This window comes from Pogona vitticeps, chromosome 2, assembly GCF_051106095.1.
Source record: "Pogona vitticeps strain Pit_001003342236 chromosome 2, PviZW2.1, whole genome shotgun sequence".
Taxonomy (NCBI): domain Eukaryota; kingdom Metazoa; phylum Chordata; class Lepidosauria; order Squamata; family Agamidae; genus Pogona; species Pogona vitticeps.
In genome coordinates this window covers 113,109,823-113,254,001 of record NC_135784.1, presented here as the reverse complement: position 1 = coordinate 113,254,001, position 144,179 = coordinate 113,109,823, and the positions used below count along the sequence as shown (strand labels likewise).

The following is a 144,179-nucleotide window of genomic DNA, read 5'->3' as shown; positions in this document are numbered from 1 at the left end:
AATGACTGTTTTTGCTAAGTGCAACATCTTCCCCACCATTTTATTTCAAAAGAGACATCTTTTGGAAAACACGCACACAAAATGTTTGTAGAACTTTGGGTCCTATATTTTCTTCCTTAGGTTGCCTACCCCATGGAAAGGGCTTAGCAATTGGAACATAGTTTACAGGATACCCTCTTATGCTCACTACATTCACACTTGTTGAAAAACAGCCCTGATAATTGCTTTGTGTTTGAGTGAGAAGTGGTTAACTAATTTTAAAAAAAGTCAAATTCTGGGATTTGCACTTGCTTGGTGTCACTCTATGAATGGTAGTGAGCACAAGAGGGTATCCTGTAGACCAGTGGTCCCTGACCTTTGGTCATCAGATATTGTTCGACTGAAACTCTTAGAAGTCCTTGCCAGCACAGCTAGTGGTGAAAGCTTTTGGGAGATGCAGTCCAAGAACATCTCAAGATCCAAGGTTGGGAACCACTCTGTAGACTTGACTGCTGCCCTTGGTGATATCAACATTCAGGCTGCCCTTTGCTATGTAAAATTCGGCATCCTTTTTCCTGCTGGCAACAAGGGCACAATACTGTGCAGCAATATCGGTCCATTTCCTGGCACTTTGAATCACGGATACAGAAGCACAATAGCCCATAATGGTAAATCAGAGTTTATTTGGCAGGTTTTTTTTTAAAGAATTGAGTATAATCTGGGTAGTGATCCCATTGCCTGCAGCTTTTAGAGCTCTGTGCTGTTTCATTTGGCTCCTCATGTTTTATATTCAGCATTCTAGGGATATGATCACTGCCTGAGTGACCAATGCATTGTTTCTGATTTCCACTTCTGTTTTTGTGTGATGTTACCACACTGGCCCAGTGGATGAAAATTCTCATTTCATTGCCTCTGTTCTCTTTTCTGAACCTTTCTCTCCTCTTCAATCATTCTTAAAGTTGGTTTTTGGCTTGAAGTTTGGAGGGCTTTTTGCTATTTTTAGGATCTGGAATTAAAAGGGACTAAAGCTCTCACGTTGTCAATCTCTTGGGAGGTTAGGCAGACTTGTTTACTACAGGATATTATTCTAGGGCTTTGTCCAGTTCACTTTTAGATGACACAGTTGATGAAGCTTCTATCCCTTCCCTTGGGAGGGCTAAGAAGTCCCTCTAGGCATTTTCAAGAGGAACTTCCCTTATATCATCCTTGAAGAACAAGCTTTGAGAAGGTTTTGTTAAAGGCAGTAAGCATTATTGCCTCTTCTTGTGTTATAAAGCAATCTGGGAGGCCATTCTTCGGCACAAGCTGTTCAAAGGAGATGCTTCTGGGACAAAGCAAGAGAGACCTTCAACCTCTTTTCCGCATGCTTCAATTTTGTTTCTATTTTAGAACTTGCTTTTTGCTACAGTAATCCGTTCAACCAGGCAATGCTACCAACCCCTCCCAAGTTATTACATCATCTCCGCTTGCCTGGTACAATAAGCATGGCCTTCTGCGTTTTGTGATTCCAGGAGTGCTTGGAATATTGGGCACTTGTTGCTGTTCTCAAAGAACGTGTGTATATAACGTTCTTGGGAGGATCCCCTGCTTCCAAGTTCAAACATTTCCTTTTACAAACTGCTAGCTGGTAAGATGAGGCAGGCAGTATAAATCCAAATCTATCTTGTTTCAGAAAAGTAAGCAGATTGTCTACCTTGAACATTTAAACAATATAAAACACATATAAACATGAAGCAAATGCCATAAAGCATAAAAATCAGGCCCAGCCCATCTCTCGTCATCAAAGTACCACAATGGTGCCCTCTGTCCTCTGCCAGTCGCCTGGAAATAAGAGAAGATTTATGGGAAAGTTACTGTTTTCTGCTGCAACTCCCAGAATTCCACAGCCAACATGGCTACTGGGAGTTCTGAGAATTGTAACCACCAAAAGGGAACTTTCTCCGCTCATGTTAGGGTCCCTTCCAGCTCTGCAGTTCGACGGTGATTATTGATGATGATGATGATACCCCAATCCCACCTTACCTCCAAGAAACACATGGTAACAAGAGGAAGACTGGACTGTCGCCATCCTTCAGGCACAGGATGAAGGGCACAACAACATCAAGAAATTTGTTCTCCCTCCCTCCCTATATATATAAAAAAAGGGAAGAGTCCAATCTGCCTGCCCATTGCTCTGGGCCTACAGCAAGACCAGCTCATTGGCCAGGGGCCCAAAGGCTGCATGGGTTTATCTATATGTGCATGCGCATTTCCTGGCACAACCAATGCAAAGTTATCTTACATATCATTTGACCAAAAGTAGAGAAAATGCATATAAATAAGTAATATATTAGTCAGAATACAGTGGGGTCTTGACTTAAGAACGGCTCGAGTTAAGAACATTTTGACTTAAGAACCACTCTCATAGGAAAATATTGACTTGACTTACATACTTAGATTTGAGTTAAGAACTGAAAAAAAAACCACGTGGGAGGCAGGGAAAGTGCAAAATTTGAACTTTCAGTTAACTGTTGGCCAGTGAAAAGGGTGCCTGTCTGCTTCCTCACTCCTCCCAGCGTTTAGAGAGTGGATTGGGAGACAGTCTTCGGACTGCCTGGTACTGCCTGGACTGTATTTTCCCTGCCTTCCCTGAACCTTTCTTGACCTAAGAAAAAACGAAACAAAATATCCCCCTCTAGTGGTCGAAGGCAGAATAGCAGCTTCCCATTAGTTTCTATGGACGGAAAAGAGCAGATACGGATCAAATGGTTTTCAATGCATTCCTATGGGAAATGCAGATTTGACCTGAGAACTTTTTGACTTGACCGCCTTCCAATATGGATTAAGTTCTCAAGTCAAGACCCCACTGTAAGTCAATTCTGCATTCTCAGGTGGCAGACCCTGGAAGGGTGGCCACACCTACAACCTGACATTCTTCCTGTTTCCCCATAGGCTCTGGGTTCCTGGTTATGGCCATCCTCAAGAGCGGTTGTCCCAGGTGCAGGAATGAGCACTCATGACTGCCTCTGTACTGGTTTGCTGTCTCACATTGTCATTGCCTCCAACTTATCATCATTGCTGTTGGGAAACGCTTGTGACCAAGCAAAGCAAGCAGAGGGAACCAGCCTTGGCCATAAATGGCAGCAGCTGTGGCACATCTTACAAGGTTCCCAAGATAAATGTTGGTCCAGAAAGTGGGCAGGGTGTTGGAGGACATTGTGCCCAGATGTGTTACATGTGGCGATTTATGTAAACATGGTAAGTGACTTGCTAAGATTATATAAGGATACTAACAGTTTTCAGAGTTGTAGCCATGTTAGTCTGTAAAAGCATTTCAATAAGAAACACAAAACAGAGGGGGGGCATTGTGGTACTTTAAAGACTGCTATATCTTAATGTAAGCTTTCATGAAACATCACCCACTTCTTCAGATATATGAGCTAGTATGGATAGTAAGTATGTAAGGGGAGAGTGTGAATGTGTAGCATGGATACCCTCTCTGCCTGCTTTGCTTGGCTGCAGGCCTTTCCCAACAGCAGTGATGATAAGCTGGAGGTGGTGACTATCCTATGAGCCTGAAAATTTTATGACATTGGTGAGAATGGTTTGAGTTGGGTGTGTATGAAGGGATTGCGGGGGAATAGGAAGGAGAGGGAAAAGAGGGGACGAACCTAGAGAAGGGTTGAGCTGAAAAGAGTAGTAAAATGGTTAGGAATTAGATTAGGCTTATGTTTAGATCTACATTTTACCGAAACTATTTCTGCAATAAAAGTTACTTCACTTAGTTCAAGTCAAAGGGTATAGCATGTTGATTACCTGAGGACTGACTATGTGGTGGGACTGGGAAATTCCAGAATTAGACTGGCAATACAAGTTGGAGGCAGTGACTGGTAAAGACTGCAAAAGAAAAGAAAGTTTAAAAAAAATCACACATGATGATTCCTGGGAGTTGTGGGCCAACTCTGGCCTAATAGTTCAAGTAATAAATTAAAGAGAGAGCTGAGATATATAATGGGTTTAGGGTATAACAGAGAGCAACGTGGCCTGCCCTGTGCCCCCAAGCTTGCTTGATGCCCTCACAGGCAAGGAAGGAAATACTGATACAAAGTTAGTACTGTATCAGCAGTAGTAAAGTAAAATTCTATTGCCAGCCCAAGGCAGCTTCCTCTTGTGGAATGGGCCAAGTGAATGTCTTGTCTTTCATATCAAGTGGAAAAAAGCAGTCCTGAGTATTCTGAAGAAGAAGAAAAAGCACACCCAATTTAATTTTCCAAAAGCAGCCAAGAAGAAAGACTCTAAAGTCCACCTAGCTGGCTCTGCTGGGCCACCATCACACTCTTACAACCCAGAAAGAACATTCCAAACAACTGTCTTTAGGTAGGATAATCTGCAGGCAGCAACTTGTTTTTTACTGAAATTGCTTGACCCTGCGTGTAAAATTCGTCTGGTGACTTCAATAGGTGGGAGGCCCTCTGTGGGATTGCATCAGGTCTAGACTGGGGAAAACTTTATTAGATAAGCACTAGCACGCTGAATCGTACACAAAAGCAAAATAGTAACCAGCCCCAAAGGATGAGAAGAGGCGCTGCACACCCCTTCTGCCTGGCACCACACTGATGATGTGCCACAACAATCTGTGCCAGCTGAGTATGTCAGACCTCCTCTCTGATCCAAACTAGTCTGGCTCAGTACTCATCCACTTTTGTGTTGTTCAAACTCTGAAAATGAACTGCCTCTGTGTTGTTCATCCTGTTTTCCTGCTACCATTTTGCCAGTCTGTCCTGAGGGCTAAGAAACTCTGCCACATCCCTAAGGAAGCAGAAATCGGGCCTGTGAGTACAATGGCAATGGATTGGGGATGAAACAGTAGTTTCTCCTCTTCGTGGAAGGTTCTGTAGGTAAGGCTTGTGACACTCTCTAGATCCAAACAGAACTGTGCCTTGCAGCTTTCCAGAGGCTTCATAGTTAACCCTGATTTGGTATTTCAAAATCTGCAGCCTAAAAATGAGTGTTGAGGGACGTGGTTATTCTTTTTCCTTTATGGAGCACAAATTGCAGGGACTGTCTATACAGTAGGTATACTTCAGAGACACAGAAGTAACTGTTGGCAGGGAGAGTTAAGAGAGCCCTTGGCATGCAGGTGCCTCCCAGAGAGGTTGGACTGCAGCTGTCTTCTTTTCTCTGCCAGTATGGCTGGGGATGGTGGACCTGCAACTTGCACCTATGGAGGGTGCTGAGGTAGTGCTCATTAGGATTAAGCTCCAGCAGTTGGGTTTGTGAGTTCTGAGCACTCCCAGACACATATTGCTGGCCTTTGCACAGTACAGATGTGCCACTCAAGGGCCCTTGCACAAAATCCAGTGAAAATATCTATCTTGTGGCTTGGGTGTTTGCTGTCGGTGGGTGGATACCTGGATGGTTTATGTGTTTCTTTGTTGTTAGTTGCCCAGAGTAGTGGCTTGCCACAAGATGGGCTGGAGATGGATGGATGGATGGATGGATGGATGGATGGATGGATGGATGGATGGATGGATGGATGGATGGATGGATGGATGGATGGATGGATGGATGGATGGATGGATGGATGGATGGATGGATGGATGGATGGATGGATGGATAACCTATAGGAGCAGCATTGGTCAGCCAGGCCTGATATAATAGGAGATATGGGATGTTATGACTCCTGCTATAGAAGGAGGGAGGGTTTCCTGAAACACTATGCACTTTAGCTTCAATAACGCAAATCAATACAGATAACATACTCATCCGTAAAGACAAAATGCCAGCTTTGCTTGCATGGTGTGTATGCATGTGCTGTCACCAACTGCATGAACTACTGAAAGCAAGTACAGTCAGACCCTGCTACCCTCTCCCGACCCCCACATGCAGGAGTGTAGACTGGCAAGGTTTGAGATGTTGGCCAGGTAGCACTAGCAGGGACGTCCTGAAATGAAAATTTCCCTTGCTGATGGCATTAATTGGTTCTCCCTTGGAGAATCCTCATTGCCTTTGCTGGGCAAAACACTACAGCAGAAATCAGCAGGTGCCGGATGTTGCAGCACATGCTCAGAATGCGTCCCGGGTTCATTTGTGGATGGACACATCCAAATTATCAAGGGCTAGATGCATTTAAATGCTGAACCCAGTTAAAAGCAGATTAAGCCCTCCACATGGACTCAGCTTCAGGCAGCTTATGACAAGAAGCAGGAAAAACTTGGGAAGTCTGATCTGTCTTCCAGTAACTAGACTTTGATCCCTCCCCTCCCCCGACTTCCCCGGATATTGAATTATTTCTAAATTAAATTGCAAGGTAAAGCAAATGCATCCATCTATATTTAGCTAGCTTGTAAATCTATAATCTGGCCCAATAGTGACTTCTGTTTGTTCACTTGTACTTCTTTAATGATCAATTTATGTCAGGTTTTTAAAAGATTTTCCTGATTTTTTTAAGAACAGCAAACAGCATTGGCTTAGATTCAAAGATCCAGCATGTGTGTTAGACTGAGACTGAGACCGGGGGGGGGGGGGGAGAGAGAGACAGAGAGAGAGAGAGAGGAATCCCCTCTACCCATTTTGGAGGATTATTGAATTTCCAAAACAATTCCCCCAGTCTGGGATGCTTCAGCTATGCTGGACTACAACTTCAATCGGCCAGGGACATAGGGATTGTACTTAAAACATCTGGAGAATGGCTGGAGAATGGGGATGATGGGCTTTGTGCTCTAACATGCCTCAGCAATGCAAGAGCCAGTATGGTGTAGGGGTTAAGACTCCTTGACTGAGATGGGGACAATTCAGCTTTAAGTCCTCAGTGAACCATTCAGTTCACTTGGTGACTTTGGGCCAGTCTCTCACCTACCTTGCAGGACTATTGTGTGGATAAAGTATGCAGGAGGAGAGCTGTGAATGCTTCCTTCAGCTCCTTAGATGAAAAGTAGGCAGGAAGCATAACAAAAAAAAAATCTGAAGGATGCAGCTTGCAGAAGTGTGCTCTGAAGGCAGTTTGTAGGTGGAAATCTCAGTGGGACTGGAGATGGGTAAAAAGCAGAAAGCAGACAACCCCTTTGGTATGGGTAGAAGGGTTTTCCCCTTGCATAAGAGGATTTTGGGTCTCTGTCAGTATTTTAATGATGCTCAAACAAAAGCAAAGGACACAATAGAAGCATCTTTTGAGGGAATAAAACATTCTCATGCAGCAGGAACCCAAATATAACAGCACTAGATTGGTGTCACATCACTGATATATGAAGACTGGATGGAGTTAGAAAAAGAGAAAAAGAATGAAAGTGACTCATCCATTTTCCTCTTCAGCAATTAAATCCCCTGAAACCCTAGAAAAGCTCAGAACTATCAAGACTTTAAACATGGGCATTCTGGGCTATTACATGCATCTTACATGGGATATTCTCTCAGTAAAGGCTGATCCTTGCTTGGCAACCATGGCCTCTGCATGGACTGAACCCCCCCCCCCCCACTTCTGAGCTCACCTCCTTCAGTTAGCTGTTGTGAGAATTAAATGGGATCTGCCCATCTATGATGTTCGGTGGTCCTTGGAGGCAGAATATGATGCAAGCGAATACGAATAGGAAAACAAAGGAATATTTACCATTTTGTGACAAATGGCATGTTTTAGCTTCTGTATGTTATGTTCTGTGCTGTCAAGTCAGATCTGACTTAAAGTGGCCCTGTCTGGACTGTCAAGGAAGTGAGATATTTAAGGAGTGGTTTTACCAGTTTCACTCCTCCAATGACTTTCCATGGCCAAGTGAGGATTTGAACTCTGTTCTCTAGAGCCCTAGTCCACACTCTATCCACTACACCAGGGGTCCCCATCCCCTGGTCTGCAGCCCAGTGCCAGCCCATGGCCACGGCAGGACCAGGCCGCAGAGACAGATCTCCTGCTCCCCCATGGACTCCCCCCACGCACCCCACCTGCATGCACGGCCGACCACCTGCATGCACAGGTGCCCCTCCTCTCCGTGAGTCTGCCCCATCCCTCCGTGCATGCATGCCCTCCATGAGCACACCCCGCCAACCCGAGAGAGCACCCCACTCACCCGTGAGTGTGGGGGGCTGCCCCCACCTCCCGGACCCCACCCCCCAATCGGTCCACAATTCAGAAAAGGTTGGGGGCCACTGTACCACACCACAGTGGTAAGCTGTTATACACATCCTTCTAGGAGAACCATTTTTTGTTGAAGCTTTCCAGGGTTTCTACTTATGGAGAAAGACCAAATGGGAAATTGTCTAGTGCACTGGTTCTCAAACTTTTTGGGCTCGCTCTCTTGATTGAGTAGCCACTGGTCCTGGCTCCCCTTGCTCAGAGGGGCCATCAGAGGTTTCTCTGCCACCAGGAGCAGGATCTTGACACACCCACACACACAGCCATCCCATCTCCTCCCCCTCCCAAATATCCCCAAGGTCCCACCTCCTTCCAGGTCCTGACAAGAGAAACTCATGAGACCCCCCCCTGCAAGCACCTCCGCCAGGGACCATAGAGATGGAGAAAGGAAAGGCAGGGACATGGTTTACACTTCTGGTTCCTATTTGACATAGAACTATGAACAGCTTGTTTAAAAGCTTTTATAGCTCTATGATCTCTCCCTTTTCCCATGGTGCCCCTGACTGGGCTCGGTAGCTCCCCATGATGCCACAGTGCTCAGTTTGGGAACCCCTGGTCTAATGTGTATCTGTAGTACTGTACATTTTATCTTTCTAGTAACTGCAGACTGACAAGTCTCATGGCACAGAAGTTAAATTACAGTACTGCAGCCAAGACTCCGCTCACAACCTGAGTTTGATCCTGATAGATGTTGACTTGGCCTTCCATCCTTCCCAGCTCAGTAAATGTAACTTGCAGGCACGAGCACATCATGCTTAAAGTGTATTTGGTAACTGCTGGGGAGATGCATTCTTTTATACCCCAAAGTGCCAAACTTCATTTTGTTTCTGGCAATAGTAAAGTCATTTTATGTGCAGCTGTTAACATTTTTTAAATTCATGCATTTCTTGTCATTCGTAGTCTGAATAAATCCATATCAAATGAGCAATAAATAAATTATGAAACTGAATTAGTTTCTCAAAGATCCTTAGTGTAAATAAAGTAAGATTATTTAATCAAACAATGATCTAAGATGTTAATACTCTAGCTTTCCAGCAGCAGATGTACCCCTCTGCAAGAAATAAAAAAAAGAGCCCTAGCCCAAACATCAGTTTATCAGGGAATCCAGCTATTCAAAGAACTGTGGTGAAAAAAAATAATTGTACATTTGTAAAATTCAGCAGCTTAGTATACAAAAAATGAAAACATCACTAATGACTCTTGGGGTGATTTTGCATGAATTTGGGGTGATTTTGCATTATATATATGGTCAAGCAGATAAGAACCCAGATTGCCTGAATCTTAGTCAGACACTCCATCTGCTTCACTACATTGGCCGTCAAGCAATAAATATATTCAGGCAATCTGGGTTCTTATCCTTGTTTGGCCATGGAAACCTATTGGAGGTGGCAATGGTAAAACCACACCTTAAATGGACCTTGGAAACCATATTAGAGTTGCCAGAAGTCAGAATAGACTTGATAATATGTGACAATATATTGTGTATATGTTTGTATTGACTGGCATAGCACATAACTGGAGTTGACTGACCATTGTACGGATGTGTGTGTGTTTTATGGCACATGTGGTAGTTAAGACAGCTGAGAAGCATGAAAGAACATTTATGAATGGAAATGTGAGGTTTTGTTTCATATAAAGGGTATGTCCTACAAGATTTATTAAAGGACCCCTACACTTCTACGTGGTTTCACTTCATAGAAGCCAAACTATTGTCATTATCTCTCTCTGTCGAAACTCTAGCCGACATGAACCTCAACTCAGCATATCAAATCATTAGATCCAGTCTCTATGACCTTGAATATGCAACCCTATTCTCCCAATTGAACCCCACCTGCTCCCCTCTTGCTTTTGGCCTATCCCCCTCCCTTGGCAGCCCCTCCAATTATTTTAACCAATTGTCCAACCCTCAAAAAAGACGAGCTTTTATGCTCGCTAGGCTGAATATCTTTCCATCAGCAGCCCACTTTGGGAGATTCACTCGAACCCCCCGCCCCAACAGATTGTGTCATTCTTGTGCATCCGAACGCGACTCCCTGGACCACATCTTACTCCGGTGCCCATCCCACAACATCCCCCGTAAGCGGCTACTAGGCCCACTCCTCTCTTCCCTCTCCCCTTTCTTCCTCGACCTTACCCCCATACTCCTGAGCGATTTCTCGCCTTTTATCACCAGTCAAGTTGCTGACTTTCTCCTAACTGTTATGAAGACCTCCCCTCCCCCCCTCCCCCTCCCCTAAACCCTCTATAAATCTCTTTGAACCTAGCCTACTACAATCCCAACCTCACCCTTCCCCCCATCCGGTATTGGAATGTAACTATCCTGTGTACTCCCTGTACCCTGTAATGCCAATAAAGGTTTCTGTATGTACAAATTTTTTACTTCTATGTAAAGGGTATGTTGGGAGAGAGTATCTCAGAAAGTGTGCAGGATAGAGTTAGAGCTAGTTAAGAACTGAGGATTAGTTAGTATTGTCAGAATGACTGTGGTCTGTTTTGGGAAGAGTTTGTGAATAAAAGTGTGGTATTGTTAGTACTTGTATCAAAGCAAGTATTCTATCTCTAAGAAGCAGTACATGTTTAATATTATAAGGGAGGAAGGCTTATGATTATAGAGGAAACTGACAGAATGAAACACTGGCTAAAAATCCAGTAGCAAGTTGCAACTAGAACAGGCCTATTGAACCAGTGGAACTTACATAGGTAACAAGTTACCAAATCCCCACTGATTTAATGGACCTCCTCTTGATTTATTATTTATTTTATTTTATTTTATTTGCTTTATTTATAGGCTGCCTTTCTCCCAATAAGGGGAACCAAGGCAGCTCACAGTATTAAAAAGAATAGAATTAAAAATATAAGTTAAACATTAAAAACCATTAAACTATATGCTAATTAAAATAAAATTGAATAATTAAAAGCAAATAAACATTAAAAACTACAAGTTGCAATTTACTACTGGATTTCAGCCATTGTTACATTTTGCTTGTCCACCCATCTCGTCCTCTGTCATCCCCTTCTCCTCTTGCCTTCACACTTTCCCAACATCAGGGTCTTTTCCAGGGAGTCTTCTCTTCTCATGAAATGGCCAAAGTATTGGAGCCTCAGCTTCAGGATCTGCCCTTCCAGTGAGCACTCAGGGTTGATTTCCTGCAAAATGGATAGGTTTTTTTCTCCTTGCAGTCCAGGGGATTCTCAAGAGTCTCCTCCAGAATCACAATTCAAAAGCATCAATTCTTCGACTGCCAGCCTTCTTTATGGTCCAGCTCTCACTTCCATACATCGTTACTGGAAAATCCATAGCTTTGATTATGTGGACCTTTGTCGGCAAGGTGATGTCTCTGCTTTTTAAGATGCTGTCTAGGTTTGACATCACTTCTTCCCAAGATGAAGGCATCTTTTAATTTTGTGGTTGCTGTCACCATCTGCAGTGATCACGAAGCCCAAGAAAGTAAAATCTATCACTGACTCTATATCTTCCCCTTCTATTTGCCAGGAGGTGATGGGACCAGTGGCCATGATCTTAGTTTTTTTGATGCTGAGCTTCAGACCATTTTTTGTGCTCTCCTCTTTCACCCTCATTAAGAGGTTCTTTAATTCCTCCTCACTTTCTGCCATCAGAGTGTTATCTCCATATATGAGGTTGTTGATATTTCTTCCAGCAATCTTAATTCCAGTTTGGGATTATTCCAGTCCAGGCTTTCACATGATGTATTCTGCATATAAGTGAAATAAGCAGGGAGACAATATACAGCCTTGTTGTACTCTTTGCATTTTTACTGAACCCTTTTTGTTCCTTTTTTTAAAAACCTCTTCTAGGCTTATAAATCCTCCTTTTTTATATAGATAGCAGTCGTAACACATTAGACCTCGGGATAGTGCTGGTCAGTGTTATGACACATGGTTTATGTAATGTCATCAAAGTAAATAAGGCTGTGTTTCACCACAAGACATTATTACTTTTAAAAGGGCAATATGAAGCCACCCCTTAGCTATGGTAGAGTTAAAACAGCCATGCAAAAGGGAGCAGTGGTCGTTTGCCTGAGATGATGATAGGGATGATCCAATGGAAGGAGATGCTGTAGTGTACACAAGTTTAAATGGCATCCCCAGACTTGGGGCAAGGGGGCTGCTTGTCATTTCATCATGGCACAAAAATATAGAAGATTGTACTGAGCAGCCACCTCAACAATCACACAGCAAAACTTGGTAAAAGGCAGCTCTTAAAGCCCATTATATTGAATTATTGAATCAACATCTAAGCGAAGAAAATATTTTATTGTTCTCTGTGTTACCTGTGAATGTTATTAATATGATATACAGAGTAGAAAAGCTCTCATATTAAATATCGAGATGGTCATGCATGAATGCCCAGCTTCCAGCATGGGTCTCTCTGATACAGCCCCTGCTTTTTTTTTGCTTTCTTGGTACAGCCACCAAGAGAAAAATGAGATGTTCCGTTTCCTGAGGCAAAAGTTCAGCAGGACTCTTCCTGCTGTTCAGCATTTTACTTAAGTGTAGAGGTGACCAGTCAGGCTAAGTTCCCAGTTTTTATTTCCCCTCCCTCCTTCTAGCATGTCAGTTGGTACAGAATGAGTCAAAATAATCTAAGCAACCTGAAAAAGCAATGGTTGTTATGGGTTTTTCAGGCTCTTTGGCCATGTTCTGAAGGTTGTTCTTCCTAACATTTCACCAGTCTCTGTGGCCGGCATCTTCAGAGGACAGCACTCTGTGCTTTGGTTAGTTGGCTTGGGAGTGCAATATTTATGGCTCTGAGATAGGCTTTTGCCTTTTTCTGTAGATGGGTGATTAATGTGTATTGTTGTGGGTGTATTGTTGTGCTAAGGAGAAGAGATTATCTGTCACTGTGGTTGATGGGTGTCATTAGCTGGTCTTTTGTGTGTAGTGATCCCATGTCCTTGTGGGTGGATAGAGTTCGTTGACCTTTTGCACTCTATTTTTGAGAGCTGGGAGCCAAGTTTTGTTGAGCTTCACACTTTCCTCATTTTTGTTGAAGTTCTGCTGGTGCTTGTGGATTTCAATGGCTTCCCTGTGCAGCCCGAAAAACCCACAACAACCATTAGATCCCGGCCGTGAAAGCCGTCACGAATACATTGAACAAGCAATCTTTATTTACATATTTAGGGCTTGACCACACCTGCCGAAAGAACCCTAGTTATACCAATATGGCCATTATTTAGATCCATTTCATAATTTTCCACTACCAACATTGATTTATTTGCCACAACAGTTTATTTCCTCTCACTGGGAGGGTTGCTTTAAGTTGTACAAATTATGTATCACTCCATTCCTTATCATTTCAGCATGAGTGATTGTTACTGTCAAGTTCTTTCCTTTGTGAAGGGCTCAGGTTTCTGGGTGCTGTGCCCACTTCATGACCACTGCACTTGTGCCCTTTTTTAAAAAAAATGTTTTTAAAGGATATCGATACATTGGTAGTAGCCACCACAGTCACCACCAAAAACAACATGAATACATTGCTCAGAAGGAGACAGCTCTCCTCCCCTTGCAGGTGAAAGAGGCCTTGAGATTTCCTGTTTTGAATGGTAAAGAAAGGAGTGTTGCATTTTTTAAAAAATGCTCTTCATAATATTTTGCAAGTCTTTTAAAACCCACTTCCTCTTCCTGATGCTGCTCAAAAGGAAGAAGAAAAATGAAAGCCAAGAACTGAGAGGGAGATATATACGGGAAATAAGGAAAAGGGGACAAGTGAGTAAAGGAGGGAGGAGGAAAGGGGAGGAGGAAAGAAAACTCATACTGCTTCATCCATATTTGGTTAAAAAAAAAAAGAACAAGGGGGCCTGATTGCCCCAAGAAATAGTAGAGAAAATGAATTGATACAAAATTGAAGGTCAGTCTAACCTGCTCTAGTGGTTGAAATAGAAAGAAACGGATCAATACCGTTAAAAACAATATGAACACTCCTGCCAATATATATATATGTCACATGATCACTGGAAAAAATGTATCGGTACAACAGAGGTATGAAAAGAATCAGTATAACTGACGTTCTTTTCTCACGTGTGATTGAGCCTTTTGTCAGTTGGCTATCAGTTCATTTCTATCCTGTCTTTCCTCCATTGAGTTCAAGATGGGAGACACATTTGCTTTCTCTTTACTTTTTCCTCACAAAAATGAAGAGATGAATCAGACTAAGAATCAGCCAAAGGTGAGTTTTGTGGATGAGGGTCAAACTCCTCATGTTCTTATGTATCATCAAATTGCTTCTTTATGGTCACCTTATAATTAGTTACCTCCAAAAAGTCCTGTCATAGGCAGCCCTACTCAGGTCTTGCAAAATCAGGACCTAGCTTCTTTTGTTGAGTTCATCTATCTCATGTCATGCCTTTCTCTTTTCTTGCTGCCTTCAATTGTTTCCCAGCATTGTTGTCTTTTCCAGTGAGCCTTGTCTTCTCATGATGCACTCAAATGATTATTGATCATTTTTGTTCCTACATAGAGTTCAGGCTTGATTTGATCTAGAATCCACTTATTTGTCTTTTTGGCAGTACGTGGTATCTGTAAAATTCTCCTCCAACATACTATTCTTTTCCATTAGATTTCTTCACTATCTAGCTTTTACAACCAGTCAAACTAGATGATACAATTACCACATTTTTAGAAGAGGTGCTCCCTCCAGTGGTAGGAAGACACCTGTTTGCAATAGCCCATGATTTTCCTCACCTATGCATATTGCATTTAGTATGATTTGTTTTCTTGATTAGCCATTGGAAACAAAACACTGGATTAATTTGCAAGTCTCACTGCCCAGACTCTTATCTCTTAGGAAATTCTTTTTTGAATTCCTTTTAAAATTTAGTTTGATCTGCTTCTGAACCTCCTATGTACTACTCAAGTACTTTAACCACTGCACAATTTTGCTCTCTAAGCAGGAAAGCAGAGCCAGATAAGTGGTTCAGTTATACAGGTTATCAAAGGAAGGGAAACAGATTCCATTAAGGAAAAGAAATTTGTGCAAACACACAAACGAAAGAGAAACAAAAATCTTCAGTAAGCAATTCTGCTCTATCTAGCTTTTAGATTGAGAAGCTATGAGAGCAACTTATTCATTGGTGTATGGACCTGCTCCATCTAGATAGGAATCTGGAAATGTAACATTTCTGGACTGCAAATTGCAGAATTCCCTGGGGAATTCTGAGAGTTGTAGTAAAATAAAATAAAAAAAAAATCCAGGCTTTGGTCAAGATGGGATGGTCAAGAACAAGGGACGGGATCCTCTGCCCAGTTGTGCTTTTTTCCTCCCGGAGGTCATTCTGTTTTTTTGGGAGGTCATTTTGACAGATGACTGTTAGTTCTTCAGTCAATGGATAGAGAATGACATAGGCCAGAGATACTAAAGGAGGAGAACAATTAGTGCCAACATCCAACACTGGTAACTGTGAGAACTTACAGGAGAGAGTCTAGCAGTGCTTCTTTCTTGGGTGCTGTCAGGGACTGTGGGAAGCATGTGACAGGGTAGCTTGCTCTAAATGGAGATTGCCATTCCATCCACTTTAGAGGAGTGAAACTGATAGCCTGGCAACATTCTGGGTCTTTGCAACATTAGGGTATTCTTTCTTGAAGAAACTTAGACCCTCTTTGCAGAAAAAAATGCTGTGCATATCCTGAATGGGTGAACTTTGCAAAGACTATGCATGGGTGCAACCTCTTCAGATGTATTGTTCAACCTTTGTGCTTGTCCTACAATTTTAAGCCATTTCAGATACTAAAAGTAGCATGGGAGATAAAGGCTACCGGGGTAAGTGTGACTGTGATTAGGAAGACAGCTGTTAAGCTCACCATGTGCACAACTTGGTTTGCTCTCCCTGTGACTGTGGTACATGAAAATGTGGTTTCATGCCCTGACCCTACTTAATGGAAGATGCAATGGTATACTAATGGCCACTCCTTTGTCAGTAAGATTTATAAAAACCTTTGCTTCTTTTTTTTTATCATTTTATTCCATTTTAAAAATTATTTACATCAGTGGTTCCCCAACTTTTTTCGAATCATGACCCCCTTGTATAATAGCCAAGCCACCTGCAGCTCCCCACACTGGCTACATTTCTATAAAAATACATTTTCAATGTGGTAAAATTATCCTTTCTCAGAAAGTAGAGGCTTCTTTCTCCCCCAAAGCACCTGTTTCTCATACATACAAGATAATTTAATATCCCACTCCAAAGATCATGAAAGAAATTATTTAACAAGGGCTACAACACTTATAAGGTAACCCATGACCACCACCATTCCAGAAAACGCTTTATGGCCCCTTCTGAGGTCCCAGCCTCCCACCCGCCCACCCCAAGCTGGGAAACACTGATTTGGATGTGTTAGATGGCTTATGATCACCTGCTATGCATTCATCCTCCCGGCTTACCTGAATGGCCATCCTCTCTTTTTTTCTTGCCTCATCTCCAACCTGACAGCAAGGTGTTTTTAATGATATGGTAAAGTATCATGAGAAATTATAGGAAGGGCCACCCACCTTCTATAAGCAGTATGTGTGTTTTTGTTTCTAAGATAGCAAGTATTGCTAGTGGTGCTAGATTTATCTTTTGCTTGTCCAACTGAAAATAAAGTTTTTATCTTCTAAAGAAGTGGCTCCTGTCCACTGTCGTGTTTGTAACCGTTGGGGAACTGAAGAACCACCTCTGCTGCAACCAATTAAAAGAAGCTGTCAGATAGCGGACAGCTTGCCATGCGATACCGGTTTTCCTCCTCTTTTTCTTCTTAAATAAAGTTCTTTAAGAAGCCCCTACAAGAATGTTTTAACAGACCTTTGGTTCTAAACACAGAAAAGCCACAAATATTTTAAAGGCTTGATTTGAACATGCTAGGGGCAGTCTGTGCAGCATGCCGCTATCTCAGCATAGTTCCTCATGGGACAAAAGCCACCTTAGAAAATCTAGGCCTCCAGAGGCCCATTTTTAAGTCTTTAAAGCCATTTAAAAGTCTTTGAAGTTTTCAGACAAGTACATCTCACACACTGAGTTTCAAATAGGTTCACTCATGGTTTGGAAATAACAGATTAAGATGATTGCATTAACATTGTCTATGTTACTTTCCCCATAAAACGAGAAAAAGAACAGTAACTTATCTAGCATTCTTTAAGTAATATTTTAATTTTTTCTAGGCTATAGCACTCATCTGAAATATACCTGAAAACTACTGGCTTCCACAATATTTTGACCAAATAAATGTTCTGAAAGTCTGCATTTGGAGCAAAACCAGTAAGCAAAGGAGTGATTAAGCTGGGATGATTTGTATGGCTTTTCCCCTAAAGAGGTGTGATTGGATTCGTTAAAAATCTGGAGCAGTTTCTCTTTTTTGGTGGGAAATGATGACTGAATCTCTTTTTGAACATCAACTGATTTATTCAATTTAACAATTTAAATGGTTATAGATCCGGGTGGATCTATAACAATTTCTACAGGTTTAAAACAACCGATATCAGATAATAGTCCATATTGAGAGGACAACAACGCTATCCCAGCATTAACAGGATTCATTGAGGGGCTGGCCTGAAACATTCTCAATCAGTCGGTTTCCGCATCGGCATACTCCGTACTGCGCAAATCATGGCACAGCAGGGATGTCTGGCCCAATCTCCCTCCAGTGGTGGCTGGCTTAAAGAAGAGTCCGGCTGGATCACCTTCTTCCAATGACCCTGTCCCCGTGTCGATTCCAAAGAACCTATTGATGTCCCCTTTCCCATAGACGCCTCTGGATCTGGCAATAAACCCCCTACCTTTAGGTTAGGGAAGTCTTCTAGTAACTCTATTTTTCTATCATACTCTTTCTTTCTTTCCTTCTCCTTCCCTTTCCTTCCTCCTCCTTTCTCCTGTCACTGGCACACTGAACTCTCTCATCTCGCTCCGTTCTCTTATATCCTCCTCCCATACAGGCAGAATTAGCTCCTCCTCTGCTTTTCTCTCTGCCTCCTCTACCAGACATAGCTTGATTTGTTCTCTTTTCTCCTTTGATTCTGCTTCCTTCTCTTTTCCTACATTCAGTTCTTCATTCTCTAATATTCCCTTTCCCCTCATATCTTTCTTCTGCTCGGGTGTCTCTAACTGAGGGGATGGCTCACTCTGTTTTTCCTCCTCTTTTACAGTTTCTTCACAAGGGGTCTGTATACACTGAGGTAGCTTTTCTAGCTAGGGGCTGTTGTAGGGAGAAGAGAGGGTAGAGATAATAGAGAAGCTATGCCCTTAAGAAGATGGTGACTGAAAGAAATCATATGTCCTCCTGAGGCCATAGCTTCTGCACAACCATCATCCTAGAACAGCTCTTAGCTAGTACTGCAGCCTTAACAAGGAAACAGAAGATAATGAACTCGCATCACTAAAGACCTGTTTCTGTCATCTGAGTTGCCACAAAATTTATTAACAAATTGTTGGAGTCTGGGAAATAATTTCCCATGAAAAAGCCAAACATAGGTTGCAAGAGCTCCTAAATTCAAATGATGTCTGTGGAATATACAGTAACTAAACTAATTTCTGACTGGTTATTTGGAAACACACACCCGTACAACTGCTTCATAGATTTTGTAGGCCAGCCATGGAAGCCATAGGTCAAGGTCAAAGATGCAACATCCAGTCCTGCATAATGGATGTGAAGTAAACTTGATCCAGAGGAGATGCTCATGCTCTGTCCCTGTCCTCCTGCTCTGGTGTGTGTCTGTGTCACATACACACTTTTCAAAATGCTATGTACATATTTATTTCACTTTCTAAAGAACGGATGTGGCAGAATTTATCAGGCCCTTCAAAAGCTCAGATGAAGCCTAGGCCATTTTAAATAGTGAGGCTCCCTCATTGTTTGGGAAGAGGGATAAAAGGTATTTTGATGTAAGAATGGCTGTTGTTGTTTTTATTTGTACAACACATGACAGTATCATTTTATTATCTGTTGGTCTGAGGTGAGGCCTCACTGTGAACTGAGGCCTGGGCCAAGTGGACCTGCTGGCTTCCCCTCTCTGGAATTCATCTTGCAAAATGAGCAGGGATGGCCCAAGAAATTTTACTGTCTGAAGCAAGAAACAAAAATCCCTTCCTGAGTCAATGTTCAAAAGCAAAAGTGGAACTTAATTTTGACACTACTTGCCTCTAGAAGATATGAGTGCACACAGAGGTGAACATATAGCGCTTTTGTCCTTATCTCTTCTCCTCCCCGCAAAACACATTAGCTTCTACTGATGAGACCTCATTCTGCCTCGTGGTAGAGCTGGCTCTGGAATTGGGAACAACATATGAGCTAAAGTCTACTAATCTCAAGGTAGAGTCACATCTCAGGTTGTAAGTTTCCACTTGCAAGCTTCTGTATCATTATACATGAATAGAGATGGGTATGAGCCAGAAAGCTGGTGGTTTGTGACGGTTTGTGGCTGCACATAAGCCATGAACCATCATGAACCCCCTGAAGAACAAACTGGTTCGCAGTTCATTTTTAGGTGTTTGCCAGGGGGAGCCTCCTGCCTTCCCACTTCCCCTATCACCACTCCATTTGGTCCTGCCACCATTGCCATTGTTAGAGATAGCAAGGCAACTTCCCTTCCAAGAGCCAGGCCCACTGCCTCTGCGCATGCAGCCGTCACCCTGCTGATAGGCAGGCACATGTGCAGAAGCCAGAGGCCTGGCTTCTGAAAGGAAAGCCAGCTCATAGGCTCTGATGGCAGCAGCAGGACCAGGTAGGGGAGTGACATGGGCAGTGGGAAGGGGGCAGGCGGGCATCATTTTGCCAAAGCAGAACGAGGCACCAAGGGGGGGGGGAAATCAGTGCTTCATTTTGCTTTGGCAAAACAGCATCCCTGAATTGGGTTGTGAACTGAACCACAAACCGGCCCAATTTGTTAGTTTTTCTGGTTTGTGGTTCAGTTGATGCCTATCTCTATGCATGAATAAAAACAACATATAGAACAAAAAGTAGAGAACTAAACCTGACAGTGAACCTGTTTATGCTGTATTGTGACATTGGTCATCTAGTTGCAGTTGCTGTGTAAGTCTTGTTGTTCAGGCAGGCATGAGGATCAGGGCCTGGGGTTTGGGTTGATGCGTTTGCTGCCATGATCATTACTGTCCCCATAACTGTTCCCTCAAGCATAATCCAAACATGTAGGCAGTCCTTTAAAAAAAAATCCAACAGGCAGTCCTATTGATTCATATCAACAAACCACTTCAGACACTTTTTGTCTCCATGCAAGAAGTGTTTTATAAATCTGATAGCTCTTCATTGCCCTTTCAAAAGCAAGCCATCACAAGAAAATCTGCATTGCAACAGAAGTAGCTCACAATAATACATTGTTGTGAGGAAAAATCCATCTAGTCCCCTTTCAGGGACTGTGAAGATTGCAGCTAATCCAAGAGACACCTGAAAGCCTGTGCAGGAGGAGTCAGATGATGTTGTCATCCCACTAAGGGAGCAAACTGCATTGACAAATAATACAGGAAATGTTCTAGGATTGGGACATTCAGATTCATATTTTTATCTGTTGACTACACAGTGTACAAGGGGAAAAGCCCAGAGCTTTGCCCTCCTCATCTGTCCTTTTTTTTCCCCTCCACCACCAGGGCTTTTCCCCCAGATGAATCCATTTCCATTGGTGTGGCTGATGCAGTCGCTTCAGCCAATATATCTCTGAAGATTCTCAGTCATCCAGGTGAAGTTATCTGGAAGTTGAGTCATGGCAACTGGACTTCTTATTAGGCTGAAACATTTCTCTACTGATCTGCTACTCATCCTCATTGGAGCCAATGCAACTTCATGGCTCTAAGTGTTAAAAAATAAATAAATAAAAGAGCTTGGATACAAAGGGTGCTTGGTTCAAGGGAACTGACACTCCCACTAGCGTCCTTTTGCATCCTCTCTTCCCACCTTGAACTAGGAAGCTACAAGAACCAGCCTCTGGCCACCCACTCAGTCATGACAATTTGGAATCTCCCTGGAAAAAAAGGGGGAAGACACCAGAATCTCATGCCACCAATGAGCATCTGTTGTGTGAATACATTATAACAAGCCTCAGCCCCTAAGCTTCCTGCTGTTTGGTAAACTACTGTCGCATAGAGAATACACCAAGTGCTGGTTCCCATGAACTGACCAGAGAGATCTGTGTTATTGTGGCAAGTGAGTGCCTTTAATCCTGCCACACAAATTGCCTCTCTCTCTCTTTTCTCTCAAGATATCTGGCCTGTCTCTGTCACAAGTTGCTCTGGAGCCCCAGCCCACACTCAGTGTTAGCTCTGGGGTGCCACCAGAGCTTCTCCCTTAGGAAGCCACTTTTTAGGACTAGTCAGAGCATGAGGGGCCTCCCACTCTTTCTGCCACTGCAACCGACCTGGCATTAAATAGTGGCAGAGAGGTGCAAGCCAGTCGCTGCAGGCTGTGCTATTACTTCTCCGAGAAACCAGTGCAGAAGGAGCGCTCAAGACCAGACCCGGAGTGTTATGATGCTCACTCAAATTGCCAACCAGCAAACTGGGAATCCCAGGGGGTGGGGCAGGGAGGGAGCTACCGCAGATTCAGTCCTTCAGCCCCTTCTCTCTGCCTGATGGAAACAGATAAGCAAGAAAAGAGAACACTCGGGTAGTTATCTGTCTGTGCTTTTCCATAAAGACTTTGCAAAAGGCAAAGATCCTTCCAAGCAGGCAGGCTAAAGCATGCAAGAGAGACAGCCGTTGCAGCAGGAGTCAGGGTGGACAGCATTTTCCAAGTGGAAAGAGACAGCTGCTGTGAAGAGCTGATGGGTGAAGACACCCTCTGAAATCTTATTACAGTGGCGACTGAGATTGAAAATGAGCTGGCTGGCCTCAATTTAATTTCCATTTGTTACCATGTTGGTGTTTATTGAAAAAGAAAAGAACAGATGAAACCACTGCACAGGTTGTCGCCATTCAATCACAGGAGGCCAGGACTGGGAAAACAGAGTGATTAGGGTGTTTGGATGAAGAAGGGCAAGGAATACTGTCAGAGGAAGGGACTCACAAACCTGGGGAATCACGTCAGGTCGTTTGGGAGAAATGGGGCAGGTGGAAGAAGGCTGCAGATCTTCAGTGCTGGAGGGACCGATTTTCTTAGTTGGTGAGGAAAGAAAGCAGCCATTTTGTTTTTCTTAAGACACTTTAGTGGGTTGTTCCTCCCCCCCCCCGCCACCCTTTATTTTTAAAGGAATGGTATATACCTTGGTTTCAAGCAGCCTTCTGGGTATTACAGGATGAAAGGTGCAGTGTTAACTACTGTACTTACATGAATACTCTTTATTACGAACAAATTAGATGTAAGAGCAGAAAAGAGTGTGGAGGGGATTGTGCCTAAAGAGTGCCTGAAGTTCTTGGGGTGCACACCTATTACTGATCCCCTTTGGCCATCAACGTTCTGGATCTCTTCCGAAGGATTTCAGCCAATGCATTCCACGCAGGGGCAGGGATTTTCTGCAGATTATATGTTGCTCCATCGCTGCTACCGGGATCTGGTCCTTGCCATCGCCATGTTACATTGATGTGCCTCCAGCTTACCTCAAGCTCTTTAACTACTTTTTTCAACCCACTTGTCATTCTGATAAGTGTCTATGCTTGCCTATAAGTGCTTGTGCAACTATAAACTGATTATAGTCCTTTTCAGGCACCACATCGCTAGATGTATCAGCTCCTGACCCTTATAGTGGTGGTTCACTCCACTTTTCAATGCCATGACTCCCACCAAAAGCATCTTGGGGGGATTGTACTTTGAATGCTGTGGACAATTCTCCCTTAGGGATCCCTGCCACATATGTGTGCATGCAGCTGCTTAGATTCTGTAGAGCAGATGTGCCGTTTTCCCTCTTCTCTGCATTCTCTATTATAATGAAGCAATAAGTGTACTCAGCTGAAAAACCGTACTTCCGGGTTAAAAAATTTAAAGGCTGATTTCAGGTCACCCCTCCCCCTTCCCCCGAATCGTGCACATGCCCACCATCAGCAATAATATTAGCTGTGGGTCCGATGGCAATCTTTATATATATTTTAATTGCATTTTCATTGTTCTGAATTTTTATTGTATTTTAAATGTTGTAAGCCACCCAGCGACCTTTGGGTAGTGTGGGTGGCATATAAATTAAATTAAATTAAATTAAATTAAATTAAATTAAATTAAATTAAATTAAATTAAATAAATAAATAAATAAATAAATAAATAAATAAATAAATAAATAAATAAATAAATAAATAAATAAATAAATAAGTATTCCAGCAATGTTCCCATGATACTTTTTCCCCTATTAGGGCAATAATTGAAACCAATGTTGCCCCTAAATTATTCTTTTAAAAGGTTCAGTAATTTTGTGAATGTTACAGCTTCCAGTGGCTGGTGATACCATTGACAGGAACAATAAAGCATCCTATTTCACAACACATCTCAGTTGCTACACTATCTTTATCCAATCCACACACAAATGCCCTTCTCTGACTTGTAACATCCCGTGCAGCAGAAAGATTCTAATCACAGATCTCACAATTTAATACATATCATATTTTGGACTTCCTTACATCTTCCCCTCCCTATCTCCCTGACATTTCACCAGGTAGTTTGATGAAGAGTTTGGAAAACTCAAAAGTTTCACTTCGGCACTGTTAGGACATTACAGTTGATCCTGACAAAGGGATTGCTACCTGTGGATTTGGAAATTCATTCTTATGGACCGACATGGCCACCATAATTTCTGGGACCACTCTTGTTATGATCTACCAAAATGTAGATGATAATAGAAGACCTGCTATGGGTGTGTGCCCACGCACACAGTCTGCGTATACAGGTTGTACCATCGCAGCTGGTTCATGCTGCCCTCGTCTCCAGTCTGTGATGTACCCACCTTGGCCCATGATTAGCTCATGCTAGTGCTGTCAAGTTCTGCACTCTTTATGAAGCAAGAGTGTGGGACATTTGCATGACCATGCAGTCCTGGAAGCTAGCTTGAAGTTGGAATCCTAAGATGCAAGTACAACTGCTCCGTGTGCTGAGCCACTGAATTGCATGTGGCAGTCGCTTCCCAGGTAGCTTAAAACACGTCTACACTGGCCCTTTTGGAGCACGCTAGAGAGGTCTAAATAGGGTTGCTTGGGGTCAGCTGGAGGTGTGATGTGCCATTTGGTGTGATTCTTACATCCAAATGACAAATGGCCCTCAAGTGAACATACTTAGTTTCGATCTTTTGTTGTCAATTTCGAGTATCATGAAGGGGCTTAATAAGTGAGCTATTTCAGAAGACTGGCAAATTGAACATTTCTGCTCCTCTGTGGAGAAGGAGAAGTGAAATTATTACTTCTTTTTTTTGGGGGGGGAGGGCTTTGGTAGACCATCACTATTGTGCTGCATCACTTAGATTAAATGTTAAAATATACTTTCTTTGCCTTGTGTGAAGTACCAATCAAAACCCAGTTTCTCAATTGACGGTACACACAAGGCAAAGACAACTCGTGGCTCTTCAAATGTGATTGAACAGCAACTCTCATCAGTTACACAGCCAGCAGAATCAGTGGCAAGGACTGATGGGTAGAGATGGACACAAACCATGGTTCAGCAGTTCGGCCACGCAGCTGTTCTGTGGCCTTCCCTTGTCCCGCTTCCTCCTATGGCGCCCACTAGGAGGCAGTGTGGTTTCCCAGCCCCACTTCTTTTGGCAGGTGCCCACTCAGAGGGGGGACCTGCCAAGAGAGCAAAGAGAGTATATCTGGTAGCTGCCTAGAAGCTCCACGCCCCTTCCCCCACTGCACTAACCTGAAGGCAAATACAACCTCTTTGCTCCTTCACACAGCACTGACATCTACAAGCACTGTGGCAAGATACTTGGCGCTATTCCCAAGACAGCCCTTTTTATGAGATGGTTCTTCAAAATCTTCTGAGAAATGCTGCAATAAATGCCTGAAGCGCTACAGTAAACACTTCAAGAATGGGCAAAAGACATTTACTTCCGTCTTTTTTGTGGTTGTTATATAAGGGCGGTGAGGGGGGGAAAAAACCAAGCCTTGTTTTGCAGATTTTCTTGTGAAAGTTCTCACTGTACTCCTGTCTAGGCATATTCCTTTCCTTCCTTGTGATGGATTTATGGATGCTCTTGTGCTCTTCTGCACCCTCTCACCTCACCTTCACTTGCCTTTTCTTTCCAGGCCTGAGTGCTGCAGGTTAATTTCTCTGGATCCTCCAAACAGATTAGAGCACGGTTACCTTAGTGAAATACTTTGAAATATCTGGTGGTGTTATTGAAATCATTTTAAAGTCACATGGTAGTCACATGACATTTGAAACACTTTATGCATATAATGCATTTAAACACTGGGGCAACATTTTATACAGTGGTTTTTAAAGTGCCGTACTGATATCTGAGACTACACTCAGAATTCAAATCATGTTTATTTAAATTGCATTTCAAAGACACCTGTGGATTGCAATCTTTAGGTAACATGAAGCTCTGCGACATTTTGAACTGTTAATTTTTTGTTATTACCATCTCTTAGGTGTTCTTTCTCTCTCTTTTTTCAGTTTAATATTTCGAAGTGACATAGCGCTAAAACAACGCAGATAGCAGGCAGGCAAGCTCATCAGACAGCTAATCAGTGCACCATTGCTAGCTGGGAGCAGGCAGGTGAGCTCAGCCATGCACTGAGCAGCTGGTTGGTGCACAGCTGAGGGAAGGAGTCAGTGGCACCCATTGCAGTGAACAGGCAAGTAGGCAGGCAAGCCCACTGAACAGCTGATTGGTGCACTGCCAAGGGAAGGAGGAGTCAGCACTAGCTGCTGCATAGAGCAGGTAAGCCTGCCAAAGAGCTGACCAGCATGCCCTACAAGTGGTGGATCAGCTCCTGCTCAGCAGCATGCAGTGCCCTGGCATGGCAGCCTGCTATGGAGACCCAGATCCCAGGGCTGAGAAGCTGCAATACTGATGGAGAGTAGGGCAAGGTTTTGTTTTAATGTTTTAATTTTATGTCCTTTGCTATACCAGATAGCCCAGATTATTAAAAATAACACCACAGCAGCAGGGACAAGAGGCTGTGAGAGGCAGCCATAGCAAGAGCTCATTAAAAATTAACACCCACAGAGGCATTCATATATGGTGAATCAATTTAAAACAAATCAATTTGACACCTGAGTTCAAATAAATGGCCTTCTGGCAAAAAAGTAAAATACCTCGCTTCTAATTTAAAAAAAAAATCCCTGGCAAAACAACCCGCATTTCCACAAGCATTGTGTAGTCACCTTTTGAAAACTTGATTTAAAATATGTTAAACCCAATTGAGATATTGTTTGTTCCCCATAGTGTAACCATGCTCTCAGATTTTTCTATGTGAGGTCTGAAGTTTTCACTTTGGGGAAAGTGGTTGGATGAGTTCTTTGAGCCTGGCTGATTTTTTTTTAAAAGATAGAAAATTTTTCAAATTATTTTTGCATTAAAAATATTTATAATGCCATTCCATACCCATGCGTTTCTCACAAGCATCTTTGTTTTCTGAAGCAAATCTTTCTGCTAGTCAGACAGAAGAAAAGGGGATGTTAATTTCGCAGCCCATTAACTACCAATTGTATTAGGAAGAGAAGATCCACCATCTTCACCACAACCTCAGATATGACAGAATTTCTCCCCCTCATTCTATTTCTTTACTGGAGCCTGATCTAATGGTAAGATCCAGAGTAATGGTGATCAGTTAAACAGGTAGTGATTCATCTGTGGAAATAATAGAACAGCGAGTTAAACAATCATGAAGGTATTCAGTCTATGATTGTTATATACTGTAGTACCCTCTCAAGAACAAACAGCCACTGTCAGAGGGCTTTTTTTTTAATCTCAGAGGTATTCTAACAAGCAAACAAAAGCAGAAATTAGCTTTGAATTTTGTATTGAAGATTTATTTTCTGCAGAAGGATTCCATATTTTCGTTCTGCAACAAAAACCTTCCTAAGGGAGGGCCTTGGCAGGCTTACAAAAGGCGAGATCGGCTTCTGTCTTGAGCCAAAGAATGCTCAAAGAGACATGAGTTCTTGCTGGTTTTCAAGAGTAGTAAGTTATTAATAGAGGGCTTCCTGAATTCTGCATTACCCTATTTATCCACCAGATTTAGAACATCCTGTGGTCAGTGTTGACTCAGAGGCACAGAGTCACTTGCAGCTGCAGCATCGCAAGGCATTGCATGAAAGAGATTATGTTGCACAAACACCAGAAAGTTGTGAAGTATCATTCTTGGAAGTCCTCTGACTGAAAGCCAAGCTGTATGGCACAGATAGCCTGTCCTTATTGAGAGAAAGGTGCTGAGAGTCTCTGATGGTCACAGCAAGAGCCGGTCAGACTTCCTGCAGCTTGTGCATTAGCCTGCTTTATTTTGTGACGGGTCCTTGCAAGGTTAACGTGAACTTTGTTTGCAAGTATGATTGTTCAGCCACAACAGGGTTTGCCTGGATTGTATCTCTTGGACACTGACCAATTTCTAGCTTCTATAGATAGGCCGTCTGTGAGATATAATGTGGTCCTGAATATTGGCTCCATGACAAAACCTTTTTGACTAAAAGTGAAAGTGCTAAGGCCAGCAACATTCACCAAAGCATTTTTTAACTGTCAGTAGATATTCTGGAGACACTCAAAAATGCAACTGCAAAAATGAACTTTAGTGGCCTCATTAGTCGGCTTCTGCTTACAGTTTTAGATAGAAAAACAGACAAAGTTGGACATGTGAGCTGAAATGTGACTCGCATCACAACCAGCATGAACAGTGAACCATCACAGCCCCTGTGTAATCCATTTGTGTTTGCAATTTCAGGTGTAATACAGGCTGTGAATCAAACTGCAGCAAAGGTGAATTGTTCCAATTCAACGGTCCAATGTAGCCGCACCCTGAGTTTAATGTCGTAAGACACAGCTAGAGTGGGCCTGTTTGACTCAATGGGACTTGCAGAGTCCACCTTACTACACTGAGTGACAGGATTTCAGCCAGTCTTTCATAGCTCCCAAGTTCTGTGAGAGAAGCCTTTGACATTTTCGGACCCAAGCCCATCTTCACCTACGACCTGGAACGGTTTACATTTTTGAAAATACAATGCTTCTTGCCTTTACTTCTGAAAGGTGAAATGAAAGGGAGGAGAACAGAAGACCTAGTGTATCTTTGATAATTGCATAGATAGTGCAAGTTCATTTGTTTGCACCACAGTCTAGTTTCCTGGCATGATCGTGGAGTGGGATTGGATCTGTGCCCCAGTGAAAGGGTTGGGAGGCTGCTCTTTGGAGCTGCCTTCAGCCTAACAGGACAGCAAGTTCAGGCTGGAGAAAAGGTGTGGCTTATTCTGCCTCTTCCCAATTACTATGAGTGCCTTTTCTCCGTGAATGCTGCTTGCATATTTGTCTACATAACTCTACAGTACTTCTACCCCCCACACCTCTTTTGCTCTTGGTTCCAGGCTTTATCTATGAGCTTTAGTGCTTGCACAGATTGTGGACATCTATACCTTTGCAGCATTTTAACAACAACAACAACCATAAGTCTTGATTCTGACTCATAGTGATCCTTCTCATGGTTTTCTAGATACAGACTACTCAGAAGGGGTTTACTATTCCCTTCTTGTGGGGGCATCCTGGGAAGGTGCAGCCTGCCCAAGGTCACACGGGCTGTCCTTTTTCCTAGTAGGCACAATGGGGAATCAGACTCCTAGCCAGGTGCTCCAGCTCAGTGAGCTATCCAGCCAGCACTATGTGACACTTCCCTGATGTCTAAATGCCTGCTAACAAGTACCAAAGTGGCAAAAAATCAGCTATTTAATGAATCACATCCGCTGTAGATAATTTCCCCGGAGATGCTGTAGTATAATTTACCTCAAGAACCCATCTGAAAAATCCACTGTATCTTAGATATAGTGGCATGTTTTGTCCAGCAAAACAAGGCGAAGTGTCGTCAGCAAGATGATTAGTCAGCCAAAGGCCATCTGTGAATGGCACTCAGTAGGTCATTGACTGCTTGGTTGTTTGTCTGCTAAACTCCAGAAAAACTGGTAACAAAGCAATTTGCAGTGAGAAGAGCCAGTATGTCAGTCACTAATAATAAATATGAAATGACCAGATATTCATGTGCCTTATGTTGTTTAGTCGTTTAGTCGAGTCTGACTCTTCATGACCCCATGGACCACAGCACACCAGGCCCTCCTATTCTCCACTGCCTCTTGGAGTTGGGTCAAATTCATGTTGGTCGCTTCGATGACCACTGTCCAACCATCTCATCCTCGGTTGTCCCCTTCTCCTCTTGCCTTCACTCTTTCACAACATCAGAGTCTTTTCCAGGGAGTCTTATCTTCTCATGAGATGGCCACAGTATTGGAGCCTCAGCTTCAGGATCTGTCCTTCCAGTGAGCACTCAGGGTTGATTTCCTTTAGAATGGATAGGTTTGTTCTCCTTGCAGTCCAGGGGACTCTCAAGAGCCTCCTCCACCACAATTCAAAAGCATCAACTCTTCAACGGTCTGCTTTCTTTATGGTCCAGCTCTCACTTCCATACATCGCTACAGGAAAAACCATAGCTTTGACTATTTGGACTTTTGTTGGCAAGGTGATGCTTTTTAAGATGCTGTCAAGGTTTGTCATCGCTTTCCTCCCAAGAAGCAGGCGTCTTTTAATTTCGAGGCTGCTGTCACCATCTGCAGTGATCATAGAGCCCAAGAAAGTAAAATCTGTCACTGCCTCTATATCTTCCCCTTCTATTTGCCAGGAGGTGACAGGACCAGTGGCCATGATCTTAGTTTTTTTGATGTTGAGCTTCAGACATTTTCTGCACTCTCTTCTTTCACCCTCATTAAGAGGTTATTTAATTCCTCCTCACTTTCTGCCATCAGAGTGATATCATCTGCATATATGAGGTTGTTGAAATTCCTTCTGGCAATCTTAATTCTGGTTTGGGATTCATATAGTCCTGCCTTTCGCATGATGTATTCTGTATATAAGTTGAATAAGCAGGGAGACAATATACAGCCTTGTCGTACTCCTTTCCTAATTTTGAACCAATCAGTTGTTCCATATCCAGTTCTAACTCTTGCTTCCTGTCCCACGTATAGATTTCTCAGGAGATAGATAAGGTGTTCAGGCACTCTCATTTATTTAAGAAATTGCAATAGTTTGTTGTAGTCCACACAGTCAAAGGCTTTGGCATAGTCAATGAAGCAGAAGTAGATGATTTTCTGGAATTCTCTGTCTTTCTCCATAATCCAGTGCATGTTAGCAATTTGGTCTCTGGTTCCTCTGTCCCTTCAAAATCCAGCTTGTACTTCTGGGAGTTCTCAGTCCACATGCTGCTGAAGCCTACCTTGTAGGATTTTGAGCATAACCTTACTAGCGTGTGAAATGAGTGCAATTTTATGATAGTTGGAGCATTCTCTGGCACTGCCCTTCTTTGAGACTGGTATGTAGACTGATCTTTTCCAATCCTCTGGCCACTGCTGGCTTTTCCAAACTTGCTGGCATATTGAGTGTAGCACTTTAACAGCATCATCTTTTAAGATTTTAAATAGTTCAACTGGAATGCCATCACCTCCACTGGCCTTGTTGTTAGCCATGCGTTCTAAGGCCCACTTGACTTCACTCTCCAGGATGACTGGCTCAAGGTGAGCAACCACACTATCTGGGTTGTCCAGGACATCCAGATCTTTCTGATATAATTCCTCTGTGTATTTTTGCCACCTCTTCTTGATGTCTTCTTCCTCTGTGAGTTCCCTACCCTTTTTGTCCTTTATAATGTCCATCTTTGCACAAAAGGTTTCTTTAATATCTCCATTTTTCTTGAACAGATCTCTGGTTTTTCCTTTTCTATTATTTTCCTCTATATATTTGCACTGTTCATTTAAGAAGGCCCTCTTGTCTCTCCTTGCTATTGTTTGGAAGTCTGCATTCAGTTTTCTGTAACTTTCCCTATCTCCCTTGCACTTTGTTTTCCTTCTCTTCTCTGCTATTTGTAAGGCCTCGTTGGACAGCCATTTTGCTTTCTTCCATTTCCTTTTCTTTGGGATGGTTCTCATTGCTGCCTCCTGTACAATGTTATGAGCCTCCATCCACAGTTCTTCAGGCACTCTGTCCACCAAATCTACTTCCTTAAATCTGTTCTTCACTTCAACTGTGTACTCATAGGGGATTTGGTTTAGATTATATCTGACAAGTCCAGTGTTTTTTCCTACTTTCTTCAGTTTAAGCTTGAGTTTTGCTATAAGAAGCTGATCATCAGAGCCACAATCAGCTCCAGGTCTTGTTTCTGCTGACTGTATAGAGCTTCTCCATCTTTGGCTGCAGAGAACATAATCAATCAAATTTCGGTATTGCCCTTCTGGTGATGTCCATGTGTAGAGTTGTCTCTTGTGTTGTTGGAAAAGAGTGTTTTTGATGACCAGCTTGTTCTCATTTGCCTTATAGGCCAGATAAAAGTGATACAGAAAGTGGAAACCACATAATTCCAGATTTTGAAACGCTGCTTTGCTGAAACCATGAGATAAAAAAAGCAAATACACTGATAAGAGGAAATGAGGCATAGACTCCATCTACATTGTTAAAATTAAATCTCAAGAACATTGTTACAATGTGGTCTCTCCTTTTACACAATTCAAGTGAGAGCTTGATGTGCTTACAATGTAAACAGTTCAAAGAATCCTGATCTTTAAAAAGGCCACATGATCCTTGCTCACAAAGTTGGCTTTACAAGCTAGCTGGCAAATGGAATAGAAACAAAACTCTTACAGAGAATCTGAGATGAATATCACTTCCATGGCAGAATGTCTTTTCTCTGATGAAATCCTTTAGCCATGGGACTTTCCAAACAACTATTTATTTAAGTGTCTATCATGGTAGGAAGATTGAGTAGTGATCATTAAAATACTGCTAACCAGGATCCATTGCCTTCAGGATCATATCCATTCTGAACTCTGTGAGCGTTCAGCTACGAGTTAGGAGATATGGCTTCGAATCCACAAATTTCAAGGATGGTGTGAATCCATTCCAAAACTGGGCTTGCACTTTACAGGAGCTATCCAAGCTACTGTACCTTATCCTCAAATTAAATTTAGGCACAGACTAAAATCTGGAATATTTCACAGCACATCCAAATTGGAGTTACCAGCTGCCATAGGATTGAGCTCACTAGGTGATTTTTTTTTTTAATTCCTCAGAAAGCTCCGCCTTATCTAGCTTACAGGCTGTTGTGGCAATAAGATGCAGGTAGTTCTGAAGACAATTACAGGTGGAAGAGAAATTTGGTAAATTAATGTTTCAGCACAAATATATCACCTTTGTACTTCTGAACCAAAAAACAAACCTGAATGCATTTACTTTCCAAAATCCATGCATATATAAAGACTTGCAATGTAGATGGGATGGAGGGGGAGGCAAAAACAACCCCTTCACACACACACACAAAATATGTATATCAGAAACAGTGTGTACAAACTGCAAAGTTTCTGAGGGAGTGCATCAAATGGCTGTATCAATGGAAAGATCGCTTGCGGAAATACATGCACTGAACCATGAACAAAGAATGCAAATTGCTTGCAAAGTGTGCTAGAAAACATAAATGCGTTTCCTTACACTCTTTTCTTTTTTAAAAAAAGAAAAATCAAAATCCCAGTCTAATGTGAGAGAGAAACAACATGATTTTAGTATTTGAAAAGAACAACAACGAAGGATCTGAGTCACATCTATTTGTTAGATTTGCCCCCATCCCTAGGGAGAACCATGTATTCGACCATGAGCTCCTTGGAAGAAAGCCATGAGACTGACATGATATATACAAAGGAAGAAGACTGGAAAATGGGATAGCCCTGCTTATCAGACTTTCTGTGGAGAGGGCTGGGTCAATAGACTCTGTAGTCTTATTCAAAGCACTGTGCTGATGTGCACCTTGTGCTGGAGGAAGGAAGGGCAATCCTCAGAGGAGGCTTGGATTGGGGAATTGCTCTCCTTCACACTTTTGTGAGGTCAGGGTAGGGATGGCAGAGGGATGTGTCTTCTGTTCATTACCACTGCTACTTCTGTCTTTTGTCCCTCCCATCCCTTCCCTGCACTTGACATTAGAAAAAAAATGTCAGGAGAGAGAAGACAGAAAACTTGCGCAGCTGTCCTTTGATTGGTAGGATTCCCTGGAAAAGACAATAATGCTGGAAAGATGGAAGGCAGCAGGAAAAGAACAAGATAATATACGAGACAGGCTGGTTTCCTAAAGGAAGCTGCATGCTTGGGTTTACAAGAGTTGAGCAGGGCTGTGGAAGATAGGAGATTTTGGAGATCACTCATTCACAGGGGTGCTATAAGACAAAGGTGGCTTGACAGCTCATGACCACAACAACAGCAACAAGACTGTTTATAGACATCCACAGCTTCTAAAGATATTTTAAAAGAGATGCTGGATTAATTGGGAAGGTGTTGCTATAGGAAAGAGCCATTTTTGGGGACACAATCCATTTTTGGCAAACATTGGTTTTGCTAAATCCAGTTTCCCTCTTCCTCTCCCTCCCCCACCCAATTGCTAACTTCCCAAGTATTCATTGACATCTGGATACCCTCCCCCCCTCTCTTGCTAACTGCTTAAAATATTCATGGATGGATGGAAGGGATGAGTTGCAGGAACCGGTGCCCTGCCTTCAACTTGGAAAGGCAAGGACATTTCCACATACTGACACAGTCTTCCTCATTTTGAGACACCTTGGAAGTCCCACAGCTTATTCACAGCTTTTCAAGTTCCTGATTTTCAATGATGCCTTTTGAAATTACTCATTTTGTGCGCACACCCGAGCACCAGTTCGAAGGGCTATAGTGAAGCTGTTTGCCATCAAATACCAAAATACTCACTGCCTGAAGTCTGATACTGTTTTCTCTGTACATCTGGCTCTTCGCTAAAAAGTGAGTCGTGAGTAATGGGTCTGCCAGGAAAATATACTCTCTCTCTCTCTCTCTCTCTCTCTCTCTCTCACACACACACACACACACACACACACACACACACACACACACACACACAGAGAGAGAGAGAGAGAGAGAGAGAGAGAGAACAGTGAGAAGTATGCAGATGTTTCATGGCCTAAAGGTGCAAAAAGCAATTTAGTTAGCAGCAGTAGCAATCAGAACAGGTTCTGCAGCTCCAGATGTAAAGAATGCAAATCAGGAAAAGATAAGAAAGAATCCAGGAGTATTGTGGCAATCTGGAATATGGCAAAGGAAAGTTACAGGCAGACTATTGCTCTTTTAAGTAGGTAGCATTACAAGTCTGGGTTTTTCTTGGTTGATACATAAGCAGTAGTGTTGGTCTAAGGTGGGGCTGCATTGCAGCCTGGAAAAAAGTGAGAATTTTTGGACTACTGTGCATGCTTCACCATGGGCCCTGAGTGGGGAGACATGAATGTATTGCATACATTGGAGGAAAAAAATGGAGAGGTTTATTAGGGAGAGCTACCAAAATACAGGTCTCAAAGGGGAACTTAACCACACGTGCCCTTCCATGAATCTTTTCTAGAGATGGGCATGAATCACCAGTTCAGCAGTTCTTGCCAGTTCAGATCATGACCAGGGTAATTCTGTAGTTTGGCACCTACCCCATCCAGTGGGCACCCACTCAGATGCAGCACCCGGAGGAGGCACAGCTTCCAAGTGAGTGTCTGTCAGAGTGGATGGGGTGCCAAATCATGGAACATCTATTAGGTCAACCCAGCGCAAACTGCCGAATTAGTGGTTCAGGCCCACCTCACTTGCATCACTGTTCAGGGATGTGTCATTGCACCATCCTCAGGGAATGTCCCTATCTCAGTCTCCTATGTCATGCATCTCCAGTGCCCCAAGGAGGTTCCGTTCCCCCCACACCGCATCTCCGGCTTTCCCTTTTTTCTACCCCACCAGCTTGAGGCAGAGTATCAGTGCCGGCTTGATGGTGTGTACCACAAACCTGATAGAGGATCAACTGCATTCTTTTTTTTTTTTTAATATATTTTTTATTTATTTATAACTATAACAAAAAAATCATATACATAAAACATATACACTTACAACACAATAACAGTGTTCCCCACCACCATATACGGGACCTCTTGCCATATTCTTCTTTTTCTTCTTCTTCTCATTCTTCTTCTTCTATTGTCCTCCTCTCCAGAACTGCATAGATTCTTGATTTGGAGCTCTCCCTTTTCCCCTTATTAACACATATTCCAAAAATTTGCCCCATATTACATAAAAATTATTCTTTTTCAACTCTCCTTTCTTCATCTTTAAATTACAAGTTAATTTATCATTTAATGCTATATTCCATATTTCTTTATACCATTCTTCAATTTGTAATTCAGTCTTTAATTTCCACTGTCTAGCAATAATCAATCTAGCTGCTGTTATTAAATTAGTTATCAATTCTTTAATCATTTTGTCATATTCCACATTCTCATATATTGATAACAAAGCAATCTCAGCCTTACATTCTATATCTTTTCCACAGATACAACTTAATTCTTTAAAAATTTGTCTCCAGAAACTTTGTACCTTTTCACATTCCCACCACATATGAAAGTATGTACCAACTTCTTTCTCACATTTCCAGCAGACATTCGGATGACTGGTGTTGATTTTGTTTAATTTTACTGGTGTTAAATACCATCTTAAACTAAGTTTAAAAAAATTTTCCTTTATTCTTACTGACATCAATCTTAAAATCCTCATTTTCCATATCCTCCTCCATTCTTCTTCATTTATTCTTTTCCCAATATCTTGTTCCCACACCAATTTCAATCCTTCTTTCTCACTTTCTTCTTCCTCTAAATTAAGAAGTGAATAAATTTTACTCACTGTACCTTTTACTGAGTCAGTCATCTGAATGTCCTCATATGAGAATAAAAATTGCTCAAATTTTGTGTGTTCTCTACCTTTATTATATTTATTTGCCCATTCCTTAGTCCATCTTTCCAGTTGTACATAGTTCAACCATGAAATAGTCTTGTTTTGAAATACTTGTTTCATTTGATCTATCGATCTCATTTTATACAGCCAATCTTTCAGTCTAATCACTTTTTCTTCTTTAAATAAATCCATATACACCTTCATATTGGTAGGAAAATCTTCTATTTCTGTCACTAATCTAAATGGAGAGTATGATGAACATAAATTCTTTTTATACTTATACCATATATTTAACAGTGTCTTTAAAAAGGGATTATTAACTTGACTTATTTTGTCTTTCTTACCTTTAGCAAATAAATATTTTTCTATATTTCCTTGTAATTCTGATGATTCCATTTCCCACCAAATTAACCTTTCCGGATTATATATAATTTCACCAATAAACCTCAGTTGGTTAGCTAAATAATAGTTTCTTATATTTGGTAAACCTATACCACCTTTTTTTGTTGTTTTATACCAATACTTTTTATTTATTCTAGATTTCTTCCCTCCATTACAATATTTGTTAACTATTCCTTGCCAATATTTCAACTCATCCTCTGTTAACTGCATTGGTAACATTCTGAATAGAAAATTAATTTTTGGTAAAATTTTCATTTTTACCAATGCAATCTTTCCAAACCAAGATAATTTAAACTTATCATATTCTTGTAGTTTCTTATTAATTACTTCCTTTAGTTTGTTATAATTATAATCCTTTATCTTTTGAATATTTTTCGCTAAATCTATTCCTAAGTATTTAATTGTTTTACATATTTTAAAATCATGTTTTTCAGTAAACTTTTCTTGTTCTATTCTACTATAATTAAACAACATTAAGTCAGATTTTTGCCAGTTTATGTTTAATCCGGTTATTTTTCCAAATTTTTCTAAGTGTGTTTTAATTTTATCTATACATTCTAACGGGTTTTTCACTGTCAATAAGGAATCATCCGCAAATAAATTAATCTTTATCTTCTTTTCTCCTATACCTTCAATTAAATCATCGTTCCTAATTACATTTGCCAACATTTCAATAACCAGGCAAAACAGAACTGGAGAGAGAGGACAACCTTGCCTAGTACCTCGGCCAAGAGCTATTTGGTCTGTCATCCCATCATTAACTATTGCTACAGAGGTATTCTCTAAATATAATTGATCTATTATCCCCCTAAACTTTTTTCCAAAACCCCAACCCTTTAACAAAGTCTTTAACGTTGGCCATTCCACACAATCAAATGCTTTAAATATATCTAATGATAAAATGCCAGCCTTCAGTTTATTTTTTTCTATATTATGTATAGTATTCAAGACTCTCCTTGTTAAGTTTTCCATTTGCCTACCTTTCAAGAAACCATTCTGATCCTCTTTGATATATTTTATAATAAATTTATTAATTCTATTTGCAAGTATTGCTGTAAATATCTTTGCATCCTGATTTAGTAAAGAAATAGGCCTATATGAACTTGGGTCTGTTAGATCTTTATTAGGTTTTGGGATAAGAGTTATCAATGAATGTTTCCATGAATCTGGTATCCTCTCTCCTTCCAAGATTTCATTATAAAGCATTTTTAATTTAGGGATCAATATTGATTTAAAGGTTTTATAATATTCCGAACCTAATCCATCAAAACCTGGGGTTTTACCATATTTTAGTTTATTAATTATCTCTATAATCTCTTCCTCTTTTATTTCTTTATCTAAGTCTTTTTTATCGTTCTCTGATATTTCACTCTTAACATTTTCTTTAATATAAGTTTCTATATCTTCTTTTGATGCACTATTACTTTTATATAAATTTTGATAAAAATCTTGTATAATCGTCACTTCCGCCAGGATGGCGAAGCAAGGCTGAATATCTGTCTCTTCACCCGATATCTAAAAAATGAAGATAAATGCCTTTCTCCCTGCGGGTCCTGTGAGTAAATAACTCTTAAACTCCTTATGAAAACTTCTGGCAAATATAGAAGGACTTTTGAAGCGTAGCTGCATTGTCTTTAATCTAAAAGAAAACACTTTCACTTTTGACCGGAGAAGCCGGAGGCTGAAAAGAGAAACAATGTGGGCTGTTTGTTGAACACGGCTTGGCTTCCTAAGTGATAAATCTCTGCCTTGTTTATACATGAGGAGAGGTAGAGATAGGACGAAGAGTAAAAGCTGGGTGCGTGTGCCATCAGAAAAACCTTCAGATCGCAGCCTCGATAGAGTTGCCCGGTTACAAAGAACGGAGGAGGGGGAGGAGTCGAGCTTTGCAACCACTATGGAGAAAACAGTTTCAGATTTGGTCTCCTCCATGAAAGGAATGCAAAGCCAGTTTGCACAGCTTCTCTCTAAAATGGATTTGATGTTAGAAGGGCATCAACAGATGAGTAAAGATTTAAAAAAATTTCAGGGAGAAATGACAGATATTAAGACAAGTTTAAATAAAACAGAGGGCAGGTTACAACAACTGGAAGATTTTCAGGGCAGCCTTGGCCAAGGTTTTCAGAGCAAAGTTGAAAAACAAGAGGAATCTATTAAGGATCTAAAGAGAAAGCTCATCTATTTTGAAGACAATGTGACACGTAACAACATTAAAATAATGAACTTTAGTCACAAGAAAGAAGTGAGTTTAAAACAAGAGGTAATAGACTGGATTAACACAGTGATGAACTCTCAACATGTGGCTGAGGAAGATATTGAGAGGGTTCATTTTGTTGGAAAACCTCAAAGAGACAGAAGACCTATAATAGTGAAATTTTTCAATTATAACAAGAAAAATCAGTTCCTCAAGGTCATTAAAGAAAAACCTGAAGTGTTAGTTTACAGATCAGACCCAGTTCAGATCTATCAGGATTTAAGCTCTGAAACTATTCAATGGAGGAAAACAATGAAACCTATTACTTCAATCCTAACTAAGAATGGCAAGAGATACAACTGGGGTTATCCTGTTTTTTTGAAAATATGGAAGGATGGAACCCTATACAAAATACACTCTTCTGACGAAGGAAAACATTTGTTATTGGCTTGGGGAATTTGGGACCAGAGTGTGCAAGAGACAAGCAAGCAAGTAGCTCTGTAAGGACAGCTGATTTGGAAGATACCCTCAGAAGATTTTTTTTTATTTTTTTTTTGAAAAAAATTTGATTGGAAGAGACTAAGGGAACCATTGGATGCTGATATAATCTGGCTTTTTTCCCCCCTCCTATTTTCTTTCTTTTTTCCCCTGCCTATTGTCCCCTTTTCCCTTTTTTTTTAAGACAGTTAATTTGAAAAAGAAGATACCATTAGATTTTTTTTTATTTTTGAATTTTTTTTTTTGATTGGAAGAGACTAAGAGACATTATAGGATGCTGAAATAATCTGTTTTTTTCTCTCCCTAATCTCCCTACTTTTTCCCTCCTCCCCATTGCCCCTTTTTTCCTTTCCCCCCCCAATTCCCCTCCTTTTTTCTTCTTTTTTCTCTTCTCCTCTCTCTTTTCTTCTTTTTTTTTCTTTTTTTCTTTTTTCTTTTTTCTTTTTGGTAAGGGGGGGAATTTTGGGGAAAACTCTGGTTTTTTTTGTTTGTTTGTTTGCTTGTTTGTTTAACCTTTCTTCCTTTTTTATTTTCTTTTTTTTTTAATAAACAAAGAACTTGTGTGTTGGTTTTGGGGTTTTTTTCCCTTTTTCTAATTATAAGCATGTGTTTTACAAGTATGTGCACACATATATGGGTCTAAAAAAAGAAGGAAGAAAAAAAAAAGAAAGGGGGGGAAGTTTTGGTTATTGTTATTGGTTTGTTTTGTTTTGTTATTGCTCTGGATTGTCCGATTAAGATGGGATTGAACAAATAAAAAAGAGAAGGCATTTGGATATATATATGTGAATAAATATATGATGTGGGGTGAAAAGGAGGTGGAGGTTCGGCTGGGGTCCAGACTGGTGGGAGTGGCGTCTCCCCCCCTCCCAGATCGCGTGTTTAACATTAGTGAGATGCGGGGAAGCTGGAGGGAGGAAAAATGTTTATATGTAGGGAGGAAGGGTAGGGATAGAGAATTAGAAAGAGGTGAATTTAATTTTTTTAGTTGTTTTTGTTTATGTTTTGGGAATTGCACAAAGGGACCAACTAAGAAGCAAAAGATTGAACAGATATGGGGAAAAACATAAGAGTAGCCACTTTAAATGTGAAAGGCCTAGGAGCTGTATTAAAGAGAAGGAAAATAGAATTATTATTAAAAAAAAGTAGAGTTGACATTATCTATCTACAAGAGACACATCAATTAAAGGATGGAGTCAATGAACTGAAATTGCAAAATATACATATATATGAAAAAACATTTGGGACATCCAAATCTAGAGGGGTAGCAATATTAATATCTAAACATTGTGAATTTGTAGTAAAAGAAATAATAAAAGATAGTAATGGCAGATATTTGATAATCCAAGGACAAATGGGGGAAGAAGAATACACATTAGTAAATGTGTATGCACCGAATATGAACCAAGGAGAATTTTACAAACATGTCATTAAAGAAATGGAAAAAGTTAGGAAAGGATATGTGATTATGGCAGGAGATTTCAACATGGTCTTAGATAAGTTGAAAGATAAATCTACACATAAAAAAGATGAATTGCATAAAAGGGATACCCCCCTGAGTAAGATAATAAATACTACCGATCTGAAAGATATATGGAGAGAATTGAAGGGAGATGAAAGGAGGTTTACATATTATTCTGCGGTACATAAAAGTTACTCTAGAATAGATTTTATGTTTATATCACAAAATTTAATTTCAAAAGTAGTAGACACAAATATTAATGTGATAAAGATAACAGACCATGCATTGATGGTGATGGAAACAAAAGTGAAGAAAGATTATAGAGAAGCTAGGAGATGGAGGATAGACTCCAATATTCTTCAACATACAGAGGTGATAGACAAAGTCAAGAAAGAATGGTTGGAAATATGGTCATTTAATGAAGCGGGTGGGAATAAAATAGGCGTGTTATGGGACACCATGAAAGCTGTTATGAGAGGAATTGCTATAAGAGAATCTTGTAGATTAAAAAGATTGAGAGAAGGAAATGTAAAAAGGATTGAAGAATCATTAAAGGATTTAGAAACTAAGTATTTTATAGATAGAGACAATAAAAAATTATTAGAGATACAAGCTAAAAGAAAGGAATTGGAAAGCTTAGAATTAGAAAAAGTACAGAGGGACCTGATATACACTAAAAGGAATTTTTTTGAACATAGTAATAAAAATTCAAAACTTTTAGCTAGAATGGTTCATACCAAAAGAACAAAAAACAACATTGGTGTGATTAAAGATAAAACAGGAAAAAACTGCAGTTTAATGAAAGAAAAATTAAAGAGGATCAACTGCATTCTAAGGCAGTGGTCCCCAACCTTGGGCCTCCAGATGTTCTTGGACTACAACTCCCAGAAACCTTCATCACCACCTCTGCTGGCCAGGATTTCTGGGAGTTGAAGTCCAAGAACATCTGGAGGCTCAAGGTTGGGGACCACTGTTCTAAGGGACTGCTCTAACTTCTAGAGCCACTGAAATTGTTGTCTCCATTACCAGCAGTGGTGCTGGATGCAGGTGGGTAGTCTGGGACTGGTCCAGCCAGGGGCTCTTCTGATATACCAGTATCACCCCTTGACCGTAGATGTCCCCAGTCCTCTGGGGTTCCAGTTCAGGATGTCTGCATTTGATAGGTTGTGTTCCCCAAGTACCACAGGTTCAGGATTCACTTAGGAGACTCACTCCACTTTTCCTCACCAACAGGCCAGGTTCTTCCCTTATATTCTTTCCTCTCTGGCTTCCAGAACCTTCTCCCAGATTCTCTCCCTTTGATGCCACCTCCTCCGGTTCCCCTCCTCTGGAGTCCTGTGACCTCCCCCTCTGGTTCCCTGACTACCTTCTAGTTGTGGTGAGAGCCCCAACAGGTTTTTGCTCCAGGACCCTGACCTTCCAGGAGTAAGGCCCTGAGGGATCAGGCTGTGTTTCCCTAACTGGCATCTTATTCAGATGGCAGCTTCTCTCACGAGGGTTGGTCTTGGAGGACAAGAAAAGCGTGGAGATCTGCACACCCAGTTTTCCCATGCACACTCAACCAGCATGACCAGTGAACTTTGTAGTTCAAAGAAGTAACATTTCCAAGATCCTTGTGTTGCTGATCAGGTCTCTAGCCAGGCAGCCATGCCCTCTGCCAACATATTTTACCATCACACCAGTATTCTAAGAAGAAATGTTCAGACTTTTCCATTCCACATCGTCATGCTGACTGGTGTGTTCAGAGAGCTGTAATTTCCACCCCCAAAAAAAGACCCCTTCCAACCTGTTTTTATTTCACTTTTCAAGAGTCGGATCTAATGCTGAAATTAGAGGATAGGGCCTAAATTAGTCAAATTTATGTGACTATGTGACTATCAACAGTTCCTGATCATAACAGGAAAAAAGTGCCTCTATGTTCAAAGGTAGTATGTCTCTGAATGCCAGTTCCCAGATGGTTGAGGAAGACTGAAATTGAGAGAGAAAGAGAAGAGAGAGAAGAAAAGAGAAAAGAAGAAAAGAAGAGGGGAAAAGAAAGAGCTGTTGGATCTGTGGCGTGTGGATTTCCTAGATGCAGAAATGATGCCTTATTACAGGAATGCTTGTCCTGTCTTTTAGCAAAGAAGAAAGTTGAAATTCACTTAAAACCTCAACTGAGTAGACCTGAGGTAAGCAAAAAGCAAAGATAGAGTTTGTTTGATTGAAATGGTTTGCAAGCCCATTATGTCTCATCATGAAGCACAATACAAGAACAAAACTTGCTGTTTTGTTAGGAAATAGAACAGAGATGCTCTGGTGTTATTGTGGGATCTATTAGTAAGAGCGACCACACTGCTATCGATTCTCTCAAAGCACTAAATGGTTTTGAATAAAATGCAGGGCTTTTTTTTAAAAAAAGCACACTTAAAGAAGGGAGCTAAGGGAACCTGTTCAGCAATACACACATCCCGCAACCATCAGAAAAAGAGTCATGATACAATGGAATCACAACAGCGATATAAGATTGAACCTGATTATCATTGTCTCAGGCAGCACTGTTCTCAGATGACTAAAAGCTGGTACATTTCCGCTATAATTCCACCCTTTGCATTAAAGTGACTCTCAGGGTCAAGCTAGATGTTAAGAGGAAATTCATGTACTCTGGTGCTGATATTTGGTGCAACAGGATTTTCTCAAAGAAGGTACTTGAGCAATCAGACTTTAAAATTAAGGCATGTTCTCCTTCTAAGACCAGTCATAAAAAAAGAGCACCCTAAATACAAGATACATACAGTAAATGAGGAAATTCAAATGCTTTGATAACCGTTTGCCACTTGGGAGAGCACCTCTGAAAAATACATTATAAATGTACAGTATTTTCTAGACGTGGTGGTGCTGTGGGCTAAACCACAGAAGCCTGTGCTGCAGGGTCAGAAGACCAAGCAGTCATAAGATCGAATCCACGCGATGGAGTGAGCTCCCGTCGCTTGTCCCAGCTCCCGCTAACCTTGCGGTTTGAAAGCAGGCAAATGCAAGTAGATAAATAGGGGCCACTTCGGTGGGAAGGTAACAGCGTTCCATGTCTAAGTCGGACAAACGCCGGCTCTATGGCTTGGAAACAGGGATGAGCACCGCCCCCTAGAGTTGAACACGACTGGACAAAAATTGTCAAGGGGACCCTTTACCTTTACCTTTTATTTTCTAGTCAGATCCTCAAGGACAAAAACCCTTCAAAAGCACACCAAAGGCCTAAGGAAATGAGCTCTGTACTGAATACTGGGTAGCTGACACATACACTTAAAATAACACCTAGATACAAAAGGAGCCATTTCAGGTTATACTGTTTTACCCTCCTAGCTTATTGAATCTTGAGTACAGAAGTACAATATCCTGCATTCATAAACAGGAGGTGTTTTGATTTCACCTTGTTCTTAACTTGCTGTCATTTTACTCTGCATATGAATTATCCAACCTTATAGTTTGCCAATAACTAACTGGAATCAAAGTAGCCCAAGCTTCTCTGTACAAGTTTAATTTTGAGGAGAAAAATGTTGCCAAATTTAAATGGAGCCCAAGCTGCTTTGGTATTCACCTTTGAGTACAGAAGGGCCCCAGCTTGTGTACCTTGGTGACATTGTTGAGTAGCACAGATCACTAGAGGAAAAAAAAGCAGTTCACACAGCACCAAAGCCAACTGTTGGTTCTAACTAGAGTAGACCTAGCAAATGAATGGGACTTGTTCACTTAACACTTTATATAAGCCCCCTTTATTCAGTGGCCTACTAGAGGACTCAGAACTCACCTAGTCTCTATTTTAATCTTTCCATAACATTCTCTCATGGTGCACTTAGTATTTCCACACAGTAATATTTGCAGTTCATACCATCATGGCATTTCCTGGGCCTCAATCCTATGCATGGTTGTTTGTATGCCCTTACAGAACCCAGTGGAAATTATTTCTGAGCAGAAGTTGGAGGTAACTAGCCACATATATCTACTTGCAACAAGTTGTATTTTAAATATGACTATAACTCAGTTACATTTGGAAAGCAATTTAAAGAGTAAGTATAATGTTACGGTTTTGGTGCAACAAGCAACATTTGCTAGATACTTAAGAGCATTACTGTAAAAAGACATTTCAAGATACTTTTAGAGACATTTTGAAAGGAATTTTTAGAATCTCTGCCACTCTCTTATCAGTTGCTAGATGGAAAAGGAAGGGTTGATTTCTTTAATTTTTTGCCTTTGTGTTCACTGTTCTCATCTGCTGGTATGAGAAGCATAAGATCTGCAAGGTGCAATATCAGGATTGACCACTAGGGGGAACACGTGACTATTCTTTGTATTTTGGACACTGTATAACACAACCTGCTAACAATGTATAATGGAATAGACTAGTTCTTGCAGCTGAAGCAATGATAATGACAAGCTGAACTTGTCTGTCTGCCTTAAAATAGTAAATTTTAAGTTCCTTTAAAATAGACATTCCAGGCTCTGCTTCTGAGTAACTTTGCTAGAAAATCTAGAGGGGCATAATAGCTGTTACTCAAAAATATCAACATAAAACTACCATCCCATGCTTTTCCGTCTTGTTCTGTTTCTGCAGTATTATACGTAATCCTTATGTACACAGTTGTGTAGTACAAAAATCCAACACACATAAATACAAAATATTAACACTTATGAATTAGATCTAGACTTAGCCATGTATGAGTCAACCCACTGAAATCGGTGAACATAAAGTTAGTCAGGGTGACAAACTCATCCCATTGATTACAACAAATGTACTCGAAGCATGGCTAAGTTTAGATCCAAACCCACAGCACTGAAAGCCAGGCTTTCTGCATTTTCTAAACTGAGCTATCATAGCCACAGAAGCCTTGCGTACTTTTGGATTGAAAGATGAGCTGGAACGGAAAACACAGAGCCCCTAACTGCTCATAATTAATGAAGATTCTGTACAGAGTTACATACAGTACATGGAGAGTTCTAAAGATATCTGCTGGGAATCTAAAACTTGAAAAAGATACTTGGCCACAGCTCCCAGAAGCTCTTAGCCAAACTGGGCCCATGGAATATGCCGACTGGGGAATTCTGAGAGTTGTGGTCACAAAGAATAACTTTTTACAGTCTATGAGGGAGTCCTATTGATTTGTGACCTGGGGATTTGCCTATTCTGGCAGCATTCCCAAGGCAGTATTTTGAGATCCTCATAAATTTATCAGGACTGTGTATATTTCTGTTTCGACCCATATCCTTCCACCTCCAGTTTGAAAACCAGTGCATGATTTTATGTATGTGGCTGCCCAGTGGAGAGGGTATACACAAGGAGGACATCTTGGCATGCAGGAATTTACACCTTGAAAAATATTCACAGCACATCTCCTCTCAGTAGGAAAAACTGCCTAGAAGAAAGGTGAGCAATGTGAGCCCAGCAAGTGCAGGGACATCAGGTCAGGTTACATGATCTGTCAGACCGGTTGGGTGTCCTGGGATGAGGTTTCACTGGAGTGCCGACTGGAGGCCTTTTGGAGACACAGCGAGCGTTTCGTAGTCCATATTTGTAAAAAGCATATACGTAGAACAACTTTCCTCTTGTACTGTTTCTAGCTGTAGGTACGGGCACTTCATGGTTCACTGTTTGCCTGAGTCCAGCTCCTGTCAGGAGGCACAGTGGGGAATTGAACTCCCAGCATCTGACTCTGCAGCCAGAGACCTAAACTACTGAGCTATCTATCAAGTATAACATAATGTAAGGTAAGGTAAGGTATGGTAACGTAACATAATATAATGTAACGAGACCTGACCTGACATGACATAGTAATATCTGTGTGATGATTTACCTTTTCCCTGGCCACCATATCCACACTGCGAATCACACAACTTTTTTCACCTGCCATCTATTTTGCACAGATGAGTGGCTGGCAGGTGAGAAAAGGATTAAGCTCCCCCCTCCTCCTGTAAGGGTTCAAAAGCCCATCCACTCCCTTCACCTGCTTTGCTTTTTCCTCCTTCTCTCTTTTCACAATGGCTCATGATTTTGTAGATCAATTAGTACCTGCACTGTATTCTTTAAGACGGTGGTGTCAAGTGGCCAGAATTCCCCACAGGCATTCATCCTGGGATAAAACACCCTAGATTCATACTGTGCTCCACAGGGGTGGCTTGCAGAGTGAGCAGCAGAGAAGCGCCACACCCCTCTTCCAGTTGTGAGCTGTCTATGATGCTCCATACCTGGGATGGATTTTACATTCCCCTGTTGTGGGTCAAATCACATTTCTTTAGCTTTTCTTCTTCTCAACAATCCTAAGAGCAGTTGGCAATAAAATCTAAATTCCGCACATCAATTTTCAGAGCATCCTTTGGTTCCTGCAGAACTCTCCTCCTGTATTGCAATCTTGAGGAACCTGGAATGTCATCATCCCAGCAAACCCAACGTCTTGCCTGATGAACAGAGCCAGACAACTTCCCAGCTCACACATATTTGTTACCTTCTGGTTAGCCTAATAAAGATACCTTGGTAAGCTCATAGGTATCGGGGGATTTTTTTGGGATGGCCCCAGCCTTTCTTGCTTCCCATGTCCTGCGTGTCTTCTTCCTCTAATTCTGTTCTCATCAATGTGCCTGAACCTGGGAGATGCCAAGACATTTTGGCACTGTCCCCGAGGGTCTACTGCTTGGACCATCTGATCAGATGCAAATGGAGGCAGTTTCCCGTCTTTTGTGTCTTCCTGGAGACAGCTTGATCGGGAGGTAGAACTAGCCAGCAGCCTCTGCCTACGCAAATGTGTTCAATTATGCAGCACTAACAGCTTTGTCATTCTAGCCCCTCTGAAAACCTCTTTGACTCTCAGTCTCTTCCACTGCTCTTCTTTCCCTTCCACTTCTGTTTCTTGACTGCTAATTGTTTATTGGTGCACATTAAATAAATCTCTGTAGCATCTGATGCAAGTGGAGGGGGGGGAAAGGGCAAGCTCCTCCCCAAGAAACAAAGCAGAACTTTATGATGGAGTTCTGATCTTTAACCAGACCTGATGCTGAACATTATAAAAAGTTCAAAAAAACATAAAACCACTCCCTGGAAGGGAAGGAGTATGATCATTTATTGCAATAAGAGTCTAAATTCTCCTATTAGCAGATCCTATTTGCCCAAAGCAGCACTATCTGTGCACAGGAGAGCTGTGGAAGTCCCAAGATTCACAAATAATAATAATAATAATAATAATAATAATAATAATAATAATAATAATAATAATAATAATAATAATAATAATAATAATAATAATAATAATAATAATAATAATAATAATAATAATAATAATAATAATAATATGTGTGTGTGTATAAGGTGGAATCATAAGGAGGCAAAATCAAACCTTGAAAATGTTACCTTTCTAATCCACAAAAATGTTAAAGTTTCCAGGCCCTGTTGAAGAACAAGAAAGCCAAAAAGAAGTGTTAAGTTAACTAAAGTCTGATGCTTGGATCATACTTGAAAGCCAAAATGTACTTCCTCCTCTTACAACATTATCCCTCTATGCACATGAATCTTTCAAAGCTTGAGATGCTAAAAAGCTAAATGAAGCCATGCTTATCTCCCACTGACTAACTGCAAAATGTTTACCAAATGCAGATTGAGGCAAGCTCATATTAGAACAAATTCACAATGTTTTCATCTCAAGGAGCTCTATGTCTAGTAACATGTTAAGTGTATTATCTACGCGTAGTTTGGACCTCATTGTGCTCACTGGCCACAGAACACTGACTAAGGTGTGTATGTCTGTTTAAAAATTTTAATACTCTAAATTAAAAGCATTACCTACTCTGACATTTTTTGCAGGACTCACTTCTACATGCAAATTAGTATCTACTAAATTGGTATCTGCTAAATCAGGAAGATGGGGAAGATCCACATTGATGTCATTTAGGACCCACATGTTCATTTTGCTGATAGTCCAAGGTACCCAGAAAGCTCTCCTCTGAGCACCATATTTCAAATGTATATATTTATTTATTTAAAATATTTTTACCCTGCTTTTATCCTTAGAAGGACTCCTAGGTGGCTTACATCATTAAAATGACAATATTTAAAAGCTAAAAACAGTAAGTATACACATATTTAAAAAGAATTAAAAGAATTAAAAGAATTAAAAAGAATTACAATTAAAAATTGTAAATAAAGTAAATACTAAAATGTTAAAAGCAACAGAGCACAGCAATCCATTTTTCAAAAACCCTCTCAGACTGCCAGTTACTAAGGAAAAGCCTGTCTGAAGAGAAAGGTCCTCGCCTGCTTGCAGAATGACAACAAAGATGGTGTCAACTTGACTTCCAGTAGGAGGGAATTCCAGAGTCTGGGAGTAGGGACAGAGAAGGCCCTCTCTCATGTGTCCCCACCAAGCACATCTATGAGGGTGGCGGGACTGAGAGAAAAGTCTCCCCTGATTATCTTAATGCCCAGGTAGGTTAATAAACAGAGATGCAGTCTTTTGGATAGCTTGGAACCAAGCAGTTTAGGGCTTTATGGCTTAAAATTAGCACTTTGAATTGTGCTCAGAAATGGATCAGCAGCCAGTGAAGCTGTTGTAACAGGGGGTTATATGTTCCCTGTAACTAGCCCCACTTAACAATCTGGCTGGAGCATTTTGAACCAGCTGAACTTTCCAAAAGGTCCTCAAAGGCAGCCCTATGCAGCATGTGCTACAGTAATCCAGCCAAGATGTAACTAGGGCATGTGTCATCATGGCCAATTTTTTTTTTCCTGTCAGTTTTATTCACTGTCCAGCTTTCATAGCCATACATGGTATTTGGGAATACAACAGTGTGGAAGATTGTGGCCTTGGGTGTCAGTGTTGCCTCCTTGCACTCGATGTTCCTTCATTGCTGCCCCTCCTTAGTCGATTTCCTGGCTCCATTTGGACTAATGACTAGCCCAAGGTATACAAAATCTGCAACAATTTCAATTTCTTCATTCCCAGTTATTAAAAACATTGAAAATATCACACATATTTCATCAGCAACTAAGCATTAGGGGATGCATTTCAATACAGCCTTTGAGAATGGGAAGGAACAATTTCAAAAGGTGAGGCAAACCACCAATGATATTATGAAAAGTAGGAGGTGGCCATCTTGGCAAACATAGGAAGCTGGTTAAGGATCCAGGAGGGCCAGATTTCCTCCCAGGGCCTGAAGATCCTTACCCTCAACCCTCAGCCCTGTCTTTGATGTTTCGTGTCTAGTTTTGGCTCATCTCTCGCTGTAGCAAGTGAGCAGAACACTAGCAGCAATCTGTTGCTGATGTCGTCCTTGGATGATCTCCATGACTGATCCTTGCCCTGGACTGGGTAACAAGGGCAGTAGGGGAAAAGTAGCCGGTTTCATCAAGATGAACACATGCCCTTCATGCACTGAGTGTGCTGGTTCCCCCGGGGGCACTGTGCTTTGGCTTCAGAGAAACACCACTGGAATTTGGTCTCTTACATGCTACTGTTTCCAAACATCACATCTCAAAACAACCCAAAGGAACTTGGAAGCACGTTGCCTTCCAATCCAAAGTCCAGGTTCACAGCTGGAAATGAATTAAAAGTACACTGCAAACATGGGATTCCATGACATGGATTCTAGTGGCCATTTATGCCACTCTCCCTCTGAATTTATAACCTGAGGATCTGATTGTGTAAAAATTGCCCTCTTAAATTGTTCAGCCAGTCCTGGGAATAAAGTGGGAGGAAGCCAAGTTAAAAGGCTCTTCCTGCTGCTTCCTGCTCTGTCACTGTCTCTGTGTGTGAGATTTGCAGTGAATCATCATGTCTCCTTGTGTCTCTCCTCCCTGTCAGTACTTAAGGATAACTTCTAGACTGAGGACTTTTGTGGGAGTCTTCTTCAATTTAGGAACCCTGACAAAAACTGTGTGGGGTTATGATGCTTCTCATATGGTGGTTCTCCAGAAGCCAGGTACTCAAAGGAACAATTGTTCTCACATTAACCAGTCTCTCCTTCATTTGAGGTGGGTAAAGATCAGCAAGGAGTCCTTCTCAGTTGTAGCATCCCATTTATAGCATCCCCCCAAAAAACATTATCCTAACACCAACATAGTGTGTATTATCTGCCATAAAGTTGGACCTGACTTAGAGCAACCCTAATAGGGTTTTTAAGGTAAGTAACATATTTAAAAAGTGGTATACCAGTTCTGCCACACCCACATTGAATTTCCATGGTGTCAAGATTGTGGCTGGGTCAGGGAGGCCCACACTAACCACTCAGCTACACTGCCTATACTTTCCTGGTGTGGGTAAATTCTAGGAGGGACAGATGTGCTAATGTCTGGGGAAAATCTTCCTGTCCCTGAGTCACTCTGACTACTTAATGGTTTAAGGAGTTAGCAAAAATTCACAGGATTGAGCATTTTACACTGCATGCCAACCCTACCAGGTAAGAATATTGAAATACCCACAAAAAGTAAAGTATCCAATAGTCGGTTGAGGCAAGGCCTTTCTTTACTACCAACAATCCTCTTTCCCCATAAGAACCAAACTGCTGTAAAAATATTATTTTCTTGAATAATGCAAAAAGAATTTAAAAGGAATAGAGTTACAAACCATTTTTAAAAAATGGTTTTAAAAGTCCCAAAAGCAGTTTAAAAACATTTTCAAGCAAATAAGTATTCAAAAGATATTGAGGCAAGGATGATTCCAGAACAGTTCCCACAAGAAAATAAGAAAGATAACTATCCTCACATTAAGGCACAATTTTAGGATGGTTCCAGAGCATATACAGAGTCGAGATAGCAAGATAGCAGATGAGCATAGCATTCTCCTTAAAGAGACTAGGCTAAACTAAACAAACTGTGTTTCAATTTTTATACACATAATTCCATTTTCTAGACCTTTCAAGGGAATGCACCAATCAGGGATCAAGTCATCCTGAACCTTCTCAAAGAAGAAAGCAGCTTCTCCAAAGTAACTTCACTCTCTCCCTCTCCCTTCTCTTCAGTTGAATCCATGTTCATTAATTAACTCATACCAGGAGTGAATTATGGCCTTGGAAATTCCTTCTTATGGAGATAAAACACAGATGGCAAAGCCTCCCAATTAATGGGCAATTTCTCCTCCCTGGCCTGGCCTGCATATCCCAGGTGCAGACTAAGAGACCTGTATTTCGTACAGCAACCGAAACCACCATTCTTGACAATATGATGATTTGAACCAAGTTCTCCTGAGTTCTAGCCCACTACTTTCTCTATTACCTCACACTACATTGCTATCTTTTAAATGTGGTGAAGACTTTTTAAAATTTGCAGACTTTTTACTGTATCTGTTTTATAACATAGCTCTTTTAATATCTTGTGACTGTTATGTCTGTCATTGGCTGTAATGACTGACCCCAGTGGTTATTGTGACAACCCCAGACCTACTGGGATATGCCACAGTTTCACTAAGCTGCCACCAACCATTCCCTGTAAGGAGTCACACAGACCAGGAATGGATTTTTAACAAATAAAGGAATAAGGTTTATTTAAATAACACACAGAGAAAATAAAATGATCAAGTGAATAAGATACAGTAACGTGGCTTAGTCTCAATCATACATACACCAGTTTGGTTCACACAGAACACCTTTAAATAAAGCACAGACCCTGAACCTATCAGTTCTGGCTACCCATAAAGACACCTGAACCTATCAGGTTGGTACTGACTGACACACAGTAGTACCCTGTCTGACACACAGACTCCCACTCAAGCTTCTTCTCTCAGCTCTTCTCCAGCTTCTTCTCACACGCTCCACATATATATACAGTACAGCCCCTCCTCCTGATGTCCCGCCTTCCACTCCCCATAGGATGGAACTTTCCCTCCAAACCCATGACAGACAGGTAACATCAGTGCTGTATGTAACACCTCCCCTCTTTATAAGTTGTTTTGTAGGGGGAAAGCTAAAGTGCTTTTCTCCAAAAAAAACAACCTGGATCTAAAACATACAAAAACAGTTATACATTAACATACAACACCATACTTACTCTAGGATAAACATATCAATTAGGCATTTAAACATTTACCATTTACAATACATCAAGTTACCTTTATTCATACAAACCAAACATGTTTAATAAACAAGTACATTTAACCTTTGGTCACCAAAATATATACATAGTCCATGTTTCTTCGCCGTCTTCATTCTTCGGGTCTTCTTGACAAGGCGTCAGCAACACAGTTCACTGACCCTCTGACCACTTTCACTTCAAAGTCATAGTCTTGCAGGTTTAAAGCCCACCTCATAAGTTTACTATTGTGGGTTTTCATTGTCTTTAACCATTGCAGTGGTGAATGGTCAGTGCACAGAATAAAATGTCTTCCCCAGATGTAAGGCTTGGCCTTCTGGATCGCGTAGACTATGGCCAGGCACTCCTTTTCCACGGTTGCCAAATGTCTCTCACCTTTCTGGAGTTTCCTACTCAGGTAGGACACTGGATGCTGGTCACCATTTTCATCCTCCTGGCAAAGAACTGCTCCTACCCCGCTGTTAGACGCATCGGTGTAGATGATGAACTCCCGGTCGAAGTCTGGAGCACGCAGCACTGGATAGTTGATGAGGGCCTCTTTCAACTTCTGGAACGCCTCCTCACAGTCGCTGGTCCACGGGATGCGGTCATCAGTCTTCTTCCGCGTCAGATCGGTCAGCGGAGTCGCTATCTCGCTAAACCTCGGGATGAACTTTCTGTAGTAGCCCACCAACCCAAGAAATGATTTGACCTTTTTCTTGGTGTTGGGTCTAGGCCAATCACGAACTGCTTCTATCTTGGCCTCTAGGGGTTTGATCACTCCTCCCCCTACCATGTGACCCAAGTATTTTATTTCTGGGCTACCCAGCTGACACTTGCTTGCCTTTACTGTTAGCCCTGCTGCACTTAATCTCTGCAGCACTATCTCCAGGTGTTTCAGGTGATCTTCCCAGGTATTACTGAAGATCCCTATATCGTCAATGTAGGCCACAGTAAAGTCACTGAGCCCTGCTAAGGTCTGGTCCATCAGCCTTTGGAATGTGGCTGGTGCATTTCTGAGACCAAAACTCAGGACTCTAAACTCATAGAGACCAAAAGGGCTGCAAAAGGCGGTCTTTTCTTGATCCCTGGGATCAATCCTTAATTGCCAATATCCCTTTACCAGGTCCAATGATGAAATGAACTGACAACCCCCTATGGTTTCAATCAGGTTGTCTAGCCTGGGCATTGGGTAGGCATCAGGAGTGGTTACGCGGTTTAATTTCCTGTAATCTACGCAAAACCTAATGCTCCCATCAGGCTTGTCCACTAGGACTATCGGAGAGGACCAAGGACTAGAAGAGGGGACGATTATGTTCTCCCTAAGCATCTCGTCCAGCTCCTTCCGCACCTTGTCCCTATAGGGTCCCGTCACTCGGTATGGGGATACTGCTTGCGGGGGTGCATCCCCTGTGTGGATCCGATGCATCACTCCCTTCACTATCCCCGGCTTATTGGAAAACACCTTTTGATATTTGATGAGCAGCATTTTTAGTTCTTGCTGCTGGTCTTGGGTGAGTGCAGGACTGATCTTTACCTCATCTGGGTTGTATTTTACTTCCCCTCTACCCTCCCAGAAGGGTAATTCAGCTTCCTCACTCTCAGCTGCTTTTATTGCAAATAAAACCCTCTGTTCCCCTCTGTAGTAGGGTTTTAGGGCATTCACATGTACCACCCTCCTTGCTTGGTGTTCCTCCTGCTCTATAAGGTAGTTCAGATCTGACATCTTGGAAATGACCCTATATGGTCCTGCCCATTTGAGCTGCAGTTTGTTCTCTCTACAGGGCCTAAGCCAAAGCACTTCCTCCCCTGGATTAAAGTGCCTCTCCCTGGCTTTGTGGTCATACCAGGTTTTCTGTCTGACCTTCTGAGCTTGCAGGTTTTCTGCTGCTAGCTCTAGGTTTCTCTTTAGGTCATTCATTAAGGTGTCTATGTATGTCACAACGTCTTGTGGGTCATCCTGGGTGATCTGCTCCCAATTTTGTTTGATCAAATCAAGTGGCCCTTTCACCCTTCTCCCAAACAAAAGTTCAAACGGACTGAACCCGGTACTGGCTTGTGGCACTGATCGATAAGCAAACAAAAGGGATTGCAGCTTCTGGTCCCAATTGTTTGGATTCTCAGCCAAGTAAGCCCTAATCATGCGCATTAGAGTCCCATTGAACTTCTCAGTTAACCCATTACTTTCAGGGTGATAGGCAGTGGTTTCCTTGTGTTTAATTCCACAGATTTGCCATAACCGTTTCATGAGCTTCGATGTAAACGATGTGCCCAAATCTGTGATTATTTCTGAGGCAAATCCCATCCTGGACATATACCCCACCAAGGCATCTGCCACTGTGTTAGTTTCGATGTTAGTCAAGGGAATGGCTTCAGGGTACCTCGTGGCGTGGTCCACAATGGTGAGAATGAACCTCTTTGTGGCCTTGGGCAAAGGTCCCACAATATCCACCCCTATACATTTGAACGGAGTGTCATCTCCCCCTTTTGAGATATTCCTCAGGGTCTCTCTATATAAAATTCCCTTTTTCTCTCGAAATCTCACTGGGGTTTCAGGTGTTAGTTGGGCGTCTGTCACCTGTTCAAAACACTTTTGGAGAGTGGCGTCTGCCTTTTGCTCTTGGCCAAATCGGCTGTCTGTGGTTAAGGTTTCCACCACAGCTTCGGAACTCCCCTCTGCTTCCGTCTCGGGCTCATCAGTACCCCCCTGAACTGTCCCCGTGGTAGCTTGTGAGCGTGTACTCACTAGCACCCGTTTTACATGTTCAGCCAGGTCATTTCCCACGAGCACGGCTGCTGGCAGAGTCGATGAAATCGCTAGTCGCCAAACTCCCCTCCAGCCTTGAAAGTTCACAGGTACCTCAGCTACTGGCAGCGAGATCCCTCAATCCCTGTCCCTCAATCCCTGCCACCTTTATGTTCTCATTTGGGATTATATACTCCCTAGGAATAATATCTGGATGGCGCAGGGTCACCTGGGAACAAGTATCCCTCAGCCCCCTATACTGATGGTCAAGTATTCCTACGTCCACCCCTGCGGTTTCAAACAACTGCGAATCTGTTCTCACTAGCAAGCAGCGCTTGACCTCCACAAGAGGACCATTTTCCTGAGCCTGATCAGCAGATGTAACTGTTCCAGATTGAGTAGCCATGGCAACAGGCTCCCTCAGTGACAAGGAGCTTTGCTCTTTCTGGACACAGAACACAGCTTTTGGCTTGGTTCCACTCAAATCATGAGGCACATTTCCTTTTAGCTGCTTTAATTTCTCACACTCTGAGATTAGATGGCCCTTTCCTTGACAGAAATAACATTTTCTGCTGTATTTGGAGTCTTTCTCATCTTGTTTTGGTTTTCCCTCCAAAATCTGAGGTCTTTGTTTCATGTCTGAGGGCTTCCCTTCACCATGGGCCCCTCCCACTTGCTGGTTTTTCCCTGGTCCTTGAGAGTACTTGCTGTAGGTTTCTTTAGGTTTACCTATCGATTTCCCCTCACCTAAGGGCTTTCTTATTTGGGCAATAAAATCTGCGATCTCTGCCGCTTCGGCCACAGATTTCGGTTTCCTCTCCCTCACCTGGAACTTCAGTTCCCCCTGCAGGACTGAATAAAACTGTTCCAGCGCTATCAGGTCTTTGAGCTGCTGAAAGGTCTCTGTCCCCTCCTGAGATAGCCATTTCTCTAGCAGCCTCACCAGTTGGGCCCCCACTTGGGTAAAAGTCTGCTCTGGTTTCTTTGTGAGTGACCTGAATCTTTGCCTCAGCTGTTCCGCATTTATCCCATGTCTGGCAAACACCAGTTTTTTAAACTCAGCGAAATCTTTTAGCAGTTCCTCTGGCATCTCTGCATAGACTTCTGCCAGGCTGCCACTGATTAAAGATCGCATAATGGTCATCTTCTCAGTTTCTCTTACTGAGAAGTCCACAAACGCTCTTTCCACTAGGGAAAAGAACACCTCAGGGCAATCCCCCTTGTGGTACACAGGGAATTTCTTCAGGTCAGTTTTAGACAATTGGCCCACCTCAGAATCTCTATTGTTATTATTGTTCTGATTCATCAGTTCCAATTTTCTTAACTCAAACGCCATCCTTTCTTTTTCCAGAGCAATTTTCTCTCTCTCCCTCTCCATTCTTTCTTCTCTTTCCATTCTCTCTCTCTCTAATTCGAAATGTCTCTGTTTCTCTCTTTCCCTTTCCTCCATTTCAAATTGCCTCATCCTCAGTTCATGCTGTTGGGCTATGAGCATTTTCCTGAGTTCTGGGTTCTGCTCTCCCGTGCTCTCATCCTGCACTGAGCCAAATTCATCCTCAGAACCTTGGTCCACCTGTGGGTCTTTCACTTCACCCATTTCTGCCATTTGGCTTCGAGTCAAGGGCATAATCCCCCCCCAGAACAGGCTGCTTTCAAAAGTCAAGCCTCAAAATAAAGCGACCACTTTTTTTTCCCTCTTTTGCCTCTGAACCAGCCTTCTATAGATTGCTGCTGTTCTTTCAGCACTAACTTGCAACTGTTGCCAGCCAGAGTCCACCCCCCTCTGCTAGGCCTCTCAGCAGACAAGCTAGATCACTGCTACTTCACTCAGCTTTGCCTCAGCTTTTTCCCGCCAAAACAGGTTGCCTCAGAGCTCCCTAATCTAGTCCCCAATCTGAGGTTACACGTTCTTCCACTAGCCTACCTCCCCGTGAGGTAAGCCTAGAAGATTACCTACGCGCTCTCAGATTGTCCCTGACTAGACCCCCCTTGCTCTGGGCACACTTGCCAAGGCTTTGCTGGACCACTGGACAACTGGACCAGTCGTATCCCACACGCTGGACACCAATCAATGTGACAACCCCAGACCTACTGGGATATGCCACAGTTTCACTAAGCTGCCACCAACCATTCCCTGTAAGGAGTCACACAGACCAGGAATGGATTTTTAACAAATAAAGGAATAAAGTTTATTTAAATAACACACAGAGAAAATAAAATGATCAAGTGAATAAGATACAGTAACGTGGCTTAGTCTCAATCATACATACACCAGTTTGGTTCACACAGAACACCTTTAAATAAAGCACAGACCCTGAACCTATCAGTTCTGGCTACCCATAAAGACACCTGAACCTACCAGGTTGGTACTGACTGACACACAGTAGTACCCTGTCTGACACAAAGACTCCCACACCAGCTTCTTCTTCTCAGCTTCTCCTTCAGCTCTCCTCTTCTAAACTTCTCCACACAAGCTCCACATATATATATACAGTACAGCCCCTCCTCCTGATGTCCCGCCTTCCACTCCCCATAGGATGGAACTTTCCCTCCAAACCCATGACAGACAGGTAACATCAGTGCTGTATGTAATAGTTATACTACAGGGCAGGTGGTGTTTTATCTTCATTTTATAAACAGCCCAGGAGGCATTGCTGAAGGCAATGCATCCTTTGAAAAGTCAGTAACTGTGATCTCTTACTAGTCCAAGGAGCAAAATGGAGATAAGAAACAATGATCATGGTAGCACACAGTCCAGAAGTACTATACTGCCATGCAGAAATTGGCAGATAGAAATAGTCTGAGATGTTTGGTTCCAAGATACTTTGGACTGCAACTCCCAACCAGTATGGACCATGGCAGTGCTAGCTGCGGGTTGTGGAGCCATAGGCCAGCACACTGAAATGGCACCAGCTTGGGATGGTGGCTGTCAAATCTCTGGCCAGGGCTGCATCTCATAAGGACGTGAAACATTGGGTTTGCCAGAGGTCTCGCCAACTGATGAGAAGGGCTTGAGTCCTGTAGAGGAGGGAGATCCTCTTTCCAGAGGAGGGCAGGCAGAAAATCCTGGGGAGAAGAGCATCAGTGATCCACCAGAAATTCAGAAGACAATTCAGAGGAGGGAGTTCATGGAGGTTGGGAGGTTTTGAAAGGTAAGACACTGAGCACAAACCCATGAATGATTCTTATGAAAAAGAAAAGTGAGCCATGAAAAGACCTTGGGGTACCTTTAGATGACCCAAGGTATAAGAAGGGTGTGTAAAGGAAATGGAAAAGGGCAAATCACCAAGGAAGAAGACAAACGAGTGGCCAGTATTTGCAGGGGGAAAGTAAGGAGAGCTTTTTTGGAGGTAAACAACTCCAAAAAACTAAGAGTGCGGGGTGTTGATGGGAGGCTAGTTATGTTCTGAGCAACAACAAGAAGAAAGAAGCAGGACAAATGTCTGTGGGCCCAACTCACAAAGAGTTACTGTCAGACCTAGATCACTTTTGTCCTCAGGAAGTTTTCCATCCCAGGAATGATGTTCAGCCTAGCCTCATGTCGGTTAATCCGACCCTTACGTTCAATCAAGAGGACAAAGAGAAAGCAAAAGCATATTTGTAAATTGCCAAGCAAACCCCATGCACCCTTTTGCATTTGAAAACAGCTCTTAGGCAATTTTGTAATTTTTTTCTTGAAATGTTCATTTCTAATTTATAAGAGTAAATTTTTTTTCACATATGTAAAATAGTTCAGTACTATACTCTATGGAAGTTTATGCTATTCTTTAAAAAGTCTTTTTCTTCATTGTTTTTGCCTTTCCCTGGGGTAGCGTTTGACCCTCCAGATTTTCCACTGCCTCAAACAGTCAGAACTCTTGGTGGAAAGGGACTGTAGAAGTTGCTTTCCATAAGGGCTACAGGGCCAAAAGTTCCTCTACCCCCGTCTATGTTGGAGGCAATATGTATACCCAACACATCAAGCTAATCAATAGTAACATTCAACTTTTGGTTTGGGTTGGAGAGATTGTTCTTATTGACACAACAACAGCTTCTTCTTCTACATACAGGTCTCTGCTTTCCCATCAGGCCCATTTTCACCTGACCTCGGAAGACAGGCCCAAACAATCCCAGGTCAAGGTGGCTTATGAAAAAATGAGGAATTTGGGGCTTTCTGATCTTGGAGGCAGTGGAAGACAGGAGGGCCTGGCGTGCTCTGGTCCATAGGGTCACGAAGAGTCGGACACGACTAAACGAACGAACGAACGAACGATGTTACAATTGTTTTACATTTACCTCGATGGCAGAGAAGGTAACCAAAGAAGCTGAAACAACATCACAGCCTGTCTGGCTGCAGAATGCTGCAGAGCTACAGAATTCAAAACCCTTTGACACCCCAAACATGCCCACTAAACAAGGGGAAACAGTGTGAGTTCATGAGATAGGATCCTGCATTTCCCTTCCAGTGGAATCAATAGAAAGGAGAAAAAAAGACAAAAAAGAAGAAATAACATTTCAAACCCTCTAAATAACAAGGGAAAGAGAAGGTGTGTCCCTCTCACTTTCTACCCTGCCAGTATGATCCAGCACTGGAAAAGGTTGCTCTGTTAGAGGATCGCTTAAAGTTATTCACCAAAACCTTGTTACTTAACATAATCATCCTGGAGTAGGCCCATTGATTCCATGGGGATTTAGAGAGTCAACTTCTCTTTAAGTTCTATTTGACCTACTCTAATTGCAACTTACTATACTAATGTAAGTCATGACTAGAGTAGGCCCATTTAAATCAATGGAACTTCAGCAGATTTGTGTGACCAAATCTGCATTGATTTAATGGGCCTCGTCGTTGTTTCATTGTTTAGTCGTGTCCGACTCTTCGTGACCCCATGGACCAGAGCACGCCAGGCCCTCCTATCTTCCACTGCCTCCCGGAGCTGTGTCAAATTCATTCTGGTAGCTTCGCAGACACTGTCCAACCATCTCATCCTCTGTCGTCCCCTTCTCCTCTTGCCTTCACACTTTCCCAACATCAAGGTCTTTTCCAAGGAGTCTTCTCTTCTCATGAGATGGCCAAAGTACTGGAGCCTCAGCTTCAGGATCTATCCTTCCAGTGAGCACTCAGGTATGATTTCCTTTAGAATGGATAGGTTTGTTCTCCTTGCAGTCCAGGGGACTCTCAAGACCCTCCTCCAGCACCACAATTCAAAGGCATCAATTCTTCGGCGGTCAGCCTTCTTTAAGCTCTCACTTCCATACATCACTACAGCTAAAACCATAGCTTTGACTATTTGGACTTTTGTTGGCAAGGTGATGTCTCTGCTTTTTAAGATGCTATCGAGGTTTGTCATTGCTTTCCTTCCAAGAAGCAGGCATCTTTTAATTTCATGGCTGCTGTCTCCATCTGCAGTGATCATAGAGCCCAAGAAAGTAAAATTTGTCACTGCCTCCATATCTTCCCCTTCTATTTCCCAAGAGGTGATGGGACCAGTGGCCATGATCTTAGTTTTTTTGATGTTGAGCTTCAGACCATTTTTTGCGCTCTCCTCTTTCACTCTCATTACAAGGTTCTTTAATTCCTCCTCACATTCTGCTATCAGAGTGGTATCATCTGCATATCGGAGGTTGTTGATATTTCTTCCAGCGATCTTAATTCCGGTTTGGGATTCCTCCAGTCCAGCCTTCCGCATGATGTATTCTGCATATAAGTTAAATAAGCCGGGAGACAATATACAGCCTTGTCGTACTCCTTTCCCAATTTTGAACCAATCAGTTGTAACTGTTGCTTCCTGTCCCACATATAGGTTTCTCAGGAGATAGATAAGGTGTTCAGGCACTCCCATTTCTTTGAGGACTTGCCATAGTTTGTTGTGGTCCACACAGTCAAAGGCTTTTGCATAGTCAATGAAGCAGAAGTAGATATTTTTCTGGAACTATCTGGCTTTCTCTATAATCCAGTGCATGTTAGTAATTTGGTCTCTAGTTCCTCTGCCCCTTCAAAATCCAGCTTGTACTTCTGGGAGTTCTCGGTCCACATACTGCTGAAGCCTACCTTGGAGGATTTTGAGCATAACCTTACTAGCGTGGGAAATGAGTGCAATTAATGGGCCTACTCTGGTGCAATTAATATGCTAAGCAACAAGATTCTGGCCAGGGTGTATCGATTTATTTATTAATATTTCTACAATCAATTAAAAAAATTTTTTTGCCTCACCACTGTTTGTGAATCATCTTGAAGTGTTGTATTTTACTACATAAAGTCTTTTGATGTGGGCTTCTTTGAAATTGTTTACCATGAAAAGCAGTACATAGATAAAGAGATGAATGGTGGCAATGTTATTAGTTTGCACCAGTTATTTGCTTGAAAACCTGTCCCTGTACCAGAAATACAAAACAGTGATTTTGCTTAGCAGACTTTGGTGATGGATGGGCTATGAACAGCTCAAAATAAATACATGAATAAACAGAGAAAGATGTATATGTGTTAGATGCCCACCAGGATAAAAGGTATGTACTGTTCATCCATGAACATGCAGCAATAAGGAACAGCAAACCTGGGGGAATGGCATTCAACTGCCATCCCAACTAAGATTTAATCTTGCAACTCATTAATGAAACATACTGTGATAACAATATATTCCATAATAATGAAGATTTTGTACTCTAGTGGGTTTTTTCAGTGAGTCCACCAGACATCTTGACCAGATAGGGAGAAATGTCTTATCACAAGTTAATTCCAAAAAAGAAATTTGCCACTGATAGCCATAGAATGTTTGGCCTCTGTAGAAGAGTTGGACAGGCTTTTGACTCTCAAAGGTAAACAGAGCCAGGGGAATTAATCCCAGTTATAACTGAAATCCTTAAGAAAAGAATTTATGTGCTTCATTTGAATATTGAGAAGATCCAGTCTGAAGAATTATCAGAGTTCTCTTCTTTCCTGGTTTAGCAGAATATTATAATAATATTTCTGCTCACAACAACACTTCTTTGACTATGACATCAATATTCTTCACAGACACCTTGAATGGAAATATAGAAAGATTCTGTCTCACGATTGCCGCTTGACATATTACTTGAACTTCTGCGGTCATGAATAAGGCCCTAGCTAGACATTACAAGGAATACATGACTGCTGTTGACCTACATCTCCTTCCTCAGCTCGCTGATAATATCAAGTGAAAGAAATATATGATGTGACATCATCCAGTTCATGTTCCTTCCACCCTTTTGAAGCAATAGCTAATAAAATGGAGCAGGGGGTGCAAATGTTAATTGCCATGATGGCATGTCCAGCATTTATTTTACTGCATATTATCAGGCAGCAGTTTAAGAGAGACAGAAATTTCCAGAAACTCAATAGAAGCACTTACATGAAAAGCAGGCAGATTGACTGACCATACTCTGTTTCAAGCACCTGGTATGATGACTTTGTATATGGCTGGAGGCGGGGACTGTGTGTAGGCAGGTGCACATATGTATGAGCGGGGTGTACATGTATGCATAGGCACGGTCTAGAAAAGAACTGTTGTTGAAAAAAGTATCATTTTCCCAGTGCTGGACATAATTTTCCTGTTAAGAGTCAGATCTTGCCCAATACTTGGGGCATAAGACACAGTCAAGCAAGATGCCCCCCATGCAAAGAACAAGCAATCTGGATAGAAATAATAATAAAAGAAAAGAACAGATGGTCATGCGCCCCACAATCAAGTTTGGGGCACCCCCAAATGCTTCAAGGGGTTTTGCAACCGAAACAAGCCCTTGAGCTGACTACAGTTGTGTGTTATCTCGTGAAACATACTATCGAGGACTCATGGTGACATCATTTGGAGTGGCACAACACTTACTGTGCAATGCTGTCTGTACATAGGATGTTATTTGCCATATGCTTGATGGTGTCTTACCTTGACATAGCGTCCCAGCCAGGTTGGCTGAAGCTTGGCCCCTTCCCTTTCCAGAACTTACAAAGAACCCTAAGCAGCTGCATGAAAATTTCAGAGATGCCAGAGGAGGGTGGCCAACGACAACCGAAGAATGCCCTGCCCAGGACGATGTTCTGCTTAACAAGTAGAAGCAGAAAGGAAAATGCTGGCAATCAAGCTGGACTTTGCAGCTTTTAGACTGTAATGTTAAAGCCCCTGCCCAGGGAGTAAGCCCAAGGGAGCACACAGGAACTTGCTTATATATAAACAGCCCTAAGACTGTTTGACCAGCGTGTGTTGTTCTCATGTGCTGAACTGACTGTTGTATCTAAATGCAATTTCTTTTTCAGGCATTTGCATGTTTCACTATTTTGTACTTGGACATCCTAAGACCAAGTACACCTGTTGAGAAGTAAAAGGCATGCAGGCATGGGAGTGCTTTCATCCTCCTGGCAGTGTTTTTAAGGTGGCTCAAGGGACACAAGCCACTGACCCGTCCATCTGGCAGGCCCTGAGAGTAGAAAAGATGTCAGAAGCGGCTGGATCACCACAGGGGAGGAGATGGAGAATGACTCTAATGACAGCATGTCTCCGAGAAGGTGGTGGAGCATGAAACCAATTTCACACTTTATTAGCCAATTCAGGTGCCAATTGCCCAATTCCTGAAGCAATAATCTCCCCTTTTCACCTCACATCTTTCTTCAACCTGGCCAGCCCTTTTAAGGAAGCTAGTTTCTCCGAGCAGCCTTACTGCATAATATCTCTACAAACATCCTATGAATGATGGAGCCACCACATGGACCGTTGGCAGGAAGCGGCAGCCTTACATGGCTCTTGTGTGTTGTGCAGGTTTCAAACATCAAGGCAGCAGCAGCAAAAAAAAAAGGGGGGTTGATGGTAGGTCTGGTGTCTTACTCCAAGTAGTAGGGAAAGCGTTACTCACACTCTCTCTGTGGTTTGTTTTGTTTTGTTTTAAGATTCTGCCCTAATATTCAGGACAAGGGTAGTGGTCCAGGAAACAGAGAAAACTCTGGCAGTTTATTTATCCAGTGTGAAGAGCCACCCTCTCATCCTAAGAATCAGTCATCTGAGAATATGATGGAATACCCTACAATTTGCTCAAAGGAGCCATCTTTACAAGGGCCTCTTCCTTCATAAATTCTGGAACAAATGAAGGTCAGCTTTCTATAGTATTCAGGAGATCAGAATCGATTTTCTAAATCCCATTATTGGAACTGTTTCAAGTCAACAGCTGCATCCTTGTCAGTGTGACAGAGGGATAGCATGTTGGCCTGAATACAAAGGTGAGGTGGCACCTCACCTTAAAATGGGGGTGGGGGACATGTGCCTCATGCAAGTCTCCCAGGACCAAAGGTACCATCAGCTCAGATGAAGACACTGAAAGTTTCAGGAAACGTTAGCTCCCCCATGATCACCACGCCCATCCAGACCATTTACGTCACAGTGTAGTCATTGCTATTTTGAAAGGTGTTAACTCTGCAAGTTCTGTGACCAGCAACTGAGAACAGCTGGGGACAACCCAAAGCATTTTGCAGCCTGAGGCTAAGGTCAAAGCACCTCTTTCCCATGTTATGCTCGGAAGCAGAGGAGACCGCAGCCAAATCTTGCTTCAGCGTTGACAACAGGGCAACATCTTCTTGTGTGGCACCTGAAGGAATCAGGCCTGCTTCAGGAGCACAAAGCTGGCCACATGACCCATACACTTCACTCGTGCGGCTGTTCCCCACCCCATCACTCGTATCAGCTAATGGAAATGGCTGCATCACTATGTGAAACTGCTGGACCAGCTTTGGGAAGAACTATAACATGCACTAAGAGAAGGGTACTTCTCTCTGGGTCATACACACAAAATAACATCTGGGTCCGGGTAGCCACTGCAGTGTTGTTGATAGGACTGGTGACGGTTTACCTTGCAGAAGTTAACTTTTTTTGGACACCACGCTCAATGGCTGTGCTGTCTGTAACCTTGTGGGAGGCATGGTCCAAAAAAGTAACTTTGGCAAGCTCTGGTGAAGCAGATTGGAGCCAAAAGTGTTTATCCTGAGAACAATAGGCAAACAAGCAAACAAAAGTCATACCAGCTATACTATTCTGTTTACCCATCTGTTCTGATATCCATCTGTATGAAAATATCCATCTGTTGTGCTATTGTGCTTATGACTCAGAACTGCAGGTTGAGCTTTAAAAAGAGGAGCAGGGCTCTTTTGTCTCTGAATGATTCTGGTGTTCCTCTCTTCCTACCACCCTGCTATCTTATCAGGAAAAAAAGTCCTGTCTGTCTGTTTACTTGGCGGTAGGTATCTTTGCATTGAATGAGGTTTGCTCTATAGTGATTGCACATAGGACTGCAGTGTTAAGGGCATCACAGAAGTCAAGTGTCCTTCCAGTCTAGGAGGAACAGGGTCATGTGAGCTGCTTCACCTTGCAAAAGGCATCTTCCGATGGAGGTTGGCAATGTATGTCTGCTTCCTCGAGCTTACCAGGAACTTCTATTTGTTGCTGGAATAAAATGAGCAGGAAACGTGAGCAAGAGAGACAAACATTGTACTATCAGCTCTTTTCTTTCCTCTGATGATTCCACAGGCTGAACCTTCTTCAAACCCAGCCGCTGTGCAAATAGGAGCAAACAGATCAATGAAATGAAGAGCAGGCAGTTTGTTCAGTGTGATGATATTTAATTTTTGAAGTCACGTCTGTTTACATATGCTAACAGAAGAATCTGTGTTCCCTCTGGCTCCTGGAAGAGGACAATAATTTTACAGCTAACACTTGGGAACAGAGGCAGGAGAAAGCAAAAGTCTGAGAGGTTTAAGAAGGAGAGAGTGGGGTCAAAATCACTCCTACAATGTGGTGTGTGCTATACAGTAGATGGTTTATGATCCCAACACCTTACCCTTGTCACTGTAAAGATGGGGTACTCATCATGTCCTCCACTGATGAATCAACAGTTCTGCCAGCCAACAATGAAGCCTCTGATTTCCAAGGGTCAAACTACACATTAATTCAAATATGTATTTTGTGAGATTGAAATGTTTTCCCCGCGCCCTCCGGCCCTGGCATTTCTTGAGAGATGCATGCCTCAGCATAAGCTTGTATTTCTCTTCCAATGATAAGTCAAAAGACAGAGCATGATGCAAATATCAGGAGACGCACATTTGATGACAAACATATGATTTTTCACCACTTGAGGGAATACAATTTTTAAATACATGGTTAAGTGAGAGCCTCGTTTATTGGAATCCTTTAAACATGCTGTATACTTTCATGCCTTGCCGTTGCTGTTTCTCCTGGCTTTTAATAGACTTATCCAGGTGGTATTTGCAGCTTTGCCTTCATCTGTGTCACATAGGCTACATTTATATTAAACCTTTTGTTCTCTTTTAATGTGGGATGTAATTGAAAAAATACTTTAGTTCTGCTGTAGAAATATGTCCAGCACTATTACATTTCTCCACTGTAACCACTGTGCTTTTTGTACTTACAAACCAGTGTGGATGATTACTCAGTGAGGGACCAATTAGTTTTATTCACATATAGAGAAATCTACAGCCTATTCATCTCCAAGACCTTGAAGGGTAAGAGGTGTGTGTGTGTGTGTGTGTGTGAAGACCAATCACTCTCGCAAGAGGCTGAAGTAGGTGAACGGCATGGAGTGAGGATGATGGGACAGGAACAAAGTTCATAGGAACAGAACTTCTCATTTCAACATTATCTTTCCAATCCTGATGTTTCCCAGATGAACTGCACCACACCTCTCATCATCCTCTGGCAGCATGGCCACAGTCAGCTGGCAGTTTTAGTCCACTCCCTCTAGAAGACACTGGAAGGAGGGAGGTGCACGGTGTGTATTGTCTTCATGGTTAAAATCCTCCATTGAAGGGTACCTGTGCATCCAACTGTAGTCGCACAACTGTGGAATGGAATCTGATGATAAATGGGTTACTATGTTGGATCTCTGGGGAGATAAAAAGACTTCTGGCAAATCAATCTGCCCAATGTCTCAATTTTAAACAATGTGCCATGAAACATGGACAGTTCATCAAAATAAATCAGACTGAATTCCACTCAAGGGCCACCAAAGTAGACTCTGAATTTCATGGGACTTAGGCATGCTTGCTTAAGTTAAATTGTTAAATTATGGGCAGGGTCTCTCGTTTTTAGAATGCCAGACTCACTTCTTATTTGGGATGTCTCTGCATTACTGTTTCACAAGAGATAGTGAGTCCCAGTGTCCCGAACTGATAGAAAATCTGGGGTACATCTGTCTGTAGAAGGTGTACACTTTAATATATGAACAGTTTTTTAAGGACATGTGATTGTGGCAAGAGATCTTTCCTGCTCAGTAATTTAGAGCAATATTCACTATGTCAGATGATCTCTCTGTTTCTTTCCATGCCTGTACAGCTCTCTTTCTTTCTCTTTCTGAATCTCAAATCTTTATTGCAGTCATACCCTTTCTCCAAAGGGCTCAGAGAAGCACACATGAGATGGTTCTCACTTTATTAGTTCATCACCGCCACAATGTGCTGTCAAGTCAATCCTGATTTATGGCAACCCTTTTCAGGGTTTTCTAGGCAGAGAATACACAGAAGTGGTTTACCATTCCCTTTTTTGGGGCACCCTGGAACTGTACAGCTTTCCCAAGGCCACCCCCCCACAAGCTGGCTCTACTCACAGAAGCCAATGTGGGGAATTGAACTCTCAACCTCTGGCTCCTTGGCCAGGAACCTGACTCACTGAGCTGTCCAGCCAGCTATTATTAGGAAAGCTGCTGGTCAATTACATGCATATCTCATTGGTTTTCCTATATGCCCAAAGGTCTCCTCCTTCCCATACTATCCCCACAATAACCCTATGGGACAGGATAAGCTGAAAGATAATGACTGGCACAAAGTCAGTGGACTCAGACCCAGACCTCTCAAATCCTACTCTAATGTGTTGGAAAAATATAGTCTTGCAAGCTTCTTCTCTAACACAGGGCGTCTTTGGGGAGCAGCAGCAGCAGTTTAGTAGGAATAGCTCAGTATCTACTATTAAACGCAGTGTGCAATTAGATTGGAAAATACTTTGCTCCGGAAAGGGCACTGATGAATTCAAAATATTTTTTTAGGATCGCAGGATATAAAGCACAATACAAATTAGTTGATCCTTTTATTATTATTATTATTATTATTATTATTATTATTATTATTATTATTATTATTATTATTATTATTATTATTATTATTATTATTATTGTTGTTGTTGTTGTTGTTGTTGTTGTTGTTGTTGTTGTTGTTGTTGTTATTGTTATTGTTGTTGTTGTTGTTGTTGTTGTTGTTTGTTTGTTTGTTTGTTTATTTATTTATTTATTTATTTATTTATTTATTTATTTATTTATTTATTTATTTATTTATTTACTGGCCAGGTATGTAAACCATACCCGGAATTTAATATGGCTACCGGCCACACTTAAAAACACTACACACATACACACACACCATAAACAGAAAAATTCACAAGACAATTAAGAGCAAATTCTACAAAAACCGATTGCCTCAACTCGCAGTTGTGTCAGATGGTTACAAATTCAGCAGTTTGATGGCACAGGGAAAAAAGCTATTTTTGTGCCTCGATGTTTTAGTATACAGCGTCTTGTATCGCTGACCAGAGGGGAGAAGATTAAACAAGTTGTGACCAGGATGCCGTGGATCTGCCGCGATCTTTTCCACTCTCTTTTTAACCCGTGCAATGTACAACTCTTCCAATGATGGCAAATCAGCTCTGATTATTTTTCCAGCAGTTCTGACAGTCCTCTGAAGCCTGTTCTTGTCCAGTTTGGTTGCCGAACCGAACCAAACAGTTATGGAAGAGCAGAGGACAGATTCAATAATGCCTCTGTAAAATTGGACAAGCAGCTCCCGAGGCAGATTGAATTTCCGAAGTTGTCGTAGGAAATACAAACGTTGGTGAGCTTTTTTGATGATGCCATCGATGTTAGTTGACCATTTCAGGTCCCGAGAGAGTACAGAGCCCAGGAACCTGAACGACTCTACTACAGAGACCGTGCTGCCTAAGACGGAAAGTGGGAGTATACAAGGGGGGTGTTTACGAAAGTCCACTACCATCTCCATTGTTTTCTGTGGGTTGAGCACTAAGCTATTACTGTTGCACCATGCGACAAGATGCTCAACTTCCCGTCTGTATGCCGATTCGTCACCATTCTTAATAAGTCCAATGACCGTCGTATCATCTGCAAACTTCAGAATCTTAACAGAGGGATTCGTGGAAATACAATTTTTTCCTTTCCTTTCAATTTAGAATTTCCCCTTGCTTCTGGGGGCTTCTACTTTTTTCTAACCACAAGGGTTCAAATGGTGTTTTACCTGTGTGGTCATTGGTTTTGTTCTACAAAAGGACCAAAGAGCAGGACTGGATGGTTTTCTGGTGAACTTAGTAAGTGGGGACATCATGTTTTTGGACAGCAGGAACACCTAGCCGTGCAATCTTCCTAGTTCCCTGAAGTATTTTTGTTCATTTTTTAAAACAAATGGTTGAATCTAGCACTAGATCACCTTATCACTGCATTGCTATATTCCTTTACTACTAGATTGTTTCTGCACAAACAAGAGAGAGAGATAAAAACCCATAAAAATTAAAACAACTCTGACAAACTCTAGTAGACTACAATGTTTCCATGGTATGTATGTGTGTTTGTATGTGTATGGAGAACTCTGGAAAACTGTCCCTTTTCTCCTACTGTCATGCAACTCTTTCAACAGTCCCAGTAAATTGGCATCAGACCATAAAAGCAGAGTTAGGGACCTGCAGGAGGATAGTATCAAAGAAAAGGGGCTGTGGGCACAGATCTAACCACATCAGATGGATGGGCCAGTGTGGTTACTGGCACTGAAATATCCCATGGTCTTTGTGTGGTCCCTAAACCAAATGGGGCCTTAAAATAGATTCCAAATCAAGTGGATGTTGTCAATGTGGTCATACCCTTAGAGGATTCCCCCTCCCCCAATGCCGCCAGGTCTTTGACATTACCTGTTCCTTCCTGTTGCTTCCTTGGTTGGCTATCTTTTCTCTCTCCTTCATTTCCCACTCTCCAGAGACAGACATATGGAGATATAGCTCCATAGTACAGTGATAGATCTCCTTGAAAGTATGGAGAGTTCTATTGAGTCTAGTGCTGTATCACCTTAAAAGCATGGAGACTCAATAGGTCTCACCATACTTTCAAGGGGATCTAGCACTGTACTCAATACATCTCTCCATGCTTTCAAGGGGATCTAGCACTAGACTCAGCAGAACTCTCCGTGCTCCCCAACCCTCAAAGATGCCCCTGCCACTGCTACTGCCACCAACCTCCCCATGTGCCACTACCATCATCCAGGCATCTGCTGGACAAGCCAGACAAGCAAGGCTTGCAAAGGAGGAAGGGCTGTGTTGCTGGTCTGAAGCCTAACTGCACCTTATAATGGCACACAATGTGCAGTATATTAAAGCACAACAAGGCAAATGTCATGTGCAGTGACATTGGTTTGAGGAGAACATGAAGATCCAGCCCAACACAGTCCCTTAACCTAGGGGTAGTGAAAGTGTGGTCCTCTGTGGTGATAAGAACTGTGCAATTCTTATCAGCACAGAAACAAGCATCACTAGTGGGAAGTAATGTTGGGGGTGGCTGCTCCATGCACCACATGGAGGGCTGCATTTTGCTTGCTGTGTGCCAGTTATTACCAACAAATACCTGGTTCCCCATCCACAATCAAGTCAGCCATGTTATATTAAGACATGAACTGCTGAATAGTTCAGTGGTTTAGGTATCCGGCTATGGAGGAAGAAGTTGGGAGTTTGAATCCCTGCTGTGCCTCCTTAATAGGGCTGGACTCAATGATCCATAGGGTCCCTTCCAGCACTGAAGTTCTGTGATGATGATGATGATGATGTGCTGGACAACCTCCTTCTTGAAAATATAGGTCTCTTAAGTTCTTTTACCCCCTGGCAATAGTCAGGGATAATGGTTGATGGAGCCTGACAACATCCAGAGAGCTGCAGGCGAGTTATTCCTTCACAAAGAGAATTTCCGGAAGGACAAGTTGGAAGCTTCATATCTAAAACAAGAAGTCTGTTGTGGATGTAGCTGAGGGGAAGTGGGGGAGGCAATGGCCAGTGGTAGCTGAGGAAATGTAGTCCAAAACAGCAGCGTTTCCAAGCTCTGCTCCTGGAGGTGCTTTGCATCCTATGAGAAACGTACAGGAATTGGATCAACTATTTTAAAGTCCGGATACAATAGATTTGCACAAGAAGGTAGAAAGGGAATGTTGCCTCACGTTTATAGGCTGGTGCTCAAGTGTTTTGGAACAGGGCAGGCCTTTGAGCTCCGCTCTCAGCCTGGTATTCTAAACACTCCACCCCTGCTTTCCTTCTTCTTTCCTTCTTCTTGATGCTTAGGCAGAATTGGATGTGGAGGAACATGGATGTAAGAGAGGGAAGAGGAGGAAGAGGAGGCAAAGGGAACCTCTGCTGAACAAATCGGTCAGCAGTGCTGAGTTAATGTGTTGCCTGGCTGAGGGCCAGTCCCTCGGCATTTGCAGTCTGTGCTCCGCACGCAGTGCTTCCCTTGCATCCGAAATGTCGTCTGTGCTGCAGCTGCGCTGCCGGCCCAGAGGCAAGCTTGCTTTGCAGCACAGCCTGGCTTATCACGCCGGTGGCGAGGGAGAAACAACACCATGAGGATAATGGGATTACCCGCTCCTCATCTCCAGGCAATAGTCTATGCCTTTCCATCAAGGAGCCAAAGCACTAAAGAGATGGCCCTTGGGCCTCCTCTTCCACCAGTTCACTGATTGGGCCTCTTGTTGTGGGGTAAACTTAGTCCCAGTGGCCAGGAGAGAAGGAAGGGGTGAGAGCAGTTTTGGAAAATCTAGCAGAAGGAAGGGATAGAGAACATAAGAGATGAGAGAGGCCTTGTGATGAATTACCACAGCCCTTATAAACCCCTCTATATGGAGAAACTAAGTATCCAGCAATGACTATTCGGTATAAATGTTTGTTTCATACATAATGAACATGATGATTTTAATCATCAGTTACATTTACTTAGTCATCTCCTTAATACCACCCAGCTTCTTCCTCTCTCTTTTAGGAAATGTTTTGGTTTATCTTCTAAAAACCCACAAACTGCTTTTGTTGTTTGCTTGTTAGAAAGAACATGTCTTATCAACTGTCAGCAGAGCCGCTCTCTTACGTGAAATGATGTGGGGTTCTTTCAGGTCTCTTTTGCAAAGAGAGGCTGCAACGGCCATTTTTGTCTTTTGAAAAAACTGTGCTCCAGCTAAACTAAAGGTCTAAAATGCAGCTAACAACAATTCAAACAAGAATTTAGCCCGCCCACCCCCACCCTCACCCTGGTCAGAAGTAGTAAGGACCAATCCTCTCTCTCTCTCTCTCTCTCTCTCTCTCTCTCTCTCTCAAACACACACAGAGAGAGAGAGAGTGTGAGAGAGAAAAACAGAGACAGAGAACTACATGGAGAAAAATCAGCAGGAACCTGGCTCTATGTGGACAGTAGCAGCTGTACTCAATGGTACAATCCTTCATCTCCACAGCATCATTGGAGCAGGTGCAGCCCTCCAAGGTCCAGGGATGGGCAGATACGGCTCTTGGGATTTCTGGAAGTCATTTGCTAAATGAAATGGAAATTCTAAATCTTTGTTTAAAAAATCATGTATTATGTGGGATGCATTTATCAGATGCTTCCTTTAATAAATAATCAACATATTGTTCACCATGTGGGGTGTTACTGCTACATAATGCTGGGGAAAATAGATAATTACAATACAGATCTAATGGGAGAGAGCAGGAACTTCTTACGCTTTGGGGAGGAGGGGGTTGAGGAAGAGCAAGGGTCTGTGGGGATGATGGAGTCCATAGAGGATTCTCTGGAAGGCCAGTCTATGAGATTAGGCCCATGGGCTGGAAGTTCCTTTTCTCCTATGTTCCCTATTCTATTTCTGGCCTGAATTGACAAGGATCATGTCTCAGCGGTTTCACTTAGTGTCCCGATGATCACATCTACTTCCAAATTTATCTCTGAAGTATTGGGGCCATTACACCACATGGAGGTAGCGAGAGGTCCTTTGAACAAACAGCCCAAGCCAGGCTGCAGCTTCCTCTTTGATGGTTAGGGGAGGCTGGAGAAGTCTGGCTGAGGACGGTACTCCAGGTTGCAGACAGAATGTAATTAATGCACTCGGTTTAAAAGGAATCGAAAAAGCCACGTGAGCCCAGGACACCTCATAGATGTTTATTCAGAACCGCAGTTTCTTATCTTCTTCTCATTGCCTGCAATCCTTATATTGAGTCCTTTTCATTCTTTTTTCCTGACTCTGCCATGCTGAAATCACAGAGGAGCCCCAGAGGACCAGGTAGGAGGTATCATGGACACTCTTTGATGCCAAAAACACATTGAGGTACGTATGTGTTATCTTTTAGTGCCCTATACACGTTGGGAAAAATGAAAGCACAGAAAATGTGTCACAAATGGATAAAGTGGATAGAGGGAAGCTCTTTTCCCTCTCACACAATACCAGAACCAGGGAACATCCACTCAGATTGAGTGTTGGGAGAGTGAGAATAGACAAAAGAAAATATTTCTTTGCCCAGTGTGTTGTTAGTCTGTGGAACCCCTTGCCACAGGATGTAGTGGTGGCATTTGGCCTAGATGCCTTTAAAAGGGGACTGGACAGATTTCTGGAAGAAAAGTCCATCGCAGATTACAAACCATGATGGGATGTACAATCTCCAGGCTTAGAAGGAAGGTACCGCCAAATGCCAGATCAGGAGACAGGGATCTAGTTGTCTCGTGTGCTCCCAGAGGCATCTGGTGGGGTCCCTGTGAGATAAAGGGAGCTGGACTAGATGGGCCCTTGTGGCCTGATCAGGGTTCTTCTTAGGTTCTTATGTAAAAAATATGAGAACAAGGTTGAGTAGCTGAAACAGCAGAATATGTCGTTGGGTTTGGCTCCTGGAATAAGCAAATCACTGCCCATAATTCATGGCTACAAAAAACTAATTAGTCCCAAAGGTGCCAAAGACGTTATTGTCTTCTAGATACTACAAGCCTGACTCTCGTTCTTCCCAGTTAACTGTTCGTTTTCCTTTGACTTCACTCCCTCTTGTGCCTGTTTACTGAACTACAGGTTTGGGCAGCCAATTTCTATAGAAGCAAGATAACAAATTGGGAGCATTTTTTTTCTATAGACGAAGGGAGTCTTCCTAATTACTCTGACCACTGCTCATTGGCTGAATTTCTTGGAACATAGGCAGTAATGTGTGACAGTATTCACTGGTACCCTCTTTCTAAAGTATGGCCCCAGAATTCAATAACATGAGCTGCTTCCTTACTTGTTGCTGAAGAAAAGTCTGAGCACACTTGCCACATAGATCTTTGTAAAACCAGCTCCTAAGTTCTAATGATTAAGAAAGGGACTTTTACAGTTTCCTTAATGGTGAAGAGACATTACATGAAGGCAGGAAAAAGGTGAGGAGAGAACACCACACAAAAGCCAACCCTTTGGACTTCTTCTCCAATGAAAATCCTCACTTGTCTTATCTTTGCACAGCAGAATGAGAAATGCTTTAAAATTTTCACTTGCAAGATGGTGAGATTGTCTTTGTTAATTATAATGAGAATTTCCCTGTTTGCAACAATGATTTTTGCGCATATTGCAAAAATCAGGTTTTGCGCAAAGTACAGGCAACAGCTGCTTTTTTGAATATATATATATCTATATATCTATATATCTATATATCTATATATATATATATCTATATATATCTATATCTATATCTATATCTATATCTATATATCTATATATCTATATATATCTATATATATCTATATATCTATATATATCTATATATATCTATATATATCTATATATATCTATATCTATATCTATATCTATATCTATATATCTATATATCTATATATCTATCTATATATCTATATATATATCTATATATCTATATATCTATATCTATATCTATATCTATATATATATATAGATATATATCAGCCCAGTCAGACACTCCTTTTGTGCTTACTGTGTGTGTATGGACTGGATGAATCCCAAACCAAAATTAAGGTTGCCGGAAGAAATATCAACAACCTCCGATATGCAGATGATACCATCTGATGGCAGAAAGTGAGGAGGAATTAAAGAACCTCTTAATAAGGGTGAAAGAGGATAGCGCAAAAATGGTCTGAAGCTCAACATCAAAAACACTAAGATCATGGCCACTGGTCCTGTCACCTCCTGGCAAATAGAAGGGGAAGATATGGAGGCAGTGACAGATTTTACTTTCTTGGGCTCTATGATCACTGCAGATGGTGACAGCAGCCACAAAATTAAAAGACGCCTGCTTCTTGGGAGGAAAGCAATGACAAACCTAGGCAACATCTTAAAAATCAGAGACATCACCTTGCTGACAAAGTTCCGCATAGTCAAAGCTATGGTTTTTCCAGTAGCAATGTATGGAAGTGAGAGATGGACCATAAAGAAGGCTGACCACTGAAGAAATGATGCTTTTGAATTGTGGTGCTGGAGTGGACTGCAAGGAGAACAAACCTATCCATTCTGAAGGAAATCAACCCTGAGTGCTCACTGGAAGGATAGATCCTGAAGCTGAGGCTCCAATACTTTGGCCATCTCATGAGAAGAGAACACTCCTTGGAAAAGGCCCTGATGTTGGGAAAGTGTGAAGGCAAGAGGAGAAGGGGACGACAGAGGACGAGATGGTTGGACAGTGTTACTGAAGCTACCAGCATAAATTTGACCCAACTCCAAGAGGCAGTGGAAGACAGGAAGGCCTGGCGTGCTCTGGTCCATGGGGTCACAAAGAGTCGGACATGACTTAACAACTAAACAACAACAGTTTGTGTATATGTGCTGGACTTCATGAAGGGAAAAGACACAAGTGCCACATAGAGACATTTTGCACAAAATGCAGAAACCCTTGTTAGTAGAGAGCTGCCTCCTGTCTTCCTCCCATGCTGAAGGCAAAGATGCTCATGGGATAAAGCAGTTCCCTGACAGTCTCTCTCTCAAATGGGAATGAGAACTATAGTAAGAATTTTTCTCATCACTACCTCACTTTGAGAGTTTTTAAAAAACAGTGTCTCAACTATATTTTATCAGAGCTTAGGGTTTTATTTTGAAAGACAACTCCCACAGTCCTCCAGTCAGCATGGCCACCAGCTGATCTGGGAGGAGATTTGGGTGGCTGTAATGTAAAACAGAAACTTTACAGGCTCTGCCTTTTAGTCATCACCTAGCACTATTGTATCTAGAGATACAGAGCAGCCGAGCAAGTGAGCAAGCAGTGTTTCCTGCTGTTCTCTGCCTGCTGCTCTCTTGCTTGCATACAGGTAGGTAGGTAAAGAAGCTGGAAGGAAAGCCAGGGGAGGCTCTGATCTGTGGCAGACCCCTTGCGAGGATGTGGGCCACGGCAGTTGCCCAATGATGCTGGTTGCTGCTGCTGCTGGCCCTGAATGTTGGGTACAGCCCATAACTGGAGTAGCATTGGCCAGAATCTTGTTGGCTTATGTGGTCTTGCATTGGCTGCAAAACTGGACATACTTCCAGTTGCTGATGACACAAAAGTGAACCTACAGGAGAGGAAAAATGGCTGTACAGCTGCCTTTACACAGACAGTTTTTCTCCAGTTGGACTTTGGGCACTCTGAAAGCGGTATACATCTTGCGAAGGCTTTCACGGCCGGGATCTAATGGTTGTTGTGGGTCTTTCGGGCTCTTTGGCCGTGTTCTGAAATTTGTTCTTCCGAACGTTTCGCCAGTCTCTGTGGCCAGCATCTTCACAGAGTGCTGTCCTCTGAAGATGCCGGCCACAAAGACTGGTGAAACGTTAGGAAGAACAACCTTCAGAACATGGCCTAAGAGCCCGAAAGACCCACAAGAACCAGTGTAGATCTCCTTTGTTGCATTTCAATGCAGAGTTCAGGGGACTGGGTGTAAGTTCACAATCCATCAGATCCAGCCATTTGGAAATTTATGCCCACATTCCATGGGATATGGTTAGCAGTGGCATTCCAGCCACACTGTTCTGCTTCCATACTTCTCCCTCTTTGGACACGAGCCATAGAAATAAACTCATGCTTTGTGTGAGATACAGAGATAGCTGGATCCATAGGGGCAGAAGGAGGGCTCTGAGGACAAGAGAACTAGCTTCACAAAGTGCCCTCTTCTGGTCACCCCACCCCCAAGCCTGACTCAAAGAAGTTTTTCTGAAACTGCAGTCTAGGCCTTGGATGACTCTGCAACTCCATACAGAAGCCATTTTGGAAAGCAGCTGTTTTATTTACATTTCCCCATAGCCATTCATTTTTGTACACATTTCCCCTAAGACAGGCATGTTACAAGCCGAAGACAGCATTGCAACATTCAGAGAAGTTTGCAATCCAAACCGGAACATCATTTCTGATCTTTGTGTTAGTCCAATAAGAGCAGTGCATTTTAAAATGCTGACTGAAAAACATTCCCCCCCCTCCATATTCCTGAGGCTGTTTTCTTCATATGAACACCGTGGGTACTTGGCTGGGTCCCTTTGGCCATGGAAAGCTCCCAGGCTGGTGGTTTGCTGTGAAACCCTCAGGCGCCATCCCTCAAGGAGCATAAAGCCAGATGAATCTCCAGGTTGTACCTTTGAGGGAAGCCTCCAGCTGCCAAAAAAACAGAAGGCCTTCTTGTGGCTTAGGGCTCTTTTGGGAGTGTTTCTGGGCTGATCAAAGTCTACCGTGCTGACTAGAAAGAAGACAGAAAGGAGTGCTGATCCATCATCCTTGTTGTGACCTTGCACACAAGCAGGGTGGGGGAAGAGTGGCAGTTCTCTGTAATGAAAGCCACAACAGATGTCTTGGCTAAGTATGAAGGAAGAGATTCTTCTCCTTGTCCTGACTGCTGTGATTTGAACTAACCAGCTGGGTCAGCCTGTCTCCCAGCCCTCCAGTGCCATTTGCACCTTCCACTGGCGCCCTCCAAAATACAAACATGACATGTTCCAGTGTGTCAGCCAGAGCATTCCTTGGGTAAGGGTATGTCCTTGATGGGCTATTTAAAGGCGTGTGTGCTGTCCTTTATTTTGCCACATGTTTTGGCCGGAAAAGGCCTGACCTCTGTATCCAGCTCACAGAAAGCAGGAGGAGCCAGCTTCCTTGAAAAGCACAAGCTCCTTCCCCTCCTGTTCTTCACCATTTCCTGTCATTCTGTCACTCTTGAGGGAACAGCCAAGAAGTGCAGGCCCTGTGCACGTTGTCCACAAAAAAATGGAGTCAAAGGTGAGCAGTATTATCACACACCTGGTGGTACTGGTATCTTGGGTAGCTACCTGCAATCTTCTGGACTTCACAAAGGGTTGTCCAAATTTTGTCAAAGCCCGCACACAATAGTTACTTCTCCTGTGAGGATTTTTATTTTGTCCTTTAGCCTGCCACATTGCAATGAAGGAGCTTACAATTTTGTCAACTGCTGGTCCCTTCACCTGTTGTCCTCTCTGCCACAGTCATTTTTACCTCTAGTTACCAGAAAATAGAAGATAAACCTAGCCCCCTTATCTGTGTAAAAAACCAAAAAGTTGCTGCCTTGGGCTATTTCAGAAGTAGCAACTGTAAATGATCTATATGAGGAATGGTGATCTACTTAAGACATCCTGCTACTGCTTGATATGGAGGAGAATGTAGATGTGTTATTTTTACTCTTCTGCTTCTTGTTTTATTCTTCTTAAAGAATTTATCCTGTTCAAGGTCTGCAAAACTATCTGTAAACGTGTATGCATTTTCCCATCAACTACATTGACTTATAATACTGTAAAGTCATAGAGAGTGTCATAAAATGATTAAGCTGGTAAATTTAAGAGAAAATGTCCTCAAAATGTTTTATAGATGGCACTATACCCCTGTAAGGCTGGCAAAAATGTCAGAGGGTAATAGCAATGTTTGTTGGAAGTGTTAAAAAAAGCAGGAACTTATTATCATATGTGGTGGACATGTGAAAAAGTCAAGAGATATTGGACACAGGTGTGGGAAATAAGAAATCATACAACAGAAATTAAATTTTCTGAAATGGCACTATTAAATATTATGTCAGAAATTACTGATAAGAAAATTAAATATTGTCTAATGTATTTACTCGTAGCTGCTAGGTTACTCTGGGTCCAAAAGTGAAGAAATACTGTACCTGTGATGGAGGAGTTCCTAAAGATGTTGGATATTGCAGAATTAGATACACTTTCAGATGCACTACGAGAACAACCAAGAGACTATGTAAAACAAAGTTGGAACTTAATATATGTTTGGGCTCAGGAAAACACAAAAGTGTAGGGCAAAATGTTTCATGCTTATTACTTTTTTCAAGACTCACTGGAAACCTGGGAAATCTGGGATCCAAATGAGGTTTGAATCTTTGTCCTCTGAAGGGGGGAGAGGTGGGTTTATTTTGGCTTATTTTTTTTCTCTTTATTTCACACTTTGTTGTAGTTTGAATGATAGATGCTTTGTATTTATATGTTTAAATAAAATAAAACTACTCAGGGAAAAAATAATACTGCAAAGTCGATGCAACCATATTAAAAATATATGTACACAATATTGAATTGTCTATATTGTGCTTCTGACATCTATTGTCTTTGGCCATAATCTTACTCCATTCCAATCAAAGGGAGGTTTAACACTGCCTTCAACAGGAACAGAATTGCCTCCTTTGCTTCTCATGCCCCCATAATGATCCTAATAGGTAGGATATAATTTATCAACAGTTGGGCCAACTTCATTTGAAACTCTTTGGGTATGGAACATATGCGTGAGTGAAAGAGCAATACAAACAGCTGTGGGTACATTGGGGTGGGCAGGCCTGGTTACAAATGCCCCATAATGACAAATGGACACCGTGAATTAAACCCTATGTGTGCTGGGCAGCAACTTCAGCTATGAAATAAACATGATTTTGGTGTCACTTACGCTTTGGCAGTCCTTGTTCTAGCCAGTCATGAGCCTAAATGCTTTGTGTGCCACTATTGTACATTAGTCAGTTTTACTCTTCTGCTTGTTTTCATCTTCTTCTGAAAGAATTTATCCTATTCATGGTCGGCAAGACTTCTTATGAAAATGTGTTCATTTTCCCATCATTCAGAAGCAGTCACGCAGGGGAGGGTCTTTGCCTTTCCAAAGTATAGGCAAATGCATGTACGTAACTCAAAACACGTGCCTTTGAACAACGTGCACAAAATCATTGGAGAAAACACATACAAAAATGCATGGATTATGAAAAAGACACCAAAAGTACATAAACTAGGAAAGGTGTTTGCAAAAGTACACATACATTTGTATGCTAGAAACTCTGCCCCCTCCCCAACATGAAAGAAGGGTTAGAAGAAAATGGAATGAAATCAAGACAGAGGGATTCCCATGTTTCTTACATCAAGGCAAGGGATTCTACCGCCTGTAGGCTGGACCTCTGGTTTTGCTTAATTATAATCCAAACTTGAAAGAAAGTATCAGGTAAGATGCTAAAGTGACATCTTTGAAAGTACAAACTAGCAATGTCCTCTAACCTGGTTAAAGAGACCTTTCATCATATGTATTAGGTCAGTTGACAATGGTTTTCACCTCTGAATTCTCTGCACTAGAGTAGTCATCAGGCAGCACCAAAGCTATCCAATGGGCTATTGAAAAGTCAGTGGAATAAAATGCATTGGTTTACATAATGCAAAGTCGATGCAACCATACTAAAAATACATGTACTCTGAATTGTCTATATTGTGCTTCTGACATCTACTGTCTTTGGCCATAATCTTACTCCATTCCAATCAAAGGGAGGTTTAACACTGCCTTCAAGAGGAACAGAATTGCCCCCTTTGCTTCTCATGCCCCCATAATGATCCTAATAGGTAGGATACAATTTATCAACAGTTGGGCCAACTTCATTTGAAACTCTTTGGGTATGGAACATATGCGTGAGTGAAAGAGCAATACAAACAGCTGTGGGCATATTGGGGTGGGCAGGCCTGGTTACAAATGCCCCATAATAACAAATGGACACCGTGAATTAAACCCTATGTGGGCTGGGCAGCAACTTCAGCTATGAAATAAACATGATTTTGGTGTCACTTACGCGTTGGCAGTCCTTGTTCTAGCCAGTCATGAGATCAATGTTGTACATGCCACTATCAGGGAATCCAAGTAATGGGTTGTCATTGGGAGCAACAGCCTCATCCTTGAAACTGGTGCAGAAATGTCCCACATACTATGACTGGCCACTCACCCTACAGGCATAAGGTCACTCCTGTATCCTTTCAATACCTTGTGTTATTATTTTTGTCACTCTCAGACAGCATGGCCATTCTGAGCTTGGATCTGCAGTACAGCACACCTGCAGGCATTTTGGAAGGCCCTTGGGGGAAGCCTGCTTCAGTAGCCTCCACAGGAGCAGCTTGTAAACTGAGCAAGGGGAATCGCTCCCCAAAATCTGGGAGGTGTCCACTTGTTTTCTGTAGCTCCCAGATCTTTTGTAGAGTTATGAAAGTTAATTCTGCACACTTTACCAAGTAATACACCTTCTGGTAAGAGACAAACACCATGGTTATCCAGAACTTTTACTTAAGAGAAGTGTGTAACTTTGTTCCAGTTTGCCAGCTACTTAGCTGAAGCCCGTAAGCTATAGGGAAAAATAACAGGGATTGGAAGTTTACTTTTAACTCTACCTAATTGCACAGTTGGTTTCAAGCACCAAAGCAGTTCATTACTCTTTCAGTTACTCTTGTTAAAAAAAACAGCTCTTCACTTACACATGCCTCCAAAGTACTGTAACTAAAGCAATTATTTTTCAAAATATTTTAATGCAACAACATGAGGCACAGCAGGAACCAACAATGAAACTCTGTTATATTCATTGTCCTGCATTTAATAAGCCCCGGGGGCCATAATCCTATCATCATAGGCATCCTTCAGTCTCGAAAGACTATGGTAACATGCTCTGTATGGAGGAACAGCGTCTAGCGTGGCTGAGAAGGCCAAATCGAGAGTGACAATCCCTTCCACACTGAAGACAAATACACTCTGTCCCCTGTCCAGCTCCCTGATTTTGCTGCTTTCGGGACTGCCTCTTTGCCTCAGCCTGCTGGACAAGGGTCTCTTCAAATTGGGAGAAGCTGTGATGCACCACCTGCCTCCGGGCTGAACGCTCAGATGTCAGGGTTTCCAATCTGTTGAGATCCATTTCCAAAGCCTTCAGCTCCCACTTGCAGATATCCTTGTATTGCAGCTGTGGTCTCCCTCTGGGGCGATTTCCCTGCACTAATTTTCCATACAGGAGATCTTTTGGAATCTGACCATCAGCCATTCTCACAACATGCCTAGTGCAAAGATGTGAAGTTATCTCTTGTTAAGAATTACAATTTCTCTGTTAGTGGGGAAAGAAATTACTCACATGTAACCCATCATGTCTTCAGGCTTCCAAACTCTGAGGTAATTCACCTCAACTAAATTTTAAACTACAAAATGGTAATGGAAAGCTACTTTATGGGTCATTAAGAACAAACATCAAACATTTTTTTTCTTAGCCCTTCTATTTGTCTGTCTGTTTGTATAATTTCTAGGCTTCTTTTCTTCTAGTGAGGGACTCAAGTTGGCTCACAATGGAAATCCACCCAATAATGAGGCAAGTCCTTAAGTTTTAACACTGCTTGGATCACCAGACATTCACAAGAGACAAATGGAGTAGTTAAGCCATCTGGTGGTGAAATTATGAATCTGCAGCTGCATAAGGCATGAAGAAGACAGGGAGACGTTACTACTAGCTGCAGCTTGGGAGGCATACATCTCTATACAGCCTAAGTAAAATTCAGAAAAGCACCCTTCAACTGTTTCAGTGACTCTGCTAAGCAGAGGACCAGTGCAGTTTATTTCTCACAATTCATTCATTACAAAACAGCAATATCCCAGTAGGGAAAAGGCCACACAAGAATCGCAATAACAAGCTGGTCCATGGGTGCTCACATCAGATGAATTCAGCAGTTTCACAGAATAGAGCGTGTTAGATGTTTGTCAGAGAGACTGAGTGTCAAGCACTCCATGCTGAAGTCAGAGTCAGAATAGATCAAGTTATTAGCTTAGGTATCAGTATACTAGGATGGTCTTACTTTTCTTAAAATTCACACAAAAACAGCATGGCAGCTCTTCTGGACCTCCTCTTGATCCGCATCTCAAGAAAACAAAGTCCACTTGGCGTGTACTGGGATGTAAACATGAGAAGCTCTGATGTCATGGGGTCAGCTAGAACATAATGCTATTCACTTCTTTTGTCCCTAGGCTTGCATAATATGTTATATAGCTAAGAGCAACTCCATTCATTTTTCAAGAGCTATACCTGAAACAGCCCCTCTACAGCTAAATTTTTAAACATTCTAAGCTGCATTATGAGCCACAAAGAGGAGTGTTAGTACATCTAAGTGTTCCACGTAGTCTTGATTCCTTGGCTCAGTGGATATATGGTTGTTTTTTTTTTTAATGCTGGTGCCAAAACCCTTCTTGGATTATTCTAGGCATATGGATGTAGAAAATATAAGTTTATTCTTTTGACCGGCGGCACAGAGAAAGCACTTCACACTGTGAAGCCTGATGAGCTTTCATTTTGGATTTTCTTATTTATACTAAGCAACAATGTATGACTGTTATTCTCCTCAATATTCTGAGAATGGGTATCATTAGTTTAGTATTTGAAACATTTCAGAAGTGTGTGTATGTCTCAGGTTTACATCCTGCATTTCCATCACTGAGCTCAAGGTGGCATACATGGCTCTCCTCCTCCACGTGTATCTTCATAACGTATCTGAGAAGTGGGTTAGGTCACATGACTGGCCTACAGTAACCCAGTGATTTCCATAGCTTGGTAGAGCATTGAATGGGGATCTCTCACATTGCCATCCAACACTCTAACAGATACACCACGCTATCCTATAGCTCATAGGTCCTGGGAAGGACCTCAGACTGTATCTCTTTTCCACTTCCACTTTTATCTTTTCTTCTTTTGAAGGAAAGCTTAGGAAAATAAATAAAAGGCACATGTTTGTGTTGCCCAATTTTGTGTGAACCACGCCTCAGCGCTAGGCCTTTTACTTCCTCCACAACCCCAGGAATACGTTGAGGTCCTGTGTTCTCACCCAGAGAGGTAGCTGAACACCACATACTTAAAAATTAAAGCTATCAGGAACATTCATGGCTTTGTAATTTGGCTTACACTTCAAGTAGTTCATCTTAGGTACCAAAGCAGCATTATATGTTAAATACAATATGATTCTACTTATAGCTAGCAAATGCTGCCATGCATTTGTCTAGTTCATTAAACCTACTATATTACAAGAGGGGAAAGGCTGGGTTTAGCAACCTGGGAGCTAAACACTGGGTATTAAGTGGCTAACACTGAACCACTTTCCCTGGCTGACATAGGGCCAAAGAGAGAATGTCTCTTCAATGAAAGCAAAACAGGATATATACTGGCTTTTTGCAGACTCCTGCTGCTTGTTCTGGAATGAACACATCAGCCTCCTATCTCTTTATTGCACTGCATGAATCTTGCAGGAACTTTTGGTTTGAGAACATCTCTATCCAACATGCCCAAAGGTGCAGAATCTAATCCTATATTTTCGTGAGAGATCTATGGAGGAATCTTATCAGTACTGTTAGACCTAGAAAAACACAATGGCAAAAGGAACCCACCATCAGTAGCTTTGTTCACATATTCCTTCACATCATTTAAATAAATATGCATCTGCTTTTGCCACTCACTGCCAACTCAGTGGTCTCCTGGCACCACTCCCCACCTCTTCCTTCAATGCAGGACATGACAAGCCACCACAGAAGAAATGGAAAGGGCAGGGAAGTGGAAAGGGAGCTAATTTTGGATAATGAGCATCTCTGTGTGATTATGTCTGGTGAGCTGGAAAGGGCCAAACAGGTAAGCTCCATCCAGGTGGCCCTTGGGCAGGCACCGTCGCCAGGTAGCTGGAAGGCACATAGCCCCTCTGTCCATTCACTTCCACCAGACTCCATTCTTTGCTCCCCTTCTTATCATGGGGCTCCAAAACAGTCACTGGCTGGCCCATCTGCACGCTCACTTCATGGCTGCTTCTAGCTGTGAATGCATAAGCAGCGACGACCTAAGGAAAAGCAGAGGGGGTGCATTTGTAATACTGCATTGGCACAAAAAGGAAGGAGGAAACAGCAGGGGCAGCTCAGTCCAGGCCAGGCCCAAGGTAAAAGGCAAAATGGCATTCTCTCCCTACAGAAAGCAACTGTGTGGGCCAGTAGATTAACTTTCCGTACCACAACAGAAGACAGGCAGCTGATTGAAGCAGGTGAGGGCAGGCTGCGCGAAGCACACAGGCCCATCTTCCAGTACATTTACGGGGCTCAAGATGAATGGCAGTGGCTGTCACCGTCAACCTGCTTTGGCCAGCTGAAACAGCCGCCTCACTCTGCCAAATTGCAGAGCTGGCCCTGGTCTAACCACAGAAGCAAAGGGGCACCTGGGATGCCTCTGGCAGGTACATTTGCTGCAGTTTGTGTCTGTCAGAAGCAGCCTGGCTTTACTGCAACAGACATTAATCTTGAAGAGAACACTGTCAGGGCCTGCACTTTTGCAGGAAGTGTGTATGACAGGGTTGCACCCTCTGCATTGAAGGGAATATGAGCAACAGACTCCTAAATGCCATCATCCAACCCGAGCACAGACATGACAGCAGGAAGAAAGGGGAACGTGGCACAGAGCAAGAACAACAGAAAGGAAATAGTCTCCCAGCCAATTTTTGATCATGTGCTACTGTAATGTTAGCCAGAGAGCAAGAGAGAAAGAGTTTGGTTAACAACACTATTGCTCTGCTGCTAGCATTCAATGTGGAATAAGAGGGGCAGTTGTGGTAGAGCAGCAAAAATACACCCGCCAAACCTGGAGGTAAGTGCAGATTGTAAAGAAGATCTTGCTTTGGCTTGTGGACAATAAAATAATTTCACACCTTCATCACACCACCACTGAATTTGGTATCATGCATAAAACTGAGCATTTCCATTTTGAATATTATTCTTTTCCAGACAAGTGATTAATTCTTAAGGCTGGCAGAGTAAGTGTTCAAACCATCAAGATCTCTGATATGCTAGAAATTAGAGTGGAGAGGAAGTTGAGCAGATTTCCTTTGTTTAGGACAGGACATTGGTCCTGAAGAAGGATAGCAGAAACAGAATAAAAAAAATTCAAAGTTATATGGTGCATCTAACCACCGTATAGTTACAGCTGATGAGAGGTTTCTACATCATCTTCCCCACAGAGAGAAATAGTGGGACGCTGACTTTTTCTATTTGGCAATATTTTAACTATGGCTGTTATTCACTGATGCTACAGTTCTTGCAAATGAGGTCCTTTATTTGCTCCAGGAGGAAGTTGGTAGTAACCAGAGATGACCTGAGGCTATCCACAGGTATAATCAATTTGAAGATTTATTTAAATCACAGGAGATAAACAGGGAATAAGACACACAAATTGAAGATACAATATAAAAGAAATCAAAAGGAAAGCAATGAATTTCTAACACAAGAGAATGCAGTGGTGAAATGAAAAATACAAAGCAGAAAAAACTGTATTTTAGTACAGTATTTGAAATTACAGTTATGTAAAGCCAGATAACCCTTTATAAAACATTATATTTGGCCCTAACCCTCCACAGGTTATTTAGTTTAAGCTCACTAGTTTAAACTCACTTAGCTGTTTGGCCTAAGGATTGAGAAAGAAAGACTATTGTGTTCTTGCTCTACTGATGCCCCTAATTTTCCTGCCTTCTGATTAACTTTATCTTCACCCCTAAAATCCAGTTCTGCGTTGGTAGATAGCAAGCTACCAATCCTACCACCCTTTGGGAATGCTGAGGACTCCACTTATGTTTTTAAATCAAAACAACCAGTACATAGTGGGCATTTTAGGATGAAAATTGTGGTTTTCTAAAGGTCCTCCTAAGGGTAGGGCTAGCGTTTGATGGAACATGTCTTACCCTATAACATGTTTTCTGGGTAGGAGGACTTTAAACTGCAGACCAGCTAGATAAGTAACACCTTGTAGGGCACAGAAACTGTCTCTTTAAGAGCAAGTCATTGGGGGCAACTTCCTTCCTTGTGTGTGTAGGTGTGGTTTCTTTAGAGGTCCAGTGTTTTGGCAGATGTTAGATCGGTCCAAGGTGCTTTGAGGCTATTGACCATTTGCTCTGCTTATTTATAGAGTGACTTTAAAAAACAACAACTCTAAACTTACTTTGTTTAGTAAAGATAGATTTGCTTAACACTGATGTCTATGTGTTGCTTCTTAAAAAGCAGGGAAACTGCTCAAAGAATTTTTTTTTAAAAAAAAAAGTTGTCTAAAGTAGAGATGGGGACAAACCAACAAACCACAAATTCCCCCGCAGTGATCTGATGAACCATGAATCCATTTGTCACTTTGTTGGCCCATGGCTGTCTTTAAAAAAAAAAGCTTAGCCCCCCCCCAGCCCCCAAGCTTGCCCCCCAGCCCCCTTCCCACTGGCCCCGTTGCCTCCCTACCTTGTCCCATCTCCACTGTGCCACCTCCACACAGCCACCTCTGCCGGAACGGAGGCTAGGCTGCTGGAACTGTGTTTTCTCTTCCGGTAGCTTAGCTTCCATTCCATTACAAACAGCCATGGAGGGAGGCTTCCCTTCAGGCAGGCAGGCAGGTTTGCCCTGTGTCCCTGCCGAATACCTGATTGGTGGGAAGACAGACAGGCAGGGCAAGCCTGGCTTCCTGCCTGAAGGGAAGGTCTTTGCAAAGACCTGTTTATCTATGCACCTGCCAACCAGCTGTTCAGTGAGCGCATAGGGCAAGCCTGTCTGGCTGCCCAAAGGGAAGGTGCACCCCCCCCCGCTGTCTTTGCAAACAGCAGCTTTTCAGCACCCTTGCCTTCCCTCTCTGTCTATGCCCAAAAAAACAGCTGATCCACAGGGGCATAGGCAGGGAGGGGGTCCCCTGTGAATGGATGAATATAAGATGGTTATATTCATCACTTCATATTCTTTGGTGTCTTTGGAACTGATGAATACAAAGGGACAAATATCTGACAAATCGGTGATTCATTTTTATATTCGACCCCATGTCTAGCCTTAAGCAAAAAGTTATGGTTGAAGTGGAAATTGGGGTGGAGGTGAAGGTTCTGAAACATCAATCTATTCATGTTTTGAGCGAGGAGAGGTTGTCTGAACTGCCCTGCTTTGTGCGGGCACAGCTTCAACCATAACCTTTTGCTTTAAACTGAGGGTTTTCTTTCTTTGGGGAATATGGGATAATATGCAGAACTGCACAGCCATGTGCAATGATTCCTATTGCTTCCAGGCATGAAAGGAAGGAGGGAAAAGGCTTCCAGTGCTTCTAAACCTTAATAGCTAGTGCAATAAAGTGCAGCAATCATCACTTTGGGCAGTTTGTGTTATTAAAGCATTATTTCAGCTATTTTGCTTATTGTGCACAAAATAATTACCGCTTCTCTGCTGCAAAAACAAAAAACAAAAAAAAGAAACAAAAACAAGACAAAAAAAGACAAAAATATTCCAGGCTAAGAGAATAAAGTTGTGATTCTTTGTTCCTTGCACGATAACCAGATAAATGAGGATTCGTACCCCCAGTTTCTACACTGCCAGTCACTTTGTTTCACACTGTTATTTCATCTCTCATTGCTAATGATGTATTTCCTTTGCTTACCTAAGCAGTGCCTTAGGTAATTGGCCCTTCCTTCCAAGACTATGTTGCCAAAAACTATGTCCTATTTGACAATATCTTTTTAAAGGCAAAGTTCAGAAACTCACTTGGGAGGAATGTTTGAGTTGGCACCACAAAATGGCACCACTGGAATACAAAATGCTACCAGCCTCCACTCCCCACAGGTATTGCATATACACGTCCCACAATGTAGCAAAAGGAAATAACATTCCATACCAAAAATGCTTCTCTTTCAACTCACCTGTAAAGATGGTGTGCTGACTTGTACTGGTAGACTAGGTGTCTGAGGGCAGTTGTAAGAATAATGTAAATTCTCAGAGCTCTCCTTTTGGGCTGGAATCTGTCTTTCAGGCTTTTGGCTTTGTGCTATATGATATCTTTGGAGTTTTCCAGAGGGGGCATAGCCTCGTGGACCTGCAAGATAAATAAGACAGTCACTGTCAGGCTATGAACAGCCCTTGCCTGTTATTAAACAGCAGTTAAGGATGGATGGACGGCTGGACTTCAGCTGTTGGTAGAGATGTTGCTGGTCCTGATGTTGAAAAGGTTTGTTTTGAAAGAATGGTTTATAATTTTAAAAGATGGTCATAAAAGCAGAACATGGGCAGAAGGCAGCCGAGAGAAGGTAGGATGTGTGATATATCCAAGTGGAAACACAAGGGAATGGGGGAAGAAAGATGGAGAACAGAGGTAGGAAAGGGTATATAATGATTAGGAAGCAAATGTATAGAAGGAGAGATGGAGTTAAAGAAAGGTTGGACTTGAGAGGACTTCCGGCTTGACGTCACGACAAGATAGCAGCAGGAGGACAGAGCTCTGTCCCCTGGGCTGAATTCTGACCTGTTTGGGACACCCCAGGGTGTCGGAACCACCCCGGAGAGGTGGTGAACTGGGGGGGAAGCCTGTTGATCACGGGGGGGATGGCGGTCACCCCCGTTCGATCCAGGAAACTCCCTAATCAGCCAATAGGCAGAAACAAGCAGCTTGGACTCGCTTGCAAGTCGTCGGCAGCCGGCTAAAAGAAGCAAGAATCAGCTTTCTGGCATCGGTGTTATTATCGGGTGAGATATATTTTTACAACTAATTGCTTATGATTACCCCTGGAAAAGACAATTCCTATATACAGAAAAAAGAACCTGCTATCAATCTCAGTAATTATAAAGCGGCAAAAAATCTGGAGAGAGGGATAGCTGAGGGAAAGAAAATAATTTAAAGATTAATGGAACATTAACTATTCATTCAAATACATTTAAAATATACTTCAAGAATATTATAATTTGGCGTTATAAAGCTTAAGAAATTTTCTCATAAGTTATACTTGATAAATCTGGATTTTGTTTTGGCTACTTGAAGTCTTTTGGCATAAAGCCCAGGAAAAGTGACCTTGAGTACTCTACTGTTGCTTAAAGCTTGGAAATCTGTTTATTTCTTTTTGATTTTTTTATGCCTGGCTGGATAAATTAACCCTAAAGTGGACCTTTAAAAATTGTGCCTTGGGAATTCGTAAACCTGTGGAATTAGACCATCAGGCCGCGGATACAAACATTGCATTTTACCTGGTACTTTGGGGGTTTAAATTTGGTTCAGGCCTATTTAGCCAAAGTGGACCTTTTGAAATGGCTCTGGAAACTCAGAATATCTGTTTAACTGGCATCAATTTGCCAGGGATCAATTAGGATACAGATACAATCATCGACTGGACTGTGAGACTTGGGAACTTCGAATCTTGGTTTAAGCACTTGGGCAGCTGGAACAGAATGGCACAACAAGGACAATTTTGGGATGAAACAAAAGCTACCCTTCAAACAATACTAGAAATAGTGAGATCCCATTACCAAGAGGCAAAATTATTCAATCAACATCTGAAGAATTACAGTCAGCAAGCGACAGGGAACAACGAAGAAGGAAATGAGAGCATTCCAGATGATATATGCCAATCAAAACAGGAGCTGGAGGAAATTAACCTAAGAGAAACGTCAGTCTTGGATCAGAAGAGATTACCAAGGGAAGACAAAGGGACAAAATCAGCAAAATTAACAAGAAAAAAAAATCCTGGAAGATCCATTGAAGATAGACCAAGTACATAAAGAGTTAGTGGACATAAATCAGATGTACAAAATGGTTTCAGAGGACATGAGAGATGGCAGAATGCTTAGAGACACAGAAATACAAAGTGAAAAAAGAGAAAACAGACAGGGAATTACTTAGAAAGATGAAAAAGGGGAAAACAGGAAGGGGCCCCTTAATATTGAAAAACATGTGTATATTTAACATTGGGAATTGTAAAAGGGTATATATATTAAAAAGGAGAATTAAATTGAAATAAGGGAACCCTAATCAGGGTAAAGATGTAATATGGTGGTTTTTTCATTTTAGATAAACTAAACTAGATATAAAGCTGGGTCATGGATCTGGAACCACTTTCAATAAGAATATTATTAGAAGACCTTGAGAATATTGTACAATATGAGGGTAATATTATGATAGTAGTCATATTATATACTAAAATATGTACATGAATGGTTTGAATGTTTGAAAGATGTTTGGAATTTGGGGGGAAAACTGGGAAGACACTGAGATGTAAAAAAACAAATAATTGTAAGCAAAGCATGTAACACGATGTTTGACAAGCACAAACCAACATAGATTGAAAAACTAATAAAATGTTTTTTTAAAAAAAAAAGAAAGGTAGGACTTGGAACAATGTCTGAGAAAGAAGGAATCTGGAAGCGGCAAGAAAAGTACAATGAAAAGAAGAACCTGAAGTTAGAATGAACAAAGAAAAAGGATTGGAGGAGAAGAGAAAGGGAAACATGTGTGGAAAGAGACAGGTGGAAAGAGCAGAGAGACAATCAGGAAAGAACATGAAGCAAAATTGAAAGGGAGCAAAGAAGGATACATGTATCCTCTGACCTTGCTCTGAATAAAGCGCCAACAAGGGGCAGGCAGCTTGGAGACCATCCATCCATCCATCCATCCATCCATCCATCCATCCATCCATCCATCCATCCATCCATCCATCCATCCATCCAAGTTCTTGTGACTGGTGGATTTTCCTTGACTGCCTGGTGCCACCCACAGGCAATCTGGATAATCTTATTTCCCAGCCACCCTGGTTCCAGCAAAGGTAGCATGTCTGCTGGGAGAGGACAGTTGCCCACAAAATGTAGGAAGCCTGCAGAAGATGCCAGTGATAACCAGGATGCTTTACTGCAGCTACCTGCTCTTGTTTCATTCTAACCCAGTACCTCTGTCATTGAAATCTCTCAGTTTTCAGCACTTAAAGCATATAACTGTGCAGCAAGGTGTGTAAAGTGGATATTCCATTCTACAACCAGGATCTCAGAGAATTAGAAATGAAAAGGTCTGGGCTTAGCTGTCCTGAAAACTCAGAAAGGCTATAGCTTCAACTAGATACGACTTGCTAAGAATTATGTGTTAGCTACAGAAACTGAGCTGGAGCAATCTAAAGGTCTATTTGGGTTAGCAACCTGTTTCCCATGGTTGTCAACTTCTAATCTCTGGGAATCCCCCGCAGCAAAGCTTTGGAAAGCTCAGAAACTGGGATTTAGAGCCATACTCCCTCAAACATAACAGTCTTTCTAGGAAAGGGTAAATTGCCCAACGTGATTTCATACAGCCTGCCATTTTTCCACTGTTATGTTCTGTGTCTTTGGCAGAATATATGTGTTTTTGTACTCACTGTTTCAAATGTACACATTTTACATGCACTTTTTCAAATGTTGACGTATTTTGTTTATATGGCAGCCTCATCATAAACACCACCAGCTAATCATTAACATAAGTATGCATTTTGAAATCTAAAGGCACCCAGGTTTGTATTTAGGTTTCAGAAGGTCAAACTTGGCAAGTTTGCATTGAGAAATGAACTGAATATGTATCCTTCCTAGCCTTACAAAGGCTGGTCTAGTGCAGTACTCTGTTTTTTAAGCAGTCAGAGAGGTAACTGTGGAAAGTTTGCAATCAAGACATGAGTGTAAGAGAACCCTCTTGTTCATATTCCTCAGCAACTGCTAAATAGAGGTTTACTGACTCTGATATCAAAGGCGATAGGTCGTCATCACAACTAGTAGCCACTGGTAGTTAGACCCTCTATAATCGTGGAGGTTTAAATGTGTATGCAGTTGATAAGAACTACATCTAGATATCACTTGTGCAAAGTTGGGTCAGCTAGAATTATGATCAAGGATTCTCCATGTTCTCAGCCATATAATGGTATCATTGTTTTAAAATATAGATGCACTGCTGGGACCAAGCCACAGGTTTCTCTTTTAGTGCCACAATATCTAAGCAAACATATCTGGACGAACACATTTGGGGCGTGCCCCAGTACAAATAGTAATCATGTTCTATGTAAACTGCCGTGAATTCTGGTCATAGATATCAAGCTTGGAACCAAAGCAAAGTTATATTAGTCCTTGCAACCTCTACAGTACCTCCAGCGTCCACCAGCCATCGATTAGGATTGCCCTTGGTGTCCTTGTCATGTAAAAGGGCCACAATCTGCCCCCTCTGTAGCGTCAGGTCCATCTCTTTGCTGCCACTGATGTTGCTTGTCACCTGGTACAACTTATCTGTGCCATGTTTGTTCACAAGCAGGAGGACTTTCCTCTCCTCTGCAGGGGTCAGAGGCTGTGGAAAAGGCAAGAAGGAGAACTGGGTGAATAGCTCCTCCTTCCGCTGCTTATGCTATCAGGTTGGTGTGCTGGAGGATGGGGAACATCCAGGTGTTGGTCCAAACCAGAATAGAACCATTGACCATAAGTTTAATCAATGTCACAGGTACATTTTAGTTGGGGCTAATGACTGAAATTAGCCCCACCCACCCCAAAATTAGGCCATTTTGCTCTTTTCCGAGGAAAGAGACAGCTCCCTAAATATTTTGGATTGTTAGAGAGGGTGAAACTATGAAGTTAAATAAATTATACATCAATAAGTATAGATATCACCAATCTGTCAACGGCAGAATCCAGTCATTATTCTAACCAGCACAGCTGCCGAGAGGGCTGTGAAGAAAGTGATCACACCCGTGCAATGAAGATTTGCTGGATGATATCCTGAACATCACCAAGGAGGAGTGACTTCCTCTTCCATGCCCATGTCAAACAAGTCGAGCCCCATGCAGTTGGGAAGTCTGGCTGGGAAGCAGGAGAGGATAACACGAGGAGCACACCTTTTAGCTCAGCTTTCACCAACTTGGGTGTCTTCCATATACATGGGATGACAGGTCCCTGGCCTAAACTGACCCATGAGAGTTGAAATCCCAGCACAGTGATCATGTTGGAGAGAGGGGCTCCAGGTTGTCACTGTAGCACCATACCTGCACCAGAGGGCTTGGCATAACCGTATCAAATTTCTCTCGGAAAGAGGAAAGTTGATCTTCAGCTTGGCTTAAAGTATCCTTTACCATCTTCCAAAAATCAGCTTCAGGGAGGTGCCTGTGGGGCAGCTGTGAAGAAGAATGCTAAAATTAAATGGAGCTCTTTTGAAAGCAGATAGAAAAACAAATTTGAAAATAAAGAGTAAATACTAAGCTATATGTACCAAATGGATAGATAGCTTTATGTACGGGCACACATTTTGCTAGAGTTCACTGTAGGTTTCCAGGTTAGAGGCCCTTATGTCTGGGCTATGCCTGATGTAGTGCTGACTCTGCACTTCCCTTAGGCTTGTTTTGGTTACAGTTGCTGGAATAAGGACTGATCTGATAAAGGTAGTGTGTCATCAGTTCCAAATGATGGCCACCCTAGGAAGGTTTCAGAGATACAGTATGAGATATTTGAGTGGTTTTTACTACTGCCATTCACCAGCGAGTTTCCATGGCTAAACAGAGATTTAGACCAAGTCTCTTGACTCCTAGACCAGCACTCTGTCAGCTATGCTGGATTGGCACTCAGGGGCAGAAATAATCCCCCTTTTTATGAAAATGAAAGATGTTTGGGGAGAAAGTCATCTCATATTGTCCATCAGTCCTCTGTGTTCTGTTCACTGTGCTAGCCACTGAAGGTTGATAAAATGATGCATGGTATGGATGGGATGAATATAGATAATCCTGGAACACAGCATCACCCTAGAAGGAAAGCATTTCTTTGTAATTAATTTGTGAAAATTAATTATGAATCATAAATCATTACCAAAAGATCTGACTAAAGGGTACTGGTTTAAAGGTAAAGATAGAAGAGACGTGGATTAAGGCAACATTATCATGCCAACATAACCAGTTGTCATCTTTCCTGAACTAATACACCAGCCAAAATTCAGTTATGCTTTGCTGATCGGTTTTTTCCCCAAAATTTGCAGTGCAAATTTCCCATCAAAGAATGCTACTTATTTGTTCATTTGCTTGCTAGTATATGTGTAGTAAAGAAGTAGTAAAATCTAAGCCGGCAATTTCAAGCAACTGTAAGTAATGTTTTTTATTCCTCCTGCTGTAAATGTCTTAAAGTGAATTACTGAGACTTTAAGTGCCAGATAATGAGAGTTTTCCAAGCTCTGCGTTTTTATATCTAGTACAATGGTAAACATTTTCTGTTGCCTGGAGTAGGATTCTCTTAGTGGTGGGACACAAACAATGTAATCACTCCTCCTGAAAGATGTGCTACTTTAAGCAGTTTTTTTTAAAAAAAAAACGCATTTCTATAATCTGCATTTAGCTTGTTGGCTTCAATGGTTTTGTGAATTCAGCGTCTGTGGTATGGCATGGTTTGAGGTTAATCTCTTTACTGATAGTGCATAACTTTGAGTAAACAATAGAAAGTCAAGTTAAGACATTAAATGAATGAATGAATGAATGAATGAATGAATGAATGAATGAATGAATGAATGAATGAATGAATGAATGAATGAATGAATGAATGAATGAATGAATGAATGAATGAATGAAATTTTGTGCATTTGCAGCTTGTGGGATAGGAAATGAAACACCTACCAAAACTGGAAGAAAGAAAACATTGAGGAAGTACAGAATCCAGCATAGCACATAAATGACATTGGAAAAAATGAGAAATTCAAAATCTAACAAGTTTTTGGGACAATCAACAGAACCATGTTCGTGTTGACTGATTCACTCAGGCAGAAATCTGAAAATAGTGACATCAAGGTTCCTGCTCAGGCAGGAGGAACAGAAGACACTTACACAGAAGAGGCCTCTATGAGGCTTCATAGATAGATATGGAAGAACAGTTCTATGTTCTTTATTTGATGAAAGCAAAATGCCCATCATTATAAGAAGGGGGAAGAAAGAATGCATTGGTGTTATGAGGACATGAGTTGCAGTGGAGGGGAGGTTATTTCTCTGCCACTCCCTGGATCGTTCAGTGTAAGGGGAAGAAGGCACCTTTTAACTGTGGCAAAATCTGCTCACTTGCTTGCTCTCTCTCCCTCTCTCTCTCTCTCTGTGATGACCTTTTTTTTTTGACAAACAAGGAAAAAGGGAGAGGAGATTTGATGCTTTCCCAACAGTCTTGCCCACAGCCTAGTGCCTTTCATAGCCCAGGCCCACTATTCAGTTCATTGTTCCGCAACATTATTCAGCAGGTCATGAAGGCAATGCTCCCCTTCCCATTTGACCACAAAGGGGACTGGCATCCTAGAGTGCAGTGGTTAGCCTCCCAGTGTAGCGTTGGGCCTCCTCCTTTTCTGGTGGTGACATCTTTATTTCCAAGCCTGAATGGCAACATGGGGGATTTTGTTAGCTCTATGAATAGTGGCCCAGATTTGCATAGATCATCTTATTAACTCTAGCTCTTTACCTGGACAAACCCTCCATCTGCCTCCTGGAGCACTTGTTTTGCCAGGTCCTTCTGAATCGACACAAACGAATGCAGAAGCTGCCCCAACCACTGCAGGGCTACTTGGTTGAACACTGGTAGTTCAGAGACAAGCAAAGAGTTCATGGCAAGATAGGTATTCATAGCAGCCGCCTCCTCATATGTCACACTGCCTGTCTCATTCTGCTTCTCCTCCAGTTCCTCATAATCCAGCCGCTTGTCAAAGCGCTTCTTGATCAGCTTTTGAGGTCCTTTCAGAGTCTCTGACAAGTTGCACAGTGGAAAGTAAACCAGATGTTCCAGCCTTTTCTTCTGTAAAGGAGCAAAATCAAAGTGATGTGTGAAATCTTGGTATTCTATACAACCTCAGGTGGACAGAATACTAGAGTGAGTATGCATGTATGCATGTATGCATGCATGCATGCATGTATGTGTGTGTGTATGCATGTATGCATGTATGCATGTATGTATGTATGTATGTAATTTTAAACCACCCATCTAGGAAATTGCTACTCTCAGCACTAAAGCAAAAATCATAAAAAAACTTTCTAAAATCCAAAGAAAACACACACACACACACACAGACACACACACACACACACACACACACACACACACACACACACACACAAAGAGTTCTTTAGAGCTGAAACATATGGCCATGCTCTCCCCAGCTGAGTACCTAAAATTAGGGAAATAATTTTGATTTAATTTTTTTTTACTTAAACAACTGTGAAAGAATTGCTACATCTCCTATACAGGTGGATTAGTTCCATCCCCTCAGTCTTCCATCCTCAGAAACCCATTAATTAGGCATCTTGAAAAGCCTGTCCTGAAGGAATCTGGTTCCTAACATATCAGGTGAAAACAAACGAAAAAATAAAAAAATAAAGAAAACAAAATTGGTGTGACACCTTAAAGACTAACAGCTATATTTTAATATGCGCTTTCATGGACACAGTCCACTCCCTCTTAAGGAAATGTTCAGGTCCACTTGAGGGAAGTGAACTTGGCCACAAATGCTCCGCAACACAACATTTTTGCCTTCTTTATTTTTTTTATTTTCCCTTTGTTTTTGCCTCATATGCTAGCACAGACTAACATGGCTGCCCCTTCTCAAACTGCTTCCTAACAGTGATTTTGAGCCATATTTCACAGAAGCAATGGGAAAGCCGAGTGGGGCTCATTCAGACCCGCTGGGAGAGGAACGGCTGCCCTTTGCCTCTGCAACCGGAAGTGGTGGCACTGCCAGCTGTCACTGGTCATAGGTGACAGCAGAAGCATGAAATTCCAGTGTTCTTGGCTTCCCTTTCCTTCAAGACGGGACAGAGCCACTCTGCCCTGCTAGCTAGCAATTTCTCTATAGGGTTGGAGGGTGCTCTGGCACCTTCTTATAACCACAGACGCACAGCCATTGCTTACCAAGTGGCAATGGCCATTGCAGCAGCTGTAAGAGGAAATCTAATGGTGGCCACAAAATTTCAGTGGCCGCAGAGGCAGGTGGTACAGCCCCTAGTGGGCTGAGGTGATTCTGTGAGACACTTCGCCTGCCCCTATTTTATAGCAACACAGAAGGTGAGCCAGCACAGCCAAAGCAAAACCTCAGCGCTGTGAGATCAAGTCAATGCCATGGCACTGTAGAATGTGTGTGAAAAGGTGCGCCAGTTCAGAGTAGAACAAGCACTGGCTGCTTGAAGGAAGAAATGGCCCCAGGAAGGTGGGAAGGCAAATAAACTGGACTTTTCCTGTAGTTCTTCTCCAATCCTTGTAAAAACTAGAAGGGGGGGAATGGGGAGGGGACAGTACTTACAAATGCAGGGAAGACCGTTGTGTGGAGTTTTCCTGCAAACTGACAATAGAGCTGCATGGTTCCCGATCCTACATCCAGCTCATTCTCATGAGGTCTTGAGCTGAGGAACACCTAAGGGATAAAGAACTGGCCTTAATGACATAAAAATGACTGCATTGGCAAGATTTAGATTTAGGCTCTCCTGGTTGCTCAGAAGAACCAAGTGGGATCAAGAATCTACAGCTGGGCAATAATTGTAACCCAAATGCCACAAACATGTGCTACAGTGTCACATGTAGAGAAAGGACCACCTCGCAAGTGAACCAGCATGGTTTATGACTGATGCAAGCAATGTTGTTCAAGATCCACTGAAATGTCCCTGATGAAAGCAGCATGTTTAAATCTGGCAAAGGAAGGCACAACGAGAAGGAAGGAGAAAAAGAGAGGGGGGAATCAAATTTTAATTAATTCACCAGTTGACATCACCAAAGCACAGGGTAGCTAAAGGGGAGGGGGAGGAACTAATCACATACAATGAGAAAGAAACAGGGAGTTAAGGCAGTGATTTCTGGGGAGAACCATATTGTTTTCATCAGGATACGGTGTGTGTATGTCATTTACAGGTTCAGAAGCTATTCTTTTATCCTATCTACGAAACCTGTGCTGCCCAGCTTTTCTGCCCATGTGCTTCTGCATTACTCGGATAGATGCAGAGTCAAAACACTTCTGATTTTGGATTGTCTCCACTTCAAAAGTGTAACCTGCTTAAAGACTCAGCAAGAAGGTGTATTATTACACGGTGGTCTTAGCAGGGATGCTCGGTGGCAGCTGCATTTCTAAGCACTGTTCCAAATTCTCATTCAGGGACATTACTGAGATGTGTGTGGGAGGGTATACATGAGGGCAGGAGAGAAACTGGGATCTGAACAAAACACCTTGAATCCGACCTAATAATTCAAGGGGAAATGGCTTCATTAAATTGCACCCCCTGTCTGCCAGAGACTTTGTTTTCCTGAATCATTTCACTAATTCACAAGCACATTAGCTTGGTTAGATGTTGGGCTACAGTTTCCATAAGCCCATATAATCTGATAAATTGGCTAAGGTTGAGAGGGAGGAGGTGGCAGTCCAACAATACCACATCTCTAATTGAAATCGATGGGGGTTTATCTCTGGTTAGATAACACAGAATCAAATCACCACCACCACCAAAAAAGAGAGCACAGAACCTCATTCAGCTTTTGGGCTTCCTTTTGAATACCAAAAAAAAAAAAAAAAAAGAAGAAGCAGAGTCTTGAGCCACCCAAAAGAGTAACAAATCTTACTGAGCATAAGCTCTCACAATCTGCACATTGCAACTGATGCACTGGGCTGCTTTCCACAAAATTGTTTTTGCCAAATCGTATTAATTAGTCATTAAGGTGCCACAAAAGACTTCGTTGCTTTTGCTGTAACATGGTTCCCGTCTCTAGCCCCCAAATTTCTGAATATAAAGTCTTTGTAGTTTTGGAAAGCATTCTTATTTTTAAAGTTTTAAAAGGGAATAAGAATTCAGACAAGCACTTGTTCTAGAACTGTGGCTTTCAAAATACGGCTGCACTGAACACCATTCTGCATTTAACAAGAAAACTTCAATCACTGCCTTCTCTCGGGAGGTGTACTTAACACTGAACAGCTCAGGTAAAATTAAATGCTGAATGAACTTTTTGATTCCATAGGATATCCCTCCTGCGTCCCCTATTGTTATTCAGTTTCTGTTCATCATAATGTTATCACCTCAGAGAGTGGCCAAAATAGAGGCAGACTTTTTAATATCACTAGAATTTAAAAAGCATGCTAGGGTGAGGGTGGGGTGGAATGGTGGCCTCTCCAATTCTCTTCTGCCTCAAAATAATTATGCCCTGGCTATCCTGGAAATAAAGCCAGCTTCAAACAAGGTAAAAATAGTCCCTTTGAATTCAGTCTGGTCCTTGTCTATATCCTACAATGGCAAACTAAAAGCGTCTCGTGGAAAGTCAGCATCAGCAACCACTGAGCTATGGTGTTCGCATTCTCACTAAACTCTGACAGAGATGGACAGATCTTCACCCATGATGATAATCACAGTTCATCCTGTCTAGTTCCTGAAACTTTGCAACAGACAGGGATGGATGTTGTCAAGACAACGCTGTGAAATTCCTGCTCAGGATCCTACTCTCTACATTCACTCTGCAAGCTAGTTTCAGTGTGACGTAAAGGAAGGTTACCTCAATATTTCCCAGGAAAGATGCCACGTTCTCTTTCAGACCAGTCACAGCTGATGCTAACCACTGGAATTTTTCTTCCAGCTCATCAAACTCCTTGTCCTCTGTCTAAAGACCAGAGAAAGGAAGAAACATGATTGTTTTGCCATTAGTCTCCTGTGCGTAAAGTGCTGGACTGCAAGATGTTAGGAAAGCAGATTAGACATTGAGTGGGCTGGCATCAAAGCAGACAGTACAGATGGCCATACTTTGGATGAACAAGAAATTCATTCAGTTTGCATTTTAGCACCAGTTTGTTACATTCTCACTTCCTAAATGTTAATATAAACCGGAACATATTTAGATGTCAAAAGCTGTACTTTGCTAAAGGTTTTGAAGCAGTTGGGGATGAGGAAGGAAACAAAAACTATAGACCTGAAACAGTGTGTACAGAAATGAATAGGTTGAAAAAGTGGAAGTAAAATAAGATATATCTCCAAATAAATGCATACAGAATGCTGTATTCAAGAGAAAGTCACCCACAGAAATGCATACATCTGAAAAAGTACACAGAAAAATACACATAAAAATGCGTACAGAATAAGGGGAGATCTGGTAGCACTTTTCAGATACTTGAAAGGTAGTCATACAGAGGATCCGTTCTCAATCATCACAGGGTGCAGAGCATGTAATAACGGGCAAAATTACAGAAAACCAGATTTAGGTTTACTATCAGGGGAAAAAACGTCTTAATTGTTATAGTAGTATGACAATTATCTTGGGAGGCGGTGAGCACTCCAATGCTGGAAGCATTCAAGAGAAAATTGGACAACCATCTGTCAGATCTGCTTTGATTTAGATTCCTGCATTGAGCACGGGGTTGGACTTGATGGCCAAAGTGTGGAAATAATGCTATGCTAAAACTATCCATAACTGAGCAGAGATAGGATGATGCTCCCAGGCCCACAACATCATCTACCACTGCTCAGTCATGCACGGCTTCAGTATGGCATTACATTCATTCCTCTTAAAAGTAACTTTTTAAGCTGAGTGGCTAGGGTGGAATATTGCAAGAAATGTACTAAATTTGGTAGAAAGGGCGCATTTCACTGGCTTTGTTTTGGTGTCTAGATTTTTTTTTCAGGATTCTTTTAATTCATTTCTAGGTAGCAGAAATCATGGGCACTTTATTGCACTGCCCTGAAACTGCTCAATGGAAGGATTTTTTTTTTTTAAAAAAAAAGCTTGTTACTGGAACTTGGACCATCAGGCCGGCCTCACCCTGCAGCTGGTTGTCGATTAGCTAGGCTGAAACAGAGTCCAGAAGTTTCAGCATCTGTTCAAAAAGGAACTGTGTGTTCATTGTGATTCATTCCAACAAAAAGTGTGCTGGGGACAGAAGAACGCTTTGCACACTTACAGCACTTGCTATGTGATCCCCTTGGTGAGGAGGTCATGATGATGCCAAACTTCATCCCATAAGCTCGGAAACGCTAAAAGGTGATCACTTAATTCTCTCCATAAAGCAGCTTGAAGTCACTGCTGAGTTGAGTCTGATGGAGTAGAAACTAGGAGTCGTATGGTGCTCACCCAAGAACAGCTGGTCTCAGTTACTGTTCATGTCCTCCCTCTCTCTCTCTCTCACACACACACACACAGAGGCAGACATCCCATCATCATCTCTCCAGGACATTGCTATGGATTCCTTACACATACTGACAGCAGGACAAAAGGACCGCAAAAGACACTTAGGTACTCACTTTGGGCACGATTCCAGCCTCTTGCATGAAGAGGCGGCTCAGTCGTGTGGTCTTTTTGGCAATGGAGTGCGCGTTGATGCGAGCCAGGCGGTCCCGTAGGGTCAGGTACCCAGGCTTATTGTATTTATTTGCTGTTCCCAGTCACATGAATTAGAAGGAGCAGACAGAGGGGAGAAATACATTAAAAGGGGAAGCCCTGGACATTTGGTGATAGTACACTGACTATCTGTAAGCTGAAACTGGATCTGGAGTTGCCATGAAAGAAGTCCAGTTTGGACACTTTCCAAGAAGCAGCAAATATAGCCTGAGAGCGTTCACACCTTCTGCATCTGCAAACCCAAAATCTTCAAACTCAGTACATATTGAGGGTGGACAAAGTGTGGCCCAAGGGCAGCATGCAGACTCTTAGGGGCCCCCTGATCCCCAACTTTATGAAATAAATCAGTGAGGCTGAAAGGTAAAATTGCATCCTCTAAAGGATGAGCCAGTGGAAGACAGGAGGGCCTGGCGTGCTCTGGTCCGTGGGGTCACGAAAGGTCGGACACGACTCAAGAACAAAACAACAAAAGGGTGAGACTGATCATTCCAGCCTCTTTTTGAAGGGCACAGAACTTTATAGGCCATAGTTAGCCATTTCAGTCCTCTTTTTTTAATTGAAAGCTGAGGGATTTGGAGGAGATTAGAGGACAGCCCTCTTAGGTCCCTGGAGCAGTGAATGTGAGTCTTGGGCCTACAGAAATGGATATTAGGGGTACAAAGGGAGGAGGAACTCTCTCTGGGCTGAATGGAGAACTTTTGCAGGCCAGAATAAGTCTGTGGGCCAGTGGTTTCTTTCTGCTTGTTTATACTGTTAGAGTCTTTTGCAACCTCGCATACTGTCTCTTGTAGGTTTGGCTGGGAGGGACCCTTCTGGGCCGGGGTGACTGTCAATCTGTCCAGCACTAATCAATTGTTCCCTCCAGCTTCTGAATTCAAAGAGAGACACTGCCTTCCTGCTCTGCTTCCCCTCCCCCCTATAGTCTGTTGGAAGCCGTCAATGAGTCGGTTGAGGCCTGTTACTGAAAAGCAGTCATGTTCTGTCAGTTTGCTGTGTGATCTGTTCACAACTGTAAGTAAAGAAAATTGTTTTCCTCATGCTCTCTTACACATGAGGGACTATGAATCCAGAGAACCCTGCTCTCCATGGGGGTTCTCCACATGAATGGAGACTGTGATTTTTCCAGAGTGACAAGTCACATAAAATCCCATTGAGTGGCAGATGTTCTGTCACTTCAACTCACTATCCTCCACATGTAGGAGGTAACAGTACTGACTGATAACAGAAGGGGCAGGACTAGAATCCTCCCCTCTGTGAATGGGAATGCCACATGTTTTCAAGAAACTGAATGCAGTTGCTGTTCAGGATGGCTCTTGGAATCTTATCAGCCTATTGGCTTTCTAACTCTTAAGTACTGGCTCAGCAAACTACACTTCGGGCAGAACAACAACTGATGTTAATATCTTTTCTTAAAAACAGTTTGGCTTCTTGTCTACTTTGTCCAACTTGAGTCGATGTTTTTAAGGTCATTGTCGGTTTGTGCTATCAGAACCAACTTATAGCAACCCTTATTGAGTTTGCAAGGAAACTGAGATATTTAAAGAGTGGCTTTACCGGTTCCACTCCTCCAGTGAGTTTCCATGGCTGAGTGGGAATTCAAATCCAGGCCTTCTGAGTTCTAGCCCGTCACTCTTTCCACGACACCACACTGGGAATTATTAAAGTTAGCTGTTCTTAAATTAACCTCCCAGTCTAGGCCATAGTGGCTTATGAAGGGCCTGCAAACATACCATATAATGATGGAGTGGGGAACCTTTAGCTCTTCAGATGTTCTGTACTTCAGTTCCCAGACATCCTGGTCAGCACTGCCAATAGTGAGGGTTTGTGGCAGTGGTAACCCCACAGATATACAGAGAACCGAAGGTTCCCCTTTCTTAGCAATCAGCAGAAGAAATGGCCCCAGATGGCTGAAAGTGGCCCCATGATTCAGGCTTGTTGTGGTTTTATGCCAGAAGGAACTCAGAGAGCTTCAGCATCCCTCACCTACTTCCTTCTGCCTTTTGTACTCGTTGATATTGGCGTTGACCTCTATCATGGCCGTGGTTGCAGCTTGAAGGGCTCGGTAAGCTCGGTCACTCTCTGGTGTGTTGTCCAATATCTTTTGCAGCAGCAGTGGGTACTTCATGACCCGTTGCACTGGCATCACCAGGAAAAAGGTCAAGTCTGATGCGCCAGTGTGGGGCCTGCTCAAGGGAAGCATAAGGAGATCAACGTATAAGGAGAATGTGGAACTTCCTGACCTTTCCCAAACAGCGCTGACTTTCCATTTTGTTTGACAGGCAGGCAGGAGATAGACCCTATGCTTGCTTTGTTTTGTCTGAAACAAGCATAGGGATACCATCCCGCCGATGGATCACAGGCAAAGGTGCTTGGTTTTGCAGCTCTGGGGTATTTGGAGCTACTGCAGATGTCAGTAAACTTTGGAAAACTTGGATCTTAAATCTGTTTTTTTCCATCCCACCTCATCCCTGTTGACCAGACCACAGATTATCTGAAATGGAGTTGGGATCAGGACTTTTGGACCCTCCAAGCCTTGACAAATTGTAATTTTTATCACTATCTGCTGTACAGCAGTTGCATCATTGCCAAGTTAACCCGTGTACACCAAGCAGTAGGGCTGAGAGATTTTCTGCAGCAGCAGCACTGACACAGCAAATGAGGCCATCTGTGCCACTGAACAACAGGCATTTGCTTACCGGTGTGTGGGTGAAGAGAATGCAAACAGACAAGTGTTCCCAGAATGGAGATACCCCTAATATAAAAGCTTTGTTACTGTGGGGCATTTGTTTTCTGCCTGACACAAGGAAAGCACAAATGTGTCCAGGCTGCTAGACCTCATGGGACACATGCCTTGATTGGAATCCTGAGAACCATCCCAGCATCCATTGCACCTTGTACTTCGTCATTAATAAGTCTTCTGTCACCCAGATGATGTTTTTCTCAAGTGCCCCTAAACCCATCTTATTTATTTTATATATTTAAAATATTTTCACCCCACTTTTCTCCTTAAAAGGATCCAAGGTGGCTTACATCATTACAAGACAATATTAAAGCTAACAACAGTGAGTACACAAATAGTTGAAAAGTTCAAACAAATACCTTACTAAAAAAAACATAAGCAACACCAAAATACATTCGAAGCAGAAAAGTATAACAATTCATTTAAAACTGCACATAGGCAGCCAGTCACTCAGGGAAAGCCTGCCTGAAGGGAACATCATGATCTGGCAGCCTAATTAAGGCATACGACATGGTGGCAATTGTGTTCTCCTGTTGCTGCTTCCCAGCAACTAGTGTTCAATGACATACATACTGCCTCTGAATATGGAACCTCTTATGTAGCCACCATGAGTAATGGTCATGGAGAGCCTTATTCTCAGATTCCCACCACCACCATGGTCCAAATACATCACTCTAGCACTCCTGGGTCCCTTCAGAACTCCAAGCCAATGACTTCTTGGGACCAAGAATTCTGTAATTTTCTTAAGCACTGTGGGAAGGAATACAAAAGGATGGCTATGAAGACTCTGTTTTTGGTAAGGGAGGCCAGAGCTGAAAAAAATGGATGCTGCCACATATAGAAAGTGCATCATGGGTGCTAGGAACTACCAGAAAGCAACCACAGTGAAAAGATTACACACAACACTGTGTATCCTACACACACTCTATGCAGTCCTTGAAAAGCAAAAACTCCTCCAAATCTAGAGTTACCTATTAGCTGGTACAAAGTCATATACATCCCATGTAATTTTTGTGGGGGGGGGACTTTTGGGGATGCACACTGTCTAGTTTAGAGAGTGTGTCCTTCCTTGCTCATTTGGAAAACAAACCCACCCCCTCTCACAGCCGTGCTCAGTCACTCAGATAACAGTTCCCGTCAGCTAAAGTGATGGAGCAACCCAAAGGACACAGACACTGCCAACCACCGCCTGACGTCCTTGCCTCATTACTCACAGTGTCATGTTTGTTTAGCTAACAAACTCCCTTTGGGTTTGATTCTTCTCTCACCAACAAAGAGAGGAAACAACAGAACCTTGGAGTAGATGCATACAGCCAAGTCAGTAAGAAGCTACGGGTCCTTTGTGTACCACAGCATGGTTGGCAATCTTTAGTAACCACTTCCAAAAGCATATACTCAACAATAGGCTCAAAAGAAGGAATGTTTACATCCCGGCTGGCTCAGCTCCTTTCACCATGAACCATTAGCAGTGACCTGGCTAAAAGTTATGCCAGCAACAGAGGAGAAAGTATGAAGAGTAAGTATTGCTAAGGGCAAAAATAGTTATTCACCAGGCAAAATCTGTTCAAGGAGTGTATAGATGTATGCATGCTTGAAAGCAACCTAAACAGCCTCAGCTATACCACTAAGGGTAGTTAACAGAATTCAAATGCAACACCTATAGAACCAAAAGACTGATACTCACTGTATATTAAAAATGACAACTACCCATCGACAAAAAACTAGCTTTGTCTTCCATTCGTAGAAGCAAAATTCTGGTTTGGATAATACCTTTATTGGATCTCTAAAAGGTTGCAAATAAGATAACCTGGTGAGTGTTTCAGAACTCTTCATCAGGCAAAGAAGGTAAAGAACATGAGGTTCAAGCAGGAAGTCCAAACATTGGACTGGATTTGATTCCCATGGCTCATGCATTCAGACCTGAAGGTGGGCAAAAAGGAGTTTTAGAGGTGACAAAAGCATCACTTTGCAGCCCTTCAATCGCACTGAAATCAAATGCCTGGATTGCCTCACCTGCCACCATAGCACATCTCACTATTGTCTTCGGTGAAACCACAGATCTCTGTACCAGGGTGAACCTGGAGTGGACCTGGTATCAATCTTTATCTCAGCAGAATAGGAGAATTGGTTTAGGTACTGTTCATTGGCATCTTTTTTTTTCTCTTTCTGTTTGAGCCCCATGTTTTATAGCCTGAGTTCTGGAAAACTCACAGATTTGCCTTTTAGCGTTCTTGTGTTCCTATAAAAAACCCTGCCTAACCCACAACTTAACTATCTATACCCCTTAATTGTAGCATTGAACGCAAGAGTCTTTGAGATGAGGATTCTATGCACACTTGCCTGGGGATAAATTCCATTAAACTCAGTGAGGTTTATTCAAAGTAAATAAGCATATCTCAGGTGATGTGTATCTAGGGTCTCCAATGTTTCAAGACGTATATCTGAAACATTCGCTCAACAGTGATCACAGATAATAACTCTATAGTGTGAGATACATCCCTGTACAATATGATAAACTGTGTGTTCTAATATTTAATACCAGAACCCAATCAGTTGAAAACTTATTTACTCTGCATTCTACTTCTCTTAAGCCAATACAATAGGTTTAAGAGAAGGCTGGTTAAACTTCTTGTTCGGATTGGTGAAAAAGTGAAATTGAGTCAGTGATAACAGTGTCAAAACAGCTTCCAGTACGGTTTCCATTTTCCATTTTCATGAGAATTAACACATTAAAATCCTGGAACACCTGGTTGCTACCCCCCCCCCAGGAGCACTACTTACACTGTGGAAGTCAAGGTATCCCCAATCTCCTTGTTAAGTTTTGGATCCTTTCTGTACATCTCCAGCAGCAGGAGCGCTTGGTCATAGTCAGCACAATAAATCTTATAGACATTCTCAATCTCTTCTTTGAGCTCTTGGAATAAGGTGCCTACAACAGCCAAGTTAGAAGACAGTTGTACCAGAGAGTCAGTCAGATTTTCAGGGCTGGTGATTATGAAAACCCCCAGAGCCATCAGAGCTTATAATTAGGAAAAAAAATGTCCTCCAGTTTCAACAGTTTCTCTTCCAGATAGAGAGAATGCAGAGAAAAAGAGAAAAATGGAGCCTATGAGGGCACTACAGCAGCTGTGGAGGAGACCATCAGTGGCCAGAGTTGGCTTGCTAGTTCAGATCCTGCCTGGGAGAAGAATTCAGAAAATCTGGCTAGCTAGTGACTAGCACCCCTGCCTATCATCATCCACTGCTCATTGACCCTTTCTGCTCTGTAAAAGTTACCAGCTTAAAATTCTGCACTGATAGTTGAAGCTGTATCAGGCAAAAAAAATCCCTGTTACAAGCTAAACAAGGGCTGGGCAACATGCAACTGGCCACTGTGCATCCTTCCCATTATCAACAGCTCAAGGTGGCAGAATGAAAAATTTATCCTGCCACATATTAACATAGGTTTTCTTCCTAGACATGTAAACTCTTCCAAAGTTATTTTGCTATGGGTGGCATTCAGTTCTGGAACCACAGGAATTGTGAGTTGCCAAAAATAGTGGCATCTAAACGTTTCATTTTGCAAATGCTTATGCCTTGCTTGATTCCTGTTTTTTGAACCAGGTGGAAATTATGGCTGTGTTTGATCCACATCGTAACATCTGGTAGCACTGCTAGCAAAACACAAGAGTTCATATAATATGATGACTTAGTAACACCTGTCCCAAACAATCATGTATAGGAGGACTGATTATCACACATATCCCTACTCACTGATACGAAAGAGCTGCTCATCTTCCTGACTCACTGTAGCTTCAAGTTCTTTCAAGAAACATTTGGAAAGATGCAGGATATCGTTTATATTTGAGAACAGTCCATCCAGGTCGATTTCAGGCAGCTGAAAAACACAATAGGCCAATTCCTTCTCTGTGCTTAATTCACATTCCTCTTTTCCAAGAATGAGGAAGGGGCCACCCTTTCAACAATCATCTCCAGCTCTCTCTGCTTCGCTACTAAAATTACACCAAATACCTTTTGATGTCCTTTTAGCACAGAAAGGTACAACAGATTGTTGCAGGATGCATTACAGAATGCAATGAACCTTCATGAGCAATTTTGATACCAGGGCTTCACAACTTCATTGGTTAAGCATAGAAGGAGAGAGAACAGAGGACTGTAAAGGAACACCTGGACTGAGTAAACAATGCCTTATTAGTTCCACATGCAACCCACTTATTTTGTTTTTTCTTCTGCTTGGGGGGAATAGCTGGAGGTGACATGTCCACTCTAGAGTCGACAATGTGGGCCCTTTTCAACAGCAATTTTTTATTCCTTCTAAATTCAGTTCCCTTGGTCAAAGTCCTGGTCACCATGCCATAATTGTGGCTCTGGTGGCAGCTGCTGCTGTTCAGCGCTCACTGCCTGCCAGGAGAAAACCCCTAGCAATACTAGTCAGTGGCCACCTCCAGGAAAATCTCTGAACATGTAGTCATTTCCTCTGTTGCTAGGGAAAGAGCCAAGGAAGGGAGTGATGACAGGTTGTGAATTATGTTCTGCTGTACCCTACAACATGCAGTGATTGTTTCCAGAGTGCGTGCCGTCTTGGGTTATTTAAAATACCTCTTTGCACTGTCCTCTCTCCATCTATAATTCATTGACAAATCATCACCTTGACCCCTTTGTCTATCTCCCATTCTGAATTTCACTACAAAGCCTTAAAGCTGATCACTTCCCAAATGTGTTGCTGTTTGGGATAACCTGCACCAGATTCTAAATATTTTGGTGCACTATGCCTTTCCAAGGAAATATGCTGACGAACAGGGGTCTTCCGCTTCCCCCTCTCACCTGCTTTTTCTGCAGGTGGCTACGGATATCTGAAATGCACAGCTGAAGGTTGTGCACATAGCTTATCTCCGTGTTGAGGAGCTCCTCCACTGCCAGTCGCTGGCTCTGCTCCGTTTTGCCAAGCCCTTCCACGGTTTCATAGATATGCTCTTCGGCCTCTGATGCCTCCTGGGCTGATAGTTCTGCTGAGTTGCCATTTGCCATGTCAGGAGCTGCAAAAGAGAGGAGGCGCCTTTACAGGCCGCTTTCTAATGCCCAGGCCAAGCCCATTCTACCCCTATAATTCCAAGGGAATCTTCTGTTATGTTTATAATTACAGTTTTTAAATGTAAATTTCTTTAGCAAAAGGTACATTTAAAGGGTACAGTAATTACATATTCTTTACATGTCTCCTAGGTTACCATCAATTTCAAACTGCCAACCAATTAACCTATTCCTATTTAGACTCAACATTGCTACTATTACTACCATCACCACCGCTACTACTACTACTACAGCACCACCATTTTATCTTGTATATAAAAGTTATTTAAAGGAGCAGCCCCACAAGACTTAGCAAACGACCCCTTCCGTCTGCTCCCCCTGCCTATAGGAAAGAAAGAAGCTGGACTCGCATATACGTACAGTAATCTACCCTGGCAATATGAACACAGTAGCTTTCTCAAATTCCCACCCACCTTCCAGCATAACGGATATGAACAGGATAACTGCACAGCAGGTTATGTGGGAGGTGGTGATAAAATATTCCTATTTATGAAAAGGGGGTCCACAATTGCTAGGTTTCTCTCAGTCAGGAGAAACATGTTCCATGAGGAGTGCGCTTTTGGAGTTTTATTTGCAACCTGATAGGTTTACATGCTGTCTGTAGTTTGTGTGACTGAGAGGGATCTTTCTGGGTTGGGGTGATTATCTATGAGTCCAGCACCAAACCATCATTCCTTCCAGCCTTTGATTTCAAAGAGAGACCCCACTTCTCTGCTGAATGTTCTTTTTTCCTTTTCGTTCCTCAGTTGGTGGCACTTGTTTGCCTCTGCTCTGTTCGGCTGATTGTCATTATTTGTGCAGTAAATTCTGGTAAAATTCCTCTTTTGCTACACAGTAGAAGTATAGAAACCCAGAGAAGAACAGTTCCAAGTTCCCCTGAGTACACCCCTTTCTGTTTAACGTGCCCTTAAAGTCTAAATAACTTACTCTAAGACACTTGTAGGAGAAAGAATAAAAAACATTTCTTTATTTACAGTTGCTTGGGAGTGGAGTATTTATGGCTGTGAGATAGGCTTTTGTCCCAAGCCAACTACACCAGAGCACAGTTTGCTGTTCTCTGAAGATGCCGGCCACAGAGACTGGCGAAACGTTAGGAAGAACAACCTTCAGAACACGGCCAAAGAGCCCAAAAACCCCACAACATTTTCTTTAACATTGGGGTTTATGGAGAGCATTACAAATCCCTCCAACACACATACAAAGAGTCCCAATGGTCATGGCAAAGCATAGCATTCTACTTGTCTTCTTCCTTCCCTGCCACCTGGATGCTTCTGCAGTGGTGAGTCCTGTCTCCTTTGCCTTTAAACTGATGCAGAGGCTTAGCAATAGCTGACAGGAACAGGCTTGATTTTCTGAAGAAAGTTGCAATAATGACTACCTTGATCACCTGGGCTCGTCTAAGGATGATATTTCTGTTACTGCTTTTTGATCCCAATGTGTGTGTTCTTTTTTTTTTGTCAGTGAGTTGTTTTAGTGGGGTAAGGCAAGAGGAAGAGGGTGACCTGGCTTCGGCAGCCTTTTCAAATCCGGTACCCTCCAAATTTTATTTGTCTCTGTATTATATTTATATCCTGCCTTTTCTCCAGCAAACTCAGGGCATTGCACATGGCTCTCCTCCTGCCATGACAGCCCTGTGAGGTAGTTTGGTGTGAAGGAAAATGACTAGCCCAAGACCAGCCAGTGAATGTAATGATTTAAAGTGAGTAGTTGAATCTGGATCTCCCAAGGCTTACTTCCACACTCAGACCAGTATGCCATATTGCCCCCAAATTACCCTGCAATTAAAAGAATGTCCAAATCTCTGAAGCTGTTAATGCCTTTAATTCTAGAGACTGAAAGGAGTCTTTGGAGAATTTGCAATAGGCCTTCTGAAAGACATTTCTGGAACACACAGCTGTTAATTTTAAACTGTACACTGTTTTGTTACAGGAAGAATGGGAAAAACTTTTACGGCAGAAAGCAAGCCCCTCCCATTGTCCTATTTCCTTCCTGCTGGTAGAAGGAACCAAACCCAGATACATAGTTCATTTCTTGAATTCTGCTTAATGCTTGTTTCAAAACGAAAGAGAAAGAGCCACTGACCATATGCTCCAACCAGATCCACATGGTAAAGGCAAGGCCCTTGGGAAAAAAACTCATCAGAAAAAAACACATACGCTCCACACTCATCTAGAACATGGGACAGTTTGTTTTTCCTGCAGCTTCTGTTGATTCTGGGGCAATCATGAAATGCTGAGCCAAAAGAAGCCAAATAATGCATGCTGTTTTAAAAAAAACAATGAAAGGGGAAAATTCAAGCAGTTTAAAACATTCTAGACTACATATTGTGGAAAGTTTGCACACATAGAATGAATCTGAACATCTAATTGTGAATCTAATAGTGGGCCTGCTGTCTGTGCACATGCACCTGCCTGTCAGCTTAGTGGTGGGTGCATGCGCACAGGCAGCAGGCCCAGTTTCTGTGCAAGGAGCCAAGCCTGCGGCCTCTCAGGATGGTGCTGTCGCCACTGCCGGCTTCAAGACAAGCTAGGGAGGGGACAGGGCAGTGGGAAGGAGAGGGACAGGCGGGCAGTCTCCCACCCCAGCACAAACCTAAAAAATGAATCACAAACATGTTTGTTTTCAAAGAGTTCGTAATAGTTTATGATTCGTGGGTAGCCACAAACCACGAACCATCATAAACATCGGGTTTGTGCCCATTTCTGATCATAGACTTTGTTGCACACAACAGGGATTTTGCCACTTGTTGCTTCTACTGACTTGCTCAGTTTATGTTTAGCATAATTGTGCCTTGGAGTTTTGAGGGCAAAGTTTTGAGGGCAAAGTGAACGAAATGTCAAGAGAATAAGGACTAGCAGTGCCTTTCCAACTGAGCAGTTATTTGGGAAGTAGCTGGTTTTCTGTATACCTGAAAGCCAATTTGCTACATTTGGGTAGCAGTTTTTCCATTCAGGTTGGACCCAAAAAAGAGATAAATGTCTAATACCAACACTTTTTCATCCTTAATAATAAGAGTAAGCTAGATATTCTGGCCTGTATAATATGTCTGCATCTTTGGAAGATGCAGCTGGACCTGAAAATCCCTCGTCTGCAAATCCCAAGTGTGTCAGATGAAAAGCAGTAACTGTAAGCCTTCTGCCTCACAAACTGGCATTCTGTGTGCTGCGAGTTCTTAATACAGGGTAGCAGCAAACATGTCACCTTCCACCTATATTCTGAAGCTGTATTTTTCCTAGCAGAACTATAATATCCTCTCTTTTCCCCCGCCCTAAACAAGTGGCATCCAGAAGAGAACTTGTATCATCCAGTTACTATCTGTATCTTTTTACAGAGATTGCAACACACTTTGAGTTGCCCCCATTTCCCCTAACACGATGCCTCTGTTGTTAATAGTTGCATGGTGGCTACAATCAAACACTTTCCACGTCACTGCAGCATCCTAGATTAACAGCATCTAATTCCTGCCTGTCTCGTAGTTGTTAAATCCACAGGAACCCAGCCAAAAAGAGCAGGGTGGGCAAAACGCCTGGCTTTATACAGTGTATGGAAATAGCTGTTGTTCCTCACCCCACCCCACTTTACCTCCTCCTATAACAGGCACCTGCCCTTTTCCTCCAGGAGGGAGTGGATCTGGAATGTGATTATGCAACCAACCCTTCCTCTCCCTCTGTGCAGGAAGAGACAACCCGTCCCCGATTAATGGCTTCTGCCCAGTGAGATTTCACTCACCGGCACACATTTCCAAGGGCTTACTTGGCCTGCTTCTGTTGAAGAATAAGTCCACTGTCAGCAAAGCCACGGCTGTCCAGTCCTTGTTTTTCTTGCATTGTCAATTTCTTACCTGCTAATTAGCCAGGGATTTTAAGCTTGTTCAAGCTGCCTCTGGTGGAGCTGCCTGCTGTCGCTGCCTTTAAGGGAATTAATGATCAACCCACTGCCTTTCACTTCCAGCGACACGCAGCCTCTGTGGGCTGAAAGGACCGGCCCACTCAGCTGTGTGCAAGTGCCCGCTGCCAGCCAGGCCGGGCTCAGCTCAATCTCTGCAGCCATTTCTCTCCCTCAGCTGTTTACTGCAGCCACAAGCTGTAGGCAAGTCCAACAGAGTCAGCTCTGTGTGTGTGTGCGCGCGCGCTCACTAAATGCAGCCAAGGCAACAAGCCCCTGCCTTGCCCATGGCAGCCAGCCAGCTGTGGAGACTGCTAGTTGGAAGCAGTACTCTGACATCCTGCCAGGGGAACCAATGTAGCCAGGCCTGACAGGAGTCAACGCCGTGCGGAAAAACAAACACCTCCACAAAGTGGGGGAAACACTATGGGCAACGGAGAGTGTGGTCCACAATCTGCAGCTTCATTCTGGCCACCACCTCTGCTTTATCCAAGGCATTTTCTCTCCACCTGTGCACTAAGTGGCAATCCCTCAGCATTCTCCAGCGATGACATCTCTAGGAAGCTTCATTTACCCTTATTAACCAGCACATTTAGGGGCTTTATGACAGCCATAAGCAAACCCAGAATATATAAATGGCCTGTGCTTGTAGTGCCAGGGCCTGGCAAATGGGGGCATAAGCTTTCCCTTGGGCTTGATTTCTGAGCCTTCAGCGATTACATGTTTTTGTACCGTAATAGCCCCAAATGAAAACAGATTTGATTGGGAGGGAGCACAAATAGGATCATGTTTAATTCACATTTATTAAATTTTCACAGCTTTGTAATCATATTCAGGAAGCAGGGGGGGAGGGGGACATGACACCATAAAGCAGCAGCCAGTCAAGCCACATTTTCAGCATTATGATGGCCTAACTCCCTCAGTTGTGTTTTCTTTTTCTTTTTAATGCTAGTGTAATATACCTGGCCATTCCTTCAGGTATCTTCAAGTGACCTAGAAAGATAGGGAATGACAGGTACAGGCTCAACTTCCACAGTTCTGCCAATGTCACCCTGTTCAGCTATATTTTAATTCACATTCCTTTTTGTGTTGAATTATGTTTTGCATCACATTTCCTATTCTGTGTTCCCATATCAAATAGGTAGGTCCTTCCCACCCCATTCTCCCTTTGTCAATGTTACACAAGAACATTTTTAAAACAAGCAGTGGAATTTGCTAGCTTAACAAAATCCATATTTTTGCTGCTTTTCTCCAATTTTGTAATTTTACATGTTTAGGTCATTGGTCTCTATCCGCATTACTGCTTTTGCAGTGGATTGAATGTAGTACAGTGGAACAAAAATGGGAGTGGGCTTAGAGCTTCTACCATGCTGTATAAAGCAAAGCCATCTGAAAATGGGCTGAAAAGGAACTCCTATATAAAGCCCTGGCCACAAAACCAAACACTCGGTGAGGCTTTAGAAAGGAATAAGTTGAATGGGCATTGAGGAGTTGTTGAGAGGCAATGGCATGTAATGGTTATAGAACGGGATGAGGACCTGGAAGATCCATATTCTGGTCCTTCCCCCACTGGCCAGTCACCTTGTCTCATCCTGACCTACTTCAGAGGATTATGAGGATAAAATAGGGAAGAGGTAAACCACAAAACCTTTATTATTATTGTGACCACAGGTCATCCATTCTAGATATGCAAAACTAAAATACAATGGCAAAGGATATAGTATTTACATTTGATGCAAAACAGACTGAAATTCAATTACAATTAAGTGTGAGTTCCTAATCTGTTTTCTGCAGCAATTTTGTCATCTGTTTTCATATTGCAAAATCCTGTTACCGTATTCTGTATCCATGGTTCAAGATGCCAGGAAATGGCCCAATGTTGCTGCACAATATCATGCCCATGTTGCCCTAACAATTCCTTTATGTTTGGGTGAGTAGTGCTTAACTGATTAAAAAAAGGAGTCAAATTCTGGGATTTTCCCCTGCTTGGTGTTTCCTAGCACTGAGCTCAAGAGGGTATCCTGTACACCAGCTTAACTGCAGCCCTTAGTGTTGTCAACATTCAGGCTGTCCTTTGTTATGCAAAGTCCTTTTTCCTATTGACAACATGGGCATGATATTGTACAGCAATATTGGCAGTTTCCTAGTGTTTTGAATCAAAGCTCAATATCCTACATTCATAAGCCAGAGATTTTTTGAAAAATTGAATTTGGATTAAGAGTGGAGGATGTAGCATAGGCATCCTTCAGTCTCGAGAGACTATGGTAACATGCTCTGAATCGAGGAGTGTCCTCTCCAGAGCATGAAGCCCGGGTAAGGTAATATGGAGGATAGGCTGTTACCCAAGCAGCAGATCCCCCCTCTCCACATTGCTGAAATGGTCCAATGGAAAGGCAAGAGCCGGGTAGATGGGGCTCGTCAGCCATGGAAGGCAGCCCATCTAGGAGAAGGAAAACTCAGATTTCAAACCTCCACTGCCTTGTGGCTATATCCATTCATGGAAAGGGCTTCAGGAGTTAACCTCGAGGCAAAATCCGGAGCTGGAGTCCCGAAGGCAGCATGTGTCGTTCTGCCAACTCCTGCGACATTGCTGGAACCAGGAGGATGTGTGACATTTCAGATATCATTGGTTTGCAGCACCCCACAATCCTAAACGACATAGCCAATGGTAAAGGCTGGTGGTCACCACAGATTCAGTCCAGCAATAGTTGAAAGGTCATGTATATTCCTGGATCCAGATATTGTTTGTTATTAATCTGTGAAGTGGGCTCTCAATCAGCTAAAGAATTTCCATGATGATTAAGCTTATCCCCCTACGATTATGATATAAATCATACAAATGTTGAATTAAATGCAAATAAATGCTAAAATTTAAAAGTAGATGGTTTTTGAGCATCTGCTTGTGGGCCTTTTTGAGATCCTGAGCAAAATGAGGAACTAATTTGCAATTTAATGAGCAAAAACTAGCACTGGTTGATAGCTATAGCGATACAATAGCAGATCAGAATCAGGAAAGTCTAAAAACAAACAAATGTGTCTTCTATATTTCATCCTACCCAATTTGATTGTTCTCCAGCAATTAATCAGCTAAAGTTTTAAGCTACTATACCATACTTGTTGTTTGGGGGGTTAAACATCTCAGGACTCAGATTTGTATCTGAGTATATCAATGTAATATTCAAATTGCAAGTTAATTAATCTTCAAATTAACTTAATTAAAATTTATGTCTGTACGTTTGAATCTTGTCTGTGCACAAGAAGCCTAAGAGAAGCTTACACACAACTATATTTTTAATTACAGCCCAATAGCTATCCATTCATGGTTCCATAGTACTGTATGCTCAAACTGCTGATCCATCCAGTCTCTCTCCTTCCATTCAAAATTGTATTAGAAGGGTGGGGAGGGGAGTTTGTGTCTTGTGCTGCCATTCTAACCACATTGATTGTGTTGGCTGTTCCAATAAAGCACAAGCACCCAACAAGAGAGAAAAGGAAAAGCTCTATTAGGATTAATGCAGGGGGTGTGAAGTTAGTAGAACAGCATGTTCTAAAGGGAATATGTATGAGCTTGGAAGCCATAATAGGCTTGGCTGCTCTGATGTCTGCCTATTTAAGATAGTATAAAGGTCTTGCCAGCGATCAGACATGCCCTCAGCAGAATATTATCTTTCTGGGTTTCAAGTAACCTTCCCTCTAATTTTACCACCACTGACATGGTTTTGTCTAGTCTAAATGTGGTTTCTGCTCATTGCTCTTTCCCTTCCCTTTGAACTTTATAAAAGAATGCAAAATCTCAACTGAAGACCTAATAATTATCTCCCAGGCAAAAATGATTGTTGTTAACCTTCTTCCCTTGATATTTCCAAGGGTCTCAATCAAGCTGTTTAAATCCAGCAAATCAGGATGACACAAAACTTTGCCTTTCCTTTCTTTGTAATTGTAAAGGGCTGCTGCTTCCAGGATACAGAAGCTTCTCCTTTGTTTCTTGTTATCCACCTTTGCCAACCTAACATCTTCCACTTATTTTACTGGTTGAAATCCAGTACTAATTAGCAGCTAGAGTAGGCCCAGTGAATCAGTGGAACCTAGAGGCGTAGACTCCCCATATCCCCACGGGTGCAACGGACTTGCCCTAGTTGTGGCTTAATACAGGATTTCACCTAGCATGCCATAGCCTTCATTCTGCAATTCTCCGGATGTCACCTTGGGAAGTATTCAGCCAAGAAGGTTGGAGACAAGGTTAGGGATGACCCACAGCCTGAGGAGGTAGGGACTTAATTTATAGGCCCATGTGCCAATTCAACGCTCTGAGCGTTCAGCCTGGAGGCAGGCGGTGCATCATGGCCTCTCCCAATTTGAAGAGACCCTTGTCCAGCAGGCTGAGGCAAAGAGGCAGTCCCGAAACAAGCAAAACCAGGGAGCTGGACAGGGGACAGATTGGATTTGTCTTCAGTGTGGAAGGGATTGTCACTCTCGAATTGGCCTTCTCAGCCACACTAGACACTGTTCTAAGACCTCCATACAGAGCACGTTACCATAGTCTCTCGAGACTGAAGGATGCCTACTGCTACTGTGCCAATTCAACAGTTGTAATTTAAGCAGAATTAGAATGCATCTCATCCAAGGGAGGGCATCTGTGACCAGGTAGCCTGCGTGGTTGCTAAGTCTGCTGTCCTGGTTCTCACAGTGGATGGGTTCCATGATCTCCCTTGATCTAGTTCTTTCATCATTAAATCAGACCGGACAGTGTTTCAAAAGCAGGACACCTTCAACAGGAGGACTGTCCTCTGTAAAATAAAACACACGGCTACCTAATCTGGAAGATCACAGTGAATCACCCCTGCCCCTGTGTGCACACACTTCTCAGTTTCTGAGTTCAATCGGGGTGGGGTGGAGACCTAAACTTTACTTACCTGCTAAACTACAGCTTTCCAGGGTGTTGTGAAGCAGATCAAGGTCTTTTTTCCAGATTCTGAGATATCACCGTCTTCCTGTTAATGAGCGGAATGCAGGGACCTTCCAGGCAACAAAACCTCCGAGTTGTGTTATTCGATATATACTGGCACCACTGTTGATGAGGACATGTTGCCTCCAAATCTGATTTTAAAAAGACAGAGAGGGGGATAAAGGAGCTAGAAGCTAGAAATGAAAGGATGGAGCACTGCTGAGAAATGACGGTAGTCTTGTTGGTGGTTCATATAATTATTGCAATTTCAGAGTTTCATCATGAGCATTCGTGAAACTGAGTAGTTTAGAGGAGGAAATAAGAAGCGTCTGACATGTTGTTGTTGTTTTAAAAGATTACACTTTGGCACAGGCATCAAGAATTTGTGCTGCTCACCATCAGGCATCATAAACACTATCCAACAGCGGTCTGCAACATTAGTGCAACATTTGACAGAATACTTGCCATCTCAGTATATGCACTAGCCAGGTGAAAATAGTATTTCCTAAACAAATGCAGCTTTGGGGCTGAAGAAATAACTTTGTTCCCCTCAATCAGGTGCTAGCTGGGACATACAGTAGGCATTTCAGCATGCTTTCACAAGCATGTATTTGCTGTACTATAAAATCATAAATTTCCTAGAGTTTTGTATTTATTTAGCAGGTGGCAGCAACCCAGCTAAATTGAAACCAAGCTCAATTCTAATTACATGAGGAATTTATAGATTATACTGTATGTACAGTATATCCCAATGTTTAATGCCTAGTAAACATAAAAAGTTTCTCACTTTTTCCCTTTGTTTGGAATGCTTTACTTCCCTGTTGCTATGCACTTTTATAGTGAGAATTTGAATCTCCAGAAACTTCCACCAAGCCTTTAACATATGTTTAATCATTTTAAAATAATTGTTAAAGAATTAATTTCCTTTCTCTTCCTGGTGCAAAGAAAGCCGAAGCTTGTTTTGTTAAAGGAGTTCTTTTTAAAGCTGTGCTTTCATATCTGAACATCAGTAAAGAAAGGGGGAAACATGGCCAGATTGACTGGACAGGATGATGCATTGGCATGACATAAATGTTTTCAGTTTTATTATAACTAGGATATCAGTCAATTTATTTTGAATGCTTTTGGCATACGTGAAGGCCTCTGATAGTGTAAATTGTGTCTGTGAGTTTTACTACTCACTGGCATGCCTTCCATACTCCCTGTCCTTATCTACTTCCTCTGTATGTGTGTGCCCGCATCCCCTTCCTTTGCAAGCCTAGTCATGTCTCTGGTCAGTTTCAGGGGCTGCTCCTTGATTCCCTTCTTGGCAAGCATAGAAGTACAGATCTAGTCAAAATATCTCTGGTCAGTTTCATCCTGGGCTGGTGGTTCTCTTCTCTCTTTTTACACCAGATGTACGGTATGTCTGTGTGCCTCTCTGGTCAATTTCAGCCCCAGCCCTCTCTTCCTCTCCTCCACCCCTCTCTCTCTCTCTCTGTTTGTGTGTGTTCTCCCAAGAGAAGGAACATACCAACATAAAAGCCATGTGACTACCATGTAACTATAAATCCAATCCAAAGACTCTGATACATCATCTGATTAATTTCACTACATCCTCAGTCTCAAACTTTTCATAGCCAATGACTTCATCTTCACATTATTACCATTTTATGCACAGTGACATCATTATAGGATCTATTTTCAAGTGAAACAGGTGAAAATCGAGTAGTAATTCATAACTAGACTAGGTTCACAGAGTGGGGATCAGAGAAATCAACTTTTACAAAAGTTCCATTGATTCAATGGGCCTACTTTAATTGTGACTTACTACTGGATTCCAACCACTGAGTGAGAGAACAGCCAAACAAGTACAGTTCACAGATAACCTAAGGCTGCAGTGCTATACATACCTAGCAGCAAGTCACATTAGACTCTTTACTTCTGCATAGGATTGTGTAATTAAATGATCATGAAAGAAAAGAAATAAGCATAATAATTTACACACACACACACACACACACACACACACACAGACACACACACACACACACACACACACACACACACACACACACCAGTGTGGGGTAATGGATAGAGTAATGGGCTAGGACTCAGGAGACCTGGGTTCAGTTCCCTGCTCTGTTATGGAAACTCACTGGGCATGAGGAACTGGTAAAACCACTCCTTAAACAAAAAGCTCAATTACCTTGAAAACCCAAATAAGGTCACTGTAAGTCAGTTCGAGCTAGATAGCACATAACAATAAGATGTGCGTGTGTGTTTGTGTTTTGCACAAACACGCAAACATAAGAATGATTAATGAACAGAAGTATTCAAGCAAAACACTTCAACTTCCACATTCATCAGTTGTTCTGCTAAAAGTATGCTGTATATACATATATATTTCTTGGTAGACTTCTCTTGTGGTCTTCCAGAGAGCTCATGTATTAGCGGAACAAATTAAATTTCAATGAGAAGGAGCCACAATTGCACACTCATAAAAAAGGGGGAATGTCTTTTTGGAGAAAATGTATTACAAAGATTTTTTAAAAATCAAAATCAAAATTATTGCTTTTATTTTATTTTATTTTTTCTGATACTCTGGTTGAAACAAACTAACATAAAACTTCTGAAGAAAACTGAAACACCTGGAATGTTTTTTCACAGCCCCAACAACAGGTACATGTAGACCTCCAAAATACCAAAGGGTGATCTTGAATTCCAAGAATGTTTTTTGTCATGTAAACACTGTAGTCTCTTAAGTAACTAGAGCTGGGCATGTGGAACACATTGACTCAGATTTTCCATCAAACATCATTAACTGTTGAAACATACAGTGCACAGAGTACATAAACCTGGAAGCATAATGATCAAGTTACAACACAGAGATATACAACCAGTTACACTTCCATGTTGTTTGTGATGATTTTACATTTAAACACTGAGGGCTAATCTACACTGAGAGCTTTCATGTCATTGTAACATATGGCTCAGTTTTGTGGTGCACACCACACTCCCCAAACTACCATTCTTTGTCCTTAGACTCTTATTCTATAGTCCATTATTAGACCACTATACAGTATCTGGTGATTTAATGTTTTGTGTGTCCATCTCAGTCTTTTTAATAAGGTGCCTTCCTATGAAGTGTGTGATGTCACACAAATACTGTACCTTCCCACAACTCAATTTCACTTCTTCAATTCTCATGCTATTATAGTGTTAATCTATTCACTAGGAAAAAAAATCTTCCTTTTAATATATCACACAATTTTCTATAAAGAACACACAGAGGCAAGCTTTACAAAAGAACCTGAGGCATACAGGAATGCAAGCAAGCACGAGTTTTATTGGAGTTTTCCATCCACCCACAATCCAACAGCCACACCTATGTACCATTGACTTTTTACCACTACTGGAAAGAATGACGCTTGACAGCAAATGACACAATATAATTAGCATTAGTCATTCCATATAATGATAGTATGGCAGGGAACAATTATTATCAGATCTGAATAATCAGATTCGCTGCAGTAGAAATAGGCAATATGTATGGATTTTGGATTACAGTTCCCATAATCCCCAGTCACTGGCCACTCTGACTGAGTTGCTAAGAGATATAGTGCAAAATCGCTGAAAGGTACCAGTTTGCCAATCCCTGTTATACAGGCATCTTAATCGAGTAGAATCAAGGTTTTACAGCATATGAATTTTAAAAGCCCTGCTGAACTGTTAATGATAAGACATTCTGAAAATCATTAATTCATAGGGTCAGCATAACTTAGAAGTGATTTGGTGGCATGTGATACAAACATGCCACTCGTCAAAAGAATGTCATGAACAACAATATGTACTGTAGCTACACTTTAACTTTGATGGGCAAAACATACTGTAGTTTACTGTAAATAGTGAAAGAAGCAACTCTCACCTGGTTTATTTATTTACGGGATGCTAGTTTGCAGCCAAGTAAGGTGAGATAACATCTTGTGTAAAATATTCTGACATTCCACAGATTTAAAAGTCAGGATTGGGCAAAGCTGTTGCATTTTCTGGTGGAGGTGGGACATTGGTACTTGGGCATAGTGCACATACACTACTAGATGCCTGATACAAATTTATTTACATCTATATTTACCGTATATCTTCAGCGCTACAGCACTGCACTAGGGTATTGATCTTTTTCAGATCACTGAGTCTTAGCATATGTCTGCATCAGGAATTCATGATATATATTTAAAACAGTGAATTGCTTATACACAGCCTTATTGAAATGCCTGCCCTGGCCAGTGTTCGGCTTTTGTCAAAAAGAAAAAAGTGGAAAAAAGGTTAACATTCTCATAATTTCTGTCTTATAAGGAAAAACATATAGAGCTGTCCTTCATATTCATTGTCGGCTCATACCTTCTCTGCTTTGAGAGTTTTGATCACTTTTGTAAAAGAAAAAAAAACTCCTGTATCATGCCTTATCTCTACTGTACGTGGAGGAGAACATACCGTGTACACTTATATGTACAGTATATGGTTCCCAGCAGTCTCCTACAGTTAAGAACTGTTTAGCTTCAACAGTAAAATAACATTACATATCATCAGACCATTCTCTCTACCAGCACCAGTATAATGCTGATCTTGCACATGATTTTTTTTCCTTTTAGGAATTCGGACTTTACATGATCCAATTATATTGCTCATTCATGTTTTGTGTGCCTTTTCCTTCCGCCCTACCCCTTGCAAATCTATAAGATGTGCAGCTGGATGTTAACATTTTAGCTCTCACTTTCTAAAACATGAAAGGAAGATCATGCACTCCCTCTATTCACTAAACAACAGAATACTGTAAAAAGCAGTATTGTCACATTGGCAGGGCACAGCTGCCAAAGGAGAAGGTGGCCTTCTGGTGTTCACATTAGGGTACAAGAAATTAATGCATGCTAGGAATGCATTAAAAATATTCACCATGAAGCAGCACAAAATGGAAAGCAGACTAATCAGAGATGTATTCCCGCACACAAATATATGGATCGGCTCAGTGGAGTTTTAATCATTTGCAGAGATCCAGATATTAGTCTGACCTAATTATACTATCCCTCAATTTTCTGTATCTTGGTTCATTCATTAGTCCAGAGAAAGACTGCAGCCAAGAAATAAAAGGAAGACTGAGATTCAGCAGGACAACTATGAAGGAACTAAAACAATATTCTTAACAGTAAATATATGTCATTGAAGAGTGAAGTCATCCATCCGAAGGTACAGTGTTCCTGATTTCTATGCATGGAGGTAAAGAGGATAATGAAAAAAAAGCTGACAAGAAAATTTATTTAAAATTTCATATCGGAAGAGAACATTACAGATTCCATGGCCCACCCAAAAGACCAATAAGTAGATACTAGATCAGTCAAGCCATCACTCTCCCTAGAAGAAAAAGTGACTAAAAATACATTCGGCCCATCACAAGAAGGCAACTGGAAAAGACAATAATGCTGAGAAAAGTAGAAAGCAGCAGGAAAAGAGGAAGATTGAAAATGAGATGGAATAACTCAATAAAGAAAGCCACAGTCTTTAGTCAACAAGACATGAGCAGAGCTTTTAATGACAGAATTTTTGGGATGTAATTAATTTATAGGTTGCCAAAATCAAAAGGGAAACAAATGACGGGGAAAGAAGCAAAATATGGTGGCACTTGAAAGACTAACAGATTTATCTCCATGTGAGCTTTTATGGATTAAAATGTACTTCTTAAGACATAAGGAGAACAAATACTACATCCTCTTATGCATATCCCCATGCTGATTGGCTTCATGACCAGATGAGGACATAGGTAGCAGACAAATAGATAATGCTTTATTAACACAAAAATGGCACTATCAAGCTGTTGATTACAAAGGATTGCAGGCCCTAATCAAGATGATAACTTTTATGACACATAGCTGTGACCTGGATACCACAGAAATGCTGAGAATTGTTTCTGGAACAGAGATCAGGGTCTGCCAGGGGACAGAATTGTTTTATACTGATAAGGTATTACATAAAGCTGGGCCATTAATATATTAAGGCAGGGCCATTAATACATGTCATGTACTAATGCCATGCCAGTTGGAGAATTCGAAAAGCTAGAATTCAGAAAATAAAATGTCCAAGTTCTGGAAAACACTGTTTTCTCCCCCCCCCCCCCGCCGCCTTGATTGTGATAGTGACTGCTGCATGAAATTGTGACCAGAACAGGGAGCCTCTGTTGGTGTAATTCTGACATCAGCAGAAGCGAGTGATGTAAGTGCCATACAAATTTCATTTCCTTGCTATTTTTAAGGTTTGATGCTGGAGTATGTTGTTGTCAGTGTTGCTGTTGTTTAAGGATGATAAGCATTCTCTGGCAGGTGCGGGCCTTTTCAGCTGTGCTACCAAACTGGACAAATGCTTGTATAATCTGTTTTTAAAATGCTCTGCACACCAGGAAGGCTGATCTATCCAGTTTCAGCAACACCTTGCCATCCGAGGAGCACTGTTTTTCTTCTTTGACTTTGTTTCACTATGTGTGGGTGGTCAGTTATTCTGGGAGCTCTGTGTTCACTCGTCCAGCATGGAAACATATATTCCCCACTAAGTGTATCAGAATTTAGAACATTTCTTTTTGGGGGGCAGAGGTTTACAGGTCCCAGAATTTCCCAGTCACTGTGGTCAGCAAGCTTCAGCAGTTTTTGCAGAAAGGTTTTTGCAAAGACTGTGAGCTGACCCAACACTCAGCTTCCCTGAATGCAGATCCTGCTACCATCACAACAACTTCATGCCACGAACCAAGGTTTTGGTATCCCATTTACCACAAGCATCTGATTCTGTCACAACATGACTGCACTGTATTTGCCAATATAACTTTGGAAAGTCAAGTCCAGAGAGATGCTTACCCTAACATTGCTCCTCTTTTCTGATACCTTCTAGGGATTCCTGCTCATTCTGAGCCACTTGTCAACCTTCCTCTCGGGAACCATTTGTGTTTTGCTCCAGATTTGCTGAGGAGGCCAGCCTGCTGGAGTCACTCTCAGGTTCGAAGGATCCAAGGATCCGATCTCTGTTTTTCCTGATTGCCTGGCCTGTCTGGAATGGAAAGGCAGCATTCAGGAGGAGGAGGAGGAGGGGACAAAGTTGCTTGGCCGGTTTCAGCACAAGTTCTGCCAGCAACATGTGCTGATGCAATTTAAAACAACATGCAGCCCAAGAGAAAAGCATCTTTGCTGTACATGCATGCCAATTATTTGCTTCTCATTGGTAAGAAGAGGTGAAGAAATGTTTTTGGTACAGAAGGGATCACTTGAGAAAAGGTACTTTCTTGTACTAAAACTCCCAGAATTCCCCCTTTCCAGCCATGTTGCCATGCAAAAAGTAACTTTCCCAAGTTTTCATAGGCATGCCCCACATGTCTAAGACAATGTTTTAAAAAATCTGTCAAACCAATTGTACTGATTCTAACAATAAACACACACTTCCTCTTTTAAGGTAATGGCCATACTTCCTCTCTGTGGTGCAGAAGGCAGTTTCTTCTGTACTATCTAGATTGGCCAAGTTAGGTTGAACTTGACCCTGTAGATGGTGTTTCATCAGGAGACAGAAATCCTTACATGCTCAAAATGTCTGTCACAACGGGAGTTTTTAATACTTCCCATAAATTGCATATTAACATCCTTTATGTTATGATTGGCAATAAGTCTAGGGCTCATTTGCTAATATGATTGCTCAGACACAGTGTTGTACCAGTGGAACACTAGTAGGATTTCAGATTCTGTCAATGTAATGTTTATAATGTAATGCAATGGGACATTAATGTCTACAGTATTTACTTTGACCCTTGCTTTACTTTGAACCTTGACCCTAAGTGCAGCAACTTCTCTTGCCCTGTGTTGAAGGAGGATGTGCCCTCTATAGCTCAGGTTGCTTGGTTGTGTCACCCATCCAATTATAACTGAGAAACAATAACAGCTTTATGTTTCCTTAGGCTGATAAAAGCACATTCTTTTCCCTCTGATTTTGGTTGCCTTCCAGACCTTTCAATTTAAAACTCTCTTGAGCTATATAGCTTTCTGAAAGTGGTCCTCCTACAGCAGAAGCCAATAGACAATGAATGGTGAATTAAACTCTAGATACTACTGTACTTGTATTCATAGTTTTGTGACACTTAACAGACTTGTGCTTGACAATCCCATTTTAAATTATCTTCGCAAGGGTAAGGTGGACTCTTAATTCTCCTAATTTACAGATATGGAGCTGAAACAGAGCCCTAGACAGGAATTACACATTTCAGATAATCCGTAATTTTTTGTTTTACTGCAGATTATCTGAAAGCAGGTGCAAAGTTGCTTGTTTTACATGTCCTGCTTTAATACGATTTCTTGTATTAAAGCAGGGCATGAAGCAACTGCCAGCCAGCCAGTGCCAAGCAGCTTCCTGCCACTGCTGACAGAGCAGGGTCAGGGCAGCAGCTCACTCGTTTGGCATGTGGGGAAAATGTACCCCATGGAGCTGCTTCCACCCCAGCAAGTACAGTATCACTAGCTGGCCAGTGACAATAGGGCTGGGCAATGTTGCTGTTCTTGCCTGAGGGGGCCCCTCCAGTGGCTACTGTTTTGCTACATGTCTAGTGCTGACCCGGGCACTATCAGTAAATGGAAAGCCTCCCAGCACTGCTGGTGCAGTTTCAAAAAAAATGCAAACTGACACCATTTTCAAACTGCCGCAGGGCTCGAGTCATATGTGGTGACCCAAGTCACGTTGCATTATCCTATACATATAGTAGCAGCTCAAGTCTGCCAGCACCTAATTTACCAACTCCCAGCCTATTGCACTTAAAAGTATTAATAAGTCATAGGCACTGAGGTATAGGTGGCCATGTGTCCTCCTTTAGGGAGGACAGTCCTCCATTTGAAGAGCAATCCTCCTTTTGGATAATGCATTTCCTCATGGAAGTGGCCAACTTATGCCTACTGAGTTTCCCTGGGCAAGCAGGGAAAGTAGAAGCATTGATTGCTAAATGTATCACATTTTTAAGGTTTGTTTTATATGTTATGTTGTAAGCCGCCTAGAGTGTTCGCGACGAACAGATAGGCGGGGTATAAATGGAATAAATAAATCAATCAACCAGTCAACCAGTCAATCAATCAATCAATCAATCAATCAATCAATCAATCAATCAATCAATCAATCAATCAATCCATGACTTGGTAGGGCATGAACAGTTTTTCTGCAGCGGGGGCATTTCTGCACTATGTTGAATGGCTAGGTATCTTGCTTTGCAGGTTTCCAGCCCCTGCCTACTCAGCCTCTATGAGATCACAAGGGCCTGCCTCCCTCCATGTGATGATTTGGCCAAACACTAGACGCTGTTCCAAGTCCTCCATACAGAGCACGCTACCATAGTCTTTCGAGACTGAAGGATGCCTACTATTACTATCAGGGAATGGGATACTATCAGCCTGGCAGTGCAGTGGTTCTCACCATTTTGTATCTTTCTGTATCTGAGTGATCAGGCTAATGAAGAACCTAGGCCTCAAGAGGAAAGAAATAAAAAACAAAACAAAACAAAACACTGTTCCCAAAAAGGAGAGTGAACTAGGGAGAAACACATTGTTTCTATGCCATAAGGTCACAGACGGATAGCTTATGGCTAATAAATATCAGCAGGAGGTGGTATATCACACTTGCAAAAACACATGGGCACTGAGGGAGAGCAAGTACTTCGCAGTTGTTATGGAAGTTCCCTTTTTCATGTGAACTATGAAAAACGATGTACCCCTGGTGGAGCCTAAGCACTGCCATAAGGCATAGGAGTCAACTGGCTGTGCCCAAGGCTTCACAGAGTGTGAGGGGTTTGAACAGGGGGCTTAAAGAATGCATGGCAGGCAGTTATTTCCTCCACAGGACACCAGGGTGACACACTGTCTTTCCACGGAAGCCAGTAAATTCTTCAGTGGCTCACTGTATTTGAAGAAGTACTGCTTTCTCCTGTAGCGACGGACACTCTGGAAATTGTTAATGCTCAACATGGCTATGTTAGGATGTTTTTTTTTAAAAAAAAAATGTGACTGAGCCCTATGTATTTTAAACCTCTACTCAACATGTGGCAAAGGAGTAGTTCCATATATTGGTTGCTTCACTCATGGCCAAATGCAGAAGTATGATTTAGCAGTTCTGTTGAGTTCTGGCACGTTCATCCTCCTTCCGGTTGGAAATACAACTCTGGGAATGTTACATTTGAAATATATTATCAAGGTCAATTTGTATAACTACCCAGACAATATCATCCCCATTTTGCAGTAATGTCAAAGCAGGACTGCAACTGAATACTGTATTAAGAAGACAATAATCATGATGCCAGAAAAATACACAACTTTAATGTTGACAATGAAGAAATTGATATAATTAGAGCTTTTGTTCAATCATTGATCCAAATGGAGAATGCAGACAGGAAATCAGAGGATGGCTGTGAAGTTTGCCAAGCTCAGACATTCTTGCATAACATAAATGCTCACCTCTTGTATGTTTTTATTAGTCCTCTACTTTCAATGAATTCACTCCACACATTATATCTGCAGACCACCACACAAACCACATTACAACTGTGCCAAGAAGACACACTGTGTAGAAAGGAACTAACTCTAGGAAGTGGGACTGAGCCAAAACATTCATCCTTTCACCTTGTTTTGTTTTTGTTTTTATTTTTATAAATAACTGGGATACAATGTCCATGCTGACTAGATGATTCCAATAATTGTATTATAAAAAGTAAGTTTTCTAAACTCTGATCAAGTCATGTACATATACACACACACCGATCAAGCTATGTGTGTGTGCATGAAAATCCAACAAAAACACAATCACATTTAGATTGTGAGCTAAAATTTACCTTTGTGTTCTTTTTCTCCTAGCAATTGACCAAAAGAAAAGACACTTTTTTTTTAAAGAATCGTGCAATTTTTTTTCTGGTCTGCTTGCAACCTACATCTGTAGAAGTAGTCCTTTTATGTTCCTCATTTGGAAAGTTTTCTCTCATTCTGCAAGTCATCCAGTTTCATTCACACAGACTGGAGAGTTGCAGTCAACTAATTTCACTCTCAGATTCTCACGGAGCAATAAGATGTCAATGTAAAGATGTTTTCTCTGAGCCTTGTATCAGTGCTGCTTATTTTATTCAACCAAGACCAAAAGGTGACTCCTTACTCGCTGGACAACTGTGAAGTTCATGGAAACATGAGGAACAGGACAAAAGTTCTTTGCTACAACAGGAACTTAAATGAAGTCCCAGCTCATCTGCCAAGGAAAGTGTTCCTCTTGGATTTGTCTGGCAATAACATTACCTATCTGGGGAAGAATGCCTTCTGGAACCTCAATCACTTGCAAGTTCTGAATGTTTCTCAAAACAAAATTGTTCACATAGAAAAAGGTGCATTCATGTCCACAAGTCATCTGGAGATATTGAACCTCACTGCAAACCAGCTTCGTCTTCTCTCCCGTTCCACGCTTGATGGACTCACAAAACTCACCGTCTTGCTGCTTCGCCACAATCAGATAGACAGGATTGAATCCTCTGCCTTTGCCCACCTGCAGAATTTAAAGGTAATTGATTTATCTTCAAACCAATTGCATACCCTTAATGCTGTGCATGCTGTGTTTAATGTTAAGTCTTTGGAGGAACTGCACATTGCAGACAATGGCTTGCAGAACGTCACAACTGAAGAGATTACCAGTATACCTGTGATGCTCCGTAAACTGGATGCATCCCATAACCCAATTTCTTTATTTGGCATTACATCCTCAGTTTTGGAAAATATTATTTCACTTGATTTATCCTTCTCTACACCCACAGTCTCCATTGTGTGGCTGATACAAGATTCCTGCTTTTTAAAAGAATTAAACACATTATATTTGGGAGGGATAGCTATGAAACCATCGGGTATCTCCAAGGTGATCCAAACACTGAATTGCTCTTTGCTCCAAGTGATCCACCTAGACCATCTGAACTTGACTGAGTCAGATGGCCTTATAGAGCAAGTGTGTTTACAGCACCAAAATGTAGAGACTCTTAACTTATTAGGCAATATGTTTACAAGTGTTAATGCAAGAGCTTTTGAAAACTGCACACATCTAAGACACTTGAATATGGCATTTAATAAACTGGAAGTGCTGCCAGCAAGCTTGTTTAAGCCACTAAAGTATTTGCAGCTTCTGTCTTTGGCAAACAACAAATTCACAGTGGTACCAAATGCTACTTCTGCAGTGACATCATTAGAAAGCCTTGATGTTAGTTTTAACCGGATCAACAGGATTTTCCCATATGACTTTGCCCATCTAAAGAAAGCCAAGAGTATCAACATTACAGGGAACTATATATCTCATGTCTATTCAGACTTTTTTACTGACCTGTGTGGATTGCAAGAATTGGACTTGGGAGAAAATGCTTTAACAGACATTGAAGAACCTTTTTCAGTCAGCCTGAAGACACTTAGGACTCTGATACTACGCCAAAATAAAATGGATTCCATAAAGAAAGGAATTTTTAAGAATCTCACTGCTCTTCAGCTTCTTAATCTGGCAGACAACCAGATTGTCACAATAGAACCAGGAGCCTTTGAAGGTCTCAGCAATTTGCAGACACTTATTCTTGGAAGCAACAGGATCACCCAGGACACTTTACAAGAAGGGACTTTCCAAGGGGTGAGCAATTTGGTTGATCTTGAGATTTTTAGCAATGACATCAGTTACGAGTCCCCCAAAGAGCTCACTAATCCACCTTTTCAGCTTTTGAAGCTCTTAAAGAAACTCTCAATAAATAGCCAACGTCATAATGGACTTAGACATTTTCCAGTTAACTTCTTGCAGGGATTGAAGTCCATTGTGCTAATCCATGCTGGTAATTTGGCAATCTCTTTCTTAGATCCCAACACTTTTAAATACACTCCTACCCTTCAAGAGCTTGATCTGAGTGAAAATCAGCTTAGTTCCATCAGCAGTACACTATTCACACCTATGCCAAACCTTACAGAACTCCATCTTAATAAAAATAGACTAAATTCTCTCAGCTTTGTTTCCCAGGCCAACTTCTCAAGACTGACTCTGCTCCGATTAGCAGGAAACCAAATAGATATTGTCACAGAAAAGCAGATAAGAGCAATGCCATTTCTTCTTTTCATAGACGTCAGGCAAAATCCTTTCAGCTGTCGCTGCAGTAACCAAAAGTTCCTCATGTGGTCCTTAAAAAATCCTAAAACTCAGGTCCTCTACTTCTCAGAGTATACCTGTGCCTCTCCTCCAGCCTATAAAGGGAAGAAACTACAGGCTTTTAAGACATCCTCTTGTACATTGAACCATGATTTTATTCTGTGTATCACTAACACAGCAGCAATCATGTTACTGATGCTTATCTGCTTCTGTTGTCAATGGAGATGGAACATGATCTATGCTTACCACCTACTGCTTGCTTATTTCATTGACAAGAGGCAAAAGCGGAAGGGTCAAGGCAGGGAATATGATTACGATGCTTTCCTTTCCTACAACACTCATGATGAAAAATGGGTGATCAATTACTTTTTGCCAGTGATGGAAAACCAATATGGTTGGAAACTCTGCCTGCATCACAGGGATTTTCAACCAGGGCGAACTATCCTGGAAAACATTGTGGACAACATCTATGCCAGTCGCAAGACCATTTGTATAATAAGTCACCACTACCTAGAAAGCGAGTGGTGCTCTAAGGAGATCCAAGTGGCATGCTTTCGGCTCTTTGATGACCACAAGGATGTCTTGATTCTAATTTTCCTGGAAGACATCCCCAGATATTATCTGTCACCCTATTACAGGATGAGAAAACTGGTGAAGAATAAAACATACCTTAAGAGGCCCCAGGATGAGCAGGAAATGCCACTGTTTTGGCATAAACTCAATATGGCCATGAAGACTGGGGAAGAAAAAAAGGATGAAAATCCTATTTTGACCGCATTTGTTCCTGTTGAACTTCCATAAAGAGCCTGTGGGTCATCTATTGATAGCAGGGATGAAGGTCTTGCCAGCTACCAGGTATTCTTAGATTACAGCTCTCATCAATCTTAGCCAGCACAGAAAGTGGAGAGTCATAATGGGAGATGTAGTCGAACAATGTTTGCAGGGCCACACATTCCCTGATCTATAGTAGCCCTATTCTGGCATTCAGAAAAGCCTCAAAAATAGTTAGACAATTTCCCCTCTTGTAGAAGCAAAGCAAAAGCAAAAAGCAAAGCGAGCTGCTTATATACCGCCCCGTAGCACTTCAAGCACTCTCTGGGCAGTTTACAAATTAATTATGCAGGCTACACACTGCCCCCCCCCCCCCCCCCCAGCGAGCTGGGTACACATTTTACCAACCTTGGAAGGATAGAAGGCTGAGTCAACCTTGAGCCGGCTACCTGGGATTGAACGCCAGGTCATGAGCACAGTTTGGCTGCAGTACAGCAGTTTAACCACTGCGCCACGCGGTAGAACCAATTAGAGTGTGATTTTCTAAAAATCTGTCAAAAGTAAATGCTACAGAGTTCACTGGGGCTTTTTCTTAGGCAAGTGTGGGTATTGGATGACAGGCAGATAGACATAAAATAAGAACAGCAGGCCAAAATGTCTAGGTTGCAGAATCACTATACTGTATAGCCAACCAACCTGGCATTACAGTAGCCATAGAAAGTGAGCAAAATTCTTCCAGCTTCTGTGTGGCACTGTCGCGCAGGATAATGGGGTTGTACCTCAGCTCTCTCAAATCACTGAGCAAAGTTGTGGCTTCTGGAAATATTTAGCTTCAGAATTTTGTTTACCATCCTGCTGCTTGAATTATTCTCATGTTTATGTTTGCTAATAAGAAAAGGGGTGGAGGGGAGAGAACACGTTTTTGTGGGTGAAGGAGAATTAGTTGGATTTTTAAATCTATCTTTGATCATCATTGTTCATACTCTTCTGTCATCTCAATTGTTAAATTAATTGTAAAACGTAAGTATTGAAAACAATATTTTAATATATGTGATGGTTATTAATCTTGACAATAATAGCCATCCTTTTGGCATGACATCTTTCTGTGGAGGACAAGGTTTTCTGCAACAGTAATATTTGAAGTTGTCACATTGTGGCAAAGGGGCTTAAAAAGTACTTATCTGGAGCTAAAAATAATGTATAATAGGCAGAGTTTAGAGACAATGCCTGTGAGAAAAAAACTTCTCAAACCACTTCCTGTTTCAGATATTTCATAGTCTTCTAAATCTTACAATAGAGCATTACTCAGACTAATGACCCCGCCCCATCTGTATGTTGGTCTACAGTTCCTATCATCCCCTTCCTATAGTGACATATTGGGAGTTATGGTCCAGTGCATCACCACAAAGTTGTTGGTGGTGGGAAGCTGCGACAATATATGTTGTGGGGCGGAGGAGGAATCCAAAGGAAGCTGTGTGGACATTACACAATACAAAATATATGTTGCTTCAGAAGACAGAGAAATCTCCTGATTGAACCACATGTGACACAAAACTCTTCTAGTTTGCTTTCAGTCTGCCTTCAACCAATCAGCATTCTACAAGACTGCTCTAGTTTGCTTTTTTTCATTGTTGTTTAGTCGTTTAGTCGTGTCCAACTCTTCGTGACCCCATGGACCAGAGCACGCCAGGCCCTGATATCTTCCACTGCCTCCCGGAGTTGTGTCAAATTCATTCTGGTAGCTTCGATGACATTGTCCAGCCATCTCATCCTCTGCTGTCCCCTTCTCCTCTTGCTGTCACACTTTCCTAACATCAAGGTCTTTTCCAAGGAGTCTTCTCTTCTCATGAGATGGCCAAAGTATTGGAACCTCAGCTTCAGGATCTGTCCTTCCAGTGAGCACTCAGGGTTGATTTCCTTTAGAATTGATAGGTTAGTTCTCCTTGCAGTCCAGGGGACTCTCAAGAGCCTCCTCCTACACCACAATTCAAAAGCATCAGTTCTTCGGCGGTCAGCTTTCTTTATGGTCCAGCTCTCACTTCCATACTTCATGACAGGAAAAACCATAGCTTTGACTATGCGGACTTTCGTTGGCAAGGTGATGTCTCTGCTTTTTAGGATGCTGTCAAGGTTTGTCATTGCTTTCCTCCCAAGAAGCAAGCGTCTTTTAATTTCGTGGCTGCTGTCTCCATCTGCAGTGATCATGGAGCCCAAGAAAGTAAAATCTGTCACTGCATCCATATCTTCCCCTTCTATTTCCCAGGAGGTGATGGGACCAGTGGCCATAATCTTAGTTTTTTTATGTTGAGCTTCAGACCGTTTTTTGCACTCTCCTCTTTCACCCTCATTACAAGGTTCCTTAATTCCTCTGCATATCGGAGGTTGTTGATATTTCTTCCAGCAATCTTGATTCCGGCTTGGGATTCCTCCAGTACAGCCTTTCGCATGATGTATTCTGCATATAATTTGAATAAGCAGGGGGACAATATACAGCCTTGTCATACTCCTTTCCCAATTTTGAACCAATCAGTTGTTCTATATCCAGTTCTAACTGTTGCTTCCTGTCCCACATATAAGTTTCTCAGGAGATAGATAAGGTGGTGAAGCACTCCCATTTCTTTAAGGACTTGCCATAGTTTGTTGTGGTCCACACAGTCAAAGGCTTTTGCCTAGTCAATGAAGCAGAAGTAGATATTTTTCTGGAACTCTCTGGCTTTCTCCATAATCCAGTGCATGTTAGCAATTTGATCTCTAGTTCCTCTGCCTCTTCGGAATCCAGCTTGTACCTCTGGGAGTTCTCGGTCCACATACTGTTGAAGCCTACCTTGTAGGATTTTGAGCATAACCTTGCTAGCGTATGAAATGAGTGCAATTGTATGGTAGTTGGAGCATTCTTTGGCACTGCCCTTCTTTGGGATTGGGATGTAGATTGATCTTTTCCAGTCCTCTGGCCACTGATGAGTTTTCCAAACTTGCTGGCATATTGAATGTAGCACCTTAACAGCGTCATCTTTTAAGATTTTAAATAGTTCAACTGGAATGCCATCACCTCCACTGGCCTTGTTGTTAGACAAGCTTTCTAAGGCCCACTTGACTTCACTCTCCAGGATGTCTGGCTGAAGGTCTGCAACCACATTGTCTGGGTTGTCTGGGATATCCAAATCTTTCTGGTATAATTCCTCTGTGTATTCTTGCCACCTCTTCTTGATGTCCTCTGCTTTTGTGAGGTCTCCCCCATTTTTGTCCTTTATCATGTTCATTTTTGCACAAAATGTTCCTCTAATATCTCCAATTTACCTGAACAGATCTCTGGTTTTTCCTTTTCTATTATTTTCCTCTGTTTCTTTACATTGTTCAGTTAAGAAGGCCCTCTTGTCTCTCCTTGCTATTCTTTGGAAGTCTGCATTCAATTTTCTGTAACTTTCCCTATCTCCCTTGCATTTTGTTTCCCTTCTCCTCTCTGCTATTTCTAAGGCCTCGTTGGACAGCCACTTTGCTATCTTGCATTTCCTTTTCTTTGGGATGGTTCCTGTTGCTGCCTCCTGGACAATGTTACGAGTCTCTATCCAAAGTTCTTCAGGGACTCTGTCCACCAAATCTAGTTCCTTAAATCTGTTCTTCACTTCCACTGTGTGGTTTAGATTATACCTGACTAGCCCAGTGGTTTTTCCTACTCTCTTCAGTTTAAGCTTGAATTCTGCTATGAGAAGCTGATGATCAGAGCCACAATCAGCTCCAGGTCTTGTTTTTGCTGACTGTATAGAGCTTCTCCATCTTTGGCTGCAGAGAATATAGTCAATCTGATTTCGATGTTGCCCATCTGGTGATTTCCATGTGTAGAGTCGCCTCTTGTGTTGTTGGAAAAGGGTGTTTGTGATGACCGGCTTGTTCTCTTGACAAAACTCTATTAGCCTTTGCCCTGCTTCATTTTGAATTCCAAGGCCAAACTTCCCTGTTGTTCCTTTTATCTCTTGACTCCCTACCTACCTTAGCATTCCAATCCCCTAGAATGAGAATAACATCTTTCTTTGGTGTCAGTTCTAGAAGGTGTTGTAAGTCTTCATAGAATTGGTGAATTTCAGTCTCCTGCTTTTTTTAGCCACTTAATATTTTATAACTTTTCTTTATATGTATTGCTATACTAATGATTTGGGCTGAAATCCAACAATGCATTACCAGCATGATGGAACTTCCCCCCTGTCCCCATATTGCATCGTTTGGGGCCTCCCAATAACTGACTGCATATGGTTTTCCTGCACTCCAGAGCAGTAGTGGAAGGACACAACAGGGAGTGGAGATTCTCCTCTTGCCCAGTTGCATTGGATTCCTATTGCTGAAATGCAGCGCTTGATCCTGCTCTCGTATTTATACTGTACTTTGAAAGGCTGTAAGGCTCTTGATTTTCTAAAAACATGCTTGTTGTCAAGATCTTTCCAAACAATCACAAAATAAACCATGCACTAGCTTTATTAGGAGGTGTGGTGTATTTTATATACTTTTAAAAAACTGAATGGAATGATAGGATGGGAAAATCCCTACTCAAGATTAATGTTGCTTTCTTTAGCATTTCGGTTTTTTAAACTTTACATCCTTTCCACCAGGGATACGAAAAACAGTGTGCATTTTTGTAAATAATCCAATTTGAAATTAAAATTTGCTCCCTTTGCACTGGCCAAAATCAACAGGCGCAGCCACTCCCAGTGGGGAGAGGACCCTATTGTACCTGCCTGCCACTGAAGTGAGGTTTTGCACTAAGAGGAAACTCTCTCAAAAAAGAGGTGGCAACTCTTAATTCAGCACCCGCATAACTGAATGTGCAAGGACCCAAACACGAACTTGCAGATGTCAAGCACTCAAATCCATGCACCTCCATGGACAGACCTGTCAGCTACAATTTCTTTCCCTTATTTAACATCTCAGGGTTCTCCATCCCATATGATGATATTTTCACTAAAATAAGTAGACGAATTGCAAAAATGAATGAAGGCCTTTCTTTATCCTTTACAGACTTGCTACCTACCTGTCTACCTCAGCTCTGCTTCTGCCCCGCCCTTCAGTGTTTACTGATTTGACTCCTAACCGTACAAAACCTGATGCTTTCATCTCCAGCTTATCCACCCACACCCACCCTTGGTAATGGAATGGGCCGCTTTGAATGTAACCTAATAAACATCCTTCCGTCTCCTGTAGTACTAAAAATGTACCGACCAAGGCCATCACAGTTCTGCTTCAGAATGGAGGCTGTTCTGGCAGGGGTTGCGTCCTTGTGTGAAGGACACAGTGCAGGCGTAATGGCAAGGGATGGGGAAGCTGAGTGGGTATTTGTATACACTAGCACACAGTAGGTGACCTGAAAGCAGTATTCTGCCAAGTCTGTAAAACCAGTCACCCAGAGATGATTTAATACATAAATAACTACACTGCTGCAACGAATGAAGGCTTCACAATGCCCCACATGCAGAAACAAAGTTACTGCAGAGGTATGGAGGATTTTCTCCGAATGCCACTTCCTCTCACTTCCTCGGTGCCCATTTCTTCTGCTCTATCTCCCCACTCCACCCTCTGACATGTAATGTTAACTTACGAGTTTGGGAAGGAACTTCAGTTTGATTTTGGTGAACCATAATCACACAGCGGCAGCGCAGCTGTGACATTTTTTTGTGCTAGCAGACATGAGGCATCATGGTGCCTCTGAGGACAAAGGAGTGATGCTTCAGGTGAGCTACCCTTCTCTTGCCACAAGCCAGCTCTTAGCTTTGAACAAAGAAGTATTGAAGGTATGGCTGGACTTCAAAGGATAGAAATGGGAAACAGAGATCCTTCGGGGGGGGGAGAAATAAAAGGTTCTAAAATGCTAGGGGATTTGTGTAGCTGATGGAAATGGTTGGTTTAAAAGGCTGTACGCACATTGACTCAAAAGAACAGAGAGATACCTCCCCACACAGAGTTCCTCCCTTGTATATGTGTGTGTTTTTAAAAAGGCCAAACATTGTACCAGCTTTAACTAAAAAAAAAAAAAAAAAACAACCCTTCGAAACGTTCCATGTGAGTCATTTTTATAAGGCAGAATAATAAGCAACATTATGTTTCTGTGGGTTTTGGCCATTCTAGGCAGCGACAAGACTTCAGCTGGCATTTGAATTACAGGGGCCATATATCCTACTGTACAGATAAGGACATTCTCTGTCTGAAGGAGTCTTCCACTTGAAGAGATGTAGGAGGAGTGTCCCTAATTGAAGGTGCCCCTCCTCTGAATAAATGTACAGTGTAATACAAGTGGCATTTTCAAGAAAAAACAGCAGGAAAAAGGGAAAGCAGGGAGGGGTCTCAGAGTTACTCATCAATGGTTTGTATCAAGATGGTTATACAGTAGTTTTTGAAGAGGTGGGCATGTTAGTATATTTCTTCATGGACAAGAGAAACAGTTGACATTTAGTACAAACCTAGATGTCAACTGTGTCCCCACATCCACTCTGTCAGTGTCATTACGGGGCCTCAACAACCTCAACAGTCCTTCTGCCTTCTGCATAGGACACACAGGACAATCTCTAGACATGAGATTTGTCTCTGATCCTAGATGCCCTGGTTTTAGTGGTGGCCAGGAGTGCATTTGAACACTTAAAATTAGTGCACCAACTGTGCACATTACTGGAGAGGTCTAAACTGGCCATGGTGACACATGCCTTAGTTACATCCCAGCTGGATTACCGTAATGTGCTTTACATGGGGCTGCCTATGGAAAGTGTCAGGAGACATAAGCAGGTCCAAATTGCAGCTGCCAATCCATTTCCAGGCACAATTTAAAGTTTGATCACAATGGAAAGGGTTGCTTTGCTGATGTCCCTTAAACCAACCCTTCTTAGGTAGGCATCCTTCAGTCTCGAGAGACTATGGCAACATGCTCTGAATAGAGGTCTTGGAACAGTGTCTAGTGTGGCTGAGAAGGCCAATTTGAGAGTGATAATCCCTTCCACACTGAAGACAAATACAATCTGTCCTCTGTCCAGCTCCCTGATTTTCCTAATTTTGGGACTGCCTCTTTGCCTCGGCCAGCTGGACAAGGGTCTCTTCAAATTGGGAGAGGCCATGATGCACTGCCTGCCTCCAGGCTGAATGCTCAGAAGTCAACATTTCCCATTTGTTGAGGTCCATTCTTAAAGCCTTCAGATCCTGCTTGCAGATATCCTTGTATCACAGCTGTGGTCTCCCTCTGGGGTGATTCCCCTCCACTAATTATCCATACAGAAGATCTTTCGGAATCCAACCATCAGCCGTTCTCACGACATGCCCGAGCCAACGTAGACTTCGCTGTTTCAGTAATGTATACATGCTAAAAATTCCAGCTCGTTCTAGGACTACTCTATTTGGAACTTTCTCTTGCCAGGTGATAACAAAAATCCGTCGGAGGCAACGCATATGGAAGGTGTTCAGCTTCCTCTCCTGCCGTGCACAAAGGGTCCAGGATTCACTGCAGTACAGGAGTGTGCTCAGGACACAGGCTCTATAGACCTGGATCTTGGTATATCTCATCAGCTTCTTACTGAGCCATACTCTCTTTGTGAGTCTTGAGAACATGGTGGCTGCTTTGCCAATGCGTTTATCCAGCTCGACATCTAGAGAGAGGGTGTCAGAGATTATTGAGCCAAGGTACACAAAGTCATGAACATTCTTGTCTGGAGATGGTAATAGAGGGAGGTGAGTTCACGCCCTGGCCCATGACTTGTGTTTTCTTCAGGCTGATTGTTAGTCCAAAGTCTTGGCAGTCCTTGCTAAAACGATTCATGAGTTGTTGGAGGTCTTCAGCAGAGTGGGCAACAATGGCTGCATCATCTGCGAAGAAGAAGTCCCGTATGCATTTCAGTTGGACTTTGGTCTTTGCTCTCAATCTAGAGAGATTAAAGAGCTTTCCGTCTGATCTAGTCCGGAGATAGACACCTTCTGTTGCAGTTCCAAAGATCAGCAAAAAAGATCCCAAAAAGGGTTGGTGCGAGGACACAGCCCTGTTTCACTCTGCTTCAGCTGTCAAAGGGATCTGATGTTGAGCCATCAAAAACTACAGTGCCTTTCATTCCCTCATGGAAGGACCTGATGATGTTAAGGAGTCGAGGTGGTATTTTAAAAAGGCCATCCCTGCTAACCAGATCAAAGGCCTTTGTGAGATCTATGAAGGCCACAAAGAGTGGCTGTTGTTGTTCCCTGCATTTCTCTTGCAGCTGTCGGAGGGAGAATAACATGTCAGTGGTGGATCTATTAGCTTGAAATCCACACTGTGATTCTGGACAGATTGCAAGCACCTAGAGCCTCTTCAGCACAACACGGGCAAGGAGCTTCCCTACAATGCTAAGAAGAGAGATGCCATGGTAGTTATTGCAGTCACCCGTGTCTCCTTTGTTCTTGTACAATGTGACGATGTTTGCATCCTTCATGTCCTGTGGTACTCCACCTTCCCTCCAGCAAAGACGAAAGACTTCATACAGTTCAGTGGTGATGATCTCTTTACAGCACTTCAGCACTTCAACAGGGATGTTATCCTTTCCAGGTGCCTTGCCGGACGTGAGGGAATCCAAGGCCGCTTTTATTTCTGCTAAGGTTGGTTCACTGTCCAACTCTTCCAAGACAGGCAGGCACTCAATGTTGTTTAATGCTTCTTCAGTTACTACTTTCTCTCTGGAATATAGCTCAGAGTAGTGCTGCACCCAGCGTTCCATCTGCTGTGCTTGGTCCTGGATGATCACACCTGTAGCAGACTTCAAGGAAGCAGATTTCTTCTGTATTGGACCTAAGGCCTGCTTGATACCGTCATACATTCCTTTGATGTTACCTGTGTCCGCTGCTATCTGGATCTGAGAGCAGAGCTGAAGCCAATAATCATTGGAGCATCTCCTGGCAGCCTGTTGGACTTGGCTATGAGCAGCTCGAAGAACTTGCAAGTTGTACTCGCTAGGACAGGCTTTGTATTCTGCTAGAGCTCTCCTCTGATCCTCGATGGCTGGCATCAACTCCTCCGAATGGGCTTTGAACCAGTCGGCCATCTTTTTGGTCTTCTTGCCAAAGGTGGACAAGGCGGTGTTATACACAGCGTCCTTGAAATGTTCCCATCGTTCAGGTGCATTTGCATCAGCCAGGCCTGGAAGGGTTTCCTGAAGCCCTTGAGCAAATTCCTCCACTTTTCTTTGATTGCAAGTCTTGCTGATGTCAATACGTGGTCTTCCTTCTTTTTTCGTGTGATACAATCTCTTTGTTCACAGTTTTACTCTACTACACACCAGGGAGTGATCAGTATCACAATCAGCACTCTGGTAGCTGTGTGTGATCGTAAAATTAGGAAGGCTAGAACGTCTAGTGAGGCTTAAAAACATCAGCTCAGCTTAAAAAGTTAAAGTTTTCTGATTGAAATTTTTGAAATCATCTGCACAATATGTATGGCTTTAAAGAGCACTTAATAAACCCTTTGTAAACTAAATTTGACTTTTTTTGCCCATTAATTAGATTTCAATGCATTCCTATGGGAAAATTCATTTCGCAAGAGAACATTAACCACAGAACAAATTAATTTTTATTTTATTTATTTATTTATTTGATTTATATCCCGCCCATCTGGTATATTATACCACTCTGGGCGGCTAACAGCAACATGCATACAATTAAAATAATATAAATCCGTAAACATCATTACAAACAGAACATTCCAAAAGATAATAGATGATAGATAAAAGAGAGAAAATTAAATAAAATGCTGGCAGGAGGGAAGGCCTGGATGTAAAGCCATGTTTTTAGTTGAGTTTTAAATTTGTCTTGCGAGGCACCACTGTAATTCTTGGATTCACTCTGATACAACTTTGGTTAAAGAAAAAGAAGGCCTTGACCATGTCTTAAGAAGCAGAAGGGATGAGGAAGAGGGACTTTTAGCTATAGGAATCCTATCCCTCTGCTTAATGGAGCACCCTCAGAAGTTATATATAAGCAACATAGCAACACACCCATTTGGTTTCAAAGTGGTGGCTGTGGTAACCCGTGCAAGCATATCAGACAAGCATATCAGGCAAGAAACAAAACAGAAACATTGTGGCACCTTAAAGACTAGCTGTTATATATACTAAATATGAGCTTCCTTGGATCAAATCCGTTTCCTCAGACATCCACAACCTTTTTTGTCTTCTTTTATAAAAACTTTTTTATTTCTGTTTCGTTTTGCTTCATGCCCTTTTATGCCCATCAGGTGGCAGTGTTACACAGTGCTGTAAAGAGAAGGCCAGCATGTGAGTGTGATACACTTGCTCTTCTTCTACACCCATATATGGTCTACTTAAGGACCCATAGGTGAAAACCTGTTTTTCTTGATCCTCCAAGTTGGTATGACTCAAGCTGTAACAGCTTCCAAAACCACTCAGATCTCATAAAGAGCAGACATAAAAGCAAAGTGGGAGGACTATTTTATGTGCTGTTCAGCCATAAACAGTTTGGACACCATGATCCAAAGAACAAGAACAAATTAGGACCAAAAAGGGAAAAAAAAGGAATAAAAAACAAAACATTCATTTAACTAGGAAACCAAGAGAGATTATCTGAAGCATCTCAACCATCCCTGAAAAATCCATCTTTAGTTGCTCGTGAAATGGTATTTAGTTTGATTCATCCATTAGTTTATTTTGAAAGTGCTGGGTGGGCTAACTGGAAGCAAATTATAAATATCTAAAACATCAAGTTCCAAGCAGTGAGCAAGTTTCCAAATGACATATTAAGAGGCTGACGGGGAATAAGAACAAAGGGGGAAGACAGCTTCTTCTTCTTTAAATAAGGCTGAGGTGGTGGAGAGAGGGGAATATTCTCAGACTCAGAATGCAATAAAATTCTTAGAGAGCTTACAGGAGGAATATACTAAAACATATCCAGAAATTAATGTTGCATA

General features: G+C 42.1%; 2 protein-coding genes across 5 annotated transcripts; one reads left to right on the top strand and one right to left on the bottom strand.

The window, feature by feature from the left end:
- Positions 1–83,104: 83,104 nt before the first annotated feature.
- ARHGEF37 (Rho guanine nucleotide exchange factor 37) lies at positions 83,105–119,475 on the bottom strand. Of its 4 annotated transcripts, none has more exons than XM_072990254.2 (13): positions 119,292–119,475; positions 110,230–110,441; positions 109,159–109,282; positions 108,187–108,334; positions 104,649–104,848; positions 102,569–102,699; positions 100,833–100,937; positions 98,608–98,718; positions 96,780–97,109; positions 94,349–94,477; positions 93,465–93,660; positions 89,249–89,421; positions 83,105–85,396 (listed from the first exon to the last, which is right to left on the bottom strand). In XM_072990254.2, exons 2-13 carry the CDS (start codon positions 110,431–110,433, stop codon positions 85,163–85,165), a joined length of 2,085 nt encoding a protein of 694 aa, XP_072846355.2. In that variant the 5' UTR covers positions 110,434–110,441; positions 119,292–119,475; the 3' UTR covers positions 83,105–85,162. The 4 variants fall into 4 exon arrangements, with proteins under 4 accessions (XP_072846355.2, XP_072846354.2, XP_072846353.2 ...); XM_072990253.2 differs by lacking the exon at positions 119,292–119,475 and adding an exon at positions 114,335–114,612; XM_072990252.2 differs by lacking the exon at positions 119,292–119,475 and adding an exon at positions 114,223–114,461.
- A 9,481-nt stretch (positions 119,476–128,956) lies between these two features.
- Positions 128,957–134,043, top strand: LOC110072303 (uncharacterized). The gene has a single exon (XM_072990251.2). The coding sequence runs from the start codon at positions 130,433–130,435 to the stop codon at positions 133,298–133,300; it is 2,868 nt and encodes a 955-aa protein (XP_072846352.2). The 5' UTR covers positions 128,957–130,432; the 3' UTR covers positions 133,301–134,043.
- The last annotated feature ends 10,136 nt before the right edge of the window (positions 134,044–144,179 follow it).

Coding starts and splice junctions, on each gene's coding strand:
- ARHGEF37 (XM_072990252.2), bottom strand. Junction 108,335..109,158: donor TGAGCAGCTCTTTCGTATCA/GTGAGTAGGGAT, acceptor TGGCTGTTGTAG/GCACCTTATTCCAAGAGCTC. Junction 102,700..104,648: donor CAAAAGGCAGAAGGAAGTAG/GTGAGGGATGCT, acceptor GACTGGGAACAG/CAAATAAATACAATAAGCCT.
- LOC110072303 (XM_072990251.2), top strand. CDS start 130,433: ATGTTTTCTCTGAGCCTTGTATCAGTGCTGCTTATTTTATTCAACCAA.